The sequence below is a fragment of the Anolis sagrei genome, chromosome 1, assembly GCF_037176765.1.
Source record: "Anolis sagrei isolate rAnoSag1 chromosome 1, rAnoSag1.mat, whole genome shotgun sequence".
NCBI lineage: Eukaryota > Metazoa > Chordata > Lepidosauria > Squamata > Dactyloidae > Anolis > Anolis sagrei.
In genome coordinates this window covers 263,269,292-263,413,470 of record NC_090021.1, presented here as the reverse complement: position 1 = coordinate 263,413,470, position 144,179 = coordinate 263,269,292, and the positions used below count along the sequence as shown (strand labels likewise).

Genomic DNA, 144,179 nt, shown 5'->3' with positions numbered 1-144,179 from the left:
ACATGGTGCCTACTGTATTTTTAAGTAATATTATTACAAATTGCTTTTAATTCAGTTATATTTTAATGACAATTAATAATGTATTAAAATTACAATTATATTTTAATATGACACATTATAGTATTAATTGCATGATAACTGTGTTTTAGGATCTTATCATATCCTTCCCCTCCCCCCCCCCCCCCGTACTGTTTCCTGCTCTGAAATGGTGATGCTTCTCTCATCACACGAAGGAAGCATCACCCAACTAGGACAGAATAGAGCCAGCACATAGGAGGCTTCCTATATTGACGAGGAAGTGTCCTAGGATGCTTCCATGCTGGTAGGCAGAGAGGCCTCTACTGGAAGCTGAGGGATGTCATGTGATGGGCTGCATGCCCATCCATTCCTCAACTGGCTGGCAAGCATCCTAGGATGCTTAAATTTCTTAGTGAATGTTAATTTTTCCTTTTTGTGTCTATAATTTTTTTAAAAAATGTTACTGATGGCTTCCCAGTCTTTGAAAGTTGTAATCCAAAAGATAGCAAAGGTAGCAACACTAGAAAAATAGAATAGAAGTGGATCATAGTTTGAAGACATTGCTATTTGGACAGTATCATAGGAGCTGTAGGATCATGAAAGCTATAGTCTTTAAAGAATTTTTGCAAGTCTGAGCATGAGTAAATGTTTGTGATAATACTTTTGAGGAATTAAGCAAAGATAAGAAAATTTGCTCGTTTCTGGGAATAAAGGGGCAAAAAAGAACATATTCTATTGACACAATAAGTTCACATCTATCGAACAAGCACTCCTACAACTGGAGATGTATGAAGGTAGCCACTACATCTACCACACTGATGTAGGTAGAGGGTGCAATTAACAAATGACTACAGTTCTCCCTTCCCACCTTGGTGTACTTCAAAAACACAAAGCACTTAGTATTCTGGACCTAACTGGATTTATGTAGTAGAGAATGAGAAGCAATTATAAAAACCTAACATAACTTTTGTTCATGATGCAGGCATGTAGCTGGGGGGCTTCAGCCCCCCCCCCTCCGAAATTCTCATGGTGGTTCGTGAAAAGGCCTTACTGGTGCATTACTTAAACTGTTATGTTTATTCATATCATGATCTGATTACCATACTCAATATATCCCATATGCATGGGGGTATTGGGGTAATGATACAAAAGGTTTGCTAGGGTAGACCCTCTTTCACTCAGACTCAGCCCCCCCCCAAAACTCAGCCCCCCCCCCCGAACCCCCCCTGAAAAAATTAACACCCCCCCCCCCCCCCGAAACGAAATCCTGGCTACGGGCCTGTCATGATGTGTTGGGTTTTACAAAAACTATTCATATACTCTTGATGACTTTCATATATTTCCTCCCCTTCTCATATTTTTAACTAAAAATATAATTAAAAACAGAACAAAACACCCACATTTGCAATGCTCACAGAGACAAGACTTTTCACTTCTGTCAGTTTGTGATAGTGTTATAATAGAAGTGTTGATCCATGGCTTGGTGCCAGTATGTGAGCCATCAGCTGCCATCTGATGAATTTTCTAGGCAATGAAGAAATAATTGTAGCCACTGGACATAAATATAGTACAAATATGGGCCCCTGGTACATGGTAGAGAGATTGCCTATCCTGTACATAAGCTAGCTTGAGAAATACTGATCTATGTCATTTTATCTGTTCCTGAAATTATCAGTCACAGATAGTGTTCTTCTCCTTCAATTAGCCTATTTAGCAGTTGTTCCAGACTTGAGTTCCTATACAGATAGATGGGGTAACTTCGAAGGGCAGACACTCAGTGTGATTGTCCCCAAAATAATTCTACTAAGGAGAGCAATGGTGAAGCCTATAAACCAACAAGGAGTATTCGTCTCTTTGAGGAGCAGTTACTTTGTGAAGCTAATAGGTCTTAATTGCCTTTTCAAGTACAATCTACACCAAAATCATCATATTACCATAGGGATTGCTCTCAACAAAATATCAATGCTTAGGAAATTATTTCCTTCTCCTTAGCTATGGTGAAAATTGCAGCTGAGTCCAGAGAAAATATGGAAGGTGCAGGGCTTATAAATAACATCTTCATGCCTGTTAATCACAAAGTATCAAAGCTTCAACCCTAAGAATCCCAGCTCTACTACAATTCTTCTGCTGTTAGCTAAGCTTGGTTCGCCTCCCCCCCCCCCCCATTTTATCTAGACAAAAGCAATTTAAAGTTCTTGGCATGCCATAAAGTAAACATCCAATACAAAAATCACAAAGCCATAAAAGAGCATGTACAGCTAAACTGTCTCCCATCATCGGCAGTAAAGAGTGAATTACTGCCGAAGGGTGATATTGTGCAAAGTGAATTTAGTTTCAGACAATGACAACTCTCAGAGAAACTAAGCCACTAAGTAAATGTGGCAGTCACCTTCCCTGACTTCCCAAATTCTTCCACAGAACTGAATACAGGGGCAGAGATTATGGATCATCGAGATGATCCACAATCTGAGAAACTGAGAAACGAGTGATAAAATTGATATAAATAACTACTGTACTGAGAATGCCCTGTATTAGAAAATTGCAGCAGTTTGATACTATAATGGCTTATCCTACAAAATCTTGGGATTTGTAGTTTTGTATGGAACATTAAATTTTCTACCAGTAAATCTGGGGTGCATCGAACAACAGAGAGTAGCATTTTCTCTCTCTAGCTTCTGGATATTCTCTCTAAATTATGTGAATGTAAAGTGTCTCATCAATGAACAAAACACAGGACTCTGAAAGATGGAATTATGGCAATAGAGGTCCAATAAAATTTCTATAACTGTGCTATATATCGGGATGGGATATTTGTAGCCCTTTGGCTGTTATTGGACCATAATTCCCACCATCCCTACCTGGCATCAACCCTAACGAGGAACAATGGGAATCGAAGTTCACCACACCTGAAGGATCATACTTTTCCCTCCACAAGATACATTCCTAGTGAACACAAGTGACAGTGCAATAAGTCAAATGTATGCTGACATAAATGCAAACCTTGAGTCTAAAGACTAGACTTAAAAATACAAAAAACATTTACATCAACCCTGCAATTGCTTCCCACTTTATGACTTTCAATATATTAGCAAATAAACCTTGTTCCTCACCTTCAAGCCATGAACAAGTTGAAGGTGGCAAGAGAAATTCAGATTCTTTCCCCACTATGACCTGCTTTAAATCTGTAGCAATATGCTAAAAAAAATATTTCCATGGAATGAGCTCTTGTCTTCAGCCTTTTTAGTTACTCTTACCAAAGGTGCACAGTAATCTGTGAGCGCCCCCTGCTGGCTCTGTCTTGACACGTCTTCAGTACAGTCTTTTTCCAAGCTATGTATGAATGTTCATTGGGACTTGTCTCATATAGGAGAAACAATATGTGAGTATAATAAGAAACACAAATCCAAATGAATTCTAAATTAATCTTATTTTACAACAATTATGCAAGTATGCATAATTTAATTCTGGAACTTAAATGGATCAAACATTCAAGCTGATGTTAGCTGCAGGGATTATAGTATGCCAGCCCTGACAGAACTATTCTGGTTTTCCCTGCATTATAATGTTTGTTTCAAGATGCTGGTATGAACTTAATATCCCTTCACATGTATGGGTCAGGGTCCCCTAGAGACAATCTTTTCCCTTGTGAATGTTCATCTTTTATTACTCTCCTCCTATGAGCACTGCATTCTTTTGTTGGCCATATTTCAGATGACTTCCCAGAAAGAATTAAAGTTGGGACCCACAATAAGCAGGACCTTTTCAATGATCACCTCCCCAGTTCTGGAATATTAACTAAGAGATTAACTGCCTTTTTCACAGGCAAGATTTTTGTTTTGACTACATTCTAGGACTTCTTCCATTCCACTCTCAGGAATTATGTTTGAAAATAATTGTAAATATTTAAAATGTATTTTGTAGGATATTATTCTTAGTCACCATGTAGGTGCCTTGTAATATAGATCCTATAGAACACACAACCCAACAAAAGAAATATTAGTGTCTTGGTTTTTAGGCCTGTTCCTTGGGTTATTTGGGGCAATGATTCACAAATTTAATTGGATAGACCACATCAACTCTAGTTTCTTAGATGCAGTTATCGTGATTTTACATAGGCAAACAGGTGAAGACTGGTATATGGCACACCTGAAAAACTAACGCTGATTGGGGAAAACTGTTGCCACTTTTGGAATCAGCAAGTTAAATATACTCAAAAACAGGTCTAACATTGGAGGCACCAAAATGTGTATTGGCCAGTGATATCTTTCTGTCTAAATATATGCATTTACACATATTCTGTATTAAGCCCTTGGTACTGTAATTGCATTTAATTTCTTCTAAAAGAAACTGCCTCTAGGTTAGCTTTAGTTCTGACACAATTAGAGATGAGGTGAGAGGAAGACAAAGGTTCAAGTATCACAGAATTACCCCTTGGTGAGTTATGTCAAGTGGAATCATCTATCAGAGAACATGTAATTGGCATATTAAAACTATGTCCCTGATAATGTCTCAGAGAACATTGCTGGAACAAGCCACATGGGAATGAATGGAACTGTGCACAGTTCACATAGGTTTTGGCTTAATTTTTTAAATGTAGAACACCAGGACTCAAGGCTTTGTGCTAACCATTAATTTGGATATAGAATCGTAGAATCATAGAGTTGGAAGAGACCTTGTGGGCCATCCAGTCCAACCCCCTGCCAAGAAGCAAGAAAATCAAATTCGAAGCACCCCCGACAGATGGCCATCCAGCCTCTGTTTAAAAGCTTCCAAAGAAGGAGCCTCCACCACACTCCGGGGCAGAGAGTTCCACTGCTGAACGGCTCTTCCTAATGTTCAGATGGAATCTCCTTTCTTGTAGCTTGAAGCCATTGTTTTGCATCCTAGTTTCCAGGGCAGCAGAAAACAAGCTTGTTCCCTCCTTCCTATGACTTCCTCTCACATATTTATACATGGCTATCATATGGGAAATACTGCTCTTCCATTTTGATAACTTGCCTGCAATGCACTCTTTGTCTTAAATTCCCTTTTAGTCCTGACTACAGCAGACCCATTGAATTCATATGATTGGGCTAGATATTAACTCACCACTCAACAATTGGTTGAATGGGTCTGTTGTAATTGGTATTAATCAAGAGGTTGATAATCTTTGTCCAGTAATGAACTGTAGATTTCTGCAAATTATCATAAGGATTATTATTCTTGTTGTTATTATTTATTCATATATAGGCAGAGCTGAGGCATTAGAAACATGTTGCAGAGCATTAGAAACATGTTGCAAGGCTGCATCTACACCTGGCATGGGCAGACTTTGGCCCTTCAGATGTTTTGAATATCAATTCCCACAACTCCTAACAGCTGGTAGGTAGTGGTGCTTCACTAAACAACAACTCATATGATTCCTTAGCATTGAGCCATAGCAGTTAAAGTGGGGTCAAATGCACCCTAAGCTCCATTTATGTGCTCTAAAGGTTTTCCCTATCTTTGTCTAGAGAGCTGAGCTGTCAATAAAAGTCCTCTTGTAAACGTCATTGGTACCATGTCCAATTAGAGGTGTGCAAAAGATTGAGGCTGGAATCCTGTTCATGTACCCTGATTTTTTTCCAGGGTCATGCAGCAGTGGTAAAGGAACGCAGACACAATCTTGAGACCAATGTACACCTTTGCTTGCTTGCAGCATTTTCCCTCTTGGTGCTGCTACTTCCAGCCAAGGCCTTTTCACAGTATGTATATTATAGTGTCATGATTCCAATTTAACTGCCATGGTTGCATCCCTGGAATCTTGTGAGTTGCAAGTTAGGGAGGAGTATTTATGATACTCTCTGCCAGAGAGCAATATCAAACTTTTAGTGTCAGGATCCCATAGGATGCATCCATGGCTGTTAAACAGAAATCATAGTGCTATAACTGTATAGTGTGAAAGGGCTCAGAGCAGGGCATCATCTCATCAGTATTCCAGCCAGGAGATCAAAGCACTGAAGAAGCAAATATAAGTGTTGGCCTGGGGTAAAACCAGGATACTCCATGCTGGCAGGAAACCAATCCACTCAAAATTAATATTTATTCGGCATAGCTCTATCTCACTTTTATCTCTCAACTGGAATCTAAATAGATCTTGTATATCTGGCCACATTTTACAATGGTCTTTTATTTCTTTTATCAGCATGAAGAGAAGGCAGCCATCAAATATATCATGAGCACAATGCATCTCAGCATTTTAGAGATTATCTGGAAAAAAATCCATCACACTTGCATCCAAGGAATTCAGCTGTTGGTAATGGTAATGATTTATGACTCTGGCCTGACTGAGATACATTCACCTACAAACATGAAAGGATATAAAAGAACAAATGTCTTATGTCTGTATCCTTTCATTTTATGCTTGTGAGAAAAGAGGAGATAATAAATAGAATCATGGTATCAGCCAAGAATGGAGAATAAAAACAAACTACCTAATGTCATCAGCAGTAGAAAAATAGCACATCTTCTGGAGGAAAACCATATAATTTTCTCTCGACCTTTCCTCAATAGTGAAATCTACAGAGAAATAAAATTCTCTTGTTATTTCCTTAACACAGTTGTTTTAGATATTGCTGGCCTTCATCTGTGGACCAAAATAAATTGGTTGCATCACACGCTAACAGCAAATCACTAGACGAAGTGATATAGTCTGTTATTCTATTTATAAATAGTAATGTGGTAGTATAACACCAGTTGATCAATACCTTCAGATTTTCAACACTACATTTGTGTTCCATAAAGGCATTTTTATAGTCAAAATACTCAGACTGATAAGAAGGAAATATTTAAGTGATTTTGATCCATTAGTTCTTAGAACCATTAGAAACTTTTGCTCTAGACATATTTTATAGATGCGTTTACTAACCACTAAGCCTTTCTTATAAATCAAATTTTAAAAAATTACCACATCTCTCAAAAATGTCTAAATGCATTTTGGAAGATTTGGAGGATATGCTTAGGGTGGTTTGAGTTAACCCACAAGATAATTAGAACACCATTGGTGAGATTAGGGCTTCCCTTCATTAGTTTTTCATGCATAAAAAGTGGCATGCTTGGTGGCCAATCTGGAAAGTCATGGTCTCACAAGGACAATTGGGAATAATGTGCAATGAGAAGAATGCTTCAGTTCCTGCAGAGATAAACCGATTAATGATGCTTACCTTAAGGATTCCCCTCTTCAACACTGACACTGTTTCTGGAACATGGCCCTACAGCCTGGAAAACTCACAGTAACCCAGTGATTCCAGCCATGAAATCATTAGACAACACTGACACTATTACTAGCTGTTAAATAACACCCAAATGTTAAACTTTTAAACTTTCATACTAGAAATTTCTACTCAAACTTTTCTCACTACATACTGAATCCTGAAATGATATACAAGAAGGTCATCCCTTTTAGCAGTGAAACAAGAATATTTAACTGAAATTACTTAAAATATATGTTGTCAAAGGCTTTCATGGCTGGAATCAATTGGTTGCTGTGGGATTTTCAGGCTGTATGCCCATGTACAAGTTGCATTTTTTCCTGACATTTCACCTGAATCTGTGGCCAGCATCTTCAGAGGTTCCTTAATATAGTTGCTCAGTTTATTAGAACTGCTTCATTTATTGCTCTTTTCAAAGCCATATGTTTACAAATTTCCAATGATTTTTCAGCGCTTATTATAAATATGCACTGTAAAAAACCAACAAGTGTGCATATGAGAAATGTATGGGCATGATCAATGTTCTGCACTGGAGAGAGGAGCAGCAACAACTTCAGTTTCCTGTACACTGTAGAGCTGAGAATACCAGGTTACCTGTCATTATTCTTTTTTTCATAAGTTTTTATTATTTTCTCTTTTTTCACACAAAAAGAAAAGAAAAACAAAAAAGAGGATGAGGGTAGTGGAGTTCTTGTTAGTAGATTAGATCGATACAAATGTCTACTATATCTCCAAGGCAGAGTGTGGGGCGGGGGGGGGGGGGGAAGCCTTGTATTTGTTATAATTATTGCATCTATATCTTCATATCAATTATACCAACCATTGTTCTTTAGGCATGTGTATCAAGGGGTTTTAAGCGGTTGAGGTATGTGACCTTTCCAAGGTCACCCAGTGGATTTGCATGGCCAAGCGGTGAATCAGACCACTACCACAAATTACCTGCAACCCAGTAAATGTCCATCAGATTGCATTATTTGGTACCAATATAATTTTAATATCCTGACCTTACATGTTAAGCTTTTAAAATGTTATCACCATCTTCCTATTTCCCCTTTAAAATCTTTTAAACATTTACTGTACTCTAATTAGCTTGTTCTGTGTTTTTTGGATTTTTGGGAAATGAAATGCTGTAAGTTTCCAGAAATGTTATAATATAAGTTGAATAAATTGTGTTCTTGCGCTAAACATGATTGTCTTCAGGGAATAAGGCTCAGGTGCTTAATGTGAGATCAATGAATGGTGACAAATGGAAGGAAGATGCCTTTCACAGCAGATTAGATCTTATAAGTATTACATTGTTGCATCCAATATCTTCCTTTCCTCATTGCTTCCTGCTCAAAGCTCCGAAAGGTCAGGGAGGTTGTATGTTAATACATGTTTTGTTACTCTACACCTCTATGACTAGCAAAGTCATGCTCCTATATTTACTTTTATTCCTAGAAACAGACAGTTAAGAGCACGTATTTTATTATTCTCATGCTATATTATCTTCATTTATTTCTATACTGCTTTTCAGCCCAAAGGAAAAAATACTTTATATATATTGCTGTCATATGTGTAACACCAAAGAATTATTGGTTTGGTCCAAATAACTAGAGAAAGATGGAGGTGAAAAGGAGTTATCAGGGCTAAGTAGAGCACTCTTTTCACCTTGAATATATTCATGGTACTTTCACTTCTGAAAGTAAGCATGGTGTGGAGTTGTTTGAGCATTGGACTATGATGCTGAAAATTAACATTTTGGTAATTTCCCCAAGATGACCATTGAGTTAACCTGGGGAAATTACTTTCTCTTTGTCTTACACCAGTGGTTCTCCATGTTTTGCACTGGATAGAGGAGCAGCAAAAATTTCAGTTTCCTGTACAGTGTAGAGCTGAGAAGGCCAGAAGATGTTTTGGTCTTCAACTGCTAGAAATCCTGACAGCTGGTAAAGTGCCTGGGATTTCTGGGAGTTGTAGGCCAAAACACCTAGTGACCCACAGGTTGAGAACCACTGTCTTACATGAAGGCAATGGAAAATCCTCTTTCAACAAATCTGGCCAAGAAAACCTTGAAGAGTCCTGCAATCAAGTCCTCCACTGGTACCTCATTGGATGTATGGATCCTTTGGGATAGTGCATATGTATTATATTTATTTGTTCTATATGCTATCAACTTTGATAGTGACTCTATGAATTAGAGTACTTCCAAGTAACTCTATTATCAACATCCCAGCTCAGGTCTTGCAGACTCAGGCTGTTGCTTCCTTGGTTGAGTCTGTCATGCCATCTTCCTCTTTCCCTAAAGATTTCTACCTTACCAAACATTCTTGTCTTTTTTAGTTATTATCTGCTGAATGTTTGAAAATCTAAGCTTAGTAATTAAGGCTATAATAATAATAATAATAATAATAATAATAATAATAATAATTTTACTTCTTACTTGCCTCTTCTCATGGCTCAAGGTAGCTCATAGTGAGGGATTGTTCTAGAGAGTGTTCAGGGTTGATTTACTCTAAATATCAATGCATTTGTCTTCTTAATAGTCCATGATATCCACAGAACTGTTCTCCAGTACCACACTTCAAATAATTAGATTTTCTTCTTGTTTGCTTTCTTTACTGTCCAGCTTTCACAACCATACACAGAAATTGGAAATATGACAGTATGAACAATCCAAAATGTAGTCTTCAGTGATATATCTTGACACTTCATAGCTGCCCTTCCAAACCCTAGTCTTCTTCAGATTTCTTGACCTCTATTCTGATTAATGATGGAGCTACAGTATGGAAAATGTTGAAAATGTCTTCATAGCCTACTTTAAAGTTACTAAATCATCTGTGGTCATACATTTTGTTTCCTTAATGTTCAATTGTAAACCTGGCTTTGCATGATATTAAAGTTTTTTTCAGTAATTATTCCAAGTTTTTGCTATATTCTGGAAGTAGTTGTTAGCTGCCCTTCTGAATGCATTGGAAGGACAGGATGTATGTATGCATGTGCATGCTTAAAATAATAGTAGAATAAAAAACAAAATGCGTGTGTGTAACTAAGCTTGTAAACAACACTGATCTCAGTCTGAACAGTTTGTAATAAGATGAATACACTTTTCTAAATCTACTGTGAATAGAAAATTTCAAACACCTGTGCAAACCCATTGGTTAGTACTTCAACAAATCTCTCTCTGGAATTATTTCAGCCCAGATATGGGTGTTATAATCTGGACCCACACTACTCTATTCTTATTCAGTCCTGAACAATGGCAGTACCTGAACTTCTGTCAGAAAAATTCAGACTCTATAAATGTACTGATTTATGTGTTAGGAAAAAATAAATATATATATTCCTTGTAAGCCTGCAGAGAGTAACCACCACAATCAAAATTAATATAATTTAGATAATCCCTTGTTGCATGGAATGGTAGAGTCCTCTTAAATCTAGACTTATTAAATGTCAGAACAGGAGAGTTTTATTTATGTATAGCAACCAGCATTTTAGCATCTTCTAACTGTGGAATAAAAGTACAAAAGCTATTCACAGAAAAAGCTACACCATGTAATTTCTTACTACTCTGCAGCCAATCAATCATTCTTTCAATAAACTTGAACTTTGGTGCCACTCCTTACTTTCAGAGCACTTTGTGCTTTTTGATATCCATATAATGAGTAAAGGCTTCTTTAATACAGCTGTCCAGTGTGAAAAGCCTCACTCGTCGGTATGTAGGTTGTCTGATGCATCTTATTCCAAAGAGACATGATCCTCTCCTGCTTGTTTGCCAGACACCTTTCATGAAAGATTTGCTGCCTGTCACTTCCATTTGCCAAAGCATTATCAAAGGTGTAATGAACAGAATTGCATAGCATTGCATTGCAGAGCACTTCATGACAAGTCGCTCTTCTCTCTGTCTGCTCAATAGCCATCTCAGTCTGAAGTGAATGTGACATTATTTGGAAGGATACCGTTATGGTCTCTGCTTGTTTCATTTTGCTAACTGAGCACACATACAAAAGAGCCCCAGAAACCCATGTCTCATGGCTCACACAGAAAAATAGAACATAAGTGTCATGGTTGGTAGTAATAATTTTTTATCCTCATTTCCAGAGAGCATCAGCCAGCTGCTAAGGGACTGCAGTAGCAAGAGGAAGGGGCTGATGTTTTAGTTTGTCATCAGGCCTTTGAGTTTCATCTCTGCAGCCAAAGTGACAGCAGATACCCACTGGCCACCAAGAAGCTTGAAGTGCCTGGTTTGGGAGCACTGAATTTAGAGTCAAGTCTGGCAGCCAGAGGAGTGCCAGCTGTCAAAAACCACAACAGCATCTGGCCTGCCAAGGAAACCAGGGGAAGGCTTGTTAGGTCTGTCACCATTCCCTCTGGATCAATTGTGCAAATTACAGCGATGATGATGAGCGGAAAAGCATCATTTCTAACCAGTTAATTGCTGAGACCTCTTTGGCATCTGCAACTCTATTTTAAGTCCTTTTATAATCTTCCCAATACAAAGTTCTCTGAAAGATTAAAATATGTCAGACAAACTTCATTATTTTCTCCTCGCAGCATTTGTTTTGCTGCATTATCTTGACCAATGAAGCCTTTTGGAAAGCTCAAAAGTTTATTCATCCTGGCTTTTTGATGTTTCTGTTGATTTAAATAAATGTTTGATTTAAACGTTGATTTAAACTAAGACTGTGATTTAGAAACAAAGACAGCAAGAAAACTTCTGGTGGATCAGTCTGGAGGCTTTAGGAGACTTTCATAACAAGGGAGCTCTAGAAGTATGCATGGCTATTTTTTTTTTTTTACAGTACCTTGTGAACACCTTTGTGAGAAATTTGCCAGTGTACAAAAAGGAAGGGGAGACAGGCTGGGATGCTGAAGTGTGGCCATTTTCTCTGTAACCTATTCTCATGCCCCACAACTGTTCTAATTTGACAGATTAAATCCCCATTGGCTCACTTTTTAAAGCTGCATTTCAAATGCCCCAGTTTATCTCTCCTTCTCCCACTGCCCCCATTTATCTCCTTCAGTTGATGCAAACTGTGTTCAAAATGCAAAAGTAGTTTCCACATAATTCACTCATCACAGTTTAGAGGAAATGAGGGTGCAGATTCTTGCCCTAAAGAATCAGGTAAAAGCAAACTGTAACAGTCTTTCCAAGTTTGTATGTTGTTCTTCATTAATTACTTTTGCCATCTCAGTCACACATATCCGAATTTTCATCTGTGAAAAGTATTTTCATCTGTGAAAAGTATATGCCTGTATATGCCTTTCAGACTTAAGCTCTGCATGTGAGTAGGCAAATGTTTGCAAAGTAATAAGACACAATAAATGTATAAGAACATCACCCTGTGGGAAGAACAATTTTTTAATGTTTCCTGAAGGATTCTAGTATTAAGAGATGGGGAAGAACATTTAGTCTTCAGGCCAGCCTGAAGAAAATTCTCTTTTCACACCTTTCTGCTCACAGGACTAAAAGAAGCAATTCCAGAGTCGTCTTCTTCGCCAAAACTGGCACCATATGTGCTCACTGACTTCCAAAATCTGTCCTCAATGCCTGTAAAGTGACCACCTATGTAAGACACCACTCTAGTCAATTGTCCAATGAAGCTTTTGCATACCAAACATTTGAATGCTTTACCTATAAATTGTGCATGCTTGTGGTGATCCAAGTCTGACAATAATAGCTTGTGGTAACTTGTATTGTACTCAGGGGCTGCTCAACCCATTATGCAAAGTAAGCATTTGCAGTATAGTTGATTTTGCCCAGGGTGCTTTTGCTTTTGGAGGAAAATAGACCTTGACATATGCGAGTTGTAGTTACTGGGATGTATAGTTCACCTACAATCAAAGAGCATTCTGAACTCCGCCAATGATGGAATTGAACCAAATATGGTACACAGAACTCCCATGACGAACAGAAAATATATATCAGTGATTGGTTGGGGGGGGGGGGGAGAGTGCCAAAATACTGTTTGCTTACCGTTGACAATTACCTAGGGCCGCCTCTGATTGTACTTCTGAATAAAGCTCTTTCCTCTTCAAGTTGGAAATATTTTGGAAGCAACCAAGGTCTGCAACTGAAAAAGAGATGGGCTTTACATTACCTTGACCCCCATTCCCTGCAGTCTTCACCATGGCACAAGTATCATGATTCAAGCTATTAACTGGCCACCAATTCCTGTGAGCCAACAAGCATGTGCCAGATGGGAAAAAACTGAATTCATTTGAGGCATGGAGTGGAAACAAGAAGGATATGTTAGGATGGGAGAAAGTCTATCTGACATTTTTGAGGAGAATTTTAGTGATGAAATGGATGGTTTGCCTGGAATAATTTTTGTATTTCAGACATTATATATAGAGATAACTATTTTATTGTTTAAGCCTTGAGAAGGAGATATGTTTATTTAATATATATATTGAAAATGTAATTAACATGTTTTATTGACTTTCAGGATTAACATTCAATTAGTTGAAACTTTTCTTTTTTTGTAATGATGGATGTACATTTGAGAAAGAGGTGAAACATTTCTCTAATACATGAATACAGAAGCAAGATTGTCCTAAGAGTAAAGCTGGAAGAATGCAAAACTACACAAACTAGAGGAATGGTGAATAAAGCTGATTGATTAATTATTTTTCATTATGAGAGAAAAGTTGTTAGAACTATTTCCTACATATCTGAAACCCCTTATAGAAGTTTAGCAGGAAATAAAAGAAAATGAATTAGTGATTTGGAGTTGTAGTAATTAAATTGAAAAGATTATTGAAAAAAAGATTATGCTGTAATATTTAGAGAGAGGGTTATGAGTATATGCACTTTTTCCTTTTCCTTTTCTTGTTTTACTTTTTCTTTCGTGCATTTCTTCCTTTTCTTTTCTTTTTGTAATCTGCAATGTGTTTCTAAATATTCTTAATAGAAAAAAGATCTGACTTTGTGGATTACAGCTCTCAGGATTGACTGCACCTGGCCATGCTTGCTGGGGTGACTTGTAAAAAATTTTTTTCCCCAAACACAGGAGATAAAGAAAGAAGGAAAGCAGCATTTGTACTTTTTTGTACAATGTTCAGTGTGGTGACAGTGAGAGAACATTATCACCAATGACTAAAATCTGGCCTCAGTTCTCTGGGGCTAATGCATTAGGTAAATTATTATAAAAACAGAAAGATGGTTTCAGAAGAGATTAGGTTACATTCTATGTAAACTAATAGTACTTGCATTAAGACCAAACTGCATCATTGATTTAAATAAGGCTTGAGGATCTCAGAAGTCCAGCATATGCTTTGCCTTGAAAAAGCCCAAGGTAAAATTGGAAAAGACACCTGTCTACAGAGATGTCTGTTCTCTGTGTTGCTTTCTATTCTGACAATTCTTTTGAGAGATATAAGACAGAAGGAAGAGGTCAAGAGAGTGAAGATTTTAAAAAATAAAACAATAAGGTGAGGACTTTTGCTGATGATTTAATGAGTGCTGTAGCAGAGTAATTGGAATCAATAAACACACTTTAAAAATATTGGCTCAATATAGATAAGTTGCAGGCTTCAAAATCACCAAACCAAAAAAAAAAACAACCCTAAAATGGTAATGAAAAACATAACAAGAGAGGACATTGCTGATGATGGCTGCATTACAATTTAAAAATATTAGAAAAAAGAAAAAGGGAAGTCTCCTACCTGAATGCTGCAGCAGGGCTGCCAGTCAGCACAGGTTGTCCCTGATTTACAAATATCTAACTTACAAACTACTCAAAGTTAAGAACAGGGGTGAGACAACAGGAAGTGAGAGAAATCTGCCCCCAGGAAAGGAACTTCCCTCCTGCAAACATTACCATGAAGAAAAGGTGTCTCCACTGAAGGTTTATCACCAATCCTTGTTTCTACGATAAGCCATTTTTTTCAAAATCCAATTATCACAGGGACAGAAAGTAAGGTGAAATCTTTTGACAACACAGACAGTAAAACAAAACACCACAAGGGTGTTAACCCTGGAATTACACTTTAAAATGTACCAGTTCTAACTTACATACAAATTCAACTTATGAACAAACCTACAGAACTGATTTTGTTCATAACTTGGGGACTCCCTATATTGCTATATACTAAGACAGATACACCAATAATCAGATTTCAGTGTTTGCACTTCTGCTTATAAATGAGAAACCCTGGAATCACATCAGTTATTACAATTTCTAAGTCAGCTAATGCAAATAGATATATTTACTCTGTGTCTATGTGCACAATAAATAATCACATTAAATATACAATTGAACACAGGCACAATATATGCATTCCAACAGCTTGTTAAAGTTCATTGTTGCCACACCAGGTCTTTAGGGAAAGACAGAGAACACTTCAAAAAGTTTACAAAATTGCTATAATCTCCTATTGCTGTGTTTCTCAACCTTCCTAACACCGCAACCCCTTAATACAGTTCCTCATGTTGTGGTGACCCACAACCATAAAATTATTTTCATTGTTACTTCATAACTGTAATTTTGCTTTTGTTATTATTCATCATGTAAATATCCGATATGCAGGTTGTATTATCATTCACTGGAGCAAATTTGGCACAAATACCCAATTTGAATACCGGTGGGGTTGGGGGGGGGGGATTGATTTTGTCCTCTGAGAGTTGTAGTTGCTGGAATTTATACTTCATTTACAATCAAAGAGCATTCTGACAATCCACCAGTGATGGAACCAATCTTGGCACACAGAACTCTCACAACCAACAGAAAATACTGGAAGGGTTTGGTGGGCATTGACCTTGAGTTTTGGAGTTGTAGTTCACCTACATCCAGAGAGCACTGTGGACTCAAATAATGATGGATCTGAAGCAAACTTGGCACAAATGCTCTATATGCCCAGATGTGAACACTAGTGGAGTTTGGGGAAAATAGACTTTGACATTTGGGAGTTATAGCTACTGGGATTTATAGTTCACCTACAATTGAAGAGCATTCTGAACCCCACTGACGATAGAATTGGACCAAATTTTCCACAAAGAACCCCCATGACCACAGAAAATACTGTTTTCTGATGGTTTTTGGTGACCCCTCTGACACCCCCTCATGACCACCCCCCCAGGGGTCCTGACCCCCAAGTTGAGAAACACTGTCCTATTGCCTCTCTCAATTATTTGCTGTCTCAAATCAGAGTTTTTCTTCATAAGTATATAGTTCAATGACCATATCCTTAGACCAGAGAGGAAAAGTTCTTTTGCCTTATCTGATCTGTTTCCTCATGCTGATAACATTAAAAAACTGAGAATGAGAACCTCAGATCCTAGCTATTCACTAGTGTTCTTAGGATGAGCAAACCCAGACTCAGGAGGCAAGCTTTTTGAAAGGATCACATACAAACCTGCCTAGAATGCCTATGATGATCAAACATCCAACCAAACAAATTCCATCTTTGTTGAACTTCCTATCTGGCTTTTGATTTTTGAGGCTAGCTTCTAAAACATTTTTTTTAAAGAAAAAAAAAAAGAATGTTTGTCCGCATTACTTTGTAAGCCCTGGCAGGAATGAAAACAGTTGGCCATTGTTTTAACAGTAACAGTCTCTGACAGATTTATTTGACAGATTGGCTTGCAAATCACTCCTAAATATTTTTAATCATGGCCTCATCACCCTGTTCCCATGTGAACTGCACCTGTACAAAAATATAATATGTTGGTAGTAATTGTCACAAGTATTTTCCCCAACAAATGAAAAAGGAGAAAGCTTAAGGCCGTGAAGTGATAATGTAAAGGCATTAACTTCTGTTTTACATTTCTATAGTTAAGGCAGAAGATATGCTTAATATGCAGAACTCTTGTTATGTGCTTTGACATCTACTTTGATTATCACAGGATTTTCTTGGCAACATTTATTCAGGTAAGGTTTTCGATGGACATATCAGGCTGAGGGAGTGTAATTTGTCTAAGGTCTCTCTGTGAATTTCCGCATCAGACAGAAGTCTGGACTAGTCTGACACTCAAACCACTATACTAATATGGATACAAAAATATTACACTTTTAACTGGAATTAAATTAAATCTGAAATTTATGAAACAAGAACAAGGTATTTAATTCAGTTGCATCTGAGATGCAGGGACATTCACTTGGGGAATTTTGGATCAAACAACTACAACTTTTCTGCAAACTGTAATTGTGGGTCATATGGTACTCTGCTGTCTGCTTTTGTGACATGCAGTATTTATGTTGCCCAACCACTGTTTCATCCTTCTAAATTACTGAAGCAATTCAGGCCAAGATTATGGCTTTTGCTGCATGTCTGTCAAAAAATTGCTGGCAACATTTCCCTTCATTTTTGCTTTGAATGTCAAATAACTTGCTGGCACACATGTTGATTAGCATAAATGAGTTGGATGGGTATCATGGAGCATGGAGAGGTTGCTGAAAAGTATTCAAAGAAAAGGATCCATGCAAATCAAATTCTTTTAAAGGAAAATGAACATAAAACCCACAGTAATTGCTTCAAGTTCATGAGTCTTAGAAGAGCATTATAGAACACTAGGGTGAAAAAAGATAGTTTTAGAACTAAAGTTCAGTTTGTCTATTTTCTAGCGGGAACTGCTTCGGGAAAACCAGTATTAGACAAAGATGGACATTTTGAATTTTTAATAATTCAAATACTGGATATTTGGAGCCTTGATCCCATAGGCAAATATATTATTTTAACTTGCACTGCCCTCTTGATCTTTGGGGATATAATTCTCAGAATCCCTGACCACTAGTCATACTGACTACAGTTTATGGAAACAATAGTTCAAAACATTGTGCATAGGTTTGCCTACTCTTACTACAAACATTTACCTGAGAGTGTCACCTTGTCTACCCTAGCTAATTAAAATTTTCTCCACTTGAACCTGTTCTGAGTACTCCAGACAATGTATGGCCAGTTCAGAAGCCAAAACACTTCTTTCAGCATTTAATCCAACACAAGAACTGTACTCCAGAGTTTTCAGGAACTTCAGTATGACTTCCACTATTTTTGACATGTGAACAGCTTGATTAGGGGTAATCTAGCATCCACATGTCAAAGAGGCCCACTACTGCTTTGCTGGCCAGATGTAGGTCTCTGGCAGAGTCTTCTTGGTGATGTCACTTCTGGAGATTACATGCCTAGTTGCCAATGTCAGTCTGGAGACTGCCCAGCAAACCATCTGGACTGCAAAACAGTTTTGGCTGTTCCCATGGTATATTCGGAGCAGCTCTGAAGCAGACTACTCCAGATCATTTAACTTGTTATACATGCAGCCCAAATCCTGAAGGACCCATCATAAGCGGCTTCTAAATAAATGTACAGTGAACCCACAGTCAGTTAAGTAAACATGCTTAACTAATTTCTAAATTTTGTTTTTTATAAATCTTATTACAGTGAGCCATCCATGTTTACTGGCGAGTCAAGGGCACAGAACCTCAATGAAAGTGAAAAACTACAAATAAATTGCTATTTTTAAAATATGAACAAACACGTCTCTATGATTTTTATGTCTTCCAGTATGTCTTCTACTGGAAGCTAAGCACAGAATTGTGTTAGGAAGCTTAGGAATTCCTAGAAAGGTGTTCTCTCTAGAAATCTCTAGGCCCTCCAGCATGAGTACAAAAAGATGACCATACAGTCATACTGGAAGATCTAGAGAATTCCAGACAAACCCAAATTGCGAAAGGAACCGGGATTTAAAATCCCAATTCCTTTTATGTTTTAGGCTTCACATTGGGCCCAAATCCTAAGTTTTCCCATAGGAGGGGCTACCAGAAGTCAACCCAGGAGAGCATCTACCCAGCCCTCCCCTCTCCTTAGCTCCCAATGCATCATTTTGATGCATCAGATGCTTTTACTAAGGGACTTTAGGATGCAGTCAGGACTCTTCAGTAAGTTTACATGGGAAACGGGGGGTTGGGAAGAGAAGGTGGGAGTTCTATCCTGCTCCTTTTGGCTTTTGGAACCCGAAGAACTAGGATGGCAATGGAGATTGTCCCCTGGAAGGTGTCTCAAGAGTCAAACCCCATAGGCCCAGCACTTGAAAAGATCCAGACATCACAGTAACGTCAGGATATTTTTCTGGGTTTTTTTTAATACAGAAGAAATTAGGAAATCCCGGTTTACTCTAGATTAATCGAGATTAACCTGAGGCATCACAGAGTTTGGGCCTGTGTGGAAAAGCCCCTAAATCAACAGTCAAAACCACAAATGTAGAAGAACAAGTGTAATCGCTTCCTTTTAAGGTGAGCCTTTGGATAAGATGGCTTCATTTACTTGTTGGCTATTTGTTCGTTCAGTTTGTTGACTATAGGAATTATTTCTCTGCTAAATACATACAGGTATTCACAGCTGAACATTAATTGGGCATCCACAAAGTTTCAGCAGGTAGTAGAACTATGTTTTTTTGGAGCCAATGCATTATGTCATACATCCTCACCATAGTGCTGGAGTTCTAGAATGAGAATGTGAATATTGTGCCCCATGAAGACCTTCACTGTTTACCCCCAGTTAAGCCCTTTTTAGTTAGAAAGATTACTATTTTATGTACAGTTTCGGGGGGGGGGGGGTTAGTCTAGACAGCCTCTTTCTATTTGAAGTCTCTGTCTCTGTCACAGAGCTTCAGGCAAGGCCTTTTTCATGACCACAAGGTGAAGACAGAGGAAGGCCGGTGGATTTACAAACAGTATGTCCAGTTGGAGCTGTATGAGCTGTATTCAAATCCAGTCAGAGTTAAATATTGAGACCATCTTAGAGACAGTTGAACACCATACAAGAAAAAAGACAATAAAGATTCAAGAGCCTCATTTGGCCAGAACTGTGTCTATCTCTCAAAGACTTTACCTCTCCTCATAAAGACTTTGTAGTGAGACTCGGGAGAAGAGAAACTTTAAAATTCCTGTCAGTTAATAAATTCCTGTTTGATTCAACTATATAATCTCCTATCTGTTCCCTGCACAGCCAGTTCACCTTCCAAGGAGTTAAGATAGTGTGGGGGCAGAACAGTGAATGTTACTAGTATCCTTGTCTTAAAAACAAACATCAAAATAACCAAATTGTGACTTGGCTGGGAATGAGCATCAAAAATTATTCAAAGGTAACGATAAAAATCTTGGCTCAGTCACAGATTCAGCTATATTCTATAGAGCCTTTTGTGGCCTTCAACAAATTGCTACTTAATGTCAGCTCTTCATGTAAAGTAAGAATAGTGCCCAGATTCAGTGTGATAAAAAAATAAGGAATGGTGGCTATTTATTCAGAAGAGGAGGAAGTAAAAAAAGTAATAAATCTACATAAATGGCATATTTATATGTTCCTTCAATGTTTCATGTATATATCCTTGAACTGTACATTTTTCAGAGCCATCTTAATCTAGTTCAGCATATACAAAAAGTTTGTGTCGCCTTAAACACTACAGTACACCATTCAGCTGTGACAAACCAATATAAAACATAAGTGCATTTTATCCAGCAGAGGGCACCATAAATCAAAAATATCTCCAGCCAAGTCCTATCTGAAAATAGTATATATTTAAAAGCATATTGAAAACGTCACTAAAGCACAGTGCTTCTTGGGATCAGCTTTCTCAGATGTGATTTGTTAAACCATTTTAGGGCATTCCATTCAATTTCTGTTCTGGAAAATGAGTACAACATTTTTCGTTAAAGCTTTGCCTAAGACACATACCTGAAATCAACTTGGAAAGCCACATGGGCCATCCATTATGTAGTCATGTTGGTGTAATAATGTTTAAACTGTGTGCACATATTGGTTTATATCAAATCACATGACATCAGTGGCTGCAGGTTTTTATTATTGTTATTTCTGCCAAAACAAACACAAATGTGTATGTTTAATCAAATATTCTCTGAAAAGATGATTGCTCTCTTGATGTTGTCATCCATTATATGAGGAGGATCAGATTTTGCTGTAGTTAGTTGGTCCTTTTCTGCAGGTTTCTTCAATGTAACAGATGCACCTGAGGCTTAGAACCAAGCTGTAAATATAATATTACTTGTAATGTAAATATCAGCATGAGTGATCTGATTGTGGAGAAAAGTGATAATTTTGTGATTTCCAATGGTGAGGGAGGACATTGAGGAATGGGATATATAAATGTTCAGTTTAAATGTAAACTTTATTGTAGAATGGATAATATGGAGGGATAACATCAACTTTTCTATGTATTCCTTTTCCTTAGTCCAGACCATAATGATGTCATGAATGTATGACCACCTTGTGAGAGATTTGTCACTTGTCTCATTAAATATGTTATTTTCTAGTTTGCCCATATACTGATTTGCATTAGAAGGAACTGTTTGAGTGCCTGTAGCTGTATCCTGTAGTTGTAAACAATGATCTTCATTGAATGAGAAATCACTGAAGTGAAGACTAGCCATGATCATCACTTCTGCTGGAGGATCTTTTGAGTTCCTAGTACAGTACTAAGAATTTTGTTTAAAGTTTGAATACTTTTATGTGTGGTATGCCGGGGTAAAGGAATGTAACATTAAGTGTAACCAGTATGGTACCTTAAATACTTTTTGTTAAGCACTTCTCTCTCTCTCTCTCTCTCTCTCTCTCTCTCTCTCTATATATATATATATATATATATATATATATATCCCAAACGTGGGAGAAAAGATGCGAGTTTGCTTTTTAATAATCTATATATTATGTATACTACGCACAATAATAATAATAATAATAATAATAATAATAATAATCTTTATTTGTATCCCGCCACCATCTCCCCAGCGGGGACTCGGGGCGGCTTACATGGGACCAAGCTTAACAACACAGCAACAAAGTAAAACCAGAACATAAACAACAACATAATCAATTACATAAAACATACACTATAAGAATATTACAACCAATATACAGTAAAATAAAACAATTCAAGACACAAAACAATGAACGGGCCGCATGTACAAATTAAAATACTGGGGATAAAAACAGGGAGTGAGATAGCAGTGGAGCAACTTATTTGTGAGGGAGGGACTCTTCCGAGATGGAGTCAAGAAAAAGGACTTTCGTATAAATGCACTGAAGACAAAATTGAGGGTAAATGGTGAAATGAGATTATATAGTTAATCTCCGAAAGCACAGTGGAAAAGCCAAGTTTTGAGATTCTTCTTAAAACATTCTATATGTGGACCCATACCCACACACAGCCTCCCTCTCTCCCTTCTCTCATATCTCACTTTTTCTTATGTTTTCCTATTTAAAAGAATAAACACAATCCATTAAAACACTATTTTAAAGTAATAAAACACATTTAAACATTGACATATTAATATCTAGCACACCTGTTGCACTAGCCCTAGCCCAGCTGAAGGCCAGTTTATACATGAAGGTATTTGCTTGTCAGAAGGAGGGGGGCAATTAAGAGAGTCCCGTAGCTTGAGATCAGTCACTAAGGGCCCTTCCAGACAGGCTTCCAAATGACACTTCCAGTAAAAGCGAATTAATTCAAGAGAAAGCATTATCCCAAATTAATTTGATATCCCATTAGATATGAGCCTTCCCGAAAGGCCCAGGTCTAATGGAGTATGGGGCCTGTCAGGACTCACCTCTGGGTACTCCAGCGGGTGAGTCTTTACAGCCATCTCACATATTTTGGGCTCCCCCCATCCACCTCCTGATGCATCATTTCTACACTCCAGGAGGACTGCTAGAGCAGCTTAATGGCAGCCCTGAAAGTTTTTTTTAAAAAAATTAAGTGCGGGGGGGGGGGGCTTCTGGATGTCTGGGATATTTAGACACCTTATAAAGCACGGTTTAGGGAGGAGAAGTATGGGGACAAAAACTCACACCAAAGCGGGCTTCTTAAACCTGCTTTGTCGTGGGATTTCCCATCTGGAAGCATTCCAAGAAGGCTCTCTCCCGAGTCCTCAGCCCTTCCCAAAGATCTCACATTCTGATAGGCTCATATGAGGACATAAGGCATTTCAAGCTGGGTCTAAGCCATGTAGAAAATTACAGATTCTAGCTGCACTCTGCCCAGAAATGAACCAGTAACCAGTGAGAGAGTTTCAGCAAGGGATTTATGCACTTTCTATAACAGTCATGGTTAGTAGTTTAGCTGCAGTGTTTTGAACCTGCCAAAGTTTCTGCACAGATTTCAAAGGCAGTTTCATGTACAATGCATTACATCAATCCAAACAGTGATTAATCAAGGCACGCACTACCATTGCCAGCTCTGACATCTCAAGCAACAGGAATTGCTGGTGCATTCATTTTAATTGGGCAAATACATTCCTGGCCACACTGAAACATGGGCTTCAAGGTTCAAGGTTGAGGCCAAATATATGTCCAAGCTATGGACCTGAGATTTCCAGGGGATCATAATCCCATCCAATACAGGATTTATTCCTATTGTCTGTTCTGCCTTCTAACTGACCAGGAGCATCTCTGTCTTGTTTGGATTAAGCACTGTGGGATTCTAAAAGTCATTCTATAACTTCTATCATGGGGAATAGGGAAGCTTCATCCTGACCCACCTCATCTTATATGTACATCTCTTGACTGGGGATAACAAGCATCCTTAGTATCTACTGCAGTTTGATTCCATGACCACCAGCGGATACCAAAATCCCATGGATGTTCAACTCCCATTATAGACAATGGTGTAGTAGTATTACATAAAATGGCAAAATTAAGATTACTATTGATTTGTTTTTTGTGGGGGTTTTTGGAAGTAGGGAAACATTTTAAACTGTGTATAATTGAATCCATGGACAGAGAATCTGGGCACATGGAGGTTGACTGTGTATTGTTTCTTCAAAACAATGGTTCAGCTCTCTTAGTGAATTTATAGGGTGGATGCAAAGGGATCTTGCAGCACCTTAGAGCTTTTTAAACAGAGAGCCAGGTCACAATTGCTCAAACTGTTGGCGGGCCAGATTATAATTTTAAAAAATGAATGAATTCCTATGCACACTGCACATATCTTATTTATACTGCAAAAAAAAATTAAAACAATACAATAATTAAAATCAAGAACAATTTTTGGAAAGTGTGGGTCTGTTTTTGGCTGATGAGATAGGATTGTTGTTGTTTTGTGTGCTTTCAAGTAGTTTCATACTTAGGTTGACCCTGAGCGAGGGCCAGGTAAATGACCTTGGAGGGCCGCATCCAGCCCCCGGGCCTTAGCTTGAGGAGCCCTGCCTTAGAGGCTAGTTGAGAGAACTATGTTGGTAGTGCAAGCTGTCATAGATTAAAACTACTTCCTCAGAGCGATTACAGGGTGGCATAAAAGTGAAGTCGTGAACAGTCTGTAATTAACCAGCAAACCAGATTCATCAAGAGGTGTTCTTGGCCTACTATTTTTGGGGTCTTCACATTCTAATTAGACTCTCTGTCAGAAAAACAAGAAAATGGAATGGAAATCTTCAAAACCTGAAATAGATTCTTAAATCAACTACTTCTTACAGAACCTGTCTTATAGAATAATAAATAATAATAAATTTATTTATACCCCGCTCCATCTCCCCCAGGGGGACTTGGTGCGGCTTACATGAGGCCACGCCCATCAATATAGTACACACATTATAAAACAAAAACATAACAATACCTGAAAACAAAATACATAAAATGCAAAAATCAATATAATAAGTGAAACAACAGTATAAAAACAAACAATTGAAAACAAAATATTTCATTGGGCAGGGCCACATTCAAGGATAAGATTTTAAAACACTGGGAGGTAGGCCAATGTAAAATTATCAGGATGAGGATCCGAGTAAGGGAGGATTTAATTGCACGAACCATAGATAAAGTGCTTCTAAGGACATTTTGTGCAAAGTTCGATCACGGAGTATTTAACATTCAATCACTGAAGGCACATTGGAATAGCCCGGTTTTCAGATTCCACCTGAAGATTGCCAGTGTGGGGACTTGCCTAATATCTCTGGGTAGTGAGTTCCAGAGCCAGGCTGCCACCACAGAAAAGACGCTCTCTCTCATCCCCGCGAGTTGCACTTGAGATGCAGGTAGGAGTGAGAGAAAAGCCTCTCCGGAAGAATGAAGAGATCGTGTGGGTTCGTAGATGGAAATTCGGTCACGCAGGTAGGTGGGTACCAAACCATTTAGGGCTTTGTAGGTCAAGACCTGCACCTTGAATTGGGCCTGGAAAATAAACAGGAGCTCTCTGTAATTCACCCCAGTTAAAAATCTGGCTGCCACTGGTTGGACCAATTGGAGTTTCTGGGCCGTCTTCAAGAGCAGCCCCACGTAGAGCACATTGCAATAGTCCAATCTAGAGGTAACTAAGGCATGGACCACCTTGGCCAGATCTGACTTCACGAGGTATGGTTGCAGCTGGCACACAAGCTTCAATTGTGTGAATGCCCTCCCAGCCACCACCGACGCCTGGGCTTCAAGCGTCAGGGCTGAATCTAGGAGGATACCCAAGCTGCTGACCTGTGATTTCAGGGGGAGTGCAACCCCATCAAGCACAGGTTGCCACCATATACCTCAATCCGACCTACGATTAACCAGGAGGACGTGTCTTGTCGGGATTGATCCTCAGCTTATTCATCCTCATCCAGATGGTCACAGCGGTCAGGCACTTGTCCAGCACCCGAGAGGCTTCCTTGGAATTAGGTGGAAAGAAGTAGTAGAGTTGGGTGTCATCCGCATAGAGATGGCACTGAACTCCAAAACTCCGGATGACTTCTCCCAGTGGTTTCATGTAGATATTAAAAAGCATGGGGGATAGAATGGAACCTTGCGGGACCCCACAGGTCAAAGGCCAGGGGTCCGAGCAGGTGTCCCCCAGCTTCACCATCTGGGAATAGAAATAGCTTTCCTATATTCTACCTAATTTTTCTATTTTGTGTTGACTTAATAAAATCTCCTGAAAGGATGAATGTACAGACAAATGACATAGTTAAGAATGGTGTTGAGACAACAGGAAGTGGGAGAAATCTACTCCAAAGGAGGAAAATTCATCCTTGAAAGAATTATCATAGTAGAAAAGCCATCTCCACTGAAGATTTCTTACCAATCCTTCTTTCCACAATAAATCAAATTTTTAAAAATTCATTTATCACAGGACAGAAGGTGAGGTGCAATCTTCTAAACAGGGGTATTAGCCCTTCCCTATGCTATCCAAAGCTGGTACATACATACATACATACATTGTTGTTGTTGTTTATTCATTCAGTCACTTCCTACTCTTCTTGACCTCATGGACCAGCCCACGCCAGAGCTCTCTTCAAGGATACCATCTATCCATCTTGCCCTTGGTCAGCCGCTCTTCCTTTTTCCTTCCATTTTCCCCAGCATAATTGTCTTCTCTAAGCTTTCCTGTCTTCTCATTATGTGGCCAAAATACTTCACCTTGGCCTCTAATATCCTTTCCTCCAATGAGTTGTCAGGCTTTATTTCCTGAAGTATGGACTGGTTGGATCTTCTCATGGTCCAAGCCACTCTCAGAACTTTCCTCCAACATCACAGTTCAAAAGCGTCTATCTTCCTTCACTCAGCCTACCCTATGGTCCAGCCCTCACATCTGTAGGTTACTATGGAGAATACCATTGCTTTTACTATGCAGATTGTCATTGCCAGTGTAATGTCTCTACTCTTCACTATTTTATTGAGATTGGTCATTGCTCTCCTCCCAAGAAGAGGATCCTTTGCTGGAAACATACATACATGTATTTGTCCGGAGTTACACTTTAAAATTTAGCTGTACTGACTTACAAACAAAATCAGCTTAAGGCCAACGTTATAAAACCAATATTTTTTGTAACTTGGACACTGCCTGTATATGACAGTATTTGGGGGGTGGGGGGTGGGATATAATTACTAATGGATGTGTGACCCTACAAGTCCAGTGAAATCAATAAAAGCTTTAATTATACAGGGTGAGCATTCCTTATCCTGTATTCCTAAATCCAAAAGAATCCAAAATCTGAAACTGCATATGCAAATATTCCAAAATCTGAAAATCTGTACACTGTTACACATTTGCAGTTAAGCCTAATGTTGGATCTGAAATAAATAAATTACACCTTCAGGTTGTTTTGGCCATTGTAATTTTGTTGCAATGATTAAATCATCAGTGAAGCAAAACAGAAATAACTAAACCTAACACATTTAAGCCTAATGCATTTTTGTAGCAAATAATTTATTTGCTATTTGTTGGGCAGCTAGATCACCCGACAACATTCTAGCTGCTGAAGTCTGCCCTTGCTGCAGCTTCCAAACACTTTCCAAAGCAGCCCCATATAGGGCACATTACAGTAGATAAAGCATGAACCCCATTGGTCAGATCTCTTTATGCAAGGGCAGAGCTGGCATACCAACCAAAGGCAGGGAAAGTCCTCAACACTACAGCTGCTATGATTCTACTTCTACAGTCATGGCAATATACTATGGAATCCTGGGATTTGCAGTTTAGGGAAGGGATTTTCAGTCAGATAGTTTCCCTAGCAACAAATGCCAGGTTTCCTTGGGATGCAAGCATGGCAGTGAAAGTGAATCATACTATATAGTGAGAAAGCAACCATGTTTCAAAGGAACCATGGGCCTTCATTTATATTATGTATTCTACAACATTCTAGTTTTCTCATGAAATTATAACTATGATGGACAGATTATGCACCCACTTTTCAGTTTTTTTAAAACAATCTGTCAATTCTAAATACGTGAAAACACAATGCATGGTATAATCATACAATTGATTGAAGATCAAGTTTAGATATTTTTAAAAGGGGAGAAGTGGACAATGGATATTATCTATAATAACTGTTACCATTATGTTCTGAGGCTGTATAATTCTTTTGATAAATGATCAGCAACTGTGTGAGAACTATTTTCTCTCTGAAGATTTTTCCACTTGATTTGATCTTTATCTTTTCTTAGCCTTGACTTGTTGTGACCTGCCCTCTTGAGTACCATTATGTATTTATGAGTTCAACTAAAACTTCTATAGAGAATAATGTTCTAAAACTCTCCCACAACATTCAAACCGTTAAAACATTATCTGTGTTTTGGGGTGGTTCCACTATATTCACAATGACCAAGTTTTGAAGTTACTATTTGATCTACAACCTCCAAAACCCCCAGCCAGTGTGGGAATGCTGGAAGCTGTACTTTTCTATTTTACCAAGCTCTTATATTGACTAATATTATCTCAGCTCCTTTGATTTGCAACTGACAAGTTTTCTGCTTGCCCACTCATTTGATTCAAGACACTACATCTGGTATTGGTTTCTAGGAGCACATGTACAATGACGGGGCCCCTGATAAGAACTGTGTTAGTCAAAAGCCTTGACTTGTATTAACCAAAGTTACAGAACACTTTGAAATTTGGCAAGAATTGGGAGCATACCATGACTTTGGGCTCGGGTAAACAGTTGAGCTGATACTGAAATGGAACTGGTCACAACTGTTTACGCTGTTTCCCAGGTTTGGGTAGTCTGGGGACACTGGATGGCACTTACCATCCCCTCCCATCCTCTACCAGTTGGCTGTTGCCTGCAGTGATGTCAGTTGGGATGACCAGGTGATCGGGGGGAGAATGGGGTGATTCCTTTTCTCCCCCTCTCCCATTGCCTTGTCACCCAAATAAGTTTTGTTTCTGTTATGAAGAATTTCTACCAGCAAGATGTAATAAGATTCACTGAGGTTGTATCCAGTCCAGTCATGCAGTGTAGTTCATCTACTTCTTAAGATAGTTCTGTTTGTTCTTTGTGCTCAGGATGCTTTGGCCACGACTGTGTGTTTAGTGGCTGAAGCTCTTTGTTACCTGCAGATATCTGCAACAAAAGGATCTGGCACAGAAGAACCCCAACCTGTGTAGAGTAGATTGAAGAACAAGCCCATACAGACTGCCTTTTAGAAGCATTAGGAGAGCAGTGGGAACATGAGTACTTTTACGACGGCAGAAACCCAGCTATTAGAGAAGAAAACTCAGAGGCCACAGTCTGAATGGTCTCACAGACTTATTGGAGTTGTCTAGGAAACAGTGCTGTGAGATGCTGTATCAGATTCCATGAACTCAGCACTCTTTGAACCTTGCCACCCCAGTTAACTGCTACAGGCAGTGGCTGACCAACAGGACCCATATCACACGCAAAGAATGGGAGAGGACAATAAAAATGGCCATCAAGTGGAATGGAAATGGATTCAGCATTGATGAACAGTCGGGACTCCTTACAGCCTCCGCAGTGCCCAGAGGGATGTCTGACCCGCTGTACACCATGTTGAATTGGCCCCAGGAGAATGGATTATTGTAGATCTGACCTAGGAGAGCATGTGGTAATGCTTGGCCTACTTTACTTACTTACTTACTTTAGGCGATCCCTCGTTGGACGAGTAAGATGGTCTTCCATTATGGATTTCCTTGTGGGTCCGTAGGTGGCTGTGGAGCCCTATTCTTGCTCTGCATCTTCTTCCGCAGTGAGGGCATTGGTTTCCAGGTGGAAGGCGTTCCCGGTCGGGGTTGGCTTGACGCGCCTTCCTCCTGGCACGTTTCTCTCTTTCACCCTCCACTCGTGCCTCCTCGAATTCTGCAGCACTGCTGGTCACAGCTGTCCTCCAGCTGGAGCGCTCAAGGGCCAGGGCTTCCCAGTTCTCGGTGTCTATGCCAGAGTTTTTAAGGTTGGCTTTCAGCCCATCTTTAAATCTCTTTTCCTGTCCACCAACGTTCCGTTTTCCGTTCTTAAGTTCGGAGTAGAGCAACTGCTTTGGGAGACGGTGGTCAGGCATCCGGACAACGTGGCCGGCCCAGCGGAGTTGATGTTGGAGGACCATTGCTTCAATGCTGGTGGTCTTTGCTTCTTCCAGCACACTGACGTTTGTCCGCTTGTCTTCCCAGGAGATTTGCAGGATTTTCCGGAGGCAGCGCTGATGGAATCGTTCCAGGAGTTGCATATGACGTCTGTAGACTGTCCACGTCTCACAGGCATATAGCAGGGTTGGGAGGACAATGGCTTTATAGACAAGCACCTTGGTCTCCCTACGGATGTCCCGGTCCTCAAACACTCTTTGCTTCATTCTGGAAAATGCTGCACTTGCAGAGCTCAGGCGGTGTTGTATTTCGGCGTCGATGTTGACTTTGGTGGAGAGGTGGCTGCCAAGGTAGCGGAAATGGTCCACATTTTCTAATGTGACACCATTAAGCTGTATTACTGGCATTGGAGAGGGATTGGCTGGCGACTGCTGGAACAGCACCTTGGTTTTCTCAATGTTCAGTGACAGGCCGAGCTTCTCGTATGCTTCTGCGAAGGTGTTTAGAGTGGCTTGTAGATCTTCTTCTGAATGCGCACAGACGACATTGTCATCAGCATACTGGAGTTCTATAACAGATGTTGTTGTGACCTTGGTTTTGGCTTTCAGTCTGCTGAGGTTGAATAGCTTGCCATCTGTCCGATAGATTATTTCCACTCCGGTGGGAAGCTTCCCATCAACAAGGTGAAGTATCATAGCGATGAAGATGGAGAATAGAGTTGGGGCGATAACACATCCCTGTTTGACACCGGATTCCACCTTAAATGGGTCACTTTGGGAGCCACTGCTGTCCAAAACTGTTGCCATCATGTCATCATGGAGGAGCCGCAGGATGTTCACAAATTTGTTAGGGCACCCGATTTTGTGGAGGATGGTCCAGAGAGCGCTGCGATTCACTGTGTCAAATGCCTTTGCAAGGTCGATGAATGCCATGTACAGGGGTTGGTTTTGTTCCCTGCATTTTTCTTGGAGTTGTCGTGCAGTGAAGATCATGTCCACGGTTCCTCTGGAGGGGCGGAAGCCGTTCTGGGATTCTGGGAGGGTGTCTTCTGAGAGGGGCAGAAGGCGGTTTGCAAGGATTCTTGCGAGGATTTTCCCAGCGGAGGTTAGAAGGGAGATACCTCGATAGTTTCCGCAGTCTGTTCTTTCCCCTTTTTTGAAGAGGGTGATGATGGTGGCGTCCTTGAAATCTGCTGGGATTTTCTCGGTCACCCACACTTTTTCTATGAGCTGGTGGAGTTGGTGTGTTAGCTCAGGTCCTCCCTCTTTAAAGATTTCAGCAGGGATCCCATCTGGTCCACTGGCTTTGTTATTCTTCTGTTGGCTGATGGCATTGCTGACTTCTTCCAAACTAGGCAGTGCTGCAAGCTCATCCCTGGTTTGTTGTTGTGGGATTTGTGAGAGGACCTCGTTGGCCACATTGGAGTTGCGGTTCAGGAGGCTTTGGTAGTGTTCTTTCCAACGTAGTGCAATTGAGTTTTGGTCCTTCAGGAGTTTGGTTCCATCTGATGAGCATAGAGGCTGTATGCCATGGTTTCTTGGTCCATAGATGACCTTTGTGGCTTTGAAGAATCCCTGAGCATTATGGGTATCTGCCAGGTGTTGGATTTCTTCGGCCTTCTTTGTCCACCAGATGTTCTTGAGTTCTCTTGTCCTTCTTTGGACCTCAGCTTTTGCACTAGCATAGATCTTTTTCTTAGCAGCACAGTTGATGTCTCTCTGACATGCTTGGAAGGCTTTCCTTTTCTTGTCAATTAGCTGTTGGATCTCGATGTCATTTTCATCAAACCAGTCTTGATGTTTCTTGGCTTGGTATCCAATAGTTTCTTTGCAGGCTTGGGTGATGGAGGTCTTCAGTTTGTTCCAATGTTCCTCAACATTTTCGGGGTGTTCTGTGGGTAGATGGTCCTTGAGTGCTGTTTGGAGATGGGCTCGTCTGGAGGGCTCCTGAAGGGCTTGGGTGTTCATTTTGCGCCTTGTCTTCCTTCCTTGGAGTCTGCGCTTGGGGGCGATCTTGATAGCCATCGAGGATCGAATTAGCCTGTGGTCAGTCCAGCAGTCGTCAGCACCTATCATGGCTCTTGTGAGGAGCACGTCACGGCGGTCTCTGGCGCGTGTGATTACATAGTCTAAGAGGTGCCAATGCTTTGACCGGGGGTGCTTCCATGATGTCTTGAACTTGTTTTTCTGGCGGAAGAGCGTGTTGGTGATGACAAGGTTGTGCTCCGCACATTTGGTGAGAAGCAGGATGCCATTTGAGTTGCTGTTTCCAACCCCGTCTTTTCCTATGGTGCCTGGCCACAGGTCGAAGTCTCGCCCGACTTGGCCTACTATCTGTTATAAGGCCAACATGATGTAGTAGTTTGTGTATTGGACTATGACTGTAGGTAACAAGGTTAAAATCCCACATTGTGTGACCTTCGGGAAGTCACACTCTCTCAGTCTCAGATGAAGGCAAAGGCAGACCCCCTCTCAACATATCTTGCCACAAAAACCAGCATTACTCAGAAACACCTGAAGGCACACCACCACAACAGTACTCTATTGTGGAGCCTTCCAGCCACTGATTCTCATGTTACGTGGTTTCCCTTCCTTCTTTGCTGATCCAGTAAAATACCAAATATATTGAGATTCATACTTTAGAGAAAAGTAAACTGTTAATTTTACATTCCTTGCCCTCAGGCTTACAATCAAAATAAGACAGGAAAGGGGATTAACAGCTGGTGAGAGGAGTAAGACCACAAGATGCTAGCTGCTCTTTTCTCCCACAGAGGTCACACTGGTGGCAGTTGGGATGAAGGGAGAGGGTTTTCTGTGGCTGAAAGTATGTAACTTGCCTAAGTTACACACTGTGGGTTTCTATGACCAAGTGGGGAATTGAATCCTGATTTCCTGAGACATAGTCCAACATTCATATCACACATGCTGGCTCCTACAAAATGTGTATTTATTCCACAATATTTTAAAAACAAAGTAACTGTATTAGAATGTAAATAGGAGCCCCCAGTGGCACAGTGGATTAAATCCTGTGCCAGCAAGACTGAAGACTGACAGGTCACAGGTTTGAATCCAAGGAGAGCACGGATGAGCTCCCTCTATCAGCTCCGGCTCCTCATGCGGGACATGAGAAAAGTCTCCCACAAGGATGGTAACACATCAAAACATCCGGGCATCCCCTGGGCAATGTCCTTGCAGATGGCCAATTCTCTCACACCAGAAGTGACTTGCAGTTTCTCAAGTCGCTCCTGACATGACAAAAAAAGCATGTAAGTATCTTTATGACAGAGAACCTTTTTTCTTTATTAGATCTGTATACAGCTTTTTTTTCTAGAACTAGTTTCAAGTTGACTGAAAGTATTAAATGTGAAATGAATATACACCAGAGGTGATGACATAAAAGACATAAAAAGAATCCAAAAGCACATATAAGATTAACATGAATTTTCTGCCATTAGCTTCATCTGATGCAAGCAAAGTTTGTTGTTGATCTATGCCTTCAAGTAGACTTTGAGTTTTGGTATCCCTCTCATAGGATTTTTAAGCAGGACTTATTCGGGGTGGCTAGTCATTGTTTTCCCCTTAGGAAGAGAGAATGAAACTTGCTGAAGGTCAGCCAATAGGTTTTCATAGCCGAGCAAGGATTTGACCTGATTTCTTTGAAAGTTCTAGTCCAGGCATGAGCAGGGGTGGCTCAACCCATTACGCAAAGTAAGCATTTGCAGTATAGTTGATTTTGCCCAGGGGCACCCTTGAGGCGCTCTTGGGAGAAAATAGACCTTGACATATGTGAGTTGTAGTTACTGGGATGTATAGTTCACCTACCATCAAAGAGCATTCTGAACTCCACCAATGATGGAATTGACCCAAATATGGCACACAGAACTCCCACGACGAAGAGAAAATATATAGCAGTGATTGGTTGGGGGGGGGGGGGCATCAAAATACTGTTTGCTTACTGTTGAAGATTAGCTAGGGCTGCCTCTGGGCATGAGAAAACTCCAGCTGTTAGGAATTGTGGGAGTTAAAGTCCAAAACATCCGGAGGCATGAGGTTTGCTCATGCCTGCTCTAGTCTAACACTTTTGATCCACTAGCTCTCAGAAATCAAAGTTAATGGGACATAACGCAAACAACTGATGAAACTTATGCCTGTTGCTGTATGTCTTCAAGTTGTTTTGGCCTATATCAACTTTAAGCAAACCAATTACCAGGGATTAGTGGCAAAAAAAATTTAGAGAGGGTTTGCCATTGTCTTCCTTTGAGGCTGAGAGAATGTGGCTTTCCCATTGAGTAGGTGGGAAAGGATTTGAATTCTGATCTCAAGAACCCTAGTCCAATACTCCAACCACTATACCACACTGATTCTGATGCTTAAGAAAAAAATACTCAAAGATATTACTGGATTCCTTTTTATGCTATACAGACTAACATAGTGATTGTTTTCAGACTACTTGAGTGATGATTTTGTGTGCATGTAGATTGCTATGCCCTACTCAATTCAGACAAATAGCCTCTAGCCTTTCAGTTAGTTTATGTCAACATTAGAATGGCATCTTGTTAATTTCCCCAAGGGTGCTCTTTTCTAGAAATGCCTGGAGAACTTCAAAGGAAATGCATCTACATTGATTATCAGAAAGAATGTAGAGTCTGTAGACCAAAGGGCTCATCAAACCATGATTTGATTCACTACATGTTCACCTGAAATTAATCTTCAAAGTACAACATTTAAGCTTCTTGATTGCTTCTAAGTGCAACAGCCAATCTTTGCATTAAAGATGTGGAAAATGCAAAAAAGTCCATACTGAGGGAAAGCCATCGGGGCTTGTTTCACACAGAGTACTAAAAGTAGCAAAGAGTCTTCTTGTACCTTGAAACTGTTACACATTCATTATGATGCCCCCTCTAAAGAGTCATGAAACCCTGCTGTATGTACATGTTGACTTGTATTGGCTGACTTATGAAGTGGACGTAACTGGAGTCCCATCTGTTGAAGAATGTGCCAAGATTCTCCTTCTTCTCCCTTCTTATTCATTAGATAAAATCTATGACGATTATGCACACATCATTCTCCTCTTAAAGAGGAGGAAGGGAGCTGGGGGGGGGGGGGGAAGGAATGTAGCAGCACCTTTAAGACTAATTGATTTCTATTTTTGCCTAAGCTTTCATAGACATAACCCCACTTTTTCCAATCTAGTGTAGAGTGATAATAGATGCTCAGATATAAAGCATATTTCCACTGGGTTGTTGTAGGTTTTTCGGGCTATATGGCCATGTTCTAGAGGCCTTCAACACTTCTAGAACATGGCCATATAGGCCGAAAAACCTACAACCATCCAGGAATTCCAGCCATGAAAGCCTTCAACAATACATATTTCCACTGTTTGGGTTAGAATGTAAGATATTCCAGAAGTGTGCCAATCATGACCCCGCCCTAAGGTGATACAGGCCTTTCTATTCTTGTGAAACATGCGAAGACTGATTTACAATAGCTTGCCATTTGTTTTGCAAAACAACATCCCCACCCACTCCACATTTGTGAAAGCATACAGTCAGTGCTCCTGGGTGTGGGCAGAAACCCAATTTGAAGATGGGGCACTTTTGAGAATAGAAAACTTTCGGGGGAGAGGGGGCTTCCTTGTATTATGACTATATCTTCCCTTCAAATACACAGCAGCATACATGATTCCCTTCCCCTAATTCTATCCTTATGACATGAGGTAGACTGGGCTGAAAAGGGACCTCAGGTTGACATTCCCCCTCACACCTCCTCAAAAGTTTCAACATAGATTGTTGTTAATTGCCGTCATGTCAACAACTTATGGCATCCCATGAATGAGAAACCTCCAAGTCACCCTGTCTTCAGCAGCCCTGCTCAGGTCTTGCAGACTCAGGGCTATAGCTTCCAAGACTGAATCCTACCATCTGGAATGTCAGGTTCCATTTTTTTTCACTTTCCCTACACTTTACCAAGCATTATAGTATTTTTCAGTAAGTCGTGTCTTTTCATGACATGGCCAAAGTATGGCAGCTTCTAGAGAGAATTCAGGCTTGATTTGCTCTAGGGCCCCTCCCCCCCCCCTTTTTTTTGTCGTTTTAAGTCCATGCTATCTGTAGAACTCTTCTCCAGTAGCACAATGCCAATAATAATATTCAAAGACATAGATGGTATCCTGGATCAGAGATTTTGTAGCACCTTTGAGACAGAAGGGGGAAAATGGTAGCATAAGCTTTCCTAGACATGATGAAACACTTTAGGGGTGCACCCACACTATAGAACAGGCCTGGGCAATCTTGGGCCCGCCAGGTGTTTGGACTTCAACTCCCATAATTCCTAAGAGTCTCAGCCCCCATCTTTTCCCCACTCAACCTCTTAAGTGGCTGAGGGGAAAAAGGAAAGGCCATGAGGCTGTTGGAAATTGTAGGATTTTAAGTCCAAAACACCTGCTGGACCCAAGTTTCTCCAGGCCTGCTGTAGAAGTTTGAACCTCTTCCACTGCCATGGCTCAATGCTCTGGAATCCTGGGAGTTGCCGTTTGATGAAGCACCATCGCTTTTTGGCAGAGAAGGGAGAGGACTTTATGAAACTTATTTATTTATTGTACCAGGAGCAAACCAATGTATTTGAGAAAACACAAAGTTTAAAAACTTGGCATTCTATTAAAGGTCCTTTGACCAGTAGCTGGCCACTGAGAAGGTCTCTGGTGTTGCTATAAGGTCCTTCATTGTGCATGGGTTCAAGTTGCATTGTATTAGGTGGTCTGTGGTTTGCTCTTCTCCGCACTCGCATGTCATGGACTCCACTTTGTAGCCCCATTTCTTGAGGTTAGCTCTGCATCTTGTGGTGCCAGAGTACAGTCTGTTCGCCTTCCAAGTCACCCCATCTTGGATGTGTGCCCTGGAGGGAGTCTCTCATTTGGTATCAGCCATGGATTGAGGTGCTGGGTTTTAGCCTGCCACTTTTGGACTCTTGCTTGCTGAGGTGTTTCTGCGAGTATCTCTGTAGATCTTAGAAAAGTATTTTGGTTTTGGTGTGCTGGTGATACCCAAACAGGGCATGGGCTGGAGCTGCCAATGCCTTGGTTCTTTCATTATTGGCTGCTACTTCCCGGTAGATGTCAGGTGGGGCAATACCGGCTAGACAGTGTAATTTCTCCAGTGGTGTTGGGTGCAGACAGCCTGTGATGATGTGGCATGTCTCATTAAGAGCCACATCCACCGTTTTAGTGTGGTGAGATGTGTTCCACACTGGGCATGCGTACTCAGCAGCAGAGTAGCAAAGCACATGGGCAGATGTCTTCACCGTATGTAGTTGTGATCCCCAGGTTGTGCCTGTCAGTTTTCCTATGATATTGTTTCTAGTTTCTTATGAAACTGCAGCTCAACAATTCCGCAGCATTGAGTAAAGTCCAAGAAAGCTTATGCTCAAGCTTTTGCCAACTTCTGTCTCCCAGTTAGTCCCGAGATCGCTTTGCATACTGATACTAGTCGCCAATGATAATTACGATGATGGAGAATGGACTAAGAAGAGTGAAAATGGGATGATTTCTCTTTGGAAAGGCGGAGGAGGCGGGAGAAAGCGAGGGGAAACGCCGACTCATGGGCTCCAGCCCGTGGGCGTGAGCAAGCAGCCAGGAAGGCCCCACCCAAGGAGCAGCATCAGCACCCGAAGCCTCAGCAGGAAAGGGGCGGGCGGGGGGAGGGAGGGCTCGGAGCGCTTCTTTCCTCTCTCACCCCTTTGCTCGCCTTGCGTGACGCAATCCGCGCGAGCAACCCGAGAGCAAGCCTTGGCGGCGCGCGCAGACCCTGGCTCACCCAAAGTGCCCCCCCTTCTCCTCCTCCTCCTCCTCCTCCTCCTGTGTGCCCAGCTCTGAAGCGACGAGCCCCGCCCCCGAGGGCTAAAGCCACGCCTTCCTCCCTTCCTCCCCCTTTCCTCCCCCTTGGCCCGGTCTGGCTAATTTAGTCCTTCTTCTTCTTCTTCCCGGGATTCCAGAGATAAGCTGCGGGAGGCGGGGAAAAGGCGGAGGGGGCGGCGCCTTGCCCCTTCTTCTTGTTCTCTCTCAGCCTGGCCGCGTCCTCCTCCTCCGCGGGCTGCTTCGGGAGGCTCCCTGCCTTCCTCCCCGGAGCAGTCATGAACCGAGTGGGGAAGCGGGAGAACGACGAGACCCTCATCGAGATGGGTCTGTCCAATGACGGTAAGCGAAAAGGAAGCCGGGTGGGGCCCCGAGGGGAGCCGAGAGAGGGAGGCAGGGCCCGCCGGAGGGGATTCCCGGGGATTTCCCCTGCCCCCCCCCCCCCGTGCCTTGGCTGGCTCTCTTAACGAGGCCGACGGCTATTCCGCCGAGTGAGGCTGGGAAGTGGCGCATTGGCCCGGCCTGCCTCGGCGACCCTGGACTCGGGGAAGTGCCTCCTCGGGGGTCACTTCTTTTCAGGCGGTGAGGGAAGGAAGGAAGGAAGGAAGGAAGGAAGGAAGGAAGGAAGGAAGGAAGGAAGGAAGGAAGGAAGGAAGGAAGGAAGGAAGGAAGGAAGGAAGGGTGGGCCGGTCAGTCGGTCGGTCTGGGCTCCAGCGGGAGGGAGGAATTCCCTGGCGGCCGCGAAAGGAGGGCGGCTCCCTCCGGGGACCCGGGGCCTTCCCCTTTGTGCTGGGGCGAGGCCACGCCAAATCCCTTTCTCCAGTATAGCTCACCCCTGGCACTGCCCTGTCTGCAGGCTGTGGAATCCTGGGAGGAGTCCATCGGTGAGGCACCCACCCTCTTGGGCCTGGACCCTATCAACTAGGGTCCTGTAGCATTGAGCAAGGGCAGTTCAAAAGACGTCAAACTTTTCACTCTACAGCACCTTTTCTTGACCAGGGCCCACTTTGACCAGGGACCACTCTCCAACATTAGTACCGAAAGGATTACGAATCATTGTTTGGACAACTTCGGTTTGGTTCGATTCGGTTTGGTTATTTGGAGCGCTGACTCAGAAAATTGCCTTGGATGGACCACATCAGCTTTAGTTTCTGATACAGAACGTAGGCCATCCAGTAGTCGCCATCTGCTCACCCAGAGAAAACCACATTGAACAACCCTCAGCACTATAAGAGGGTTTCACAAGACCAGCCACTCTCGTTGCATTGCTGTATTATAGAATCACAGTGTTGGAAGAGACCTCATGGGCCATCCAGTCCAACCCCCTGCCAAGAAGCAGGAAAATTGCATTCAAAGCACCCCCAGCAGATGGCCATCCAGCCTCTGTTTGAAAGCCCCTAAAGAAGGAGCCACCACCACACTCCAGGACAGAGAGTTCCACTGCTGAACAGCTCTCACAGTCAGGAAGTTCTTCCTCATGTTCAGGTGGAATCTCCTTTCTTGTAGTTTGAAGCCATTGTTCCGCGTCCTATTCTCCAAGGCAGCAGAAAACAAGCTTGCTTCCTCCTCCCTATGACTGCCTCACACATATTTATACATGGCTATCATGTCTCCTCTCAGCCTTCTCTTCTTTAGGCTCAACATGCCCAGCTCTTTAAGGTGCTCCTCATAGGGCTTGTTCTCCAGACCCTTGATTATTAATGGTGAGGCTGCAGACCATATTTTAGTTCTTGAAGATTACTGGTGGTCCACAAACCACAGGTTGCGAACCACTGTTCTACAGTGAGTAGAGGCATCCAAGTTGTCCAAGGGGGGCAAGATTTTTGAAACCGGCCCATGCTGTCATTTCCACAAGGACCAGATTAAACATGGCCCATTGCATCTGTATGGTGCAGCTTGATATTTTCATAGGTGTAAATGCAATTGTTTCCTGGGTAACTGATGCTAAAACAGGCCTGGGCAAACTTCGGCCCTCCAGGTGTTTGAACTTCCTCACACTATTCCTAACAGCCTCGGGCTCCTTCCTTTCCCCCCTTCCTTCACTTAAGCGGCTGAGGGGGGAAAGGAAAGAACCTGAGGCTGTCAGGAATGGTGGGAGTTGAAGTCCAAAACACCTGGAGGAGGGCCATAGAAAATAACATGCTTCCCTTAAGATCTCAGCTGTTTCTTCCTGGGTAGAGCCACCCACCCTTTTCTTAGAAAGAGAATATTGAACTTTTCTAGGGCCCCTTCCACACAGATGAATAAAATCCCACAATACCTGCTTTGAACTGGAATATATGGCAGTGTGGACTCAGATAACCCAGTTCAAAGCAGATATTGTGGGATTTTCTGCCTTGATATTCCTGGGCTATATGACTTTGTGGAAGCTAGGAGCCTCTGCACTGTTGCATCTGGAAAAACAGGGGATTGATATGTATTTCTGCCGGCTGCTGTTAGGCATTGCTGCATGCTGGAAAACTTTGGTCTGACTGTCACTTCTTAGGGTAATAGACTGGCCTTGATTTCTATCTATGTAAAAATACAATTTTCAAACTAAACAAAAGTATAGTGATTATTTTATACAATTTGTGAATCTTTGGGAAGATGGCTTTGCCACTGTACTCCATTGGACAGACTGTTCTGCAAATGTTATAGTCTCAGAGATGTGCAGGCAAAGCAGACAGTGAACAATTATAATCTATGTTACTGAGTGGTGGATATTTGTATCTCTTTTATAAAATGACACAAGTTTTCATTAACTTCTGAGCTCAATGCAGATGTAATCAAGTTGCTTTGTGGGTAAGAACAAAACATACCACATGTATCACCAATGTAGGACCACCGCAATGTAGAACCACCACATTATAGTCTATATCTATGTCGTACAATTCCTTAAAAAGAGGCTTCCATCCTTTCAGTACAGATAGTGCATATTGAAGCAACCTCAAAGGAACTCTGAATAGAAATGACAAGGCACCTAATAAAAGTATATACAAAGAACCACACAAGTTCTGGAAAATATCAATTGTCAGGAAAGAGAAAAATTCTTGGAGATTCTTTGTGATTAAAAAGAGGCATCTTACTTTGATTCAAGGCCTAGTTTAGCAATGTTTGCATGCTAGGCCCAACAGTGAAACATAGGAAGATGTATTACTCCTCAAAAGACACAATAGGGTGATAGTAAGATCTCTGGCATGATCTCATTTGGACTTTGACCTGTCTGTGTAGAAGTGTTACTTCTGATTGTTATCAGATAGGCAAGCAACATCGTGAGCCCCCCCCCCCCCCCCCCCGCCTTGACCAGGGCCATTTGCAGTTTCTCCTTTCTTGTAATGAATATGCAGCCAGACTAATAACATCTAGTGGAGTCTAGCTCTTCAGTTAGTTTATGTCAATGTTAGAATGGCATCTTGTTAATTTCCCCAAGGGTGCTCTTTTCCAGAAATACTGGAAGCACTTCAAAAAATAACACAACAAGTTTAGATCAAGGATTTCTTCAAAACATTATTGGTTCATCTGTGCTATATGAAGCAGTTAACCTGTAATATGTGTCCACTTGCAAAAGATATCTAAAGATAATAGATAAAAGACTTTTGCAGGCATGTAAAGAAAAAAAACAGTTTTGACTGGACCTTTCCCATGTGGAAAAAGACTGGAAGAGAGAAGAGGGTTGAGGGAGCTGAAAGTAGGCACAAGAAAAGACATGGCATTGGGATTTTGTTGTAAGGAACAGAATCTAGGCAAAAGCTGGCAACTTTAGTTTCTTACTACAAGTGTTCTTAGTGCAAAACAGGAAGTAGAAGATATCTGATTGCATTTAAAAATGTGTGAAATGCACTAGAAGAAGCAGTCTTTTTTTGTACTTTGAAGACTGTAACACATTTGTTATGGCATCTACTTCAAAAGAATGATGGAATTTAATCCTGCCTTGGCAGGGATATATACAAGTGAATGGAGTGGAGAGACACATCTAAATTAGACTTAAATGGAAATGGAATGCAAGAAGTAAGCTGTGACAATATATGTTAAACAATACAGTGAAACCTCGCAGAAGCAGCCAATACTAAAGATAGCATTATTTTAGGATTAATAATTATTTTTCCATAGTAAAATAATTCCAAACAATATTATTAATACAATAAATGGTACAGTAGCAGTAAAACACATGCAGCCATCTCATCTTTGATAATCAATAAAACATTAACAGAGATAGGATATTAAAACTGTACAAAACATCAGCACCATCAGTAAGTCTCCTGTTGGTGTTGAAAAAAACTTGGAATAAATTATATCTCAAGATGCCTTCTCAATGTTGCATATTTATTCCCTGGGAAGCATAGTAGAATCAAGAGAGTGTCTTCCCTGGATTTTAATATCAAGGCAGACATGTGACAGAGAAGGAGCTGTATTATCAGAACATACATCTGAAGATGTAGTCTGTTACAATGTTTATTTGCTTGCTTTTGTTGTACTGTTTCCCAGCCCTGGGATACAATGTGACTTAAAAAATTAAAGCAGATATATAGAAGTCTTGTTGTCGTGTGTCTTCAAATTGTTTCTGCTTTATTTGCCCTAAGGCAAATCTGTCATGCAGTTTTCTTAGCAGGGTTTATTCAGAGGGAGTTTGCCTTTGCTTTCCTTCTGAGGCTGAAAGTGTCAGTTACCAAAGACTGCTCACTGGGTTTCCACGGCTAGGCATACCTTTGAAGCCTAATCTCCAGAGTCGTGGTCCCTACACTCAAACTTCTATACCATACTGGCTCTCAAAGAAAGTCTACATCTATAAACCATAAATAATTTTTTTTTAAAAAAATTGAATTGCCATTAGAATTAAAAAGAAGACACATATCCTATCCTTCTCACCCCTGGAGGGGGGATCAGGGCAGGTCACAACTGGCAACCATTAGATGCCAACAACAATAGTAATAAAATCACATTTAAGCATTCATCAAAACATCAGAATTAAAACATCCAATTAAAAAGAAACAAATCCAAATTCACATTTATTAACACCCCCCCTCCCCCCCCCACACACACACACAAATGTAGGCAATACATTACATTAAAATCCTCTCTCCTGAAGGAGTCAGTTCCCAAAGTTGTGTCACAACAAAGACATGTTCATCTGGTATTGGAAGGGCATCAAGGATGGGGTCTTTATAAAGTGTTTTTATAACGCAAGTTGCAAGGCCTCAAAACAACTACAAGATCTACGTGTGATAATGGTGGGAATGAGAGGAGCATTCTGTGACTGAAAATATGGGCAGGCTCATACCTGAACCCATGTGATAAGTTGTTATAAATCTCAGCCAGTACTTTGAATTAGGTCCAGAAACATAATGATAGCTATCGGGGCTGTTGTAACAGCATGGTTGTGTGCATCCTAGTCCCAGAAGGTAACTCATGAAAGCCAATATATGATGTGTCCGTTGTTCTTTTTGCCATAGAATGCTACACAGAATTTCTAGCTCAAAATTTAACTTTGGGTGGATGTATCTTAGGGATTAATCATGTATAATCTATGCCTTTTGTTATGGCATCTACTTTAAAAGAATGATGATATTTAACCCTGACTTGGCAAAAGTCAGGCCCTCTCAGTGGGAAATGTATCAAAAAAATTCCAGCAATTAATAAATGAATGAATAGCATGTTGAACTTCCCCCTGACTGCTGTAAATGTATTTCCCTTGCAATCATGGGTGTCATAGTTATATGTACACTAGATTAGATACTACTTCTGCTTTTGAATAAATGCTTGTGGCCAGAATGCCACAATTTATGATGTGAATAACCATTCTTCTTTAGGATGGTTATTCACACTTTGGGGTCTGGGGGCAAAATGGGTATGTTGCCAGTGCATTCCTTGGTTTGCCTCAGCATTCTGGGTGCTCATGCTATTCCTGAATGCATTGAGTATATTGATCAGGAGCCACAGTTATGGTGTTGAAGAGTCTACTGTGCTTAAACCCAAGCTTGGAAAAGTTAATTTTTGGACAACTTGTATAATACTCGAGCCAGAAGAACCATTTGCTATTTAGACCAGGATTTGATTTACACTTTTTAGGAACAGCATGAAGAAATGAAAGCAGCATTATGTTAATGACAAAACACAGAAGCATAGAAATGCCTATGGGGTACTGTTAATCTCTGTTCAGATATTGCTTAGAGTTGTCTGCAATATGCAAACTTACCTGTGTCTCCCCCCCCCCCCAGAAAAGCCTGCAAGTAACCCTATTGATCTCCTTCTCCTCGTGCATGAGTATTCAGATAAACAGTGCAAGATTTAAAATGTATCCAAATGTGAAGACATAATCAAATGCCAGTGTCTTCATTTTCATTTTTGTAGTAAATTAAAAAAGCTTTAAACATCAATTAGAAATTGTCAACAAAATGATAACTAAGGGTAATATGTGTGACAGTAATTGGGTACCAGTGTGGTATAAGTGTCTCAGAGGAAGGCAAATGCAAATCCCATCTGAATAAGTCTTGCCAAGAAAAACCTGTGAAAGGTTCACTTTGAGGCTACCTTAATTCTGAAATGAGTTGAAGGTATATGACAACAATCTAAGACTAATTAATAGTAAATACACATACACGCACACTAAAAATATATAGTGGAACTCTCTGCATGCTTTCTCAGAAACAGGCCCCATTGTGTTCAGTATGGCTTACACTCAAGTAAGTGTGCCTAAGATTTTAGTCTTAGTCAAAGGAACTATTCACTTCACCTCCCATCCAGACAGGTGTGGGTATTTGAGTACCATTCTACAGTGACAGAAGAAATAGTACACATTTGTCTTCATAGAAATATGCAGTAATAGCCAATGAAGCAGTAACTTCCTAATTTGGGTAGCCTTGCACTGGCATTTGGGTTTCTATCCTCTGGGAAGGTACATTAATGTGACAAAATCTGAGGAGATATTATTTCATAGAGTCACTTTGCCCTATGTTCAAGTATTCTCAATCTATTTGGCTGGAGAATGTTAGTATACTATGGTCTATCCCAACAATTCCTCAATTCACTGTATTTGGAAAAATACTGATTCAGTTGTGGAAAAGTTTGTTGTTTGAATCTGTATTCACCTACGTTCATATTAATATTTGCCCAGGCGATTGTGGGTATGTACATAGCCAAGGAATGTTAGAGTCTAGGAAAAAAGTGATTGCTGGAACTAACTGGTGGGAAAGTTCATACAGAGAGCTAGCAATATGTAGATACCATCCAGCTCTGTCTCTCATTTTCAGCACATGCCAAAAATGCTAGATATTTTGGATCTATATGTGGAATAAACTGTATTGGATTAGAGCTAACCATGTGAGATGTGATCCAGTCAAGAAAGATGTGCTCCTGGTCTGGTATTACAGCTGATCAGGAAAATAAGGGTTTCTGCCTCTGCATTCATCATGGCAACAGTGTATCATAGTTTAGGGCAGGCATCCTCAAACTGTGGCCCTCCAGCTGTTTGGGCCTCCAACTCCCAGAAGCCCTTACAAGCTTGTTCAATTGTCAGGAATTCTGGGAGTTGAAGGCCCAAACAGCTGGAGGGCCACAGTTTGAGGATGCCTGGTTTAGGGGCCGCTTTGTCCTACACTTTGATAACATCATTGAAGCCTGTGATCATAGGTATGTAAAAGAATACTCAGGACTTTGACCGTTCTTAAACTGTTGTGCTAAAAGGACATGTTTCTGAAAAAAGGTAGTTTTGTAGTGTGGGCCAGAAGTCATGATGGGGTTTAAATATTTAATATTCCTTTATTGTTTGTTTTTAATTTGGCCCAACCTGTAATTCTAGTGAAATATGCCTTAGGGCTCATTTACATTGAGTATTTTAGTCCAATGCAATGTACATGTGCCCAGGAGCGTCCAGGGCCATTGTTCAATAGGCCAGTAAGTACAGTAGGTATTTTGGGATGAAATACATCTTCTCATGTCACAACTGCTGTTCCATTGAATACTGGGCAAAGTCCTGCTGTTGTAGGCACCTCTGCCGACATCTGAACAGCATGAAGGAGTTGGGAGACCCTTTTCCTGGTCATGTGATTGGGAAAGGCACTCAAATGACTAGAAGTGCTTCTGCCGTTGTAACAATGGGGGGGGGGGAACAAGAGCAGGGACACAGCCCCTTCTTCATGCAAGCCATGCAAAAGCTCTATTCTGATGTCAGCAAAGATGCCTGCAATAGCTAGGTGCTCACATCAAATTCTTTAGTAGTGGCATGTTGTTGTTGTTGTTGTCTTTATTATTTCTATCCCACCTTACTCCCCATAGGGACTCGAGGCCGTTAACAATAACATGACACAATCCTATAAAATTTAAAAGCAAGGCAAATACAATGTTTTTAAAAATTAAATATTTGTATCATGACTATAAAGGTAAAATACAGTTAAGACGTAATATTAATTGTATTTTTATTCTATATAAAACTAAATATCCCAAAGTGAATTAATTGCCTAATATACATTGGTGACCTCCCATCTAAGTATTAGCCAGGGCTGATCATGCTTAACACCCAAAATCAGACATAATCTGGTGATTTAGGCTACTTAGGCCCAGTTTAAAATAATACAAAACCAGATGTCACATGCTGATTCTGTTTTGATCCCTCCAGTCTACAATTCTGATGTCATCCATATGTACACAAAATGAACTGGTTTAGGATCAAAAGAAAATGTTGATGAATGGTCTACTATACTGGCTCATTTAAGGAGAAATAAGGATGCTCTGTTTTTCTCAAAATGAGTAAATTTGAGAAAGCTGGGTGTGGATGGAGAGAAATCGAGTGAGGGAAGTGAGATGGTTGTGTTGTTGTTTGGAGGTAGCTATGGAAACCGTACTAGTAGTAGAGGAATGAATAGTGCTTTCTGTGTGAATTTCTGGGGTTTTGTTGTACATCATTAGTCAATTTAAAAATTAAATTTTCACTTTAAGTTGGATCAAGTGAACCAGTATAGCATGAGAGCTGGAATGTGTTGTCACTGTTTTCTGTATTGATTGTAAAACCTCCTAAGAAGCATTGTACTTTTTTGAAATGCTGCCTGAAATCGATTTTCAAAGTGCCTTCATAACATTTTTAAAATAACAGTGTTTTTCCTATCAGGATCTCAGATAAAATTATTGCTATGACTAAGGGAAAGGTTAATATTTACGAAGTGCAGAGTTGATGTCATTCCTAAAGTATGGTACTTACTCAGCCATTTCTGGAAATGAAAGAAAGGAACTTATTACATTAGGTTTTGGCTTGCACCTCCTCACTTTTTCTTAAAATGCAAGTTAGAATAATAACTGTAGTGCCCTTCTCTCAGCCAGGAAGGTCCATTTCCTGCCAACCACACACAGATCTTTCAGACTCTATGCCTTTTGACCTGAGAGATTGCTCTTCTTTTTTTAAAGCATTCCATGATATCAAAGATGTCAGCCAGTAATTGAGAGACATCCTGTTTGAATAGCTGATGAATCAATGGAATAAAGATTTCAAGATTTGTTCCTATTTATATTAACTGTAGCCTACTTAAGATATGTGATGTTCATAATGCAGGAGGAGCAACGGTGCAAGAGCAGCTAGGGCAGTTGATCTCTTCCTGGCCACCACCCCATCTTCACATGGGCAGAAATACCAGAGCCCCTGAGAAGAACCATATTTTTTCTGGGTTGCTTTCTGGAAAGACTGTCACCTCCAGCTCCCCATGCAAGGACATGAGTGAAGCCTCCCATGTGGATGGTAAAACATCAAACATCTGGTCATCCCCTGGGCAACGTCCTTGCAGACAGCCAATTCTCTCACACCAGAAGTAACTTGCAGTTTCTCAAGTTGCTTCTGACACTGAAAAAAATCCCAAAGAAGTCTCTTTTCCTACTCTGGTTGCACTACATGCAGGAGCGGTTCCAAATTGTAGATTTCAGTCCTACACTAACTGGGTACAAAGATCCTCACCATACATTCCTTTTTCTCAACCCAATTTCTCCCAGTGATAACCCATTTAAGACAATTTGATGATGGGAAAGCATACATATCCAGCCCAGAGGTGGGAGTGTAGACCAAATATCCAAAGAAGAGGCAGAGCAGAGTGGGGACAGGACCTGAGACCTAAGTAGTCTTAGGCTGACATAAATCTGGATAGTGGGGGTAGGGGCATGCATACTTGGGGATCAGATTTCTGTGTAACCTCTGATTTTTTTTGTGTGCCATCTTGTTCATATTATGCATTTTACAAACACAAAATAACTATGGTAGCCTGGGAGCCAGTGTGCCATATTTTGTGTTCTAGTTTTCTCTATTGTATTCATGAAAATACACACATACACATGGTGCACAACTTCTGTGCATCCACCCATATGCCCATACAGTTATCTTTTCTCAGTGGCATAGTACAGAGTTATAAGCTCCCCTTTATTAAATAATAACAAGGTGGGGTAGAGGAGAATGAATCTCTTGAAGGAAATTCTCCCAGACAGAGCCACATTAAAAGCATCTACCGGTACTTCTTATTGGTGCTGTCTTTTGAGGAGAAGCCAGGGTGACACAGAAAGCAACTTGAAAATTATTCATTGAATTGTTTTCTCTGCCTTTGCCCATCTACTCCTTCCACCACTCCTGTCTTCCATTCTGCATTTCCAGTACTTGGTTCCAGACTTGTTATCCTCCCCAAGCATATTCATCCATTATCTCTCCCCTTGCCCTACAAAGGAGCTCTGGAATGTTGTTGTGCCTGATCCATGGATCTCTTTGAGTATAGGAGAAGAGAGTGTTATCTGTATTGTTAAGGCTGGGAAATGTCACTGTAAATATTTAGCCAATGTCATATTCCTGAGAGTTTACAAAGAGCAGGATAAACAGTCTCAAAGTACCAGTATTTCTGACAGTTCTTTCTCTTGGACATTATAAGTTGCTAGCTTGTCTGATTTTTAATAATTTTAGGTATTTATTCACATTCAGAAGAAATTCTTATTACATATGATAATGTCCCCTCAAAAGCTGAAAAATAATAAACACAAGGAAGAAAAATAACATAAACTTACTAATATTTCAGTGGAAAGTGTGTGCCTGCTTTTTGGTTGATGAGATAAATAGTAGAGTTAAATAGGGTTGGTGTTGTTGTTGTGTGTCTTCAAGATGTTTCAGACTTAGAGTTTATCGTGTCAGGAGCGAACCAAACCAGTTGTATTGCATTAAAAAAACAGACAAACAAACAAAACAAAACACAAAATGTGCAGATTTATTATTCTATTAAATGTCCTTTGACCAGTAGCTGGCCACCTGGAGTGCCTCTGGTGTTGCTGCAAGAAGGTCCTCCATTGTGCATGTGGCAGGGCTCAAGTTGCATTGCAGTAGGTGGTCCGTGGTTTGCTCTTCTCCACACTCACATGTCGTGGATTCCACTTCGTAGCCCCATTTCTTAAGGTTGGCTCTGCATCAGAGCACAGTCCATTCAGCGCCTTCCAAGTCACCCAGTTTTCTGTGTGCCTAGGAGGAAGTCTCTCATTTGGTATCAGCCATTGTTTGAGGTTCTGGGTTTGAGCTTTCCACTTTTGAACTCTCGCTTCCTGAGGTGTTCCAGCGAGTGTCTCTGTAGATCTTAGGAAACTATATCTTGATTTAAGTCATTGGCGTGCTGGCTGATACCCAAACAGAGGATGGGCCGGAGATGTCACTGCCTTGGTCCTTTCACTATTGGTTGCTACTTCCCAGCGGATGTCAGGTGGTGCAATACTGGCTAAACAGTGTAATTTCTTCAGTGGTATAGAGCGCAGACATGCCGTGATAATGCGGCATGTCTCATTAAGAGCCACATCCACTGTTTTAGCATGGTGAGATGTCTTCCACACTGGGCATGCATACTCAGCAGCAGAGTAGCAAAGCGCAAGGGCAGATGTCTTCGCTGCATCTGGTTGTGATCCCCATGTTGTACCAGTCAGCTTTTGTATGATATTATTTCTAGCGCCCACTTTTTGCTTGATATTCAGGCAGTGCTTCTTGTAGGTTAGAGCACGGTCCAAAGTAACTCCCTGGTATTTGCGTGTGCTGCAGTGCTCCAGTAGTATTCCTTCCCAGGTAATCCTCAGAACTCAGGATGCTTGTCAAACTTAGAGTGACCCTAACTCTAAAGTTTAAGATGGAGGGCCACACCCAGCATGTGGGCCTTAGTTTAGGGACCCTTGGTCTAATCAGTGAAAGTTGCCGCACCGCAGAATGGCAGCATGACTCTCTTACTTCCTTGAATCATAAGCTACCCATTCTACATATAATTATTTCGTTTCTTTAAAATTGAAAGAAACAACAACAACATTTTATTTTTTATTGACTGCTTATAAACTATTTTTTTGCTACTAGGAATATATTTTTCCTCCAATTGATAGAAAAATCTAGCAACACTTGTCACATTTATAAGAACAATGTATGGATTAAATTATAAATGGATATTTGCAATTTGGTCAGCTTGTGTAGAAGCCTACACATATAGTTCGTTGAGATGGTTTTTAATTTTAAATGCTGTATTGATTCTTTCGTGTGTGTTTTTTAAATTGCACTACAAATAAGATTTATGCAGTGTGCACAGGAATTTGTTGATATTTTATCTCAAACTACAGTCCATCCTCAGACTATGGTCTGAGGGGCCATGAACAGGCCCTCTGTTTAAAAAGTTTGAGGATGCCTGGACTATGACCTATTCCAAGTAGGCAGCTATGTGATAGCACTATCCTGAATCTTAGGTTCTTGTAGGTTTTTTCGAGCTATAGGGAAGCCATTGAAATCCACAAGCATGTGGACAATTTCAACAGAAAGGAAGAGACCATGAAAATGAACAAAATCTGGCTACCAGTATTAAAAAAAATCTCTAAAATTACAACAGCAAAACAGCAGAGAGGAAACAACCAGGCACATCTTAACACCTCTCAACAGAACATTTTCCCAGGCTCAGCCAGGCCTTCAAATGCTAATGAAGGTGGTCAGCTGAAACATTCACACCTAGCTTCAGCAGAGAGCTCTTTGCCCCACCCAGTCATTCCACAGATATATAAACCCATTTTCCTATTTCCAACAGACCTCACTACCTCTGAGGATGCTTGCCATAGATGCAGGCGAAACGTCAGGAGAAATGCCTCCGGAACATGGCCCTATAGCCCAAAAAACCCTACAAGAACCTAGTGATTCCAGCCATGAAAGCCTTCGACAATACATTGAACCTGAATCTTTTTAGGACTGGAAAGTTTTGTAGTGACTAGCATACAATAAAATGAGGCATGCAGAAGTAACTTTGCCTTGCCTCAGGTGAGCAGAAAAATAGCTGTTTGCATGATTTTGTCTTAAATAAGTTAGAAAAGATACTTCTGGGTACAAAGCTGTGAAATTTCATTCACTGTCTAAGTTGCTGTTTTCCCAGTTCCTTTTTAGGGAGTAGGGGTTTTTTTTTCATAACAGGAATGACTCGAGAAACTGCAAGTCACTTCTGGTGTGAGAGAATTGGCCATCTGTTAGGATGTTGCCTAGGAGATGCCAGGATGTTTTACCATCCTATGGGAGGCCTCTCTCATGTCCCCACATGGGAAACTGGAGCTGACAGACAGAAGCTCACCCTGCTCCCTGGAGTTGGACTGCTGTCCTTTCAGTCAGCAGTCCTCCCAGCACAAAGGTTTAACCCAATGTGCAACCGTGGTGTTTTTTGTTGTTTTTTTTAGATATTAGAGGCAAAAACACACACGAGACAAAAGGTAATTCTGTGGAGGATGAGGAGACCTTGAGCCTACAAACAGTATTGTGTTACAGCTTCCATAAATTCACCATGCTAGTTGGTTTTTCTTATGAGCAAGAACTACACAACAGCGGAAACAATAGAAGTAATATACAGTGCCCATTGCTGTACATTGTCAGAAAAAAGGTTCGGTAGAATGTTGGTGGTTTTACAGGAATTACTTTGTGCTGGATAACACTTTTTTGTACATTGAAGTATCAGAACATTTCTTCGAGAGATCAGCTAACAAGTTGCATTTCATTGATCAACATCCATATGTGTCCTTGCCCTTAAGAACATCAACATACTGTATATAAGACAGGCATTTGCTTTCTTGTTTCTTTGTAAAGTACTTGTTATTTTATATACACCTGAATTATTTGATGAAAGAATAGATGTTACATTACAGCTCAGACTCTATATACTGCTGATAGAATGAGGGCATGGGTTTTTTCTCAGTTTGTCTCCCAGTGTGCAAACCAGCTTCATTGGGCCAGATGGGCAGATTATGTAGGCTTCAGTTATTTTGTGACAGAAACAGAGCAGGAGTTTACATGCCTTAGGCTACAATTCTGTACACACTCCCTTGTAAGTTAACCCTAGTCAAGTCAATAGCAGATAGTGCTGTTAGAATTACAGATTAGCATCCTATTTATTGTACTGAATGAGCATTTCGGCTAGCAAAACATTCAAGTAAACCACGTTTCCACTGTTGTGAGAACTATTTCTATATTATGTCAAGTGTATTTGTAGCAATTGTTAGGTTTCTGAGCTGTACTCAGCACAGAAAAATCTGAGCATGAACTCTGTGACATGAAAGTTCATGGAGGCAATATAAAATAGTTCTGCGTCTGCTAAACACAGAAAGCAGCAAATTCCTACAGGGAAAGGAGAGGGAAAGAAAAAAGTTGCTGCTAATCCTGACCAAATATAGCCTTCTTGTGGAGCTGAGTGATATCAGCTATGATGCTTAATGCTTCGCAGAACGGTAAAAAGGGACAAACCTCTTTTATTTTAGATCTATTGTCACATTTTGGGCAAGATGTTAAAGATATCACTAAGGCTACTAGCACAAGTGAACTTAGAGCACTATAGCTATTGATCTAAGGCCTAGTACTGATTTTAAAACTTGACCATATATGCCCTGCTTTCTTTTATATTGGAAGCCAGAGCAGAGTTAGGTCAGTGATAAAAGAACAGTGAAGGCCAAGGATTTTTCTCTAAACAGTCATGGTGACTTAAAACTGGAATATATGCTGGAGCTACACTGAAATAATGCAGTTCAGACTTCATTATATGGTCAGTGTAGATTGAACTGCATCTTATGGGATCTACACTGACCATATAATGCACTTCAAAGTGCTTTATTTTGCTGTGTAGGTCCAGCCACAAATAAACAGTATTACTTGTAAGCTACTTGGAAAATATTTCTGTCCTGATTTTAAATAAATATGTGTGAAATTAAATATTACAAGATAATGTGTGGTATACTATGTTTTTCTTGAAGGGCAGTTGCGAGGACAGTGGTAGAAATGGGAAGATAGAAAGGAATTCCCAGGGGTGCTTTGCCAAGAGTGATTTTCCTAAGTTATTTTAATTGGCCTCATTCTCTAGTAAGTCTTTGTAATTTAAAATTGTATATTATATCACTCTACAATAATGCAACATTGCCTGATCTACCTCCGAATTTGAAACCATCTCATTTCTCTGTATTATGTCCTGATAACATATAGCTGTTTGTTATTTTATCTACACAATGACAAATCTAGCTGAGAAAGCAATACACAACATTTTTGAGGTGTAGTTTGCTGTTATATCCTGTTGTAGGTTGGAAGATTGTGTTATGAAGGAGTAATGTTAATGCAGTCCTGAAGTGTAGTTCTCTGTTGATACTGCAGGTCAGAGGTACCTCCGAGATTAGTCTGGATTGTTCCTTGAAAAGGTTGTAGTTTGATCTCAGTCTTCTCAGGGCAGAGCATTGGCAATGGAACCCATTATTCTATTTATTTGTATGGAAACCTGTGGCTTTTGTAAATATTAATTTTAAAAGATAACAAAGCAAATAAAGCAAAATAGGTAATAAAATAAAGGGTTATGGCATTGAGTCCTCCACTTCTAGAACTATATTCATATTTTATTCATGTACAAACTGAAGAAACCAGTATATCAGAGCTTAGTGTGACTTCAGAAGCTGCTGCTGGTGTTAGCATGCATTGTTTAGATAACAACCTTTTAATGGCAGTAAGATAAGGTCAGATGCCAATTCCCAGGTCAGTACTTAAGAAAGTACATTTTCAGTTTGTTGAACATCTCTCCTGAAATAATTAACCCCTCTTGGGATGATAACTAAGCAGAGATGTCCTTGTTTCGCATGCTCATAATGGCGCTAATTCCCAGCAGCAATCTTCCCATCTGCATGCTGACTGTTTGCTAGAGAATATACTGTTGCTTCTTAACAAAACAAAAAACACAGCATTCTACAAGTGAGTATAATAAATGATCAGATGCCCACTATTGACCTGAGTAAACATTTCTAATTTCTCTTGTAACATTACTAAGGTGCACAAAAAAGAAATACAAGAATATCCAATTTATGTTTGGTTGCAATCATATGATAACTTGTGAGACACAAAATTGTATTGTCCTATCAAACGGCAATATGGGGGCAAAATGTCTTAACTGAAAGAAGGATATTACATGTATGTGTGGTCTAAATTACAACTTATGGAGATCCTAAGGTGAACCTGCGAGGTTTTCTTAGCAAGATTTGTTTTGGGGTGGGGTGTGTGTGACTTGTCCAAGGTCACCCTGTGGGTTTCAATTTCAGATTACTATGGCTGAATTAAGCTCTTAAAGGGTGTTTCATTTTTTAGTAATAGACAGCTCCTTTTAATGCTTTATTTGCAAGATGGAACAGCTGGTTAAACATTTGTGATAGACATGGCTTTGATGCCCATTTGAAATGTAAGCATTGTCTGCGTGTAAGGAAAATGTCCCTTTACTGACAACACATTTCAATAGCAAATTCATTTAACCATGGAGAAAATGATTTTGAACATAAAAATAAGTAGAGGTTAATTGAAGCATGTCATATATTATCTTTGTGGTCCTTAAAACTTTTTATGGTGTACATCAGAGTCAGGCCCGTAGCCAGGATTTTGATTCGGGGGGGGGGGGGGGCTGAGTCTGAGTAAAAGAGGGTCTACCCTAGCAAACCTTTTGTATCGTTACCCCAATACCCCCATGCATATGAGATATATTGAGCATGGTGATCAGATCATGATATGAATGAACATAACAGTTTAAATAATGTACCAGTAAGGCCTTTTCACAGACCACCATGAGAATTTGGGGGGGGGGGGGCGGGAGCTGAAGCCCCCCAAGCCCCCCCCCCCCCCGCCTCCGGTTACATGCCTGATCAGAGTTATTGCACCCACGTTTGAGATCATAAAATCAAGTTGAAAGATGGTTTTCTTAAAGCCATCCTCTAAGTTTATGAGATAAGCAGGATTTGAACTGATCTTAGAATGCATTCCTTATAGCCAGAATTGCTTAAGATATCACGTTGGTGTCTCAGAAGCACTGCTCAATTGGAAGGTTTTTACTATGCTCAGATAAGAGGACAGTTACAGCCAATTGTCCTTTTGCTAGCAGCAGTGAATAGAAAGTTCAGAAATGAATGAGTTATGAGAAAGTTGTTTTGGATATTCTGAACCAAAGTTACTTTGTTCTTCCAGGTGTGACCAGTTTTGGCCTCTCAGCTACTCCCATTCTTGAAATTAATTTCGCATTGTGATCATTGAATGAATGGGGAATTACGTATCCAATTATCTACATGCCAGAGTGTGTTTGTGAGTGAACAATAACAACCACAAGAACAAAACTGTAAGAGGAAATGTTACAAAGATGTTAAAGCCTTCCCATATAATTTGAAGTTTTTTTTATCTATCCCTTTATTTTTATAGCATTTAAAGTGCCACCTTTTGAGGATTTTCTGTTATAACAGTGACACATTCTGACTTACTGAATGAAAGTAGATGTAGTTAGAAATCGGTTTTTGATATCTGTTGAACAGTTGATTAAATCCCAGTATGCTGAATAGGTGTTATTGAAAGTTATTCTAGGGACAAAGGGCATTTGAGAAAAAGACATTTTGAAAGAAACATGCAAAGCACATGATATACTTACTTATCTGAAATTGATAAGGGTGGTATCTAGTGCTGATAAGTGCTCCAAAGAATATTTACTTCAGAAGCCATCATATTGTTAGGTGTGGTCCATAGCATGGCAGTGAGATACAGCTTTTTTCAACAGGGTTGTTCTGATTGTTAGGAAATTTCAGAAATACCAAGAATGTGGCAAGGTCTCACAAGCCCATGTAGCATGAAATCGGTTGAGGTGTATGTCGGCTAGCCCAGCACAGCTAAATTTAACTTCTTTGGCCTTTAATTTTTCTATACTTTGAAATTACATAGTGATCTGTGGTATGTTATCCAAAGTGGCTTTCTTAACTATCAGTTAGAAGATCTGAAGGACTAAAGTTAGCAAATTTGGAACAAGCTGGACATGTATCATGCCAGCAACTATAAACTAAACATGGGTATGCAGAAGAAGAAATCCTGAATGCCACATTAAGGTTAGCAGCAATCATTTGCCTTGTTATGGTTGTATATCCAGTGGATGATTTAACAAAGTACTATTATCATATTTGATGGAATTACCTTTTCTTTATTTTTCCTTATTGATTGCTCATTTTCCAGCATATCTAAGATACATATTGAATGATTTTCAAGGAAATGTAACATTTAAATAGTTTTAATACATTAGGAATTTTTAAAAAGAGAGATGTAAAGGATAATTGCAAGATCTTTTTATAGCACTAATAAGTGGCAGCTGTCTTCAGATAAAAAGAGATACATTCTAACAATCCCTTTAATGAAGTCAATTCTTATAGTTATATACTACAAGTGAATGTGCTTGGTTGAAGAAAATGTGGGCTAGAGTCATATTTTTCTTTGTATGTAAACATCTACATGTGGTTACCTTTGGAAGCATAAGGCAATTGTAACTCACTATATTTTGCAATTTTCTAAGGAAGTTAGGAGATTTGCTTGAAGAAGGCATGTAAGGCCCAAATGAGGAACTTGAACAAAGATCAAAGCAAAGAAATCAGTGAAACTAAATCAAAGTTGGAAATACTGCAGAGCTGCAACATGTTGAAACCACATCCATGTAGTAGGACTTCTGCTGGCACAGCAATACTTGAAGACATTGTGCATCATTTGTTAGCTCAGTTGCATTTTTAGGAACAAGAGTATTTTGTCTTAGTGTCATCAGAGTTTGAAAACAACTTGAAGACATGAAACAGCAACAAATATTCTCAATACTCCCATTAGTGGCTATTTGGACTCAAACTTTAGAAACTTCTGGAGCAGGGTCTCCACCTTTTTTCCTGAACACTTCATTTGTGACTTCTGTTTCATAAGCTTGAAGAAATGGACTATCTTTTTAAAATGTTTATATGTACACAGGAGTGGACAAAATGCAGCCTGCAGACTGCTTATAGCTCCTCCGTGACATGTTAATGGACTTTGTAGGCCTCCACAAATAAAAAAAATAGAAACAGTTCCGCCAGAGCATTTTCTCTGTGTTGGGGTTCTTTGGGCCATATTAACCCCGGAGATTTTTTTTTTAAAAAAAATACCCAAGAAGTAAACAGCAAATGACTTTCACTCAGTTCTTGTTATTTAAAAAGAGCCCAAAGGCCCTAAAAACATGCTGGAAATGGATCCCTTGTTCAGTAGAGGAGATTTGAGGGCAAAATGGTTTCACTTTGTGTTATAATGCTCCAAGGCAGTGGTTCTCAACCTTCCTAATGCCGTGACCCCTTAATGCAGTTCCTCATGTTGTGGTGACCCCCCAACCAAATTTGGCACAATTACTAGATATACCCAAATTTGAATACTGGTGGGGTTGGGGGGGGGAGTTGGTTTTGTCATTTGGGAGTTGTAGGTAAAGGTTTTCCCCTGACATTATGTCCAGTCATGTCTGACTTGGGTGTGGTGCTCATCTCCATTTCTAAGCCAAAGAGCCAACGTTGTCCGTAGACACCTCCAAGGTCATGTGGCCAGCATAACTGCAGGAAGCATGGTTACCTTCCCACCAGAGCAGTAGCTATTGATCCACTCACATTTGCATGTTTTTGAACTGCAGAAGTTGGCAGAAGCTGGGGCTGACAGCGGAAGCTCATGCCGCTTCCTGGATTTGAACCTGCACCCTTTCGGTCAACAAGCTCAGCAACTCAATCAAAGACCATTCTGAACTCCACCAACGATGTAATTGAAACAAACTTGGCACACAGATATCCCTTAACCAACAGAAAATATTGGAAGGGTTTGGTGGCCATTGACCTTGGTTTTGGAGCTGTAGCTCACCTACATCAGGCGAGCACTGTGGACTCAAACAATGATGGATCTGGGCCAAACCTGGCAAGAATACTCAATCTGCCCAAATGTGAACACTGGTAGAGTTTGGGGAAATTAGACTTTGACACTTGGGAGTTGTAGTTGCTAGGATATATAGTTCACCTACAATCAAAGAGCATTCTGAACTCCATCAAGCCGCAAGGGAGCCTTTACACGAGCCCTCCTTGGGCTCCTCCACGGCCTCGCCATTTGGCGAGCGTGCGGGGGGAGCCCAGGGAGGGCTCGCGCAAAGGCTGCCTCGGCTCCCTTGCGGCTTCGCCATTTGGTGAAGCCGCAAGGGAGCCTTCACACAAGCCCTCCTAGGGCTCCTCCATGGCCTTGCCATTTGGCAAGCGCGCGGGGGAGCCCAGGGAGGGCTCGCACGAAGGCTCCCTCGGCTCCCTCGCGGCATTGCCATTTGGTGAAGCCGCAAGGGGGCCTTCACGAAGCCTCACTCGCCTAGATTGCGCTCCCGCCGGGTGGCAGGAGGTGCGATCTAGAAGAGAGAGGCTTCGTGCAAGGCTAGGCCCCACACGAAGCCTCCCTCGCCTAACCTGCGTTCCTGCCAGGCGGCGGGATCGCGATCTAGGCGAGGGAAGTTTCGTGTAAGGCAGCCATTTTGAGGGGGCGGGGCCAACCGAGGCCCCTTCGCGACCCCCAGAAAATGGCCCAGTGACCCCCCTGGGGGTCGCGACCCCCAGGTTGAGAACCGCTGCTCCAAGGTCTCTTAAAAGGCTAGTGCATTCCCCTAACCTCTTGTTCTACAGTGAAAAGCAGGAAGGATTGGTGAAAAATCAGTAGTTTGACAACATGATTTTCTCCATGAAGAATATAATAAGAGGACAATAAGGAAAATATACTAGAATGTGACATCAGCTTTATGTGATTGTGCTATGAGAGGGAAGTATAAAAAGTGTGATAGTTACAAAATACAAATGATGGCCTGTATCTATTTAACTGCTATGTCTATAGCTGTTTTATCTACATCTGCTCTACAACTGATGCAACTCAGTCTTGTGTATTTCTTTTTCATCCAATGCAGAAGTGAAGAGACTCGAATACTCAGTTTATGTTTTAGTTTTACTTTTTTGTTGTTGATATTCATACGTTCAGTTGTTTCCGACTCTTCGTGACCTCATGGACCATGGCCGTCACCATCCCCAGCTCCTTCAAGGTCAATTCAGTCACTTCAAGGATGTCATCCATCCATCTTGCCCTTGGTAGGCTCCTCTTCCTTTTTCCTTCCATTTTCCCCAGTATCATTGTCTTCTCTAAGCTTTCCTTTCTTCTCATGATGTGGCCAAAGTACTTCATTTTTGCCTCTACTATCCTTCCCTCCAATGAGCAGTTGGGCTTTATTTCCTGAAGTATGGACTGGTTGGATCTTCTAGCGGTACAAGGCACTCCCAGAACTTTCCTCCAACACCACAGTTCAAAAGCATCTATGTTCCTTCGCTCAGCTTTCCCTAAGGTCCAGTTCTCACATCGGTAGGTGACTATGGGGAATACCATTGCTTTAACTATGCAGATCTTCGTTGCCAGTGTGATGTCTGTACCCTTCACTATTTTATCAAGATTGGACGTTCCTCTCCTCCCAAGAAGTAAGTGCCTCCTGATTTCCTGGCTGCAGTCTGCGTCTGCAGTAATCTTTGCACATAGAAATACAAAGTCTGTCACTGCCTCTACATTTTCTCCCTGTATTTCCTAGTTGTCAATCATTCTTGTTGCCATGATCTTGGTTTTTTCGATTTTTAGCTGCAACCCAGCTTTTGCGCTTTCTTTTTTCACATTGATTAGAAGACTCCTCAGCTCCTCCTCACTTTTGGCCATCGAAGTGGTGTCATCTTCATATCTAAGATTGTTAATGTTTCTTCCAGCAATTTTTACCCCAGCCCTGCATTCGTCAAGCCCCAAATATCGCATGATGTGTTCTGCATACAAGTTGAATAGGTTGGGTGAGAGTATACAACCCTGCCATAAGCCTTTCCCTATCTTGAACCAGTCTGTTGTTCCATGGTCATTTCTGACTGTTGCTACTTGGTCCTTATACAGATTCCTCAGGAGAGAGACAAGGTGATTTGGTATGCACATACCACCAAGAACTTACCACAGTTTATTATGATCCACACAGTCAAAGGCTTTAGAATAGTCAATAAAACAGAAATAGATGTTTTTTCTGAAACTCCCTTCATTTCTCCATTATCCAGTGGATAGTGGCAATTTGGTCTCTCGTTCCTCTGCCTTTTCTAAAGCCAGCTTGTACATCTGGCAACTCTCACTCCATGTATTGCTGGAGTCTTCCTTGCAGGATCTTGAGCATTACCTTACTGGCATGAGAAATAAGGGCCATTGTACAAACGTTTGAGCAGTCTTTAGCATTTCCCTTTTTGGTATGGGGATTTAAGTTGATTTTTTCCAATCCGAAGACCATTCTTGTGTTTTCCATATTTGCTGGCATATGGCATGCATCACCTTGACAGCATCATCTTTCAAGATTTTAAACAGCTCATCTGGGATCCTGTCGTCTCCTGCTGCTTTATTGTTAGCAATGCTTTTTAAGGCCCATTCAACCTCACTCCTCAGGATGTCTGGTTCTAATTCACTCACCACACTGTCAAAACTATCCTCGATATTATTATCCTTCCTATACAGATCCTCTGTATAGTCTCGCCACCTTCTCTTGACCTCTACAGCTTCTGTTAGGTCTATGCCATCTTTGTTTACCTCCAATGTTTCTAATTTTCTGGAAGAGGTCGCTTGTCCTTCCTATTCGGTTGTCTTCTTCCACTTCCATGCATTGCTTGTTTAAAAATAGTTCCTTATCCCTTCTAGCTAACCTCTGGAATTGTGCATTTAATTGGGCATATCTCCCCCTATCACTGTTTCCTTTTGCTTTCCTCCTTTCCTGGGCTCATTCCAGTGTCTCAGTAGACAACCAGTTTGCCTTCTTGGTTTTCTTTTTCTTTGAGACGTACTTTGTTGTCGTCTCCTGAACAATATCACAGACTTCTGTCCATAGTTCTTCTGGGGCTCTATTTACTAAATCTAGTCCTTTAAATCTGTTGTTCACTTCCACTGCATATTCACTAGAAATGTTAGTGAGATCATATCTAACTGGTCTGTGTGTTTTCCCTGATCTCTTTAGTTTGATTCTAAATTGAGCAATAAGAAGTTCGTGATCTGAACTACAGTCAGCCCCAGGTCTTGTTTTCACTGACTAGATGGATGTTCACTATCTTTGACTGCAAAGTAGTCGATCTGATTTTGGTGTTAACCATCTGGTGAAGTTCATGTATAAAGCCATATTTTAGGTTTTGGAAGAGAGCGTTTGTTGTACACAGTGAGTTTTCCTGGCAAAATTCTATCAGCCTGTGTCCTGATTCATTTTGTTCTCCCAGACCATGCTTGCCTGTGATCCCAGTTGTCATTTGACTTCCCACCTTGGCATTCCAGTCTGCTGTAATGAAAATAATGTCTCTTTTTGGTGTATTATCCAGTAGGTGCTGCAGATCCTCATAGAACTGATCAATTTCTGCTTCTTCAGCAGCTGTGGTTGGAGAGTATATTTGGATCACTGTAATGTTGAAAGGCTTTCCTTGCACTCGAATTGAGAGCATTCTATCATTTTTTGGGTTGTATCCAAGCACTGCTTTAGCGACTTTCTTATTCATTATGAAGGCGGCTCCATTTCTTCGGTGTTCTTCTTGTCTGTAGTAGTAGATCTGGTGGTCATCTGATGTGAAGTGGCCCATTTCGGTCCATTTCAGTTCGCTGAAATGTTTAACTTTAGTTTAGCATAATATTGAAATCTTAAATTGTATTTTTTCTTTAGTATGGTACACTGACACTGAGCCAATATGTGCGGTTGGAATCATAAGTCCAGATCGCCCTTCAGCCATAGCAATTCACTATATGACCTTGAACAAGTCATGCTCATCCTTAGAAGATTGTCAAGCCTGCTTTTGCCATAAATCTTTTCAAGTAAGAAAGGGTTCCCATAAATTGTGTTGACTTGAAGGTGAATAGAAACAACAGTTGGTGGAAACAAGTCAGTTTGGAGTTTCCTTCTTTCAACTTATGGTAGATAAGATCGCAGCCATAATCTGTGTTCTACACATGACTTCACTGAATGTGGCTTATCTGAAATGGAAATAAAAGCTTCCAAACATGTCCTTTCAGCTGAGTGAATGGGGTGAAACATGTTGCTGTTTCTCCTATTGCCACATTCACACGAGCCTAGTGTTTATTACATTTCATGAAGGAGCACAGCATAACTTGTTCATTGCTACTGAGGAGAACAAGTCCCTTGGTAGGGTTAGTTTTAATTAGATTTATTACTGTGTATTCTCTCAGTGCAATTTTAATTCCTTTGCCCCAGGTAGATCTCACTTTCCCTTAGAAACGTAATTCATTTCTGTAACCATTTGTTTTACAACACAATAAACACAGTGCACAATGGAAACTCACATTCTTGACATGAATTCTTCTCAAGTAAATCTACATCAGAGCAAAAGATCACTAAGAATGGATTTTCCCAGGCAGGAGCCAGCCAGACATTAAAGCTGCGAGGCCATTAAATGCTAATCAAGGTGGCCATTTGCAACATTCACACTTGCCTCAAACAGGCAATAGCTCTTTCTCCTACCCTGGACATTCCACAGATATAGAAACCTCACTTGCCTAATTTCCAACAAACCTCACAATCTCTGAGGATGCCTGCCATAGATGTGGGTGAAACGTCAGGAGAGAATGCTTCTGGAACATGGCCATATAGCCCAGAAAACTCACAGCAACCCAGTGATTACGGCCACAAAAGCCTTCTACATCACTGAAATTGTTTACCTGTCTTGTACATACATCCCACCGGGGATTTAAATTGATCACCCCCATTATATGTATTGAGAAATGTGAAATAAGACTATTAAAGTATTTTCTGTGTCAGCCCATTTTGCCATTCCTTTGAGTTTGTCACAAGCTGAGACCCAGTAGGTTTGTCACAAGTTGAGGTCCAGAATTATCTGTGTATGCAAAACAACTATTCTGAAGTAGTTGAATTATTTAGTCCAAGTCACAAACATCATATTTTATATGTTATTTCATATGTAATTTTCTTTCTTGTTAAGAGGCAACTTAATGTCATTATGAGTTTTATCATTTTTGAAAAACAAATACAATATTCTCATGTATTTTATCATTTTGAAATATAAGTTACCTCATTCAGGTAATAAAATTATGTTTTGATATCAGGTCATGACTGCCATTATATAACACTTCAAGTCATATGGTAACTGATAAAATCATCAGCACACTCTGAGCTCAGGACAAAGGGCAAAAAAGAAAAACAGTGTTACCATCATATTCTTGTATGAATTTTTGTAATACCCTTGCTGCATAAACTCATGTATAAGACTAGAAACTTTAGACAAAAACTGACCCTAAAAACTTTGGGTGACCTAGCCACAGGTCAATGTAATGTAATTACTGTAATCTAAGTACTCTCCTCACCATTTATTTTTTATTTTTTGTTTTGTAATACCTCGATGGGAAAATGGTGAAGATGACTCTTTGTTCCCCTCAAAAGAATACTGAAATATTAGATGATATTAGTGCTTCTTTTAGGTTCTCCAGGGATGGACTAATCTCTGGACCTCACTCTCCTCGAAATAAGAAGATATTTCTTTATTGGAGTTAATATTTCAAAAAAGAACCATCCCTTTCTCTTAGTAGAATGGCAAAAGTCCATTTTGAATGTCTGGGCATGAAAATGACAGTACCAGTACCCCTGGGGTAGCACTGGTACTTTCCCCTCTCCTTAGAATGATTCAAGACTTATTCACAGGTTATATCAAAATCCATAATTTTGACCCCAATTTTGCCTCAACATATACATTATGGTGTATATAGTATTTAAATGTGTGATGTTGTTTTGATTTTTTATTTATATTAATGAGATTTGGAGGTATGCAATTACACTGGAGTGTCTAAATGCCCAGAATATAAAATGTTTGTTTGTAGACTTTTATGTATTCTCATTTAGCTAATATGATGAGTACTATTTATTTATCATGTCAGAAGCAAATTGAGGGTACAATTCTAATATATTTCAAAATACAAAGTTAAAAACTTGGCATTATACTAAATGTGCTTTGACCAGAAGCTGCCCCTGGTGTTATTGTAAGAATGTCCTCCATCATACATGTGGCAAGGTTCAGGCTGCATTGTACTAAATTGTCTGTGGTTTACTCTTCTCCACACTCGCATGTCATGGACTCCACTTCGTAGCCACATTTCTGAATATTGTCTCTGCACCTTGTGGTGCCAGAGCACAGTCTATTCAGCATCTTCTAATTCCCTCAGTCTTATGTGTGCCTAAGAAGAATATCTCATCAGGTATCAGTGATGGATTAATGCTCTGGGTTTTCACCTGCCACTTTTGGACTCTTGCTTGCTGAGGTGTTCCTGCCAGTATCTTTGTAGATCGTAGGAAGCTATTTCTTGATTTAAGGTATTGGCTTACTGAGAATTGAGGAAGTATTATCCATTGGATCCTTATTATCCAAAACTGGTTGCATTTTCAGAATATGCTCCTAGGAAGAGCAGCATAATCCCCCCCCCCCCCTGAGATTTAGGAACAATGTTTAGGCTCAGTGTTAGACCTAGTACTCTACATACAGATTTACAACCTTGCATGGCAGCGCAATGGGTTAAACCCTTGTGCCAGCTGAATTGCTGACCAGAAGGTCAGCAGCTCGAATCTGGGGAGCAGATCAGCTCCAGCTTCTCATGCGGGGGCATGAGAGAAGCCTCCCACAGGATGGTAAAACACCTGGCCATCCCCTGAGCAACATAATTGCAGACAGCCTATTCTCTCACACCAGAAGCTATTTGCAGTTTTTCAAGTCGCTCCTGACATGAAGAAAATAGGGGAGGGGCTGGGAAAGATTTTAATCCTTGTAGTGCTACCACAGATTGACATATATCATGGATACTTATTGAACTAAGGATCTGACTCCATATAAGATAGCTTCCTATGATGTGGGATATTCTTGTTCCCCTTTGTTGTGCTTGATGCACACTGTCTTTTTTAATGCACTTCTACACATTTGCAAAATGCGTCTTGTGGATTTTCATTTCTGGCGGATTAGAATGCAATAGCTAAAATCTGCAAACAATAGAGCTCGAGTTCAAGCAAGACTGCTTTGCTAATAACATTAATATTGCCATATTTTGAGGGTGAAGTGAACCATGGTAGGCGCCTACTGGGAGCAGGCCTTCTTTGTGGTGATACTCCAGTTGAAAAATATTCCCAGAAGTTTTTGACACATTCTTTGTGACTGATCCTGTAACTTTCAAGCCCTTTAAGGTTCTGAGTTGAATTTTAATCCACTGTTTTATCTGTCATTATTTGAGTGGTGTTACAAAATCTGTTTTGTGAATATTGTATCATCATCATCGTCATCATTGTCTACCCTGAGAATTACTGCATATTATGGACTATATAAATATCATTAAACATCTGAATTTGCTAAATAGATCTTCCCATGGAGAGGTTGAGCAAAACAAAGATGTCTTGTGACACTTTAAAGGCAACATATTTAATGTGATACAAGATTTCATGGACTGAGACCACACAAAAAAAGTTAGATCCTTAAGGTTCCATAATATTGTTTTTATTTTTTAATGAACAAAAGTATTTAAAAAAAAAAAAGAAAGAAAGAACATGTGCTGAAGATTAACATATCTTTTTTTCCTGTACTGTTCAGGAGAAGAAACTAATGGACCTTTATATGAAAATATATCAAGCACAGATTCAGAACTTCCTGGAAACTCTGAGGTAAGAACTTGCTGCAGTTATAATTTATGTTCAAAAATGTGGTTTTAAAACTAAACTAAATTGAAATAACACTGTGAAAAATATTGCAGAGCTCTCAGAGGAGGCATATCAATGTTTAGAAATTTGATTAATTGTGTATCATCAAAAAACTTCAGTTGTATAAGTTTCTGAAAATGGTTTCAGTGTTTAAAAAAACCCTGTTGAAATATCAATTTGTAAATAAATGTAGTGCCCTTTCTTCCATTAATGGTGATGCGACAAAACAATGACTTTCTCACCCTATGAGTAAAATAATGTTTAGTGTTTTGCAAATTTGCAAAAGTAGATCAATTGATCAATTATAAGCATCAACTCTAGGTAGTTGCTTTTTCCCCTGTTTAATTTTTTTTGTGTTTTTGTATTTTAGTCTTTTGTAGTGTCGTTATTTGTAACTGTAAATTTATCATGTAGCTTTCACCATATATTTTTATATTATTAAATTTTATTAATATAAAATCATTTAAATATTATTTAATAATAGCAGAAAGTTGGTGCTCCTCTACTATTTTAGATATTTACAGAGCTGTCTTAAATTGGGTTGGTGGATGTAAGCAATGAATTTGATCTCTGACCTCATCAACAACCCTGATGACTGGTGCCAGCCAATGTGGAAAATTATTGGACAGGACAGCTTTTGTTTTTGTGAGTTTTTAAAAAAACAAACACACAAAATACTCTTCTCAGTCATAAGAAGGGAAATGTTCCTATGCCAATCTGGCATAAGTGAAGGGCCTATACTGGGTTCTCTCCTGTGAGATAGTGTTACTTTGGAACATTCAAAGCTGATTCTGATCCGTCAGTGGAATGTCCTTTTATGGGATGGGCATTGCTGTGTTATCACTGATGACAGAAATGCTACAGTATTTTGCCACCTGTGCATGCACAAGTGGTGGGTTTTTGCTTGGCAGAGCATACCCACATCTATACTAGTGACAATCCTCTTTCAGATAGCCAATTTGGGAGATAATCTAAGCCCACTTTGGTCATCAGCTGTTGGGAAGGCAGTGGATGACTCTAGTGGTCTCTTTCAGCTCTGTGATTCTGGGTTTGCTGTATAGCCTTTATTAAATTGAATTTTAAGCTATAAGAAACGTCTCTGAAGGCATTACAATGTCTTCACGTTACTTTACATTAAAATAAGCCTCCATGTAATGGCAGTTTGAATGGGCCCATAATTACATGATTTTAAAAGTGGTGTGGAAATTACTTGGAAAGATTTCAAGATATAGTATCATGTACTCTGGACAATTTCTTTGTGCAAGTTTAACTGCATATGCAGTTGTGGAATTTTTAATCATATATAAGGGAGTGAATTATGGGAAGGCCTGGATTTTTCAGCATTAATTAGAATGTCTCTCAGGCACACTGTCTTATATGGCCTTTTCAATAAGAGTACAGGAGCTTAAAATAACAGCTGTACTTTCCATTACCTCAAAGTAGAAGTGGTTTTTACATGCATCATCACTTATGTTTATGAGTAGAAAAAGATGGAAAGAACTCTGGATGAGGAAATTCTCAAATCAATTATAGTATTCTCAAAGAAAACCAGAAGACAGGAGAAGTGGGTTACAGAGCATTGGCCTTTTGCAAAAGACAGAAATGGATCTTGGGAAACATTACACCCTTAATTCAGTGCCCATTTGGATACATATCAAATTCAATTCATGCACGAAGGTCTTAGTCTAGTAAGTGATACATACACAGAAGCCTGGTTACATGTGAATAAAAAATGCCACCCATTCAATGTCATCTTTGTAGTCTCATGGGATGAGATCATACAGCCATTGTTGATTCAAATTCCCATCACATTTTTCATCTCTTTTTGTTGGATTTGCTGAAAACAATAGAAGATAAATTTAGCTTCCCTTTCTGTTAATTACGTTGAAATTATATGTCTTCTAAGATACTTTTTGCTGATCAGCCAAGTTCAGGCACAGAGATTGGATTGAAAATGGAGCTACTTTATTTAATTCTAAGCCTGTTTAACATTTAATCCTTGGGAGCTGCAAAAAAAGTAGTCAGCAACCTTATGTGAGAGCAACTGAGGCAGGTGATCTCACCTTAATTTCTTCCCCAACTCCCCTGGATAAAATACCAAAGAGGCCCTAAAGGCTGGGCTGCTCCCCTGATGATCTACAACTACAAAGCCAAGCCATGAATCCCGCTGCCAAGTGGTATGACTTTAAAGTGAGGGTCCAAACCTCAGGCCAACCTCAAAGAAAGTCTCCTTCTTCAACCCCCTAGATACATGATGTAAGAGATAGTTCCAGAGCCCCAAAGGGTGCCATAGATATTCACTGAATTCCTGCTTCTCTCTCTTTCCACTATGTGCCATGGATAAGACATATTTATTTACTTGGCTCCTGTACTCCAGCATGCTGACGAAAAGGACTCTCAATCCCTGTTGCAACTCTCTCAGAAGTAATGTATAACCTGCACCTGACATGTAAACCTGAGTGGCTATGCAAAGCTCAGACTTCTAGAAAATAATGTGCAGATATGGCATAAAATATCCCAATCACATTAAGACATTCTGAATAATCTCTATCAGTGCACTGAGAGTTTCCCCTTCACCCCTGCCATAACTGCCAGGGCAAAATAGCATTCCACATTATAGTAACACCACATGAGTTGTGCTGCATGGTCCTTAAACAAAAATGGCTTGTAAAATCAGTGCTTTCCCTTCAACAAACCCAGGTCATTATGCCTAGGTGAATGACAAAAACATGTAGTGGAGGGTTCTGGACTGCTTAGACAACATTGGCATGACAACATGCCACTGAAGGCTCTTCTTTACTAGCCATGGCCAGATCACTGTGGCAATTGCAGACCTGATGCTTTGCCAGATCAGAACTAATATTTAGTCAAGGGCAACAAATTATCATGGCAAAACAAAGGGCTGCTATTTCAAGACTTGAACATGTCCCTTAAGATGCACACTGGTCATCAGTGCAAAGCAGCAAATAAGCTGCAGGCCCAGTCTTCACTGACCGCTTAGGTTGGTGTAGATGAGGATCAGCCCTGCAGCATCCAAATACTGCATGAGGCTGATTTGCAGTAACACGGGACAAGACCACCTTAATACAGCCTTGCCCTGTGTTACCAAAAGCCAGTAGAAAGTATGAATTCTGTGCCAGCATAGTGTCAAATGAATCCTACACTTGCCCAGCACAGAACAGGATGGTAGAAGCATTCTGCTTTGAAAATCATAGAATAGAGCAACAACAATAGGGGTTTCACCAGTATCTTTAACAGTGCCTACCAGTCATGGACAATTTGGCAATATTGAGGAGATTATGAGATGAAGGTATGTAAAAGTGCCCTCTGATTTTAACCAGTATATACCTCTATCCCACTAGAGATGTGTGCTGAACCCAGTATTTTACTGAAAGTGGCTTGTAAACTTGTTATCTTTAGAAGCATGGCTGATCTTTCCAAAACAAGCCTAAGGTTGCAACTATCCCAGCTGAAATATTCCAGAATGCTCTGCTCCACTATAGATGCAGAATAGATGGAGTCTAGCCGAGCCAACAGGGCACTGGGGCTTCCAAAGGTTTGCCAGCCAAAAGCAATTCCCTAGCAGAGCTTTACTAGCCATATTACTTCTTGTGAGGTCGCAAGGCTCTGCTAGCTTTAACATGTGAATACTGGAATCCAGTCCAATCCAGCTGTTCACAAATCAAAAACACCAGGTTCACTCCTGAAATCTCTAGAGTAGCTTATGGTAACTTGTGGTTCTCCTTGTTACGGGTTAACAGCTAGAAGCAGCGCTTTGGCTGTTGAGTTGGCCGCATGTTGTGGGGACAGCTAGCAGCGGGTTTGAGGTGAGTTTGTTTTATTTCACCTATGTATACAAGGCCATGAATATACGGATCTATTTTATTCTTCATTTATTGGATTCTGACCAGAGTACAACAGATTCTGTTTTTGTTAAAGGCATAGATCAGATAATGTTTCATCTCTGAAGTTTTAAGTGAGTAGCAAACCAACATTGGAAATCTTACTGAGTTATCCGATGTGTAATCAGAAAGTCACAATGTGTTGTTGTTGTTTTTACTTCAAGTTTCCTTTTTTAAGTGAACTTTGGTAATGGTAAAAAAGCAAACATATTTGTAATTAGACTAAATAAAAATGCAAGTATTTTCAATTTCAATTGATTTTAATTCCATTTCATTGAGAACAATTATTCATGATAATTTATAAGCCATTACCCAAATGCACATTTCAAGAATTATTCATGATGTAAATAGCATGTTTTGCCAATTTCTGCTACACTGCCGTACATTCACCTCACACCATGTCTTCTTTGCATGTTACTGTCAGTTCTTCTGTAATCTCTTCATTATATTGTACATCTTTGCCTTTTATTTAAATAAAAGACAATCATTTTTTGAATGTTTGTATTTAAACTTCTTGCCAACTGGTAACGTTAACTTTCGTTTAACTTGTGCACCAAGAACTTCATTGGGGTTTTCTTGTCGGTGTTGTAGCTTAATTGTGCACCCCAATGTAAGTTAAATGAAATTAATGTATCTAATGTATGCATCTTAGTTCACATGGCGTAACTTTATGAAAGATACAATAAACATTTGTCTTTGTATTTCTTCATTTGACACCATTGTACACCTGGGGATGCCAGTTCAGAACCATGTTTTGTGATGTTTCATTACCACATGGATGCCACCTCATCCTACGTCTCTGTCTTCTATATTAAATGTTGAATCATTTCCCATGCCAAATATATCCTTTACCTGGGAGACACACCAGATTTCTGATTTACTTCATGGAATGTGCTTCCAAGTTTTCTAGATCATGAAACCTTCAGAAAACTTATAGCGAAAAAGTAAAAAAAAATGCTATGACAGTTTGTGGGAAGCTATCTCTACTAATCTCTTAAAGAAAATATATGTTACTACAGCTGAAAATAAAACACACAAAACTTTATGGTTGCTGCTGACTGGGGTTTTTTAAGCATCCTCCTGCTTTTGCATCAACACTAACAGCATTGTATCTTTCCCATGGTGCTACTGGCAGGGCCTAAGTACCACAGAGACTACATTACTCATCTCTGAACTTCAAGGGGTAAGCAGCAAAAGTGGCAGTGGTTATGCATCCTTGCATGAATTGTGGTGTCTCTTACTGTATGACAAAGGGCAGATAAAAAAAAGGTGTTTTCCAGTTTTCTTAAGATATTTTGGCTTGTATCCAGTAGATAGATGGAAAAATAGGCACACTGAATCAATGGAACATGCATATTATTTTACCAGTTTTCATTGGTTCAGTGAGTATGCTGTCGTTTAAATTACATTTTGATGTAAAGAGTTATTGTGTTGGCATTTCAACTAACAGGCATCTGGTATACTGTATGACCCCTGTATCTGCAGAAGATATGTTCCCAGACTTCGTGTTGAAGGACTTTGAGCCCGGGTATACCATACTAGGTGTTGAAAGACATAGAAAATGCCTAGAGATGACATTTTTGTCAGATGTAGACAAATTGAAACTGTGGATACTGGTTCCACAGATACTGGGGTCATACTGAACTTTAAAATGTTTCTTAAATGTTCTTTAAATGTTGCCTAAATTTTAATTCTCTAAAGTGTTCCATTAATTAATGTTACATAGGAACCATTAAATGGACAATTGTAAATATAGTGATACTAATGTTACAAATATTTATAAATTGCCTTGTAATGAAAACTGGAAAGCATTTCTTCAGTTATTGGATTTGGTATGGAGTTACTTTTTATTTTGTGTTTGGGCCTATTCTCTTATCTCTAACAAACATTTTTGCTCATTTTGACATCAGGCTTATCTTTAGTTCACTGACAGTCTGCATGCCACTCCTTAATATATGAACGGTTAATAGACCTCTCCTTGTATGTTGCACAGGAAGAACAAGCCTAAATGTTGGGTGAGGGGTATTGTTAATGGCATAATTTGAAAACAGAATGTAAACAAAAGTGATACATTTTACTTTTTAAATATTTGGCAGGAATGTGCAATTAGTTCAAACAGAATAAAACTTATCCCAATTAGATTCTCTTTCACGGTTATGTAAATGGCTTTGGATGGATTCTAGAAATGTTCTTTATTCAGTTTGTGACCCACTTTATCTCCAAGAAATTTAGTGGAGTTCTGAAACAATAGCCTCAGATATGAAATGATAAAAGGTAACAAGAGACCTCTTATATTGGTATTGGGTGTTGATTTAACTAATGCACATTTCTGTTTTCACGAATATTTCCATTTTATTATGTATTCCACACTTTTGATAAAGTAACAGTAAATTTTTGAGAAAAAAAATATTTACAAAAATAATTAGACAGGAAAGTCTAGGAAGGCCCTGGAAGGCTGTAGAGTAAACCTAATGTGAAAATGCAGTGTTCCACTTTCTGCATTACTCAGTATATTAAATGATGTTATGCATGCTTTCATTAAGGCTGTGTGCTTGCTGGGTCCAGATGGTCAAAAAATTAAACCATTCCTTTGTTTCACAACAACAACAGCAAAGCAAAATTGTTTAGAATGTGCTGACACTTATTTGAAGAAATGTAATTTTGGGTGTGTTTCTATATAGTGTCCATATCTGCTGGGTAGAGATTCCAGAATACACACGAACACACACTATACTTGGGATGGAAGCATCCCAACTTCCCAACACCTACTTCCAGGAGGGAATCCCTTTCGGTGCATTAAGTGATACTGTAGGGACAGTGTTTGTGGAGTCTTACTAGATTTAACATTAGAGATAACACTAATAAAATATATTTTAATGCTGGTGGATGAGAAAAGATGACATATTTCAAGAACCATTGGGTGACCAGTTTGTACCATAGGCATCCTTTTTTGCTGTGCAAGTGAAGGGGGACTTGTGGAGCTCCTGAGTGAGTGGAGTGAGTAATTTGTTGGAGTGACAGGGTCATTGAAAAACCCTTCTTGGTCTGGGAGGTTGGTGAGGTTCTAAGTAATCCTTAGACGTTTTATTGTACTGCTTTTTTTACCAAGACCTTCTTAAAATTTTTATAAATCCTTTTTTAGAAAGTTTACCAGGGAGATCTGTAAGGCTTTATGTTGATTATCTTTTGGCTGACCAACACCTCCAAATTACTGCTAAAGTTGCTAGCTTTTGTGCAGCAGCAATAGCTTGTCATCGCAAGATGCTGTCACATCTTAGAAGGTTTTAATATTTACTCCAGTTTTTACCATTGTCATTTCAGCATATACATGTTTAATACTGTTTTAACTATCATATTCAATACTGGGTTCTAACTTTATTTTTGACATTGTTTCTTAATGCCTAAATGTATATGTTCTTATTCTGACATTGCTACATTTCTTGGTGCTGGTCATTGACTGTAAATAAATGTATACATCAGTAGTCCTTATTGTTTGACAGCCATGCAGAAAGTTAGTGAATGAGGAAAATACCGAAGCAGGAACCAGATGCTCCTTTATTTATTTTTTTGATGTGATTCCCATCATCAGCTGTTTAATGCACTTCTTTACAAATGTTGGTTGTATTTTTAATTATATGCTAAATACTGTATTTCAGTTGACTGAAGTTTTTTTAAAAAAAATTTCCTTTACATAAAATAGAGGTTTGCTAATGCCAAACCTATGAAGGCCAAATACTAATGAAAAACTAGTTCATATTGGATCAGCTGCAAGAGGAGTGGCAGTAAAATAGAGAGTGGATTTGCTGCCATTGTGACAAGGACCCATCAGGTACCTCTGCTTATAGGCAGGGAAAATGGAGGCATAGAGATACATTCTAGCAACAGTAGTAGCATATTAGGGCTCAACTTTTGGAACTGGTGTTATACAAGGTGATACTACAGAGTAGGTTTGTTTGAACCATTGTTTGTTTGAAACAATGGTTCAGAACTTTTTGAAACTTCCAAGACTTCTGAATCCTTCCTTGTTTCAAAGTGTTATTTCCTGTTTCAATGGGTGGTCTTTACTTTGTAAGTAGTTGTTTTACTCCAGAAGCGGGAGGAGGAGGGGGGAAAGCAAAGGAAGAAAATTCATCCACTCTGGTTTAAACGCTTCCCAGGCTTGAGATAGAAGTAAGGGGAGAAGAGAGCGAGGAAATCCATCCACTCTGGTTCAAAACGCTTCCCAGGCTTAAGGCAGAAGTGTGGGGAGGGGAAAGGGGGGAAATTCATCCACTCTGGTTTAAAACACTTCCCAGGCTTGAGACAGAAGTGTGGGGAGAGGAGAGGAAGGAAATTCATCCACTCTGGTTTAAAACGGCTTCCTAGGCTTGAGCCGAGGCCAGGGAAAAAGCTTTGGAAGGGCAAACAGACTTCTGGGTTCCTTAAAAACTTTGAATTCACTTCAAAAAGCAAATCCTTCTAAATGTATTCCAAATTACAAAGATTCCAACTGAACCTAACGATGCCTACTACAGAGTTATAAAAAGAAGGAAATTAGAAACTGTCGTATCCATTTATCATATTTACCTTACTGTTTTTTGATGAAATGGTTAGCACATTCTGATTCATCCCAAGAATATTAGTTTTATTCACTTTCAGGAATATTTTGCAAATCTCTTATTTATACCAAGGAGAGCTTTATTATACAATAAGGTTTTTAAGGCTGAAGAATGCTTTATATCTGCTTTCATTTCTAAGCTGTCAGGATTTTAGAAACTGACTAGGTTGTGTTTTTAATTATGTGTTGTGCTATTTTTAAGGTTTGTGTGTGGTCTTATATTGAATTTTAATATTTAATGTTTGAAAATAATGTTTATATTGACACATTTATTGATGCCTTTGAATGATTTTATTTTGTATCACTTGTAAATATATTGTTAGCTGCTTTGAGTTTCATTATTGAGAGATAAAGAACATAAATGAATAATATAAAAATAAGAAAGAAGCAATCTGAGGGCACATCTACACTGAACACTTATCATGTAGAGTCCCTGGATCAGCTCTGTGATGGTCAAGGTGAGGAATCTGGAAACAATATGTATAGTTGCCCAGAATACTCCAAATGTTGTACCAGTGAATATTGAGCAAATGGTTATGTGTTTCTGTGACAAAAAATGGAGAGACAAATCATTGTTCAAGGTACTGAGATTTCATGGTCAGGCCTTATGTTCACATCAGAACATTTTAAATGAGATTTACAAACAAAACAGGAGGTTTTTTAAAAAATTGTGTCAGAAGTGACTTGAGAGACTTCAAGTCTCTTCTGGTATGGGAGAATTGGCCATCTGCAGAGATGTTGCCCAGGGGATGCCCAGATTCCGTGGGGGGCTTCTCTCATTTCCCCACATGGGAAGCTGGAGCTGACAGACACAAGCTCACCCCATCTCATGGATTCAAACCGCCGACCTTCAGATCAGCAATTCAGTCAGCACAAGGGTTTAACCAATTGCACCATGCAGCTTCTTAAAGCAGAAAATTGGAGTCTCGAAAGTTTGAATTTTACAATATGATTTTGCACATTTATAAAATTGTGAACCCTGTGGTATCCGGCACTTAGAGCTGGTGAAAACCTCATATTCTTCAAGTCTTTTTATTTCTGCTTTGTAACTTTCTTGACCCATACAAAACTCATAACTTCAGCTCATAACTTCAGCACTATAAAGCAAATTTTTGGGACTTCCTTTTGAATAGACATATAGAACTGCAGTGTTCACATGCTTAAATTAATGTTTTGTTGTATCTTATTTTGTAATTATTTGGAATGCTTCTGAGTCAGGCATTGTAAAATGTAACTGCTTGCTATCTCCAAGACTTTTATGTTTCTTGATCAGATATGCTTCCTTGGCCCTAGACTGACCTCAGTAGCATTTTGAATGCTACTGGTGTAACAATACCTATGGATATTTTTGTTTGTATGGAATGTATTTCTTACAGACCCAATAAATATATGAGAAATCAAGTCTTCTTATTTACCTGTAAATACCATTTGGCAGTGGAAGCCATAGACAGAATTTGTTTTTCTTTGCCATGTTATTGGTGGCTAACCCCCTGTTTATTTTGGAATTAGGGAATCCATTAGCTTCTTCTTCGAATGAGGTGCTGAAACCTTGTAAACAACCTACCTAACAGTTAGGAGGTAGTTGGCTTGCTTTTTTTGCACTGAAGTGAATATATAAATAAGGAGAATCTTGAATCTTGTTTTAGACACCTTTGGAGGTAACTAAATTTTAAAATGAAATGTGAGACTCACATCTTTTCTTAGCCCTGCAAGTTAGAAGGCACATTTAGTGTGCACACAGCACATTACTAGAAACCTGAGACGTAACCATGTAGAAGAGAAATCTCCCTTGAAATATCCTTTTCTCCCTAAAGATGTTGCAAAATGGATAGCAAAAACTGTCTATATAGTTCAGTTTTTTTCTTTATGGCCATGTGGATAGATAAGACACATATTTGTGCTATGAGCAAGCATAGATATTCACATTCTTTCCCACATTTTATACAGCCCAACTTTCATTAGATAGGGCCTCTCAGAGACACAACTTGTGACTTAGCATGTCTTCTGAAGCTTCTAGGAAGCAATTTCCATGATTGCATTGTTCTGTCAAGATGATACACTGTGCTCACAGGAATTGAACCCCAAATGAGTAAGACTATTCTTATTCATGAATGTCTCTTGGATTCTTTTTCTGTGAACATGCTATGGAAATAGTGAAGACAGATACCATAGACAAATTTTTGAATGCCTGAATTAGATCTGAAGTGCATATCCTTCCCCCATATGTATCTAAAATTATTTGCTGCATTGCCTTCAGATCCAGTAAAACATATGTTTGACCCTACACTCTGTGCAATTGCAGATTTAGGATTTTTGAATAGTGTACTCATGTGTTAACTCCCTGTTGGTTGTTCCAGAAAAGTGGAAGGAGATTCAAATTGTTCCTGAAGCAACGTCTCAGGGTAAAGAATTATTATGTGATACAGCTTACAACTTGGATGGCTGCAGTTTATAACATGCTTTACTATGTGATGTCTCTGATTAATTGGGAACAAGATTTGAAACCTGATAAACATCCCTGTAGTTTCTTTTTTCTTCTTGATACTTCTGTGGTAGTTTCCAAACAAAAACAGAATTTTAAGCACAATCGAGTAGAATTTCTTGATTTTCATTCTGCCCCTTTAAAAGAAAACACTATTATTATTATTATTATTATTATTATTATTATTATTAACATCATCATCATTATCATTACTACTACTACTACTACTATTCCCTCTACTATACTTTATATAATTTAATGATATAATTTAAGAGTAACAGAAAGATTTCTAAATTAGATATAGCTGATCAGCATCTATAATGCAATTTCATCTGCATACCACCATCCCCTCCCCCAAATTCTTCAGCCAACAGAAGAAACTATAAACATCTCTTTGTCACTGAAGGCATTATGATGGAAATAAACTAACTACTTTGAAGACTTTGAAAGCTGAATAAGATAGCAAAAGCATATGGGACAATAACATAAATTAAATAGCAAAAATCTGGTCACCTCTGCTTCTGCTGCTACAGATCACATGAAGTCACAGGAGTTCAAATTGGCAAAAACTATTGGGTTTGCCAAGGAGTTGTTTAAAGTAGAACTCCCATATCTGTGGAAGCAGTATCCATGGTTTGATTTATTCCAATCCAACAATATATGTGTCCTTTAGGCATTTTCTATGTCTTCCAGTGTGACTGTATTATATTCTTGGCCAGACAGTCTTCATTTCAATAAGGTGTTCTATTAACCATGGTTGAATGTATTCACGTGAAGTCTGGGTACATATCCCTCTGGGGTCATACTTTATTTGAGAAGGTGACGTAAAAGTCATTTGATGTTGACTGATGCTGAACATTGGTTGGAAAGGCCAAGATAAAAAAAAACTATCTTTGTACTAATTTATTCACTATTTGTTATTCAATAGAAGAGTTACATCATTTTCTTCAATAAATACATTTAATTGTTAAGTGACTTTTGGCTTACCTTTGTGTACACTGCATTTGCATAAAAAATGTCCAAAGCAGCAAGCAAAATCAAAATCAACAATATAGATAATGAATCCACTGACATTATAAACAGTTTAAAATCAGATTAAAAGATGATAGAATGACATTCAGTTAAAACATAATCCTAGTTAAAATAGCTATAAAAAAGAAATTGCCTCACAAATTATCTTTTGGATGAAAAAGGGAACTGGCATTGGTCATAGTTAGGGGATATTCCCAGTTTTCCCAAGTTATCTTGCAAAATTTATGAGAACTGAGCCAACTATGAAAATTTAACTCTGTGAAATAGCTTATCCCAAATCTGATTAAAATTACATACCTTACAAAAGCTGTTCCCATTTGTGCTCTCACACAATGTTGTCAGCTAGATCTCACTGCTAGGAATCTGTTGCTTTCATAACCTAAATGTAAAAGTTTCTCTTTATTTTCCGTGCCTCTGCTGTGCTTCCTGCTTTCATGTATTGCAGCTGTGTCATATTTACCACCAAATATTATTGTTGTACAATGCAACATTAGACTAGGATTAAAATATTTGCCCTCATAAGGTTTGCAGCAGCTTCTAAAACAAATTCAAGCAAAAGCTAAATGTTGTTTAAAAATAGCAGACGGGGAGTGGGGAGTTGTCTCTGACATACTAATATATGTTTTTTTTAAAAAAAAATACGTCTGAAATATGTATAGTGGATGTGACAGATACAGATCCTTCCTGCTTCAGGGGCTATTATTTCATAAAGCATATGTATATTAAGAATGACTTATTATTGGGGTGTGTATGTTGAGTGTTGTCATGTATGGGGACTTCAGTCCAGTGATTGACACTGTAAATAAGGGAAAGAATAGGGAGAAAGGAAAAACATACATTTGAAAAAATAAAATACATGAATCAACTAAAAAAATCCTCCTTAAATCACAAAAACCCCACTTTAGTATGACCATAGCATTTTTCGCAAACTAGAGGACTTAACTTGGGGAATAAACTGAAGGGTATACAGTTTCCTACCATGTTAAAAATGGCAGCAGGTGTTAAAATGTGTATTATTTTTTTCCTACAGATTGACAAACGGCATCAAAGCAAAGACTCCATTTTTTTCAGAGATGGTGTCCGACGAATAGATTTTATACTGGCATATGTGGATGATCCAAAAATAGAAGGAGAAAAGAAAGTGGTAAGTTTCTTTCATGGCAACTTCTGAAAGAGCAGTATAGGAAATAGTACATCAGAAGTGGGACCAAATTATATTCTGGTTGTTCTCTGGAACAACAGGGCATAAGAGAATGGTCCTCCCCATCTTCTCCCCATGCCATCATAGTGATCTCTCTATACAGAAAGCAACATAGCATGATCTGTTCGTGCTTCATAATAATGATAATAATAATAATAATAATAATAATAATATATTTCAAATCTGCCTTCTCTACCTGAAGGGACTCAGGGCAGTTTCCAGAGCAAAAGGCAAATATTCAATGTCACAAACATAATCATACAAACACAACACTCTAGAAATAATAACAAGTAAATAGTAAATTAAAAACACAAACAAAATAGACCCCCATGGGGAAGATGGACAATCAGGCCTCATAAAATATTTAAGCAATAAATACTATTTAAATGTGAAATATAAAATATAAGATATAGATATAAAGATGACTCTCAAAATAAACAAAGCCTTAACAAGGACATCAGTCAGATCGGAGAGGGATAACATTACTCGTCACTCTCTCCATATGTTATGGAGCATAAATATGTTTCTAACTGTTTTTTGAAAGGAGGGAGGGAAGGGGCTGTTCTAAGTTCAGTGGGGAGGGAGTACCTAAGTGAAGAAGCAACCATGAAGAAGGCTCTCTCTCTTGTTCTCACCAACCGCACTTGAGATGGGTGTGGGACTGAGAGGAGGGCCCTCTCCGATGATTGCAGCGGCCGGTTTATAGATAGGGGTGTGGATTCTTAAACAGTCTTTATGTATTGAGAACATTCCCTTTTAATGCTGGAGGAAGTAACCTTTCCTGTAATTATGAGAGGAATCCCCACTCTTATCCATGATAAATTATTAGTTGTAAGAGAGGGCATATATCACAGCATTACAGAAAGGCTTATTTTCTCAAGTCCCACTTTTTTATTTTTTATGAATGATTGCAGGTCAGAACAGGGATTCCTCTACAGAAGGGCTTCCCTCTATTAGAAGCAGTTTGCCTGCAGTGCTGGGAATTGAGATCATTGTCTGGAGATTAAAGCACAGATGTTTCAGAAAGATTGGGAATGTCATCTTTTCTTCACACTGATTAATTATACAGTTCTGCAAAACTGAGGACCACAAAACCTTTTTTTTTAAAAAAAATGCATGGCAGCATGGCAAACCAAGATCTTTCTCTTATGACAGATGAACCAGTTCTCAGGATGGCCCAGTGTATGTAAATGATAGAAGCAATCTTAAGACTCTCTGTTGAGAGAGACATAGGTCAACAGTAAAAGTAGAAGCATCAGGCATCACATTTTGCCAAAACATATTAAGAAGTCTGTGTCCAAATCACTGGCTGACTTTATCAACCACAGAGCAATATGGTAGGAATAAGTGAATCCATCAGGCAACTTTGAGGACTTGGATTTTGAAGTCCCCCTCTACTGCAACATATTCAAGGACATCAAGACCCAGCCATTTTGGGAAGGAAATCCCATGGCCACCCTCCAGTTTCACTTTTATCTCACTAGTATCAATAGTGACAGAAACCTTGAAGTTGATATTTTGTTCAAAAGGCAAATGGGATACTCTTTCCTCCTCTTCCCACATTCAGTCTTTCCTGGAGTTGCACATAATGGTGTTTGTGTCACCCTTGCAGTTGAACCAAGGGTTGAAGGGGGAAGCACCAGGTTCTCATAGCCTTCATCCAGATTCACCTCAAAATCTTTGCAACCTGGCAAGATCTTGCCTTCCACTTAAACAGTGTCTCCAGGGCAAACTTTCAAATGAGTAGCCACTAGGGCTGGGCGGTTTCGTTTCGTTAATTCGTAATTCGTTAATAATTCGTTAATTTTTTTAATTACAAAACGATAACGAACCATTCTGGAGCAATTTTTTTAAAAAACTAATTTTTAAACACGTTTTGTAAATGCTTCGTATTTCGTTATTGTATTCGTTTCGTTATTGTTCTGAGGTCGTTTCGTTATTATTTCCACATGTCTGGGGCAAGTTTTTTGTTTAATTAGTGAAAAAAAAATTATAATATCACACCAACAGTCAACAACAGAGGGAGAGGGAAGCTTCAGAAGTTTTTGGAGGTTTTTTAGCGTATTTCGCGGTCGCGTCCGCCATTAACGAATCGATTCGTTATTGTTTCGGAAATCGATTCGTTAATGTTTTGTAATTTTTTTCACATTTACGAAATTTCGTAAATATCGAACTTTTTAAAAGGAAAATTTTGTAATTATTTTAAATAACGAAACGCAAAAACCCCCAAAAAACGAATCGATTTTAGAAACAAATTTTTCCGTTGTTACCCAGGCCTAGTAGCCACCATTCCATAGTCCATGATGCAGTCTCACAAGAGGTCAATTAGTCAGGAGCTTTTTTAAAAAAGGCTGATTTTATAGGAATGTAATGTTCTAAATCCCAAAATGGCCTCAGATTTGCCCGATCACATCTTGTTTTTACATTTTTATATTGTTATATATGACTAATATTTATTTAGGGACTAAATAGAAAACAGTACGAAAGGGATTGAAGTGTGATGAAACGATTTAATTTGCTGATATGAAACAAAAATCCACTAAATGAAAAGCACTAAAAGAAACCACATTTGAACATCAAAATCCAAATTAATGAAAAATTAGCACCAAAAAAATAATTAAAAACATCTACAGTAGGCATCGTCAAATTGCGGCCCTCCATCTGTTTGGGCCTTCAATTCCCCAAATTCTTGACAATTGAACAAGCTCATGAGGGCTTCTGGGACTTGGAGACCCAAACAGCTGGAGGGCTGCAGTTTGACAATGCCTGATCTACAATATTGGAAAAGATTTTTCATTGTGGATTGTTATCAAAGAGCTATCCTTCTTTTTCAGGTGAGAGTGAAGCTTCCTTTGTCTGGCACTAGGAGAAGGGTAGGGGCATAGATTAGAACCTGTTCTGTAGGCTAGTGGTTTCCTAACTCTGATGTAGATGTGTATTGTTTTTGAAATGCTGTAAGCTGGTATTTGATACTGACTAAATATTAATAGATTTCAATTACTGACTAAATAGAATTCTGTCATATATTTAATATATGGTCTGCTATGGTCTGCTAATGCAGTTTATGTGTCTGCATCCAGAAAGCTGTAAGATTCAAAGTTAAAATGCATTGACTGTTCAGCAGCAATATTGATGTCATAACCAAAGAAAAATGGTTGTATTATTTTCTTTTCCTGTTGATAGTACCAGGCCTTTGATTGCAGGCCTGAGCAAGAGGGAGGAGGGAAATGATCTCCCCACTTTTTTCTTGATCGGTTCTGTCAAAATGGGACACCCATGAAAACCAGATCACATGGAACTCTATGGCCATCTGAGAGCACTGAATGTGGCGACACAGGCACAGTCCATTCCCTTTCCCCTAGAATATTGACCACAGCGAAAGGGGAATGCTTGCAGTGCTCTGTGTAGACAGCAGTTTGTACCAAATTTGGTTGCCTACACTGTCCTAATGTCCAGGATTGCCTGGAGTTTCAGGCAGACTCCTGAAACTCCACCTCTCAAGTTTTCCTAACATAGAATTAAACCAGATTAACCTAGTTTACGCCAGGGGGACAGCCAAGGGACAGCCAGGAGTCAACACGAGGTGAGTCCAGGTTATAATGCCTGTAAAGAAAATCCACAAGTCATTATAAATTGGTTCAAAAGATTGAACCTGATAATTGTATTTCAGAGGTGATACAGGGGATCACCAATAAACAATTATCAGCAGCATTCCACTTGACACTTTCAAGGATAATTTTCAGGTAGAAAAAGTGATATGAAACTATGTAGCACAGGCATGTGACATGTTAGGAAAAATAAAGTTTTAAATAAAAAAAATATTTTACAAATCTGCAATAGCACAAATATGAAAGAGTATTGTGGGCCCCTTGCTGTGTTAAGAACATTCATATGTTCAAATTCTTCTGATAAGATGTGTTTTAAAAGGTAGCCTACATAGTCTTGAAGCGAACAGGTTTGCCCTTAAAGAAACATGTTGAACTTTACCAACATAAAAAATTGAAATCTATATGAACTTTGTCTCTAGGTTAGCATTAATATAACTGATTGATTGATAAAGGAGAGAGACAATCACTCAAATTTCCCTGGCTAATTCGATTTATTGGTTGTAAAAATACTTTTTATGGATATGTAACAGCTTAAGCACCCACATATCAAGCACAAAAGAATAAACAAGAGGAACAGTTGCTGCTGTTGAATTTCAGGAACAGGGTGAGGCTGTTGATTGTATGAGTATCCATATTTCTTGGGCATTTTTCACTTGAAAATTACTGTATTTCACCATATAATCATCACATATATTATGCCTTTTTTGCCAAAAAGGGGAGTGTGATCATTAAGTGAACCATTTTTTAAAGTGAACCATTTTTTAAAGTGGAAACAAAAAGAGGGCTGAAGGCCCTTGAATGACTGCTCCACACAATCAATCCCACATTTGGCTCCCCCCTGGACTTGCCTCCTAGGTTTTCATGTCCCCTCTTCCCTCCCACTCACTACTGAGAAACCCTTCCCATCCTGCAAGAATTAAGTGATAAAAGGGCTGTGTGTGTATGTGGAGGAGGCAATTTTAGGGACTTAAAAAGCAGGGCACAACAGTTGAGTAGTGGCAACAATTATGTGGTGAATATGATACTTGTGGGCTTGATAGGCTGTAAAAAAGGCCATAAATTCCCTATTAACAACAAATGACTTTCATTTCAATATAATGTATTTGTGTTTGAGCAGCTGACTATGAATGACTTGGATTTCCTTGTCCAGAAGAGCATAAACAATACAGTAGAAAGCCAGTTGTTGCTGGCTTTCAAATGTCAACAAGCTTTGCTAGCGTATTCAGTGGCCAGGACTAGTGTAAGGTGCAGTCCAACAACCTCTGGAGGGCTGAACTTTCCCATTCTTGACATATCAGAAACAAGAATGTTAACCTTCACATATTTATTGTTGTATAACAAATAGCCTTTGCTATAGGATGTTGTCACATTTTGCATCTGGTTTTATATCTTTCCAAATAGTACAGTGAAGAGATATTATGCAAAGTACATGCAACATTTTATTTTATGCATGTTCATAAGCGTATATCATTCCATCACACTTCATGGTACTTTTACAGAACTGTGTTAATAATATTCATGTAAAAGTAAGTAAATAAAATGTGAATCTGACATATGAGAAGTAATGATTGCACAGTATAGAAATATCCTGCCCCAGTTTTAGTTCTACATAGGTTGTAGCCGGAAGATGGTGACTAATATCACTGATTCATTGGGTCGTTTCCTGGAGTTCATTTTCAAAGTATCCTGTTGACGTGTAATATGCCCCTCTTTTCAAAAGTACAAGATTTTTTACTTTACTTTTTTCCTTTGTATTTACTTGTTCTGCACTCATACTCTATGCCACCAAGAATACTTTGAACACACACATTTTCTCCACACCAGGCATCAATTTAAAGAGTCCCATCTTTATTTCCCTCCTAAACTGAGCAGTCCCAAGCATTATAATCTTCTTTCATGTGGATATTGCTATTACTTCTTAATTATAGTTATCCTTTTCTGCATTTCCCCAGCTCTGTGTTATGTATGTAGCCATCAAATCCTTTTTTTTTCAAACTGGCAATGCTATGCCATTCCCAAGACTAACAGGAAGGATAACACTGGTAATATTCTGTTTTTAAGATCTGTGTTTTTCTAAGGAATGTAGGATTTAACAATTACACTAAGCAGACCAAGCCCTTAGAAAAATATTGTAGAAATGCTGATTTCCTATCCCAATGTCTAACAAACCCAGTAGAACGTTTTGTAGGTTCCAAAATCCGGACTTCAAAGACCTATAGCAGAAGATTATATGTAGCTGAATCATATTTTTTACATTTTTAAAAAAAAAGCTTACTGTAGATTTTGAAAAGGATGTTTGGAATGTCTTTGGAATGATTATGGAAATAGTCCAGAAGCTGGAATATGTCTGAGATAATATTAGGCCCTGCCAGATATGAGAGCACTAGTTGCCACTTACTTGTACATATTAAAATAGCTTCCAATCTATTTAATCTATAGTTGGTCCCTAAAAATCTGAAGATGTTAGAGTTATTCATGCAATTAGAAGAGTTTATTTTTCTTTTGCTTTCATTTAAACCTTGAGATGATACAATAAGCTCTATAAACAGTAAAACTAGTCAGGAAAATAATCACCAATTAATTTCAAAATTGGTTTTGTTTGCATTATTTGGTGAGAACATGCACTTACAGTGCAATTCTGTGCAGTGATCTTTCTGTAACACAGTGACTTGGCAAAGTGCCGTGGGCTAAGAATAGAAGCATTCTTGGGAAAGCATCTGACAGCTGCACATTTTAGAAGTCAGTGTGCATGCTTTGTTTTTCATGCATATGCTAATAGGCCACTTCAACATTTGTATAAAGAAGCACAGCTAAGAAACATATTTGACACTCTTCCACTTCCAACATTAAAAAAAAGTCAACAGGGAGCTAAAATGCCACACAAAACATTAATTCTTTATTGTTGGATTATCAACATAGTTTGAAATTAATACAAAGTGCTTCTTCAGTGTGGTATTTTGGCAATCTAGCCCTAAAAATATTTTGAAGAATGGAAATCTCACTGATTCCCTAACCATTTATGTTTAACTCATGTTCAATAGTTTTCTATTAGGTGAATATCATTAGATTCATGTGGTAGCTATGGAAATTTCCCTATGAGGAAATTTTACAGAAATACAAACTATTATTTGCAGCGAGATATTGAAAAGTAAAAAAAGGCAAGATCATAGAGTCATAGACTTTTGAGTTTAAATAAGCATATCAAAATAAAAACCCTGTACGAAGAAGCCATGACTTACAATAAACAGGCTATAAAACTGCTATCTGTGCAGCACTAACACAACTTTTTAAGATAGCATATATTACCAGTTTATTATATTGCACTTTCATCAGAACTTTAAACATAGAACTTTGGTGCCTTTTAATGATCTTCATAAACTGCACTGTGGGACTGGTGTCTATTTTGCATTATTACTTTAAAGATGGAAATTGGAATTAGTATACACACAAAATGGAAGTCAGCCAGCTGTGCAGATAATTCAGTGTAGAGCTAATAATGTTTTATGACACATCAGCTGCTTAAAGAGTTGAGAGATCTTGCAAAAAGGAGCCAGATATGGAACTGTCTAGAGGTCCTATAGACAAATAAATATTTCAGAGCTGCCGTAAGACAAATATGATATTTTCCTGGACCTCCTGGAAGCCAATACATCTTTGAGAGACACCCAGGTAGAAAAGATGGTGCACAGACATGGGGTCATTGCTGGACAAGGGTGCTGTTTATCTCCTTTCTCAATAACCATAAAAGATCATATGCAGACAGAAGTCTGTATAGTCCACAAATAGGATTTCAGATAATAAGGCACGTTTTCTTTAATGTTAGAAGTTTATTTCTATTGCTATTACTATGTGGTGGGAAAAATGTTTCCTTTCTTTTTCTTTAGGAACGGAGACGGGAATTTGAGAACAACCTAGCAAAGGCAGGTCTTGAGCTAGAAACTGAAGACAAGAAGGTAAATATATATATATTAAAATACACAAGCAAGATGGGGATGAAGCTCTCCACTTGAAAATAGAATATTTGTCACATATGTAATGATAATATGACTGAGGAGTGAATGGAGTTGCCCATTCTTATGCTGATCAGACAATAATTAAGATAGCGATATAGTTCTTACCTTGCAATCTATACAGGCACTACTTGGTTGCATCATGTTGCTATCCACATCTCACCCTGAGTTACCCTGGTAAATCCTGGTTATATGTAGCATTGGGAAGACTACATTTGTGTAACAACCAGTAACATGACTGCAAATCATAATGAAATATTTAAAGCCTGCAAAGTTTCACTTCCTTTCTAGTGCTCAGCATACTTTGTGTTTGCATGTATGCAGTATGTGGTGAAATGAAAACAATGTTATTGCAACAGAGCTTTTATATATACCATGTTCATACTGTGTAAATCCCTGTAGGTGTTTTGCTACACCAAAAAGTAGAAATGATACAGCAAAGATTTGGGTCAAAAGATCCAAAATTATAAAAGAACGTGTTAGAAAAGGTACTTTTAAAATACGACATTTTTGTAAAATTCACAACTCTTGGTATTTTCTGCCTTTTGTCTCAAATTTTGACTGATATTAAACTAGGACTTAATCATTTTAAAAAAGCATAATTACCTTGTTTTAGAGTCTGGGTTATGTCATTGTTTTTACATAGATCCTATTTTTTTATCACAATTAAATAGGATTTAGGGCTTTGCTTATTATTGTGCTATTATCCTTGTTTTGTATTCGTTACCCAGCATTTTAATACCATGCAGAAGCAAGATGTTTTGTTTTTGAAAGGAAGTGAATGGCATTTGGTCTGCAGTGATAAGTAAAAGGTTTGGACTGCGAATTGCTTTACAAACTGCATATACAATCAAAAGGAAATAGTTCTAATTTTTCACTCCCTAGTAAATAACCCCTCCCCCCCCCCCCCCAACCTATGGAGTAGTTAGAACATTTATGTCCAGGAATATTATTCTGATCCTTTTTCTCTTTTTTGGTTTACACTGCATATTTTTTTTGATATCATTTATTTATTTGTATTTGAAATGGAAAGTTTGCCATGATTAAATTCATTTGAACCAGCTCTTCCCGATTGTGTAGTCTCTCTCTTCCTGTGGAATGATCTTCCATTAAAACTCAGAAAGTCATTCATGTATATATTTCCATATATGTTGATAATGCACTTATATGTTCACCTAGGGTCTTGTTTGTGATTAGCAATTGGACTTTGGCCTTGACTGTATTTGTATTTTCCTATTTGTCTTGTCATACATATGGCTTTTATGGGAAAAATCAGGGAAACTCCAATGAAATTCCAGAGTATCCTGGGGTCTGGGGGCAGTTTGGACAGTGAGAATAGGTTCAATTCAGTCTGATTCTTTGTCCAAACAGACATGGTTTCCATTACCCTTTCTCTGTGCTGATCCATGAAAGGAAAGGGGTTGGATCATGCTTGTGCCACTGCCTCTTCTCCTAACCAGCCATGGACCTTCATCCAAGCTCTTGCTGTTGCAGACCTCTCTGCTAATGTCAAAAGAGGTTGCCTGTGTGACTAGAAATAAAGAAACATCTCTCCCTGTTTCTTGCTGTTTGTGTGGACACCCCATTCCGATATCAGCAGAAGCACTTGCAATGTCCAGAAGCTTGGCTAGAGCTTGTTAAGGGCCAGGAGCAGTGATTGTGGGAACAAAGAGAAAGTGACAATCCAGTATAGGATGAATACAGTGAATATGGATGAAGTACAGTGAAAATAGAACACTATGTATATATACCAGGAAAGATTCTGGAACAAATCATTAAGGAGATAGTCTGTAATAACTTAGAAAGGAATGCTGTGATCATTAAAAGTCAGCTTTGGTTTCTCAAAAACAAACAAGTTATTTCTTTGTTTGATAGAGTTACAAGTTTAGTAGATGCAGGGAATGTTATTGATGTAGCATATGTTGATTTCAGTAAGGCCTTTGACAAAGTCTCCCATGATCTTCTTGCTAGTAAACTAGCAAAATGTGGGCTAGACAATACTACTGTTAGGTGGATTTGTAATTGGTTGACTGACAAAACACAAAGGATGTTCACCAGTGGTTCTTCTTCATCCTGGAAACTCCATGATTCTATGAGTCTATGTATTGTGGATTATCTGATTATAGTTGGCTTATGTAGTATATTTTATAGTTTAAAAACAAATGTAGAGAGGTTTAACATCTTTTTGGTTGTTGTTGCAGGAATCTGAAAATGGCAAAACTTACTTTGTGAAGATACATGCACCATGGGAAGTTCTGACCACATATGCTGAAGTGCTGAACATCAAAATGCCCATCAAGGAAAATGATATCCCTTGTGCTGTAGAAAACCCCTTTGACTGGGTGGCCTGGCCATTTAGACTGCCTGAGATTGTGATGCATCCAGAACCAGACTACTTTACAGCCCCATTTAGCAAGGAAAGGCAAGAACTCTACCTCATTGATGATGAAAACACATTTTTCTCCCCATCTATCAGGAACAGAATTGTGAGTGCTTCCATTTATTGTACAATTTGAACACACACAGGGCTCGATTCTTTTGTTAGCCTTGGCTAGGGTAAATTAATTTTACCAATTGGATGTGCTGATTCACCATTCAGTTTATTGAATGGTTCTTCTGCAGTTGCCACTAATAAATAGAAAGCCAGTTTACAACACACGGTTTACAGTGGTGAAATGTCTATGCAGAAGACTTAATTGTTCTTTCTGAATTTCTGTTATTTGTTATTACGTGTCTTCAAGTTGACTGGATGGCCATTTGTCAGGGGTGATTTGAATGCAATATTCCTGCTTCTTGGCAGGGGGTTGGACTGGATGGCCCATGAGGTCTCTTCCAACTCTTTGATTCTATGATTCTATGATTCTATGACTGTGACCTATGGTGATCCTGACATAAAGTTTTCTTGTCAAGGTTTATTCAGGGGAAGTTTTCCATTGGCTTCCTTTAAGCCTTAGAAAATATGAGTTTTCCAAGGTCACCCAATGGGTTTTAAGGATTCAGACCATGAAATTCTAGAGCCCTGGCCCATCACTCCAATTACTACACCATGCCAGCTTTTTATGAACCTATGTATGGTTACATGTTCTGGTGCTTGGAGCAAATGAAGAAATTGTTTACATGTATTGCTTGCTGAGAGCATATTACTACAGTACAAAAGCGGCCATATCTCTCTTCATCCTCAGTCCATAGATGGAGTTATAAGGTATTTCTGTAGGTCAAGGACTTTTTCCCATAATAGCCTTGTTAAAAGGCACTTCATACTTCTTTATTAAAATTCTCCATTCATGGATGAAATCTGCTCTAAATTCATAAAGCACAATTATGAATTTAGGAAGATTCTTCAGGCATTTATCAATTAATTGGTACAATTAAGAAACTAGAACTTACAGTGCAACTTTATTGAGTATTTAATGTATCATTCGTGTTGCTAGCCTTGTAGAACAGATCTTTATTTTCTTCCCAAAATGCAAAGAAAAATAATTTATCTCTGGTACATCAGCTGATGTGGGGTGAGACCACATGTTTTAGGATTTTTTTAAAATAGAAAAAATCAAATCTTAAGATATGAGATGTCACAGTTATCTCATGGATACTCATAAAATTTGAAAGCTATGTTCCTGTTAGCTTTCTGCTCACAAAAATATTTTATCTGTCAGACTAGACTGGGTTTGTAGTGACTTTTAGAAGTGATGACCTGAGCAACACGCTGTTCAGAAGGCAGAACCAAGGCTTCAACCACCTGCCCACACTTCTCCTCTTCAATTAGAGATGATGTGTATGATTTTTCCCTTTACAAAAGTGTTTCTGCTCCATTGGGCTAAAGTAAAAAATAATAATTTCAGAATGAAGCAAGAGAATGCACCCATTAAATTATTGGATAATGGCTTTTATTGGGTTTTTTAGCAATTAAATTTCGTGGCAGTGTCATTGCTATCCCTTGTGGCCCTATAACCTCTTGTCCTGTTCTCCCCCCCCCCCCAAATCAGTTCTGGGGCTCAATCTGGAACCAGTTTTGAACTCTTTTAGCTGACACAGGTTCTTTAAGGATCACCATCCCAGATCTATTCATTTCCATCTGACACTACAGGGAGGTAGCAGACATGTCAGACAATGAAAGTCAGAGCAGATATCTTCAACACTACAATTTTACCAGCAATGTTGTAAGCCTCTGAAATGTAAGCAACAACAAAGTTAGAGGAGGAAAACTGGTGGCGGCAATGGAAAGAAGGATGTGTGGCATGACAATAAGAGATAAAAGTCAGCAATAAAGAGCTGCATCAAAGAACCAGGGATGTGACGTGGTCAATAAAATCTATGAGACAAAAAGGAGATGGGCAGGGCATATACTATGAGCAAAAGACAACCGATGGACATATCAACTAATGAACTGAATACTAAGAGACCACAAGCAGATCTTTTATTCAATAGGATTAACCAATGGTTAAGCTATTCAACCAGAAATGGAAGAGAAAAGCACAAAATCGTATATTTGGGCAAAGAGTAGATTTGCATGAAACCCAAAGGAGTGGATCAACAACAAATCAAATAGGATAGGCTTTTATTGGTCAAGACATGTACAGAAAGACACAGCACATGACACACTTTTCCCTTGACTCGATATCTTTCTCCTTCTCTCTAAACTTTATACAGAAATATTTTAGTATTTAAATGAAATAATTTGCCATTTTAACAATCAAAATTCATTTAATTGACGGATATACCTATTTTTGAAAGATAAAGAAGCAGAGAAAGATATTTCATTGGCACTGAAGTACATTTCAATTTGCAAGAAAGTATCGGTTTTAAGCTACATGTTCTATCTTTTTTACCTCCTTTAGGTTTTCTATATTTTGACAAGATGTCCTTATGGAACCGAAGAAGGGAAGAAAAAGTTTGGCATCAAAAGGTTGCTAAATAATGGCACCTACTCTGCTGCTTACCCTCTTCATGATGTAAGTACTGGTAACATCATAAATTCTTTCAGTCTTCCATTTCCTAAAATTTCTGACAGCCCCCCCCCCCCCAAAAAAAAACCTCTGTTTTTAATTGATACATTATGTTCTCTGTCTTGTACTAGATGTAACACCTGCATTTCTCTGCAGAAATATCTTGTAACACATATATGTAAATGCACATTGCTGAGCTGAGACAGCCCTTATGCAGGCTGCAGGAGAAGTGAAAACAGGAAGCGGAAAGAGATCAGTAATTACAGCAGTGCTGTAATTAATATTAAGGTAGCAAGATAACAGATATACTCTTATGTCACAGCGCCCTCTGCTGGCACGTAGTCATAGCTTTACTTGTTCAGTACATTTCCCCCCTTCTGTATCTGAACTAAAAAGGTAAAATTGTTTGGGGGATGGGAGTTTCAGAAAAATAAACATTTTATCTTTTTTAGAAAAATAATGTAAAATGAATATAGTTTGAAAATAATATTCTTTATGGTTGTAAAATTCTTATGCCGGAGTTTACTAAGGCAGTTATGAATGTGTAACACCTTATTTTAAAAAATGATATTTTGTCCCCTGCCTAATAATCTTCCATCCCTATTTAATGGACAGCATCCATAGTGGTCAGTTAGAGGTCTGTTTTGCTGTCAACCAGAAAGCAGATGATTGAGGTTCCCATCTTCTCCCATGATCCATTGAATCATAGAATCATACAGTTGAAAAAGACTATACTCGGCTGCTTCCTGATTGGCCAGAAAGCAGACCTAGCCATTGATTGTTGTGGATGCTGCCTAGTAAGTGGGGAATGGGGTGCCATTACATGTCCCCTAAACTAGTGAATATGTGGGATCATGAATATGAACTAATCATTAATGTAAGATTCTGGGTTACACATTCATGAATGTCAACTGTTACATATTCCTTTAGCATAAATTTATCACATTTGTCATATTAAAAGTACAGTTTATTCAGAATAGAATTACAGATTGAAATTACTTTTAAAAACACGTTTGTATGTATGTATGTATGTATGCATGCACAGTAGAGTCTTGCTTATCCAACCTTCAGTTATCCAACATTTCGTCTTATCTGAGTCTCCCTTTTTCATCCAGCATTCCCCCTTCAAAAAAATGAGTGCTCCCCAACTCTCTTTTCATTCCCAATAATGGTGGAGGAGGGAGGAAAGGGAGAAAAGAGGCAAGACCAGAAGCAGAAGTGTCCTCCCTCCTTCCCTTGTTCTTTCCATACTCCTCTTCTGCATCTGGACACTTCCTGCTGGGCCGCTCTAGCTCCGAGGCATTGCGTTGCCTTAATCATTTCAGTCACTGTTGTTAGTATTGTAGGTGTCCAGCACCACATCAAATGGGTAACAGTAGGAGACTCCATATTATCTGACATTTTCATTTATCCGACGTTCTGCCAGCTCATTTATGTCAGATAAGCGAAACTATTGTATGTATTTTGCTGAAAATTATGCTATCGTATCCTGAATTATAAGGGATACTTAGGTTATGAGGAACCTTGGGTTTTGTCAGTTTGAGGAACTGGCAAACAAAACCTGAATAAATAGAGCAAAATATCAACATTAGTAAAATAGACCACCTTTGTAATTGGACACATAATTCTTATTAAAACCATACATTTAGTACTATGAACATACAACTGAATGTTATCTCTTCCCTTCCTTGCAACTTGCAAACACACTGAAATCTGGGTGTCTCCTTCTTCTTCTTCTCTCTCTCGCTGTCTACCAATCTGTCACCTACAGACTTCTGGTATTTGGAACAAACCGAGGTTACCACTAACTCCTCTATTCTGCTTCTTATTTTATTCAATTGTTCACTGATACAGTGTCAGTACTGGAGGAAAGCAAACGACCCAAAATGTGAAAATGAGAGGTACACATTATACCGGGAGTGGGCAAGGTTCCCTCGCTTTTTCAAAGAACAGCCTTTGGATCTTATCAGGTGAAGGTTTTGCGTGTTGATATTTGTGGAGATTGTGGGCTTGTACTGGGCTGTATATCTAATGGACATTTTTAAATGATCCACTGTTGCAAGGAACTTGCATAGAAGTCTTAATAAAATAGTGTTTGATAAGTTGGACCAGCACTCGAGGCTTCTTTTTTTTTAAATAAAGCAGAATTTTATGAAAAGCTTTGCTAAAAGATAATATGCTAAATCCGTTGTTACAATACACTGTGAGTTACGAATGGTATATCTCTACCTGTGCAACAGGAATTGCTTCCTCTGCTCTCCCTCACAGGCCTCTGTTATCGCCCCAGATATTTAATCCAGATGTTTTTCCAGCAATTGAGAGCACATTTTGAGGACTGTCAGGGGAGAGAGAAAGCCATTCTTCTCCATTTTCATTATCAGAATGACACTTCTGGATCCATCCTTTGGGATTAGTACAGCACAAGCACATCATGCAGTCATGCCAGAGCTAGATTTAGTTTATAAGTAAACCCAAATGTTTCATGGTTTTCCTAATCATTTATTGGTGTAAAGCTGCTTTAATTTATTGGGTTCATTTTGTGTGGTATTTACCTGTGATGGTTGTCTGTATTTCCCCATCCCTCCTTCACCATCCTCCCAAAGCCACTGCTTTCAACTAGACAAAAGAAAAGAAAAATGGGGGGTTGGAGTTATTAAAAAAAAAAACCTTCTTGTTAGCGGCTTTGTTAACTGAGATATGCCAGGAACTAGGATTTTATTCCAGTAAGTTTACCAGAAATTCTTTGAAGTTTGCCTGGTAACAGCGTGCTGTCTTGAGATAGTTTTAAACAGCTGGTTTTAAAGTAGATATAACTGATTTTAATGTTATGTATATTTATAGTTATTTTATGTCCTAGCATGGAATGCTTGCCATATATATGTTGTGCTCCACCCTGAGTCCCCTTCAGGGTGAGAAGGGTGAAATATAAATGTTAATAATAATAATAATAATAACAACAAGAACAACAACAACAACAAAAGTGGCAAATGTGGCCACTTATCTCTATTTGCAGTTACCTTTTTCTTGCATTGTTTTCAGAAGATGCTGACTTCCTCTTGTGTTTCCTTATTTCATTGCATGATTTTCCTGCAGGAAATACTACGGAGAAAGAATTGGCATCTATTTTGCTTGGCTGGGTTTCTACACTGAAATGCTGTTCTTTGCAGCTGTTGTTGGTTCAATTTGTTTTCTGTATGGTGCCTTTACAATGAATGAAAATATGAGTAGGTAAGTGTAAATTGCAAACCATTTTATGACTAATGTTTGCTCTTTTGGATCTTATTTCATTTTTAAAACTAAATTTTAAAAAATTCCTGTAATGTTTCATAGCATTTGAAGTCACTGTCTGATTCTGTGAGCTTTTTGTAGAAATATTAGGTTAAACACATAAACTAGCTGCTTAATTGGTTATATCTTAAGCACCAAATTACCAATAATCTTTGTACAGAAAGAGATAGTTCCTCATATCATATTCCTGTATGAAGTAGCAGTGTACTTGTGAAAAAGCATAAATTATGTGAAATCATGCTTAATTACATGTAAGACATCCTTGTTTGTTCTCTTCAGCCGAGAAATTTGTGACTCCAATATTGGTGGAGAAATCATCATGTGTCCATTATGTGATATAAAATGTGACTACTGGAGGCTTAACTCCACATGTGAAACTTCAGAGGTCAGTATTAATTCCTGAAGCTTTTGGATTCTTTTTAAAAATGATAAATTCATTTATTCTGGTATCACTTTTTTTCAAACAATTATTTGTTTTTCTGTTTCAGTACTCCCATTTGTTTGACAATGTGGCAACCCTCTTTTTTGCCATTTTTATGGGTATCTGGGGTGAGTATATTTGTGTTTATGCTGAACCAAAGACCTTCCATTTGTGGAATAGAGATTCTGAATCCACTCCTTAACACAAAAACTATGTTCAGATGCTCACAAAAAGATATCATGTAGCAAAGCCTCCATGTAATCAGAAACTCTGAAAAGACTCTATGTGTAAATAATACAAGTCTTGTTTATAGTCAGATCCCAGACAGATACATGTCTGTGCAACAATTCATTGGTTAGATTCAAAATAAATTTGTCAAATGGGGCCATTTAGTAATGATTGACATAGTTTCTATGGAGTTAACCAATGTTTCCAATAGAAATGTCAATTGTTACTTATTTAATTCTTATCTGAGAATGAATACTTTCAAGAATTTTCTGCTCATTGGATTAGATTCTAAGAGTTTGCCATTTTGAATGTTTTTAGCATTTTTGAAGAAGCATGTTTTCTATAAGAAACAGTGACTGGTACCTTGCTAGGCTGTTACAAGGTAAAAAGCTAGGCTTACAACCTCATAACTATTTGATATTCACATTTCTGTTTGTGATACAATTGCCATGCCTGCAAATGCCTCCTATACACCATTATATCTAGGCAGCCATAGCAAGAGATACTCACAAGTAGGTAACTAAATAATGAATTCCTCCCCATTCCTCCAGCAAGAGGGGTCTGGATAAGTCATTCTGTGGTGCCCACTTGCCATGGCTACCAACTCAATCCTGCAGTATAGCTGCCTGGATTTTTAATGGGTTTGTGAAGGCTGGATGAGGAGACAGGGCACTGGGATAACTTTGTAACTATGTGTTCAATGCAAGAGATCAGTCAGAGTTTTCTGGGATTTAGTTCAAAAACGTTTTTGTCACCAAATGACATTTTACACTAGAAAATTGAGAGGGGGGGGGGAAGCTTAGCAAACAGACTTTTTTTCAATATCATTTTTCATTGAGGGCAAAAACAATTGTATTCTGTACATTCTGAGTCTCAATATTATTAGGCAAAGATGATTCCAACAGGCAAGCCTCAATGTTAAAAAATAAGCAAGCATGTCAGTCTGACTAAACCTTTTTCCAAGGTTCCAAAATTGCAGATACATTCTAGACTTTGATTCTGATTGAGGAATTGAATAATTACTTCTTCAAGGGAAATTCAGATCAGCTTTACTAAATAAATACCTAATTCATCCAAAAAGGTATATTTGACACTGTTTATGTTTTATAATTACCTATTGCATGTTGCACAATCTTGGCAGTTCTTGTTTTCTTTCACACTTACAGTTACCCTTTTTTTGGAGTTTTGGAAGCGACGTCAAGCTCGACTTGAATATGAGTGGGATTTAGTTGATTTTGAGGAAGAACAGCAGCAATTACAATTAAGGCCAGAGTATGAAGCAAAATGTACCCAAAAGAGAAAGAATCCAGTGACTCAGGTAATTTGAGGCAGGGAGAGAATGCTTTCCAGAATACTGAAATACAAACATAGAGCTTAAAGAATACATAAGAATTCAGCTACACATTAGCAATGTTTTGACAGTTTGGTCATTCATTCAAATAGGACAGCTTTTCACTCTTTAGTATGGAATTGTACCAGAAAATTACAGAACTGTGTTGATTCACCTGTGTTATCAGAAGATACAGTTGTGCAAATGTTTGGAAATAAGGTACAACTCAACAAAATTTGAAAGTTTACTTGTTGGATAATAATATTCAGAATTCCTTCATCTACCATGTCTGTGATAGCCTTGGGATTCTGATCAAAAATAATAATTCTGCAATGCAGACATCAGTTCTTAGAATAAAGATAAGGGATTCAAATTATATCTGTAGTCGATATTGAAATTATTGCTTATTGTTCCAATGTTGAAAGGTAGGCATCCCAGTGAAAAGGCTTTTATTTTCTTCAGCTTTATTAAATTGAGATAATTCTTGTGTTTCATGGTGTTGGTTGATAATTATATACTTTTTAATTGCATATGAATACAATTAATTCCTCAGGAAGGTAGCTTCTACCAACCTTTTTGCTGATATGCTAATTTTAAGTGTAAGGTCTTTTGGATACTTGGGGCATGGGTGTCATTTGTGTGGTTCTTTACCTTGCACTCTAGAATAATAAGGCTGTCCTAGGGGACCTGGGGGGGGGGGGAGTATGTTTTTTAATCAATTGCCTTTGAGGACTTATCTATATATAAGCCACCAGTTCCTAGACTGCTAAATAAATGGAGAGAAATAGCAAAGCCAATGGCTGACATCTTGCTTCATTTCGCTAAACCTAAAAGTTCTCCAAACAAATATGCACTGTGAAGGCTTCTCTGATATGACTCCCACTCTCCTAGCTGTCATTTATGCTTGGAGAAGGGAGCTGATTTACCCTCACTGAGCAATTACTTCAAATGGAAATATGCAATCAGTCCTGTGGCTTCTCTGGGCACTTTCAGTTTGATCTGGAGCTACAAGGCAACACAATGGCCAAATTTGGATAAACCAAGGTATTTACACATATTTTATTTTGTGTGCACAACCTCATCTTTCCTTGTTTGATGGTGTATGCAGAAATACAATTAGAAAGTCACCAATTAACTATGTATAGTATTTAGTTTGGATTACTAAGCCAAGATCTTCAACCATAGTTTGAAGCTGGTTTAAGATCCTGTGTTATTCTGAAGCTGGCAAGCATAGTTTCTTGTTCAAACAAAAGAGTTAATTGGACCCTTCTTGGTTTGACTCCATGCACTGTGAAATGAGCAAAGGTGGTGTGTATGTAACCAAAAACAATAACAAATATCTTTGGTTTGCACAAGTTCAAAGTAGCACTCATAACAGGTGTTGGTTAATTAAATATTGTCAATTTCTTTACCTTTTTTCTAACTATGTGGTCTGATATTTTAGGAACTAGAATTGATTAAAAGGAAGAGTTTACATGAATATGGGAAGCTAAGTTTGTTGTACTTTGGAGTATTGTTTTGGGTAAGACAGGTCTACACAATCTCTGCAACTTTCAGCGGCAACTAACGAATGAGACATTTCTTCAAGTGGGAAAACAATTTTTAAAAACTCGCAAGCATGGAGGATAATGATGAATGATAAAATAACCATGTGTGTTTGGTGGATGAAGAGTGCTGAAAACTGAAAGGAAAACTGCATTCAGCTCCAGCATCTCCCTTCAGTTTGCAAAACTGGAAAGGAGGAAAATAAAATGCCTCTACCTTCTCAAAAGGATAGATGTTTTTGGTTTTTGCCTTTCCATCCATATATTGTTCATTGAACCCTCCATTCCTATCTTTCTCCCATAAGAGGAAATGTACCAAAATGCTCTCTTTCAGGGTTATCTTGGGGTGTGTTTGCTTTCTCACAGAGGTTGCTTTCTGCAGTGCTCAGTACAAGACGGGTGGTGATGTGTGCTATGCTTGCTTGACTTGTTTCAGGAGCTGGAGCCTTATTTGCCTCTAACTAGTCAGGCTCTGCGGTTCTGCATCTCAGGAACGACAGTGTTGTTCTGGGTGAGCATCTTTTTGAATCTTCACTTGGACACACATAACAGTAACTGGTAACATTTTAAAGCTTGACTTTGCTTTGCACTTCTTTCTTGGTGTGCTGCTACAAGGACTACGGACATAAATTTTCCCCACTGTTTTCCTGCTGTCTTGCAAAGCACACATTCAATTATATAGCACAGTAGTTAATTCTTCATAAATTATAAAATGGAGGCTAAATTTTCCAGAATATCTTCAGATGCCTGAAAACCTAATTATAAAATTTATTGTCATACTCACTGGACATTTAACTTAGGACCAACCTCCTTGATCTTTATGGTCTGGAAAAATTGGGTCATGGATTGCGTCAATTCAACACAGTCAATTCAACTTTCCAGTCTGCGGTTGTACCACATCCGTCTTCTATTTCAAGACAGGGAAAGGAGAGTGCCCATGTTTGGAAAGTGAGACAAAATACAATATTTTTAACCTACATAAGGAATGTCCAGCTCCATTAGCTGTAACAGTACTGGTTCGTCTTGAAATTCCTTTGGTGTCCTTTGCATGAATTTGCACGATGTACTTGTAGTCATTCTTAATATTTAGAATAAATCAAGAGTTACAACTCTTTTGGAACTATCACTTTAGATTGTAGATGGGGACTACCTGCTTTAACTAGTTAAGGTAAAGGTTTCTCCTGACATTAAGTCTAGTCATGTTCGACTCTGGGGGGTGGTACTCATCTCCATTTCTAAGACGAAGAGCCATCATTGTCCGTAGACACTTCCAAGGTCATGTGGCCAGCATAACTGCATGGACCGCCATTATCTTCAAGAAGTGGTAACTATTGATCTACTCATATTTGCATGTTTTCGAACTGCTAGGATGGCAGAAACTGAGCCTAACAGCGGAAACTCACACCGCTCCCCAGATTCAAACTGCCAGCCTTTCAGTCAGCAAGTTCAGCAGCTCAGTGGTTTAACTTGCTGTGCCACCAGTATCTTTAATTAGATATGAAATAAAAAAGGAATGTTCCTTTAATTTAGAAAATTAAGACATCGATGGAAAGAACCTAACTTGCCTTCTGATTGGCTTTCTAGTGTTCTATAGAAAGAAGGATATGTGCAATGGAAGAATATTCAAACATAAAGCCCATCCTCCTGTTTACAATCTGAAGTGATACATCACTGCATGGTCATGTTACGCTATTATAAGTGATATATAGTTAACTCTTTCAGTCTGGCATATTCTAAAAGAGTAAAAATTTTCTATGTTCTTGCCTCTCCTTGGTGTCTCATAGATCTCTTTAATCATAGCAAGTATGATTGCTGTGATAGTTTATCGCCTTGCCGTTTATGCTGCTTTTGCCAGTATCATGGAGAACACACAAACCCTGCAACCCATCCGAGGTTTACTGACGCCACAACTGGCCACTTCAGTCACTGCATCATGCCTGAATTTTGTCATCATTATGATTCTGAATTTCTTATATGAGAGGATAGCTATCTGGATCACTGATATGGGTAGGTATGTTGCAAGAAGTCTGAAATGACAGACCTATATGTGCACACACACACACGACTCAGTTGCACTGGAAACAGAAGGCGTAAACACTCAGATGCAAATTGGAAGCTAGCATCCCTGGGACAAGACTTTGAAAGGTGTGGGGGGTGTATGGTTTTGGTCCTAAATTGTCCACAGCATCCATTATGGTTTAATAATCTTAAAGTAAGAACTTGGACATATATCATTGCAGCTGGGTTAAATCTGCTGATGCCATCTTACCAGTTCTGCAGTATCACAAAAGAAGTTGAAAAGACTCACCGATGATCCAATTCTCCTTTTCCAGTTATTATAGTATCCATAGTTTATCCTTTTTCATGAATTTCCTTCTCAGTTGACATGAGTCAACCATTTTTGTAGGCATTTGATACAGCTCTGTTACTTTTGTAAATTAAAAATGACATTCTACACTGTATTATAATGTACTAATCCCACAATTCTCAGACTGGGACTGTTACATCAACTTGTGTTGTTAACTTTTAAGTGATATTTATTTCTTATACATATATTTAATCAGTAATGAGATTATAAATATATCATTATTATGTTCTGTCTCTTCATTTTTACAAGAATGACCTGCTGACCACCCCATTAGTGCTCTCTACTGGTAAGAATGTAATTCATGGTCCCACAGTGTTTTAGGAAACTGCTTTCTTTTCTAGGACTATCCCACATACTCATGTATTAGGTTTTTAAAAATCTCCCAAATCTGGGTCAACTTATTCATGAGTTAATATAAGTACTGTACTTTCATTCTTATGAGAAAGAAACCATCCTCTTCTCTGATTAGAGTGACAAAAGTCAAAAGCCTGTTCCACTTTACCCTCTCTGTCATGGCGCCATTTTGAATGCCTTGGTGGGGAAATTGCAATGGTGACCAGGGACAGCTGGTCCCCTGAATCAACATTGGTGCTTCCCAAAATTAATATTTTTGTGCCCAAAACCTGCCCTCAACTTATACATGAAGTCAACTTATACATAAGTCTATATGATACTTGTTTTATAATGCTAAAGCTTAATTCTAATTTGTCATCCTGGGATGGTGGCTTGATGAACTTGCTTGCTGTTTGTGGTGTAAAATGTATGAAATCTGTTTATTTTTGGTCTTGCAGAAATCCCAAGGACTCACCTTGAATATGAGAACAGACTTACTATGAAGATGTTCTTGTTTCAGTTTGTCAACTACTACTCTTCATGTTTCTATGTGGCTTTCTTCAAAGGGAAGTTTGTGGGGTACCCTGGCTCTTACACATATATGTTTGATCGGTGGAGAAATGAAGAGGTATATAATAATTTTTCAACTAAACAGACCACCCAAAAGTTTCTCATTATAGTCCAAAAAGTTAACCTCGTGTTAACAACAAAAATTGTTTTAGTAACATTTTATCTATGATGCTGACCTTACAAAAAAAGGGGATATACATAGCTGAAGATATCTTTAGAAATATATTTCTGACTATCTGCAGACAAGGTTGCCTTGGCTGCATGTCTCAAAGCTTTAAAAGAGAACAGCAAACAACAGTATTCTGTTGTTTTCAGGATACCAGTAGGGTAATCTTCAGTTGCAGCACTGAAGTGTTTGACTTACTTTTTTTCCAAAATTGTATATTTTAATTCATTACCAGGTTCTAAGCCATTAGTCAAGCTATCCTAGTAACAGGCAAAATGGTCTCTGTAAACATAGGAAACTAGGAAACATAATGGGCAAAGAAGAGACTCATACATGGGCAGTAAAGAGAGATGTCAAATTATCTCTTCATTTAAATTCCTCAGCCAAATGTTGGATAATCAACTTCTAATACAATATTTCATCATATGATAGTCACCTGCCTGCCTTTTGGGAGGCACCATAACTGAAAGGGGGCAGGTGCATGGGCAGTATACCTGAAAGGTGGGTGCACGACTGAATGAAACATCATACCTGAAGGCAGGCATGTGGGTAAAGTTTTTGTTTTTTTAATGCAGCAAGACATGGAAGCCTGGCTAGATGGTTTACAGTGAAGAAGCTGTCTTGCTTTTATATTTGCCCCAGTCTTTTCCCACCGCATAATAATCACATGCTCCCTTTTATATATATATATAAAAAGGATAAAATGTGTAAGTATTATACAATGGAATGCATGCAATGAAATACAGTATTTGAAACAGGCACATTTTCCTATTTCTGACTCTTCCTGTCATCATCAGTACAGCCAGAAAGTCTTCCATGGCATTTTGTGGTTACGAAGTTGGAGTAGGTACTGTAACAGTTGGGCATCAAGCATGAGGATACTCTCAAAGCAGTTCCAGAGCCTAATGTATGTTTTATTATTGAATTGCTCCTTAGCCTGTTTTAGGAAGGAATGTCTTAAGAGAGAAGAAACTTCTCAAAATATACAATGAGTAAGGAAAATGAGAAAAAATAATTTCACATACTTAGACTCTGGAATTGCCTCATAGCTGAGCTTTCTCCCCACAAAAAAATACCACTTTCAAAATAACACTGTGCTTCCAACTTACAGAACAGTTACATGTTTGGTTGCTTTTCTTTCATTTAGTGTGATCCTGCAGGATGCTTGATAGAACTAACAACACAGCTTACCATTATCATGGCTGGCAAACAAATTTGGGGTAACATCCAAGAAGCCTTTGTACCGTAAGTTATGCACTAATACTGACTCCATTGCCTTTTTAAAATACAGCAAAAATAATATTCCATGAGCAGTTCCATTGTATTCAGAAAGTTTAGGGTAAGCATAAACATTCCAAGCTTATTTACCACACATATATCCTATGTTATCAACCTACCTGCAACCTCTCCTCCCCGGTCCTCCTTCAGTGGAGAGTTGGGTCTGGCAGGGCATGGGGGGGGGGGAGTAGCAGGTCTGGGCCAATTGATATAGCCCTGTTCTCCTACTGCATGTGATTGCAATTGTGTGATTTGGAATCCTGAAATAGATCTATGGTGATCCTGGAATCCTGGGCTTCTCCAGCTGTGTTGTAGTCTCATAGGCTCTAATTTATGGGAGAAATGCTTTGAAAACAAAATTCTGTCCTCTAGTTTTGGATCCCTAGCAGAATTTCTCCTCACCTGTGGGTTCTGTTTTCCCAAACCACAGGTGGATATGGAATTGGTGGGGTAGTCGGAAAGCCAGGAGCAATCCAGAGAATTTGTATGGTCGATGGGAGCAGGACCATGATCTACAGAACTTCGGAGCTTTAGGTCTATTCTATGAGTATTTGGAAATGGGTAAGCACAAATCTTGCCTATGAAATGGAAAGCACGATTTTTAAGAGTTTTTGCTAACATGGGGCTTATCAGCTCTTATCTTTTGGCCCAGTATTCCTGTTGAATTACAAACCCAAAAGTGAAAAATGTAGATGCACTTTAACATGGAAGTGTGACAATTAACCTCTTGGGGGTAGGACCTGCCAGTCTTAAGTTGTTCAAAGCATCATTCTTGTAAATGGTTCTATATGCACTGTAGTTTCATGGTAATATATGCCATGAATCCTTGAGAAAAAGTTGACTTCTTGGGCACAAAACACAGCACAGCTACATCATAATATTACATTCCATTGGACATTCCTCCCTTACCCACATTTTTATGTGCAGTTAGCACTATTTTCTTACAGTCTTAGAACAGAAATATTCAGCCAGCATTCAAGTCAAACAGATTTAATGTGTGATAAAAAAAAAACCCATTTTATTTCCACACTGAGCCTTAACTGACATAAGTCATCTAGTGTTGCAATGTGAGAAGTAGAAGATATTAGAAAATGTGAATCCAGTGGTTTTATTGCAGTTTCTCAAAGCAGCCAACAGATGGCACATGTCAACTACAAAGAATTTTGCTTCTGAAATAATGCTGGCATGGCTGTTGCATTGCACTCAGAAACAATAACTAACACCAGTTCAAACAAGGGCATTATACATGTTTTGCCTGCAATCATGATGTATATAAGTACATGATTGCTGGGTTGCATTTAAATATATGCTATTTAAACTATGCTGATGAATCAAACTACTGGGATGATAGGTCAAAACACACCTGCAGGACTTTCATTAGAGATGAGAACTAAGAGGTAGAGCTAAAGGCCTGTGAATCAGCAAGTTTCTTTTTTCAGAGAACAGATTTGTATGTTATGTGGAAATTCATCTTACAAGTTCAGTCTGTGTTCACATTATAAATAAATAACTACCAACTATTATCCCAGAAATATATTTCCTTTTTCCCCAGAATATTTGCATTGTTTTCATTTCTGGCATATGCTTATTTCTCCAGTTGGTGAATTGTTTGTTTCAGTAGGCATGATTTTGGGAGTATCATTCAAATATTTACCTTCTTTTTTTTCCCCCAACAGTCATTCAGTTTGGATTTATTACGCTGTTTGTAGCCTCCTTTCCCTTGGCCCCACTCCTTGCTCTGATGAACAATATCTTGGAGATTCGAGTTGATTCTTGGAAGCTAACAACTCAGTTTAGAAGGCCGGTGGCAGCCAAAGCACACAGCATAGGAATTTGGCAAGAAATTCTCAATGGGATGGCAATCTTATCTGTCGTCACAAATGTAAGGGGGTTTTTTTGTTTTGTTTTAAAATACTTAAAAGGGAAACCTTTATACTTTTATCATCATCATCATCACCTCCACACTATTGCCATATTAAATATTTCCTGAGGGGATAGTGCTAATGTAGCTCTGAGATGCTCTTAATCCATTGATACTTTCCAAGAAAATCACATTTCTGTAATATAAATAGTAATAGATGTGTAATACACTTGATTTTGCTTTTAATCCAGAGGCATCCGTTTAGCATAGTAATCTGAGGAACTACACATGAGACTTTCCCATTTAAGAGAAATAATTTTCTCCTTACTTTCCTTTCTTGACTGGCTGGACGCCTATATTGGGTTTAATAACAAGCTATATCTAGGCTTTCCTGACAAGTATGTTCCCTGTGTTCCTTATCATTATCATCAGTTGTTCTGGTAAACCTTTAAGAAAATTTTCTGACCACCCAAAGAATACCAAAACCAGATGCAGAAGATTAGGTTGACTAAGAGACATTTTATTTAATCTAAGACCTATTTAACTTGTATTGAATCTGGAAAGGAGCGAAAGGGGAACCAACTTAGTGCTGCATCATCTGGGTATATGTTGCCCTTTGCCACCTTCTTCAGGGTGAAACACTTGAGCTCCAAGAGCAGCACAATAGCTGTGTTGCTCCTCATCTGGACATCTGCTGGAAGGCAGGCCCAAAGAATCCCATCCCCAAAGTCCAGATACAAATAAAGTGACTTACTGCATTGGAGATGGGAGTGAGGATTCAGTTTTCTGCCCAAAAGAAGATACAGAAAGAGCAGAAACCTCTTTTAAAAATTCCTGATTCACCCACCCACACATCAAGGTACTTTGCTGTCTGGCAAGAACACAATCTGGGCTCTTTCCAAAGACACCTCCTCTCTCACAGTGCTTTGCCCTAGTGAGAACAGAGTTGTAGAATTGCCACTGGCTGGGGGATGCGATGAATTAAAGTCCAAAGCAGTGACTTTTCCAAGCCATGGTTCTGAGATGTTATTATTACTTGTATGTCTGCTTTGAATGTGATGCAGTAGAAGGAGTGGTCACCCTGCAAACTACTTGTTTGTGGATTTGTTCAACAGAACATGAATGCTCTTTATCATGTGTTTATGCTCTGTTGCATCATTTTGACTTGCAACCAACCTGTAGTTTGCAACAAATAATAATATCCTTCTAGTAAGAATTTCCTTCTAGTGGACAAATATACTTTGTAAAGTTACTTGCGTGTAAAATGTAGCATGTCCAGTTTGAAAACAAATTACTTTTTGTTATCTAAAGCATAATGGAATATTTCATTCAATGGGGGAAAGAAAGATCTTATGTAACATATAGCACAATTTCTTTCCTATAGGCATTCATTGTAGCCTTCACATCTGATATGATTCCTCGACTGGTATACTATTATGCCTATTCTACGGAATCTGATTCACCCATGAGTGGCTATATCAATGACAGCCTCTCTGTATTTAGAATATCAGATTTTCTTGAGAAAAACAGACCTGAAGCAAATCCAGGCAACTTTTCCACTTGCAGGTAAATACGGATTAGCCTCTTCTGTATTTTGCATGTATGTTGCTAGAATAAATTAATTCACAATTGTAGTAGTCTTAGATGTGAAATTCACACCTTAACCTAAATTCTGTTTGTTTTTAGAAGATGAAAAGGAGGCCTCTTTAACTGACAGAATAAGAATTCGGGGTTTTGTTTGTTTGCAGGAAATGTTGGGAACATATATTGTCCCCTTGTGAGCAAACTTTAATATGACAGCAGAAAAACAAAAGCAGGCAAAGTTATAGAAGTCTAGACATTCTAGCCTTTCAATGACTTCTTACATAAATTTAGAATTAGGCATCCTAGAAACAGATGAAATGCTGATCTCGGGGTTGCTACTGAAAACTGCAACATCATGCTTACCACCACCACTGCCTCCCTCCTCCACATATTCACACTTTCATATAGGCTAAATGACATGTGTGTCATAGCATCATCAGTACATAGAGTCATATAATCTGAGAGTTGGAAAAAACCACAAGGGTCATTTGGTCCAACCCACTTCCATGATGCCTATCCAATTTCTGTTTGAAGATCTCCAAAGTCCAAAACTTTCTTAGACAGTCCATTCCATTGTTGAACAGTTCTTACAGTAAATAATGTATTGTGTCTAGAGCGATGTCAGCTTTTTACTATATAACATAAAAGGTGATCTTACTCCTTTGTTACATATTATTTGGTGCCATTTCACACTATGATGTTGTGGTTGCATTATATGGAATGCTGGGGTTGATGAGACACTTGAGTTCTCTGAAAGGGAAGTGTAAATGTCCATCACTAAAGTACTAATGACAGCATTCCATAGGCTGTTGCTATGACAGATCATGAAAAATCATATCACTATAATATTATAGTGTAGAAAAAACCCTGGAAGAAAAGAAGGAACTAACATCGATTTGCATTTTTCAGTGAAACCCTGTACAATCAACTCTATCTAGCCTGAGTGCAAATATACACAACTACTTTTTTGTACTATATGATTAATTTTTATAATAACTTTGCAAGAAAGTTACATATGACCTGACTGTAAGAGCTGTTCAACAGTGGAACTTGTTGTCTCAGTGTGATAGCAGCTCTTTGGAGACTTTTAAACAGAGGCTGGATGACTGTGTATCGGAGGTGGTTTAATTGTGCTTTTGGGGTTTGGACTGGATGGCCCATGTGGTCTCTTCCAATGCTATGATTCTATTATTCTATGTAGTCTGTTTTTGTTCTCTCCATTCCTTTTGCTCAAATATATGCCTGCTAGCCCTATGGTAGTGGTGTGGGGATACCAGAGTGCAAGATATCACATGGGTTTAAAGTCCAGGATCCGCTCATAATTATGTGCAATATTTCAGCATTTTTTGTTGGTGGGAAAATCATTATAGGAACCCCCCCCCCCCCCTTAAAGTATATGATTTGTTTACATGGAATCCCAAGCTTTCCATTTCCACCATTTAAGCCTTGGTAGTTTGTTCAGAATAGATGTTTTATTTCCCACTTTGTGTTATGATTCTGTTCACTGACTTATTCTGCCCCTAGTCTGCTCTGATATATAAATACTGTCCAAACATCACCTTATGACAGCCATACACTCTGTGTACATAGCTCTGCTAGCACATTTTCGCAATCTGTGTTTGCTAAGAATGAACAAATGGGAGACATGAGCCAGTTACAAGAGCCTTGTCCTTAGAGGAAATAAATAAAGAAAAACATTAAGATCAGAATAGAAAGTCTTCTTAAATGACAGCTGTACTTGATTGTAAGTGCCACAGAGCTTGTCATCTGTCTGTGTTTGAATGTGACCCTTCACCTTGACATGTTTGTATTCAACAGGTATAGGGACTATCGGTATCCACCAGACCATGAGAAGCAGTACTCACACACCATGCAGTTCTGGCACATTCTGGCTGCCAAAATGGCTTTTATCATTATTATGGAGGTAAGTCTTCTTCTCTCTCCTGACATCATTAACATTTAACATTAGTTAAAATAGAAAGTTACTATAGCTTTAATGAAGGCAAGTGGCCCTCTTGATATTATAAAATACTTTTTAGTATATAAAGGAGGTAACTTTTAAAAAGTACAGATAAATTAGTAAAAACTAAGGCAAACTGTCGCTATTTTATGTACTGTGATTTCCCCCTCCTCACCTTAGTGCAGTGGGAGGGAGGAGGTCAACCCCTCCACCTGCCTCCTTTCACATTGTAAATCTTCTGGTCACTTTGTGGCTGGGTAGGAATCTCTCCCCCCCCCCCCCATTAAGGATTTTGTTCACCTTCCCTACACTGTGATGGACAACTTGACAATTGGCATAGGATGATTTCATAAATAGGACTTCCTGGCATGTGTTGGAGAGGGGGAGGGAGGGAGGGAGAGAAGAGATGAATTAGTGAGGACTTTCTGGCATCAGTTTGGTGAAGTATGGGAATTTGCCCCTGTATATCAAGTGACCTAGAGAGTGAGGAAAATGTATTATCCTTGGCACAGGTCCCTCCAGGGGCCACAGCTTCTGGCAAGCCTTCCAGTTTATGAGCTGGAGTTACAGGGATTCCTTTCAGGGGCTTTGAAATTTCCACCCCATGGAGGCTGGGGAGGGTGTGTGTATATTTTATGTATATGTTTCTTTAATAAATTCATTCACAATAGAAGTTGTCTTAAACTTGAAGTTCATACCTTAACCTACAGTCTGCTTCTTCTCGTAGTCTCACACCAGGATGCTCCTCCCTTTAGTTTTGTTAATCACAAAAAAGTTAAATATGCAACAAAATTGACCACATTTCATTCTATAGCTTGTGTCTGGTCTCATTATTCCTATTGTAGGACAGCAATTTCAAGTAGTTTCTAATCTGTCGTCTTTTTAAAGAAATGTGTGTATTGTCTAAGAAATGTCTATGATCTTCTTTCAATCTCTGCATTTTTACTTTTTCTTCCAGATTTCATTATTGTTTTATGCCCAAAATAGATGTGACATTGACTCTGAGACACAGTCAACAGATTTTGTTATGTAAATAGCAGCCAAAGGAAAAGTTTAGAAGCTTTTGAACTAGGGAAACTGAAAAGTTTTACTACCCCGTCTCCATCTCCCCGAAGGGACTCAGGGTTGCTTACATGGGGCCCAAGCCCAGGCAGAATATAATTAAAATAAAGCAATAACAATTAAAACAGCATAAAAACAACATGACAAAAATAGCTAGCAACAACAATAACAGCAGACTAATTTTGGAGGGGGGGGGGAACCACTACATGAACTAGTTAAAGGATAAAGTGGTTTAGTAAGGTAGATGACAATGTATAGCGGCATAGGAAAAATCATGGAAACAGAGCAAATTAACAGGATCAGTTAATATAATATAGGATATCAGAGTGAATGACAATTCAAGTCATGATACAGGCCATTTGTCATAGAAGTCATCAATCGAAAGCACGACGAAACATCCACGTCTTTTATTCCTTACGGAATGTGGCTAGGGAGGGTGCCAGCTTAATCTCCCTGGGGAGGGAGTTCCAGAGACAGGGGCCACCACCGAGAATGCCCTCTCTCTCATCTCCACCAACCGTGCCTGAAACGGGGATATTTCTTCCTCTGCCATGATTTCAAGAAAAAAATCCTGTTAGCAATTTAATAAAAGTGTCCATTGCTCCCATTGTCTGGATTTTATCTGGATGATGCCAGAGAATCATAGAATCATAGAGTTGGAAGAGACCACAAGGGCCATGCTGCTCACCCCCTGCCATGCAGGAACACACAATCAAAGCACCCCCGACAGATAATCATTCAGCCTCTGTTTAAAACCTCCAGAGAAGGAGACTCAACCCCCCTCTGATGCAGCATATTCCACTGTTAAAAAGCTTTTACGACTAAGAAGTTTTTCCTGATGTTTCAGTGGAAGTGTTAACTTTTTCTTTCCATACCTTTTGATATCTTTTGTTGATATACCAAAATATGCATGGTAACTGCATTAACACAATTAACTTCACATCTATTTTGCCTTCAACAATGAACATTAATGGCAGTCTTAAGGCATATTTTTTATACATTAGAGTTATTTACTTTCAATGTTTGTTTGTGTTGTTCTTCCAGCATGTTGTCTTCGTTGTCAAGTTCTTTGTGGCTTGGATGATACCTGATGTCCCAGCTGAAGTGAAAGCCAAAATAAAGCGGGAGAAGTACTTAACACAAAAAATATTACATGAATATGAACTCAATAAACTTAAGCAGAAGCTATGTGAAGGAAGGACTGATGCAAGCATGGAAAAGGTGGTCCTGGCCACTGAAGGGAAGGTTGAATTATCAGAAGTCATGTAGCCTTTGGAAAGGCTGAGTGCCTGGAATTCCAGCCTCTGAAATTTCAATGGTTCAGGATCTGTGATGGGCAAGCTGCTGTCATGAAATCTGTTCAGTCTTTTTAATCAGTTTCTTTCTGGACCTAAAGTTATTCCTAAAGCAGTTGGAAAGAGACAGCATGGTGGGATGGATTGAAGTTGGTCCACCAACCATTTTCAGTTCTGTACCTTTGCTGTTGTGTAATCTTGAAAAACAAGCTTGTGGTGGTGGAGTTGCAACGTCTCTTTTCGCTGCCTTGCCTTTCTAAGATTATTTAGGGTTTTTTTGGAACCAAGAATGTCTTAAAGAATACCTCTCAGAGTAACTATATTTTCAATAGTGGCTTGAAGTCATGTTGTGCAAATGTGAGAAGATGCTTTCCAGTGAGGTCAGGGTGTTGCCAGAAGAAAATCAACTATGGTCTTGTTTTTATATGCATGCATGAGTGTATATGAGTGTATAATGCCAAGGGTCTGAAGTATAGTCCTTCACTTGTTGCAAAAGAATATTTGTACCCTTTTATCATTCTCTTCTTTGGATTTTAAAGGGTGCAACAGACTCCTGTGGCTTTGTCTCATTAATGTTTGTCTGTCACCAAATGTGGAGACATTGGGAACTGAAGTATTAATCTACCCCTCTTAGTTTACCTGGGGAAGGCAAAAAGGGCTTAGAACCCCACATGCAGGACTGTTTGAGAAGCTTGTGCTGAATGGTACTATTCATACACAAACTGTGCCTAATTTTATAAAAGCAGAGACATTGCTCAGTATTAAATAAGAATTAGCCTGCAATTCCCTGCTTGCTCATGGTGACTGTTCAACAGCTTGTAGTTTTCTAGCTGTGGCTTTCATAATAGATTTGAGCATTTGATACTTGGAAAATCCTAAACATATCACAATTGTGCACTTCTGCTGCACAAATCTGCACCTTCAAATGCCTTATGACAGACTTTGTAAGTTTTTTAATGCTCAGATAACTTAAGTGTAACGTAATCATACAGTAGATCCAGTGTGCTGCGCTGGTTTGTGTGTTGGACTGAGACTCTGGAGACCAGGGTTTGAATCCCCACTCAGCCATGGAAAACTCCTGAGTGGCTTTGAGAAAATCTCATTCTCTTAGCTTCAATGGAAGGCAAAGGCAAACTCCTGAGGAAACCTTGCCAAGAAAACCCTGTGATAAAGTTTCCATAAGTCAGAAATCACTTGAATGCACACAAGAAAAGCAGAGCAGAAAGATTAAATAGAATTACTTCACAGTTTAATAGGAGTTAGCCAACTTGTTGCCTTCCAGATGCTGCCAGACTACAACTTCTATCAGTCCTAATTATCATAGACAATAGTGAGCAATGCTGAGAGTTTCATCACATTTGAAGGCACACAATTTGTCCAATCCTAATCTAAACCTAACAGAAATTAAAGTGTAGAAATTGTGTTTTTTTCATAATTTAGTTTTATTTCAAATAAATCCTTCAGTTAGCTTTTCTCAACCCTAAATATTATATGAAGACAGTTTATGTAAATAATATGTTTCACTGTTATATGAATGCAATGCTATTTTACTTTGCCATTCACCCTTTTAAAAAGGAAACAACAACACTTCAGTGACCAGTATGTGTTGGATAGCTTCAAGGTGGGCAAGATCATTCATTAAATAAATAAACAACAGGAATCATGTTATTTATTCCCAGCTAAAGCAGACCCATCCATTCTCTTGTTGAATGATGAGTCAACACATAGATAAACAAAATTAGCCTTCTAAATGGGTAGGATATTATATAAAGACAGGAACCACTGAAGGATCTTGGATTTGGATATTTACTTTTATTAGCCTCCTGATTTTATTGTAACGGTTTCATATGTTCAGAATCCTGAAAGAAAGCATCCACAGGGCTATAAAATGTTAACAAAGCCATTTGTTATTAACCCGCCTTAGTAGAAGACCTATTTATGTTTGTAGAGAACGTGTATTCTTTTTATTTTATTACTGAAAGGTTGTCTACCTTGATATAGACAGACATCTAATTCTAAGAAAAGTTGTTGGGTTTTTTAAAAAAAGAAATAATCATTGAGAACAGTCTTGAGGCTATTTTGCAGTCATATACACATTCTTCTCTTCATAGGATGTGCCAGAAACCTTTTACAAGCAGTATCTTTGTTTTGTTATATAGTTTCAATTATCCACAAGTGTTTTTTGAGTGTTTGCTACATTTCTAAAAGCTAATTCTATACAACACTGCTTAGTGCCTTGTTTTCTTGGCACTCGAGGTAAAGGTTACGTGGAAAATGCTCAGTGTCTAACTTATATAGCATATTGTATTTTACCAGTGAATTCACATCTATCAAAAAGTATCAGCTTTCTCAATCATGTGCAGAGTAGCTAGTCACAATAAGGGCAGTTTTTGCAGACTTCCTAGCTTGAGGAGTTCTATGTACACCAGGAGAATGCAACCTGAGAGATATCGGGTGTTTCCTGGATTCCATTTCTAGAATAAGAAAACATTTTGAATGTCATTATCATAACATGTTTTTGAAATATTTGCACTTTGAAAGTTATGCTTGACTGTTAAGCATTGAAACAAATATCCTAGCCTGTGTTTTGCATGTGAACTGGCAAATATGCTCTTTCATATATTTGTATGCATTGTGGGTTAATTCTGGTATAGCAACTACCCAATTAGAAAAACTTTTGGAAAATATTTCAAAGACTTTGGCTCACTGGTATATATGCAAATCCTAAATCCATGAGCAAAATGCTCTGATTTCATCCAGAACTAAAACATGCTTATTATAGTAACAAAAATTATATAGATCATACACTGCTCCAATTGAAGGGTCTAGAGAGTAATATATGCTAAGGATGCTGGCCAAACATGGTAATTTGTTTTGCTAAGTGAACCTCATGTAATATTTGGGGTAAACGTATTAGCTTAGTACCAGACAAAAGGTTCTATTTTAAGAAAACTGGTGCCAGTTTAGATATGCAGTGTTCAACATACCAGAATAAGGGCATCTTTGAAAGCTTCTGTAATTTCTACTTTGCACTACTGGATAGGATAGCCAGCTGCGTAATGCCTTCTATGTCAAGTGTTTTTGTATTATTTCCCTTTTAGCATCCATTGTCCCTTTTGATTGTGTATAAGTATAAAGATTCATAGAAAAATAACATTATGGAGTTAGGCATGGAATCAGAGAAGCAGTGTTAGTACTTTGCTCTGGACAGCACTGAGAATGATGTATGATTTTTTTTTCAGATTCTCACATTCAGAGTTAACACCCTTTTTTCATCTTAAAGTGGCTTGAATTTTTTTATCCTTTCTCATTTTTAAAACACCATCATGTTATTGTTGAAATGCATGTATATCATATACTGTGTATTTAGTATGCCAAAGATACATTGCAATCACCAAAATCTACATATATAGCCAAAAAAGCCTTCTTGGAATTGAATATCAAACATTTTGCTGCTTCTTTTCAAATGTTCTTACAAATCTAAATAGAGAATGTGAAGTATTTTTACTCTTGTTGTATTTGTATTATTGTTAAAAGACTTTGTAACAAACCAGTGTTTGCAAAACTGAACAGTATGAAGTTCCATCTACAGGTTAACATTCCCATTCAAATACATATAATAATTCTTGATACAAAAATGCCAAGTGTACCAAATTAAGTGATACTGTTCATAAACAAGCAGGAATCTTGCTATTTATTCCTAGCTAAAGTAGACTCATCCATTCTCTTTTTGAATGATGAGTCAACACATAAACAAAATTAATTTAGAAGCTCCATTCTTGGGACTAATAATAGGTTTTAAGCCATATATAGATTGATTGGTTGTTTCTTAATGTATCACACTAAGCATGTTCAGTTTAAAAATAGAGTGACACAGATGGAAGGAACTGACATAGGCAAAAATGAAATAATATGTGACTATATTGTTGTCTCCAGAAGTCCATACAAAATGAATTCCACAGGCAGTAGTTGCTGCTATTCAGACTTTGGGGCAGTTATTTTTTAGACCACATCATTTCCCAGAATATCCCATCCAGAGTTGTAGGGGGGGGGGGGGGGGAAACTTTTCCATGTTCGGTTTTTACAACCTCTATCCATATTCTTTGTAGCCAAAGGAAGAAAGGAAGTGGAGTGTAAAAGATGTGGTATGTTTACTTGCACAATTCACACCCTGTTGCTTGTGGATAACTGGGTCAAACATTGAGTGTATACAGGGAACATCAGTTTCTGAGGCAGAAGCCAGCCTGCATCATCAGCCATTTGTTGGGCTTATAATCAAGCCTGTTTTACACTGCCAGGCAGGTAGTAATAGCAAACGCTCCAGGGACAGCGTGAACCCAGTAGCCAAGCATTGTTTGGTGGATCAGCAGTTCAATAGCACTTTCTTACTGGATCTTAATTTTAGTGGCACTACCATTTGTACAACCACACAACACTGGCATTGTTTCAATCAGTTTTGCATCAAAAGCAAGCTGAGGACTAATCTAAATGCCAGAATTTTTGCTTCCTAGCAACCTAGTAAATAACCCTGCCCAGGCAGTCCCCAAGTTATGAACAAAGATAGGTTCTGTAGGTTTGTTCTTAAGTTGAATTTGTATGCAAGTCTGAACAGATACATTTTTCAAGTGTAACTCCAGCCAAAAATTTTTTTGGATAGCATAAGGAAGGGTTAACAGAACTGTTGTGTTCATTTCACTATCTGTGCCCTTGTTCAGAAGATTTCACCTCACTTTCTGTCCCTGTGATAATTGAATTGTGAAAAATTAGGCTTATGGAAACACAGATTGGTGATAAAGCTTCAGTTGAGACACCATTTCCCCATGAGAACTCGTTCCCTTCCTAGGGGTAGATTTCTATAACTTTCTGTTGTCTCACTCCTGTACTTAACTATGAAGTCACTCTTAGTAACGTTGTGTTGTTTTACTTTCAGTTAATTAGTTTTGATGGCACATACACTTCTATACACACTAGTTTGTTGCTGAGCTGTACAGTTTCAGAGACGCAGTCCATATCACTCTTACTCTCTGTATGTTTATATTGTCCTCTACATCTGTACATCCATTTAATCCGTTGAGTTTTCTGTATCTCTTTCAGCCTACTTGACACTCCTTATGTGAATACTAGCTATCTGTTGTCATTTCCATAGGCTGAACAATGTTGGGTTTTTCAGAACCTACCCGTATTCCTTTGAACTTAAAGGAAACACACCTCCTTTTGCAAATAGATCTTGTGGAACATTCATATCTCCTGCGTAAAATATATTTACTTCTTCATCTCACAGTCAATTCCAGGGATGAGTAGGATACATTGACAAGTAGAAATGTTAGGTTTTTTAAAAAAATGAAAGTAGTGATTGACAAACGTATTTCCAAACTGGCTTGGGCTTCCAAATGTTAACACTTCCTTCCAGTGAGTTTAAAATGGTGTGCATGTCATCCCTGAACAAGCTACTCCGAAACTGCGTCTACTGAATTCAGCAATTTTTGCTCTTCATAGAATATAACATTTCAGCCAATACTGACACTTTGTAACACAATGGCTGGAATTTTGTTAGTCCCAACTAAACTACATCCATTTAATAAATTGTTAGATGTGAGTCAACATACAAATACAGTGGTTGAGTCTATAGCTCTGCTGGACTATCAATAGGATTAAAATTTCTATGTGGCATTCAGTTGCAATTTGGCAGCTATGGCTACATGGAACTCCTAGCACTAGAGTTGGAGTTGAAAAAAGAGACATACCTTCTTTTGAAAATAGGTCTTGTGGGACATTCAGATCTTTTGCATGTACTTTTGTGCCTAAGGATTTCAATGTGCACTGACAGTATGTGCTTCATGTGAATTGCTATAGTGTTTTTACGACATCTAGCAAGCAGAACAGAGATTTAATTTCATTTTCTAGTTCATCAGACTACTGTTAGTATGGCACACATATTTCAGTCTAAAAATGCTGCAGATCACTCTGTTTTAGCTCAAGTTGGAATTGCGTGCAACTAAAGGTACCACACTCCTTCACTGTTGTTGTAAAATATTTATTTTCCAGTGCAAACATGTACAAGGTATGTCAAAATTTGTTGTTAAGTATGACTTCAATTAGGATATTTCCCCTAATAACCTCAGAGAAATGCCCTATTTTTTATTAAATGTAGAGAAGATACAGCATTTTCTTCCTGTTTTTAAAATTGTCCTCCTAATGGAGCTTCTTGATGTCATCATTTGTTCAGCTTCTGTCATCTAAAATTACTGGTATGTTAGATTGTTGGTCATCATGCTGGTGTATGAAATACACTAATACTTCAATTATGAAATGTGAAAAAAAACATGGTGTTGTCTGTTAATTAACAATTGGATTCATAATGTACCAGACAATAAATTGGTGTTTATTTTTTAATACTTTGTTTATGGCAAGTTTATTCAAATGAATCTGCAAAATACTTGTCTTTAATTAAAGTTTTGTTTACAGCCCAGTTCCTTTCACTTCAGGAACTACTTGATTAAAAACATAGCTGCAAGCATGCTTGATTTATACTCCCCATTTATAGTCTACATACATTGCTTTGATTTCCTGGCTTTTCTATGCATTCAGGCTGAAATCCCAAATATAACCTTTCCAAGTCCTAGATGGCACTACATATGAATAAAGCTCACAAAGGTTATCTTCTGTTGTGATCCTTTTCCTCCAAATCCTCTGCAAAGGTACTACAGGAATTCCCTTTCTGGGCAATCTTTGCCCCATAGATAGAACAACCTGCTTTTTTTCACTCATTTTCATGGCAGTATAGTGCCTTACTGTTATTTATGCCAACATGAAAAAGCATTCCCTGTATGCTGTTGCTGGTTTCCTGTTTTATACATGCATAAGATGAGGAATGGACATCAATAATGCATTGTATTTAGTCTACAGGGGAAATGTTACTTGAGTCATGTAGGATTTAATTTATTTTTAATACAGCTGCCTTTTTTAAAAAAAAAACATATTTTCCGCATCATTACAGGAATAGAATGAATGGTCTTGATGAATTGTGTAATATGTGTGTATTTTTAAAAATTATTCTAATGACATTTAAAGACCTATGCATGACCTCTAGGTGAAGTGGGTGCATTTTAGAAGACACTGAATCTATATTAGGCAAATTAAAGTAAGAGTTCTCTAATTAAGGGAAGAGATTAAGAACCCTGTGTTTAATGAGAATGGCAAATCCAATTTACAACAAAACAGCATGTTTTACATAGTACAGAGGCCGATTGTGTTCATATATTTTAGTAAGCCATTTTGGACTGTATTTGATGTGATCTCACACTACTTCCAAATAAAATTTCAAATAGATTTTTCATAAATTGGATTTTTCAGTATAAACCCTGTGGCTCCATTTCTGTCCTAAATTTTCACATTTTGTAATGACAGATGCACTATCTCACAAATCTGGTTCTATAGTATAGGAGAGTAGGTGATATATCTTAATTCACATGTCCTTTCTTCTTACCTCTTCCCTCTGATAATCTTTAGCCTCAATCTCCATAGTTCATTCCCTCAAGATGGCCTGCTTCTGGGTGTCAACAGTTTCTCACTGGGGTGTTTGGAGGAATCTATATAATGCATGCAGTGAATATGCCTTTGAATTCATTATGGAATTGTATAGTAATAGGTGTTAAACCTCTTTTGTGCATTTTGCATAACTTATCTAAAGTCAGGTAGAATTCAATGCATTCACAACATCTCAACAGGGAATCTGCTTCTCATCATACTCCATCCATGATAACCATGGTCACAACCTTTTCTCTATCAGAGTAGACTAATCATTCACAACTGAACATCACTGTCAACCTCCATAGCATTTGCACAACATTACTGACAGAACACCTTGCTAGGATTTGCTTCATGCTTTGAATTTTGAAGATACCTTAACATGACTCAGGTCTGATTACCCTCAGTTTCCCAGAGTTGTGCCCTCAATGTACTTGATGTGAAGGTGGTCATTATTCTTCTGCATATATGTCTTGTGGAAAAAACAGAAACAGAAGAACTTTGGTAAGAGATGATACATGCCTGGAAATGGTTTTTCTTTCTACTCACCTTTGGTGCTATGAGTCAAATTTCATGAAGTATACTAGCCACTGTCTTAGAAACACAACTCCCAGCACAACTAAAATGGATAAAGCCACCTGGTGATGGAGTGAGGAAGTGCAAATGAAGATCCAAGAAAAAACTTGAAATGTTAGCATTGAATGAGATCATGAGACCTACCTTTTGACAAAGTGAGACATAAAGAAATCTGTCTCCATGGCAAAGGCAAACTACTACAAGAAGCCCTAAAAAGTTAAATACTAGGGAAAGCGAGAAGCCCATATTCTGGTTAGCTAAGGCATGAAATCGATGCACTCAAAACATTGGACATATCAATACCATCAAGTCTGCTTATGGCACCTCCAGTCTCCCCCCCCCCCCCCCCGCCAGTGTCTTGAAGAGGTGTTGGCAGCACTCTAATATCATTTCTAACAAAGAGTTCCTGCATCTGCCTATCCAATCTATCCAATCTGCAGCCATCATAGAGAAACCTGTCCCACAAATTACATCAGAAGAAGTCAAGCAAGCTATCACAAAAATGAAGTCAAATAAGGCTACCGGTCCACATTATTTGCCAGCTGATGTTTGGCAGCTATTAGGAGACCGAGGCTGTGAGTGGCTTGCTGAGCTTTTCAACAGGATCATCACTGAGGGCAAGACACCGGATACTGGGGAAGACAAGTATGACTGTGCCTACCTGGAAGGGGATCGTATAGACCAATCTACTTGTTCTGTCATACTATGAAGATCTTCAAGCACATTCTAGACAATTGGTTGAGATATATCATCATAACTACATCAAATCAGTGTGGCTTTGTAAAGGAGTGTGGGACCATTGGTGTGATTCATGCCATCAGACTTTAGATTGCAAAACACTGGAAGAAGAACCATAACATCCACACTGTATTTCTAGATGTCGAGAAGACATTTGACAGGGTTCTGCATGATCTTATTTGGATGGCATTGGGATCACAAAGAGTACCAGAAGAATATATATGATGGATTAGGTTGCTGTATGTGAATCTGACAAGTGTGGTAAAGGTGCACAGCAGGAATTGCCAAGCTCTTCCCTTTTTGAGTCGGACTCCATCAAGGATCAGCTCTGTCATCATTGCTGTTCACACTATGCACAGATGCAATCACTAGAGACATACAGAAACTGCATCCTTGGATGCTGCTGTATTCCGAAAATGTTATGTTAGCTGCCAAGTCATGGGTAGAGTTGCAGATTCAAATGCAAGTGTGGTAAAATCATCTGCAATATTTTGGACTATGGCTCAACCTATCAAAAACTGAGTACATGGAATGTAGAGGATGGCTCCAGCAATATCAATGGCACTGACCTCAACAAAGTGACCAGCTTTACATACCTCGGCTCAAAGATCACGTCCACTGGCGATGTACTGTTGGATGCTCATGGGCATGTAAATGCCACATGGATGAAGTGGAGAGCAACAACAGGTGTAATGTGTGATAAGTAGATCCCTATAAGCGTAAAATAAAAAAATATCCATGACGGTGGTGAGACCAGTCAGTCTACATGGAAATGTGGATGCTGAGGTGGTCAGTGGGTGTTACCCTGAAGGATAGGATTCCAAACAATACAGTACACTCCATCTTTGGTGTTGCTGTGATTGCTGAGAAGATGAAGGTATCCCATCTGAGATGGTTTGGACATCTGCAGTGAAATGACGAGGGTTCCATGGCTAAAACCACACTGAATATCGAAGTTGCCGGTGCCAGGCCATGCGACAGACCTAAAACATGCTGGCTTGGCTGTTTGAAATATGGCATGGTTGAAGCAAGACTCACAATGAGGATGCAACAATAGGAACAAGTGGAGAACAAGAAGCAAAGAAGTTCACCCTGTGAATTCGTGGGACAAATGCTAGGAAAAAGAAGACCAGCCACTGTTTGTAATAGAGTTACATATCAATGTTTTAGGCTGTTGCCTTGTTTGGTATGAAGACTCAAATAATGCAGTTCAATAAAATTAAACGACATTATATGAATCTACACTAACCATATAACGCAGTTTCAAACTGCACTATATGGCAGTGTTGATGGGTCCTTTGCCTCTATTTTTGTGCAGTGCCAGTGCGCTTCATTTGGCAGAGCATGAGATTTTAATACTGGAGCTCCTGATTAAAACAGTTTAATTAAAATACATTTTTAAATTGTATGTAGAAGCCATTTTATATACTAAGGAAATTCCAGGAAGCACAGGAATGTATTTGGTCCAATTACTCATTCAAATCTGCTGTCAGCTGTAGAATGCTCAATACAAAATGAGACTGCACGTGTTACTGTGAGCTCCAGCTATGCATCAGTAATAAATCAATGAATGCTCCATTGGTTGACTACACAGTAAATTTTCATTGCTTTAGTCTTTGTTGATGCAGCAGCACTGCTCAGAGCTGCACCATGAAGAAAGAACGTACTGGAAGGAGCCTCTTTCAGAATAATGCAGACTGACTACAGCTCTTCTGGAAATGAATTACAATTATCCCCCATTAGGAGAACAGTAAAAAAAAAGGAGGGGTTAGAAGTACAAGGTAGCACTGTCTTATGTTTCCATCGTTTTATGCTTTTATCTGTATCTCAAATAAACATTTTGTTTGATACTGGTCCATTAAGAAAAAAAGATCAATAAGCATATCGTGCACAGCCTGCCAAACCAGAATGGGTTTCAAGTGTTTCTGCCCACATTGCAATCTCTCTAGGTATAACATAGAAAACATAGTCTGTAATAAAAATGGGCAACTGTTTTCTTTACAAAAGGAAAAAATTGATAGATATACCTTTCCTTTTAAATATATTTTTGAAAAGTGCATTCAATTCATCTATGGATGTTCACCCACATCCAGAAATTACAGTAAACCCCTCCAACGATGGAGCTGGACTAAACTTGGCACACATACCCAACATGATCAACTCCGAAAACTGGTGGGGTTTGGAGGAAATTGGCACACACTGTTGGGAGTTGTATCCTTTTTAATGGGATCATTAATAAAATCCAAATACAAACATTGACTGCTTTTAATATCACCAGGTACTTAAACTAGTAATAAGTAAAAGTGATAGTTTAAAAGCTTAAATGTATCCTGAATAGTTCATCTATTAAAACCAGATAATTTAAACAACTTGAACTAGTACAACATAAGATATGTGCATCCAGGATAATATTAATCGTACTTTTCATGAAATGTATTTTCATGTAAATTCTGGCTAAAGATATATGTTACCAGTGAATTCAAAAACACATGTACCAAGTTGTAACACACTTCAGTGAAACATAGAAACAGACTAGTATTGTATACTTTTCACTGATGCTCAGTATTTTATAGTGACACATTTTTGTTGTTGCCTATTCATGGGTGAAAACAGCAGATTGTTATCCTATGTGGACAATCTAGCCTACCAATATCACATCTTAATTAAATGTGGTCATTTCTACCAAATAGAACACTCACTCTTTGTGGAAGTTCTCTGTATTTTTCCAAAAAATAATCAATAAAATGATTTATGAATCTGCTTTTACTTTATATATTGCTACTTTGGAATACTATAGTGAAGCATATTTATAGACAACAGTAAAGATGTAAATCTTGTGCTCTCATGGGCAAAAGCAAACAATTTACTGTGAAGAAAAAGGGGAGGTGCAACTATTATGCAAGGGCAACTATTACACAGTGAAAACAGTGCCATTTGAGGGGCTTCTTTACCATGTAACAGTCAATCTAACAATCTAAGAGGCGAGCCACCGGGGGGGGGGGGGGTTGAAGTCTTCACAAACATCATGACTGCTCCCTTGCTTTTGAGGGCGCTGCCAAACTACTGAATTAAGCATCACCGCCCACATAGCTGCATCCTCACATTGACTAGTCTGTGGTGTAAGGTGCCCCTCAAATGGTTCACCTGCTCACGCGGCCCCTAGCTCAAAGGGGACAGCTACACAGATGGGTGTAGCCTCATCCCCTGGTTTGGCTACCCCCTTGCAAAAAGGGAAAGAGGGCAGGTAAGTGAATTAAGGGTGAGACTATTATGTGATGACAACTATTATGCAATGAAATATGGTAACTTTTTTCCTTTTTCACCTCTTTTCTTTTCTGTTATTAAAAATACACAAATAAATGCACAGTTTTCAAACACCATTTGTGGACTTATGACAGATGAAAAACTGCACTCCTGCCACCCCCAGGAACAGCATTTTCCATTTGGAACTATTCCTCAAACAGAAATGGTTGTTTTCTGTGTAAACAATAGCTTATCATTAAGCTGCTTGTTTCCTGCTTACCTTCAAAGAAACATAGCTAATAACTAGTGACATTCAAGAAAATGTAATTAAACTATCAAAAAGTTACAGTTGATTAAAACATGCCATTAAAAAGAAAACAGAAAATCCAAACATGCAGTATGCTATTTAGGGACCCTTCCTCTTGAGTAATCAGTCTCGCGAGTCTGCCAAAATCATCATATTAAAAGATTTAGCAGTCTGCAGAAAGATAGCAGGGAGAATGCCAGTTACCCATTCTATGAAGAGAATTCCAGAGCCTTAGCCATCATGCAAGCAAGCAAGCAAGCAAGCAAAACAACCAACGGACCTTTTCAGGACCAACCATTACAATAATCTCAATCAACATTGAAGGCATGTCAGCTGCCAAAGAACAACTGCTTTATGAACTGTGCCAAGATGTATGTACGCACCAAATAAACTTCTAAAAAAGACTGAGAGTAGTGGGATATAGAGAAAGGTCATCCTCAAAGGTAACAAAATGCAGGCAGGTTCATATGGGAGAATATGGTGCTTCCCAGAACTTTGACATGATTCCCTTGCACTGCAGAATTTTTCCCAATCGCCAAGAAATTGACTTTTTTCATCTCTCACATAGGCCCACACACTAAAAGTAATCTAATTCCTATGATTTCATGTCAATTGTATCTAATGTTAAGTGACAGGCTGGAGAGTCACAGAGTGAACCTAACCAGGAGAGGAGGAGGGTCATCTTCCACTTCATGTTTGCTGGTAGTAACTTAAGAAATATGGATTGCTCCAATAGCAATGGATAAAAATAATGGCTTCATTTACTGAAGTGAACTTTGCAATGATTAAAGATGTTCCTGCCTTTTACTTTCTGTAAAACGCTTTCCATCTTGCATCCAAAGCATAGGGGGACATGAGAGAAGCCTCCTCACAGGACTGCAAGACATCCGGGCGTCCCCTGGGCAACGTCTTTGTAGATGGCTGATTCTCTCACTCCAGAAGCGACTTGCAGCGTGCAAGCAAACAAGCAAGCAAAACAACCAACTGACCTTTTCAGGACCAACCATTACAATAATCTCAATCAACATCGAAGGCATGTCAGCTGCCAAAGAACAACTGCTTTATGAACTGTGCCAAGATAAGAAATGTGATGTGCTGTGTGTTCAAGAAACACACAGGGATGAACAACAGAAATGACCAAAATTCCAGGAATGGTCTTAGTAGCGGAAAGACCATATGTGCAGTATGGAAGCACTGTCTTTGTAAAACCAGGCCTCCAAGTCAGCAGTGCCCACAACACTGAAGAAAACAATATAGAGGTTATAGCAGTAGATCTTAATAACATCACCATCACCTCTGTCAGCAGCTTATGATACTGTAAACCACCATCCTCCTGAGAAAAATGTATAATATCACAAAGGACTACCACCTCACTCACCTCATAGGAAATCTGCTACAAAACAGGAGCTTTTTCGTTGAGTTCCAGGGCCAGAGAGGCAGATGGCGGAAACAGAAGAATGGCCTGCCTCAGGGGAGCATGCTTGCTCCATCCATGTTCAACATTTACACAAATGACCAGCCATTGCCAGAAGGGACAGAGAGTTTCATCTATGCAGATGATAGTGCCATTAGTGCTTAAGCAGGGAGCTTTGAGATGGTTGAACAGAAGCTCTCTGAAGCTCTAGGTGCTCTTACTGTCTATTACAGGGGAAACCAGCTGATCCCTAATCCATCTAAAACACAGACATGTGCTTTTCACCTTAAGAACCGACAAGCATCCCGAGCTCTGAGGATTACCTGGGAAGGAATCCCACTGGAGCATTGCAGCACACCCAAATATCAGGGAGTCACTCTGGACCGTTCTCTGACCTACAAGAAGCACTGCTTGAATATCAAGCAAAAAGTGGTCACTAGAAATAATATCATACGAAAGCTGACTGGCACAACCTGGGGATCACAACCAGACACAGTGAAGACATCTGCCCTTGCGCTATGCTACTCTGCTGCTGAGTATGCATGCCCAGTGTGGAACACATCTCACCACACTAAAACAGTGGATGTGACTCTTAATGAGACATGCCGCATTATCATGGGGTGTCTGCGCCCTACACTACTGGAGAAATTACACTGTTTAGCCGGTATTGTACCACCTGACATCCGCCGGGAAGTAGCAACCAATAGTGAAAGGACCAAGGCAGTGACATCTCCAGCTCATCCCCTGTTTGAATATCAGCCAGCACGTCAATGACTTAAATCAAGAAATAGTTTTCTAAGATCTACAGAGACACTCGCTGGAACACCTCAGCAAGCGAGAGTCCAAAAGTGGCAGGCTCAAACCCAGAACCTCAATCAATGGCTGTTACCAAATGAGAGACTCCCCCCTGGGCACACAAAAAACTGGGCGACTTGGAAGGCGCTGAACAGACTGCACTCTGGCACCACGAGATGCAGAGCCAACCTCAAGAAATGGGGCTACAAAGTGGAATCCACAACATGCGAGTGTGGAGAAGAGCAAACCACTGACCACCTGCTGCAATGCAACCTGAGCCCTGCTACATGCACAATGGAGGACCTTCTTTCAGCAACACCAGAGGCACTCCAAGTGGCCATCTACTGGTCAAAGGGCATTTAATCAACTACCAAACTTGCAAACTTTGTGGTTTGTTTGTTTGTTTAAAAATGCAATGCAACTGTCTGGTCTGCCCCTGACACGATAAATAAATCCAAAGCATATTTGTGAAGTCAATGGCCTGATTGTAAGTGTGTTTCTAGAATGATTTTTTTTTTTATTACACAGCTTCCCTATTTTATTAAACTAGGACACCAGGAGTCTAGGGTCAGCTAATGAAACATGCTAGATCACCTTGGACATGTTACAAATCTTTCAGTGTAGGCACTGACCATTTGCAAACATATTGACATTGGTCAACCTTACATGGCAGATAAAATCCTAAACCAGTATTACCATATGTTGGAATCAGCTTGAAAGCACACAACAGAAACAACAATAACAACAGCACAACTGTCATATCATGCAATTCAAAGGTGGTTGAGGCAAGAGCCTGTATCCTGTTTTTGGTTCCAACCAAAATAGATCAGTTGTGATTTACCTTCATATTGGTTCAACTTTCAACAATCATTTCAATTGTTTCATTCTAGTCTGGCTTAACCTATATAATCAAACTAATGCTTTTAACTTTCTCTAGTTTCCTCCGATGTCTTTTAAATATTTTTTTCTTATTATCCTTATCTCCAAAAATTAATTTTCATACTGAAAAAAAAGTTCAGTTGGTAGAGCAAGAACCATCCTTGTGGAAGCATCCCAAAACAATTTGGAACTCCTGCAATATGAAAGAAATGATCTAAAATGTAAGTACAGGAAGTTCCCAAGTTATGGACAAGATAGATTCTGCAGGTTTGTTCTTAACTATGAATCATTTCTAAGTCAGATGTTTGTAATCAGGGACTGTCTGTATTTAAAAGAGAAACTGGCATGTGCAAAGTTTCTTGAAATGAGCTCCCCTTCTTTTCCCATTCTTTAAAAAAAAAAATCTCTGTCAAGCAGTAGCAGAAGCAATCTAGTGAAGAAGCAGACGTTTCAATAGATTACTACTTCTGGGAAACCAAAACAGCTCCAGATTTGCCCCGCAACCTAATCAAACACCCTCCCTCCCTTCTTTCCCACGTGCTCCTAAACATAATAGCAGCAACATTTCTCATACATCTGTCATTTCAGGAGGTTGGCCAATCATTTGAGAACATGAATGAGTAAAGGTACAAACAGCTCTATTATATCAGTGCATTACATGTAAGCAGAATGGAACATGCATCTGGCCAGGTAAGAATATTTGAGGGCTGCTTTTGACAGAATAGATTCAAACTAGTTTTGCAGTTCGTATAATCATGGAGGCTGTTTGAGACTACAATTAGTTACTGTTTGGGCTAATGTTAGTTATTACAGTGAGAGTTGAGTACAAATTCTAGCCCAAGAAATCCTACTAGTGAAAGGATTTCTTGGGCTAGACACTGGCAGGAATCCTATTCTTTCTTTCTTTCTTTCTCCCTCTCTCTCTCTCTGTGTGTGTGTGTGTGTGTGGAGAGAGAGAGAGAGAGAGAGAGAGAGAGAGAGAGAGAGAGAGAGAGAGTATATATATATATGGCTGGTGTTACACTTTAAAAATGTACCTGTACCGACTTACAAACAAATTCAGTTTAAGAACAAACCTATAGAACCTATCTTGTTTGTAACTTGGGGATTGCTCATATATGAACCAGTGCTTTCTGAAAGAGAGCTAAATCTTATGTCTACATTTTAAGACTGTAACCATTTCTTCTCTACAATTTTAAGGTATTCTGTAAAGTAAAACATGTGCCCCATTTTCCTTTCATTTCTATCTTGCATAGAAAGCAGAAGCAGACTTTTGTGGAAGCCCTGATACCCTCCTAGATATCATCCAAAGGACTCTCATCCCTGGAACTTTTCTCTTCATTTTGGTCATGGGTCTGTTGTTAAACATCCCTATTATCTGGATCCTCACTTTCCGCATGAAGCATTGGAATAGGAGCACTGTTTTCCTCTGCAACCTGGTTTTTGCTGATATCACGTGGATCTTAACTCTTCCCTTCCTGATTTATTATCATCTCAACCACCTGCGCTGGCCCTTTGGGGATTCATTTTGCAAAGTGATACGGACAGCCTATCACCTGTTCTACTACTGCAGCATCTACTTTGTCACCTGTCTAAGCATGGACCGCTACTTGGCCATAGTCCATCCTCTGAGGTCTCTTTGGATCTTAAACAAGCATCACGCTCAGTGGATTTCTTGTTGCATTTGGATGGTGACTGGATTGGTCAGCCTACCTGTTACATATATTGCCAGCACTCAGACATGCCTGAACAACAAAACCATTTGTTCCCTCTATGTATTTTCCAATTCTACCTACATCACCCTCCCTCTCTCAGTGAGCTGTTCTATTGGTGGTTGCTTGCTGCCTTTTGGAGCCATCTGTTACTGTTACTGTAGCAGTGTGAGGAAACTCCAGGGGAGTGGCATACAACACTGTCCGAAAAGGGGGAAAGTCACCAAGCTCATGTACTCTGCTTTGATTGCGTTTGCTGTGCTCTACTTCCCTTATCATCTCTCAAGGAACACCTGCATCTTCTTACGGGCCATCTGGCCTACCGCCACTTGGACCATTCAACAGGCAGACACCTTGTTCCTGGTCATGGTGGCCATCTGCAGTCTGAATACCTGCATCAACCCTCTTTTTTGTTTCATGTCTGGAGAAGACTTTCGAGAGCAGGTTTGCAAATTGGCATCCTCTTTCTGTTTCATCAAATCGTGGAAGGACCAACGACGATTGGGATGGATTTATCCTGTCTGAACCCTTCTCCAAACCAAAGCCTTTTGGGGCTGAAGCAACAGGGAAAGTTACTTTTTAACTAGAACTTTAGGATTCTTCAACCATCTCTGGGCAAAGATTGAAAGGTTCTGGGTTTTACAATCTAAAAAAAAAATTTGTCAAACTCTTCACTTACAATGAAACAAACATTCATGGAGACCACAAATTTCAATTTTTTGCTGTTTTATTGTTGTGTCTTCAATTTGTTTCTGACTTATGGCAAACCTATGGTGAACCTGTCACAGAGTTTTGGGGGTTTCTGAAACTGAAAATGTGTGATTCAGCCAAGATTACTCATTGGGTTTCCAAGACTGAATGAAGGTAGTAATAAAATAATAACAAAATGCTTTAAAAATGAGGAAGTATATCTGCATAAACCCACACCCTAAAATAATACACCCCAAAGTAATTTTGGCATCAAATTAATTACAAAGTGGCTGTTTTCCTATGTAGTATGGCTTGAGTTTATAAATACTGTAAATAAATAAATAAATGTTCCAGCTATGTCTTTGTGTGATATGTGATGTTATTTTATGTGATGTGTTCAATAATGTTTGATGTTTTATCAGGGGAGGGTGAATTTTGATGTTTTATACTGTTTTTTATCTATGGCATTGAATTGTTGCCAATACTGTGAACTGCCCTGAGTCCCCTTTGGGGTTGAGAAGGGCGGTATACAAATACTGCAAATAAATAAATAAATAACAATAAATTTTGTTGGAAGTAGCAACCTTCCAAGCCTCCAAGCCTAACTGTTTGTAAATATGTATAATTGTATGTACATTTTGGTTTGCCAGTTTCTGTTCTTATTCTGGCGATATTTTCCTTAAAAGAGCAACATAGCTTCATGCATCTTTGTCAGTAGATGCTAAGAAGTCCTCAGTTGCTAGGTGTACCATCTACCATCAGCTATACCCCACTTTTGGACAGATAAGGGGCATGTGAATTTATTCCAAATCACATATTGCACACTGGCACTGCTTGCAGACATGAAATCATGCCAGCTTTTCTTGTTGTGTTAGGGTGGAATCGGAAATGAGAAATAATATATTCATTTTAGACAAAAGTGGAGAGGTTCCACAGATGAAGACTATAAACCATGAATTGACCATTCCTGTCTATACCATAAATTTGAAGCATGACACATTAAATATCTTCACTAAAGGAAGCTCCAGCAGCCACATGACACTGTTCTGTTCTGCTTGGAAAACACAACCATTTGCATTAGTACATGAAAAAACCTAATATGCCAAACGATTTGTGTTCCCCAAGGAGATGATATGAAATACTATCTGTCTGAACTAGGAATGGGTCTAGGTGGGACTGGGGCTCTTGGCAACAAGCTTGTCTGTATTTTCAGACTTATTAATTACTACCTTTAATCAAATTTCCTTTCAAGTTTAAGCCTTTGGAAAAATCATGTGTGTTATAAGGTGAGGGATATATTATGATGTGAACACATCTATTCTGGCATAATGTTCCATTAGGAGTCATGCAATCCATCTTGTGCCACCTTCTTATGTTAAGCAGAAGGAGCAACTAACATCAGTAGGTGAATTTAATCAGAATTTGTTCAGTTCTCACATTTCAACATGTGACATGGATTTGAATCAGCCGCACACAGCCATAAATCAGAGTTCTCTCTCCCGAGGTTGATAAAAATGCACATTGTGAAATAGTAATCAGAGATGGAGATTTTCCATCCAGTATTTTTGATTTCACATGTGCTCTTGAGTTGGAAGTTTTCAAAATGTAATTGCAAAAAAAAAATCAGATGTGTTTGATCAGTTGTTATACCCCTGTAGCATCACTTAAAATGAAATGGATAGCTTTGGTGTGGGTAGCTCATAATTGAACCTAAGAAGTTGCTTTTGGGAACCCTCAGAATCCACCAGTGAGCCTATGCAGTAAGCCTAAGCAGACTTCATGCTGAAGGGTGACTTTTGGCAATTAGTTCCTACCTAAAGGATAGGAACTCATCTGCATTCTGTTCAAAAGTCTAAGTAGCAGGATTGGGGAGTTGAGGACCTTTTGGGGTTTCTGCATAACTTTTTTCTTATGCAGGCAAAACATCATGTGGTGTTCCTTTTAAATAGATAAGTAACCGTTCTATTGCTTTTTCTTATTTTCCAAAGTTTGTTCTTCATGTTGTTTACTTGTATAAATGCTAAAATCTTTTTTTGTACTACAGGTAATTAAACCAGTGATTAGTCAATCTGCAACAAATTTTAATTTTGAAGGAATGATATAGCCATGGTGTTGAACTATTTGGAGAATAGAAGATCAGAACCTTGGCTAGTTCCTTTAAAGTTTGGAGTGAAATATGGAACAGAGTCATCACCTATAAGCTCCCAGAGGTACAGAAAGAAGTTGCATTCAAACAGGGCTCCCACTAGAGACTTGCCACCTCAATGAGTTTCAACTACATCTATGGAAAAGTATGTCTGTGAGATACACAGCCAATATATTTTTCTGCCAGCAGTAGACTTCAGTAGATTATGAAAGAGGCAATTCAGGAGTAGTTTTAGGTTAATGATGAAGATACTAAAACTTTGGATTTAGTCTACCCAAAGGATAGGAATAGCCTACCTATTCCTCCTGGGAATTTCAGGATAGAGCTTCCAACAAACCTTCTGCACAATGTGGTGTGGAGAGACAGGTCCTGACCCTTGAAAGAACTTGTCACTGAACTTTGTGAACAGTATATTGTGTTTGGAAATAATACTATAGATTTCAAATATAAACAAACAAATACTTTAGCAGTACCATATGAAAGCTTCCTCCTGGCATATTTAAGTTCTTTAACGTATTCTGGAAGGAGAGTTCTCTGTTCCACCTACAGGAGAACTCTGTGACACACTTTACTCTTCTCATCAGGTGGCCATAAGCCATAAATTGCTTTGCTCAGTATTAAGCCACATCTGACATTGCTTGTTAACAATCTACATTCTGAAAGCTGAAAGAATCTATCAGAGGCCTGGGGAAAAACTAAGACCACCTCCAGATGAGCCAAACCTCTCTGGCACTCACGGGTTCCTATGCAAAAAAAATTGCTGAGTCCAAATGTTTCTCCTTTCCGAAACATTTTACGGATGGCATGCATGATTTACTTGCCTGTGTACTTCTAGTCTCGTGGACATGATAACAAGAATACAATACACACAGTATTATTTCAGAAGAGAAAGAAAATTTTCATACTAAACCAAAATGATCCTAATTCTTTATTTGCATATTACTGCTAAAGCGCTTGGCACTTTCACTATGACTCCAGAAGGAGAAAGCAACTCAGTGGAAATTAATAAAAACTAGTTTCTGAATGTTGCATGACAATAGCTGTGACACATGATCAGTGGGAAGAGACAGAGAACGGGAACAAGGGAATGAGAGAAAGAAAAAAGCTTGGCATATTTTAAGAGATAACTGGATGCAAACCTATAAATTTGCAAGTATAATGAAAACAAAAAGAATTGGAAACCTTTGATGCATTGAGATAGTCCAGGTGAGTCCTAAATATAGGGATAGTCAAAATACATTTCTAAATGACAAGGCAATACAATTTATTATTTATTTATTTATTTTGGGCATTTCTACCCCGCCCTTTTCACCCCCTAGGGGGGACTCAGGGGGTGAGAAGGGAGGGGTAGAAATGCCCGAAATAAATAAGCAGGATCTCTCAGTCCTATATATACTGCCATACAATGCAGTTTCAGAATGCAGTTTAATTGCATTGAACCACACTATATGGCAGTGTACTTGGGGTCTCATCTGTCCACGGTGTTGTCTGCTATGAAGAAAGATCAGGCATTGCATCCAACACCCAAACTGCATTTCTTACTTGCCTTTTCTATGGGATTTGATTGCTGAGGATCCTTCTACACTGCCCTGTATCCCAGGATCTGATCCCAGATTATCTGATTTGAACTGGATTATATGATTCTCCACTGCCAGAAAATCTGGAAGCAGATAATCTGGGCTATAGGACAGTATAGAAAGGGCCTGAGTGAGAATAGCTAGGGCAGCTCTAATTGAGTTTTAGATGTTCAACTTGCCCCATGGTCAAATTCCCAAGAAATCTCACCAGTGCCGAACTGATTGGGATGTCAGCTTGTTCTATGGCAAGTGAGCCTTCTTAAACATTGCACAATATGTTAAAATGTTAATGGCCTTTTAGTAGCTTGAAAATATAATAGAAGTTTTAATATTGTTACTGTATGCAACTAAAATGTATTATAGTTATGGATGGGCCCGTTTTGTCTCCTGGCAACCAATATTTTTAGGCCACATCCACCAATGAATCACAATTAGCTAGCAATCTCTATGTTGTTCAAGCCTGACTGGAGGAAAGTGACCATAGAGTCACACTGGAGGATCTATAGATTCCTAGAAAGGATATCTTTAATGAAATTCGTGGATAATAAAATAATCAAATATCAAAACTGAAAGCATGGAGAAACAACTGTTCTTGTAGATTGGATCATTTCGACTTTAAATTTATTTTATACCTGTTGCATTATTTATTTACTTATTTAACTTTTTGATATATATATATATATATATATATATATATATATATATATTCTCCCCGCCCCCATCAATTTTAAAATATTTGGCTACATTTTAATAACATCTTAAATAAGCTGTCAGAATTTAAAACAAATTCTGGCAGGCCTACTCATACCCAGTCACATGAATTTTAAACTCTCATCTTATGTTCATTATATTTTATTTTAATATACATATTTGTAGAAATATGTGTATTATGCATTGTTTATAGTGATGATGTGTTTTAGCTATGTTGTAACCCTTTTCAAGGCACAAGGAGATGAGGGTAAGTAATAAAAGTATTATTATTATTTGCATATCAGCTACAGGTGATGGAAGCGGAAGAGTGAAGAGCTTTTCAGCATTTCACTTCATGTGTTACAGACTCTCCATAAAGCTGATGAGAAATCTAAACTATCTTCTAGGATGGTTAAAAATGCAACTGTTTAAAGGGATAGAAGAACCTAGCCTTGGGTAACAAGTAATTGATTTATAGGAAAGCGAAAGACAAGCTGAGTAGAGCTGAGACAGGCAATAAAGGTAAATAATATGGATCTCGTGGGAGATACGGCTTGGCTGCTGACACCAAGGCAACTATATATGATTTATGACATGAATTGGCAGTGTGACCAGAAACATATAGAATACAATTAACATTTTTGTCACAAATACTGCACAAGCATAAAGCAGTCTATGCTGCTCTGCAAGTCTGTGTACTGTAGTAGAATAAAGAAGTGGATCTAATGGATAACACAATTAAAGGAAGAAATGCTGGGACCTTTATTTCATAAATATAAGTTATCCTTTCTTTAACATCCCAAATCCTCAATATTGTTGAAGATGAAAGAACTGAGAGCTCACTCCATTTTTGTACCTTATGTCCTTGCAGCCTTTTGTATGATGCCCCCCCCCCCCCGCAAGTCTGCCCCAAAGGGTGTCCCAACCCTCCAGAGCTGCATGGAAAGAGCTTCCTCCATGTTCTGTTATTTGAAAAGTGTTGGTCTGTTTCACATTACACAACTCAAGTACTTCCATAACACTTTCACTGCCGTAACTGCATCCTATGGAATTATGGGATTTGTAGTTTAGAGAAGACTTAAGCTCTCTAGCAGAGAATTCTCAATAGGTTACAAAAACACAAATCCCAGAACTCCATAGGAATGAACCATGGCAGATAAACAGATATCAAAGTGCTATAAACATGTAGTGTGAAAGAGATCAGCAGCAACAAAATGATAGTGCTGGATCTGAGGCAATTGAGAGAGGGAATCACCTACTTCCATCCCTTATGATTTTTTTCTACTACAAAACCCAGATATTGCTTTTTGTAAGTAAGTACAAAGTATAGGGTAAGTTTCAGATGTCACATTCACTTTGCACTCAAAGCTAATCTCTCACCACCTTAAAAAAAATAAATTATATTACAATACTTTGGACAAAAAAGGTCCAAAGGTCCAATAATCATTCAAAGAGTGACCTGTGAACTAGCCATTTTAGGGTGTATCTACACTGTAAAATTAATGCAGTTTGATACCATTTGAACTACCAAGGCTCAATGGTATGGAGTCTTGGTAGTGGTATCAACTCCCATGGTTCTGTAGCATTGAGCCATGTTAGATAAAGTAGTGTCAAACTGCATTAATTCTACAGTGTAGATGCACCCTACATGGACCATCCTATCACCACAATACTATTTTAACAGCATAGCGGAAACAAGGCTATTTTTTTACACTGCATAAGTATACTATTGTGAACAGAAATAAAAGAAGTGTAGCGTTACATGTCAGTCTTTAAATGAAAACAGATGCACTGTATTTCCTCCCTCAGATGCATAGTTCCACTCACTGTGGGAAGAAGAACAAAAGCCTTAAAAGGGGGGGGGGGGGGGAGTAGAGAATATCTCAAATGCAAGAAGATACACAGCTTTTTCAAAGTCAGGTGCTTTTTGTTGCTTAGACTAGGGTGAACAAAAACCTGCCATCCTGATGTCTTCTCTTTTGATAAAAGCAGTTTTATGCTCATTAGTGGTGACCTAGCCCAAAGGAATGGCTTCCCACGTCCATATTTGATAGTGAACTGTTTAAATATTTTCCACAGGGAGATAAAGAGAAATACTCATTGCAGCTACATAACAAAGTAGCCAATGTGATCACTGTGTGGTCCAATCTCTGTCCAAGACTTTTAAAATCATAAATTCTTTTTACCTTATGTCTTATTGAGAAGAAAGAATGTTGGCTTATGTCCATTTCCACAAATATATGAATGCCATCCTTCAAAGGTTAACGTTTGGTAATAAGGAGTACTTTAAATATTTTGCAAAAAGAAAAATTAGCAGAAGAACACTATCCACACTAGAGTTGGCCCTCCTAATAGTATCCTTACACCCCCACCAAAGAATTTCCAAAAAACCCAAACCTTGATTTTTGCCTTTTTATATAAGAAACACAGTTTTACTTCACCATGGTATATAATGAGTCTTGAACAACAAGTGGATTTTGGTATGCACAGGGTAGCCTGGCACCAAACACCAGCAGATACCAAGGGTTCACTGTATAGGGCAGGCATGGGATGGGCAGGCGTCCCTCACTGAAACTCCCATAAACCCTTATTATTGATCATGATTCTGGGGAATTCTGGTAGTTGAAGATCAAAACATTTGGAACACTAAATATCTGTTCTTCCTTAATGAGTTACTATTGGAGAACATTCTAATTCAAGTTGGGTTGTTGTAGGTTTTTTTGGGCTATATGGTCATGGTCTAGAGGCATTCTTTCCTGACGTTTCGCCTGCATCTATTGCAAGCATCCTCAGAGGTCTTGAGATATTCAAGTTACTTCTGAATAACTTGAGATATTCAAGTTATTCAGAAGTAACTCCCTTTGGTTCCCATGGGTCTCACTTCCCTACATATAAGCACACATAGATACTTGTATATGTTTAGAGTTGCAAACTATGATGAAAAAGAAATAAGAAATTGTGCCTTTATTTATTTAAACTATTAATGGTATCCTTGTAATCATTTTTTTTCATTAAATTCTATAATCCAGAATTAATTGAAGCTTTAACATCTGTGGATGATTTCCATCAGGTATACACAGTGATCAAAAAGTACGGGGTGTGAGAGATATAAAGCGAGAAAGAAACGGAGGGAGTAGGCATATGTGCAAAATTCATTCCTACCATTTCTACTGTTTCTTTCGTGACTTCCATTTCTTCAGAAACATGAAACAGAAAGCCCCCTTCGCACACGAAAATCTGATCACTACAAAAGCCTGCTTTTGGGTGCATCCAAACTTGCCTCCTTGCCTTGGAGTTTGTGTGTGTGCCTTGACCCTGCATGCATGCCCCACCACACAAACTCTTAGAGAATGTAGTAGGGTGTATGTGGTGAGGCAGGCAGACCCAGAGCATGCCTATAGCTGAGCACCTCTTATTCTAGAGTAAGAGCCTCTTGGATGTAGGTACTTTCCAGGCCTGCCTGCATGCCTCACCACACACGTACTCTCTTTCCAAGGAGAGTGCATGTGTGGTGGGACATGCAGGCAGGCCCAGAAAGCATGCATGCCCGCCAGCGCCTATAGCCGAGCACTCTTACTCTAAGAGTAGAAACAGCAGGTGTGTCAGCAGAGTTATAATATCAAATAAAAAAATAACAATACTACAGCAGAAGCTTACTTTATTATAGCTTCATAGTGGAAACTCAGAAATCAGACATCAGACCCTAAACAAAAACCTCCAACCAAATCCAAGACCAATACCTAAAGACTGCAGGCAGATGCAAACCATTATAACAGCAGCCATGAGATCCACCTGCACCCAATTGACCAAACCCAAACCACAAGCATTTCAGCAATTAAAGGCACAAACTTACTTACACAAATATAACCAAATACATACAATGAACAATATAATTTTGCACATTTTACAATACTTCTAACACTCCTCCACAAAATTATATTAGTTCATATTTATACATTCATAAATTCAATTTTTCACAAAACTGGTTATGTTTTTCACAAGTAAGAGGTTTCGTCAAAATATCTGCAACATTTTCAACTGAAGGAACATAATTGAGAACAATTCTTTTGTCCTTAACAAATTGTTGCACATTTGAATATCTAACATTAATGTATCTAGACTTCGTTTTCATATTTTGACTTTTACCCAAAGCGATGCAGGTTTGAGAATCAACATAAACTTGTATTGGCAATTCTAAATCAATGTTCAGACTTTTAATCAAAGATTCTAGCCATTCTGCTGATGTCAAAGCATCAGACAACGCTGAGAATTCAGCTTCTCCAGTACTTAATGCCACAATGTTCTGTTTTCTGCTCTTCCAGCACACTGGTGTATTTGCGTATTTTATTACAAATCCAGTAACAGATTTATTTTCCTTTAGATTTGCGAAAGAACTATCGCAATGTATTTCTAAAGACTTTTTGTCATCTGGACAAATTCTGAAAACTTTTTCAGCAGTTTGTTTTAAATATCTCAGAACTCTTTTTACTCCAGCCCAGTCTGTATGTGAGGGATTTTGAATCCTTTGACTTAGGATACCAACAGAAAAAGAAATGTCAGGCCTTGTGTTGTTTGCAATGTACAATAAAGAGCCAATAACTGAACGATAAATGAAATTGTTATCAAACACTTCTCCATCTACATGTTGTAAAAACTGAAGAGCCATGGGTGTATTAACAGTGTTTGCATTTTCCATTCTGGTTCTTCTCAAAAGATCATAAATCTTGTCAGTTTGGTTTAATTCAAAACCACTTTCATTTCTGGCAATATTTATGCCAAGATATCTATTAACATCTCCAAGATTTTTGATTTTCAATACTTTGCTCAAATTCTGAAATACTTCCTGAATTTGTTCCTCAGATCCAATACATAACACATCATCCACATAAATTACAATAAACATTTGTGTGTCTCCACTTCCTTTTGAGTACAAACAAGGATCAAAACTATTGGCAACAAAATTCAACTTTGTCAACACTTTGTCTAAATGTAGGTTCCAATTACGTGCACTTTGTTTAAGACCATAAAGACTTTTCTTAAGAAGATAAGTCCCTTCAGGAAGGTCAGATTCAAAACCTGGGATAGCAGATATATAAACTTTCTCCTCCAAGTCTGCATGAAGATACGCAGTATTCACATCAAAATGTTTGACTTTTAAATTCCTATTACTGGCAATTGCAAGGGTTATTTTTAGTGCTTCCCCAGACACTGTGGGGCTAAATATCTCATTAAAATTTTCTCCATATATCTGTTCAAAACCTCTAGCAACTAACCTGGCTTTGTACAAAAAACCACCATCCTTTGTTTGTTTACGTCTATAAACCCAACGACAACTTAGAACCTTTACATTGTCAACTGTTTTAGACTTCTCCATGACTTGCAAATCTTTCAAAGAATCAAATTCACTTTGCATTGCTTTTAACCAAAGATTTCTCTCAGTCTCATCTCTTTTCAACATCTCTTTATAACTTTGAGGTTCAGACCAGTCATGTTCTTGTATTTTCACAACTTCACAATGGTATCTCTTTGGAGGAATACCCTTAGTTGTCCTAGAACTGCGCCTAGGAATGGTCCTAGTACTATCTCCTCCATCAGTCTCATCAGTTTCTGAATTACTAGAGCTAGTACTTTCTGAACTAGAAGATTCAGCTTCAGCTTTTCTCTTCTGAGGTTCTGTCCTTTTAATTACAGGACTACTGCCTTGTAACTGACTAGAAACAGATTCTTGCTTCACTTGCACTTGTGTTCCAAACTGTGTATCTTGAGATGTGCTTGGTTGTATATTTTGCTGTGCAGTCTGTTGTGAAACTGATTGCACTTGTGTAGCAGGTCGCTGTGAAACTTGCTGTGTAGTTGGCTGTGTGGTTAGTGGTGTGTGCATTTGAGTAGTATTGAAAAGCAGAAACACTTCCTTATTTGAATGAATCCTTTCCCAACCACTGTGTTGTTGGAACTTCACATTTTTAGAAACTAACACCCTATTATTACCACACCAAAATCTCCAACCTTTTGACTCAGAAGCAGGGCCTAGATATTTCAATTTCTTCCAAATAGAATCCTTTTTATGTCTTTGTTGAGAAGGAATTAAGACATATGAGTCACTTCCAAAAACTCTGATTGAACTCAAATCAGGAGTTTTTCCAAAAAACAACACATAAGGAATACTATTGACACTTTTGCAAAAAGAACGATTGAGCACAAAGGTGGCGTTTGCCACAGCTTCAGCCCACAATCCATCAGATAAACTAGCATCTCTTAACATTTTTCTAGCCACAACCTTTACAACACCTATCCACCTTTCTGCAACCCCATTTTCACTGGGTGAGTAAGGATTTGTTAACCTGTGAACTATGCCAAACTTTTCAAGCAATTTTTGCATTTGTTTGGACATAAACTCAGCACCACGATCACTCTGAAAAGCTTGTACTGGGTACTCAGGAAACTGTGTTTGCATTAGCTTCAGCCAAGCAGAAATTTTTTGAAAAACTTCACCTTTAGTTCTTAGAAAGAAGGTGAACTTCAGCCTTGAAAAATCATCTACCAAAATCAAAAAATATTTTGACCCGCCTACAGAAGTAGGATGAGGACCAGATACATCAATATGGACAAGCTCTAAGACCCTTTTTGAAACTCTAGCACTGTATTTTGCTATAGGAGCTTTCTTAAGATTTTCTGCTGCACAAATTTCACAATCTAGAAAATTCTTACATCCTTGAATAGGAATCTCACACAACTCAGCTGTCTGTCTTAGATACTGCCATGACAAATGACCCATTTTCCTGTGAAATTCATGAATACATTTGTCGTGTAATGGCCTGGGATTATCAGGTATCTGCTTAATGCAAGCAGACACATTTGTAGCAGACTTTAAAACAAAAAATCCCTTTTCTTGTCTCAGTTGCACTTCATTACCTTGAAGATCAATTAGCATAGACTTTTCTTTCTTTAAAGACACCTCAAAACCTTCATCCAAAAGTTTGTTGACACTGAGAATATTATACATAATTTCTGGTACATAGTACACATTCTCAAGAGTACATTTCAGACTGTCAATATAAAGATCACCACAAGAAAATACTTTAACTTTTCTATCATCTGCCAAAGAAATAAAGTTTATATCAGAGTCTCTCACATTTGTCAACAGTTCTATAGTTTTTACCAAATGCTGAGAACAGCCTGAGTCAATAATGAAAGAGTTCATTGTATCCTTCTTAGAGGTCACCAGGAAAGCATGCTGTAAGTCCTTTGAAGAACTAGGTCTCTCCACTTGCTTGTTTCTCCATTGTCCTGGATTCTGTTTGCAATTCTTAGCATAATGCCCTTTCTTTTTACATTTAAAGCAAAAATTAGCAACACAAGCAGTGTCATTAGAAGCAGTCCCAGAACTTGAACTCTTCTGCATAGGAGCAAAACTTCTCAATTTGCGTTGAGCTTCAAATTCCATAATTACCTTTGAGCCACTTGATTGTCGTTGAAACATATCTTTAAACAGATTCCACGCAGTTTGTGCATGAGGAATATTATAAAGGTGAACCAACAAAGAATCTGACACAGACAACTGAAGAAGCGCCAAAGCTCTTTCATCTTTTTGTTGATCCGCAGGAGTTAGTTGAGCTGGCAAATTCTCAATTATGTCCCATAAATTCTGGGAAACAAGATAAGCTTTAAATCTGATGCTCCAACTGAGCCAGTTACTATCAGATAGTTTATCAAAAGGGAGTGAACCAACTTGAAGAGGCGGCAAAGCCATTTTGGTATTTCACTTTAAAGTCCCAAAGTTCCAGAAACAAATACTTACTGCACCAAAAAAGAAAGGACCCCCAGTATACCCGGGTTTCAGCCCAGCCAATTTATATTCACTTCTTCAAGTAAAATTGGCTTCTAGCAGTCCAATATCTTTCAAAACTTTGCAGTAATTCTCTGGAATTCAAACACAGGGTCTGACTCACAAACTGTTTGCTTCTTCTTTTGGCTTCAGAAACATTTGCTGAAAAAACCTTTTGTGCAAGGCAAGACAGGAAAGCAACATAGTTGGCCCTTGCTGCTCAGGCACGTAGAAGGCAAATTCTCCAACATAGCAAGCCATAAATCTTCTTGATTTCACTGAAGGCAAATCTTCCAAGGTTTAGTGTTCAGCAGCAAGCTATCACTTTAAACCTCGCTGCTCACCAAAGCAGCCAGGAGCAGAAGACTAAAAAATGCCTTCAAAAAACTTCTTAATGTTCCACCACATATTTCAAAAACAAACATTACCTCAGACACGTGGATTATGCAGCGTTCTGGGCCCATAACCTGTCAGCAGAGTTATAATATCAAATAAAAAAATAACAATACTACAGCAGAAGCTTACTTTATTATAGCTTCATAGTGGAAACTCAGAAATCAGACATCAGACCCTAAACAAAAACCTCCAACCAAATCCAAGACCAATACCTAAAGACTGCAGGCAGATGCAAACCATTATAACAGCAGCCATGAGATCCACCTGCACCCAATTGACCAAACCCAAACCACAAGCATTTCAGCAATTAAAGGCACAAACTTACTTACACAAATATAACCAAATACATACAATGAACAATATAATTTTGCACATTTTACAATACTTCTAACAAGGTGCCAGGTAAAAAGAATGCATGCTGGGAAGGGGAGCCAGTGGGTAGGAAGCCACCACCCATAATAATTTGATTTCAGGCCCCAAAACGAAAGAACTGAAAACAACCCTCCCAATTTTGGGAGGCTTACAAAAATTGGATCGAGGGCCCCAACAAAAGCCAGGACACAAAATGGGACAAGGTTTCCCTTGAATGCATATGTCTAGGAGGGAGAAAATACTGTATTAGACTATATGTAGCATGCTCAGAAACTTTTGTTTTTGATATGACAAAACTGCAAGCAGCTAATAGGATGGTTTTATTTATTATTCAGTTTATAATTGTTTGGCCATAACTATAAGTAAACAAAACAATGACATTCAGCAGAAAATGATATATATATGAAATTTGAGTAAGATCACAAGTAAGAATCTGATAACTGGATGCATATTGCATGCCAAAGATGAGTGCAGAGTTTAGAAAAATATGCATTTAAAATGCATCAGACTCTGCTAGCGTAGATGCTGTCTGGGGTAGTCTGGAGCTGTAGTTTAAAATATAACTTTTTCTGAAATTCATACTCTCCCCTAACATAGAGGACAATTGCTTCCCAGCCTTAGATGAAAAAGTTCACCTAGAACTGTCAAGTACAATTCTGCTCAGCCTTCAGCCCCATTAAGTTCTGAGGAACTGAGTCCCAGGTGGGTTTGCATGAAGCCTGTATCCAATGATGTTCTTACCCCAGCTAAAAAACTAGCTGTGCTGCCAGTTGTATATTTTCAAAATTAGCACATAGATGGTGTTCGAAAGAAGCTATGTTGTACAAAAAGTTATAAAAGAAATTGCACAAGAGGTTGTGAAAGGCCTTGCCAAACTGCTTGCACAACTGGTTGCATAATGGTGTATCCCAAAATAACTGATTCAGATTTTAACTCCTCCTTCATTATGCTGGACCTATGACTTTAGCCATAATTCTTTCCTGGACTTGTATTAAAGTGATCGAAATATGTGCATAAAAAGCAATAAACTGTATTAGTATCAATAATATTTTTAAAGTCTAACAGCAGATGAAATCTGTGTTTTGCTAAGAATGGAGATTTTGCTCCTTTATTCTACAGACTGAATCATAGCTGTGCATGGTGCTTTGTTGAAAAATAATCCTACCCATAGGACAAACTGCAGCATTTTCTAACATTATGATTGTCCCTCCATTGTCATCTGGTGCAGCGTAAGTTTTGAGTCTTCCTTAGGAACTGTCTTCCTGTTGGTTCTTTTGCAGGCAGATGGGTCTGCTCTCAACCAATACAGTGGAAACAGTGGTGGTGATATCACAGTCAGTAGCTGTTCCAGCATGGCCTGATTCACAGCTCCCACTGCAGCAAAGACCACCATGATGGTAGTCTATTCCTTGTTCTGACAGTGATTTTATGGGGGAAAAATAATGCATGAAAATGCAATCACTTTCCTAAAACACAATGAGGTTTTCAATTGCATTGCTGTGTATTTGTTACTGCTTCCATTGAATGTATCCTGTGCCTTTTACAGTAGCCAGGCAGGTAACGCTTGGTGTGCAGATAGGAAAAAAATCCCTTACATATTACCTCTGGATTAGGCAGTTGGTGAAATAACCCCAAGAAGAAGTTATTTCCAGTGACTGCTATACTAGTCATCTATAGTCAAGTACCTCTGATTGTGCTGTTCTCAATAGTTAGAAATGAGAGAGATCTGATACTAGCCTTCCTCATCTTCTACTGTATTCTCTGTTTACTCCCTAAAAGTAATTGCAAGGTATCTGAATGAAATACTTATCTGTATTTGCAATATACAATAAAGCAAAATGTACAATGGCAGAACAGTGTTAAATGAAAAATTAAAAGTAGTCTCACCACCAGCAGCAAAAGCATATGGTATGTATTGTTTAAATTGATCACAGCTATAATATCCAGTTAATTATTTTTTTGGTGGATTAAAAATCCACAATTAGTCTCCAACAGGAATTTTAATTGCAATACATCTGAATATAAATGTTTTTTGAAACAGTGTCATAATTGATCATCACAAAGAACATGTTTTAAGTATATAAAGCCAAAGACTCAGAAAAGAACACGTTTTTCTATTATGTTGTCCTTTGTGGTGGGCTTGCACATTATTTAAAAAAATGAGGCACATTTCTCTCCTTTGGAATAGTTCTTCTGTTGATAAGCAAACACATACATATTAATAAATTGAAACAATATCATAACAGCCTTTTAAACAGGGACTAGACGGCCATCTGTCAGGGGTGCTTTGAGTGCAATTTTCCTTCTTCTTGGCAAGAGGTTGGACTGGATGGCCTACGAGGTCTCTTCCAACTCTATGACTCTATGAAATTAAATATAA

The 144,179-nt window shown here is 38.8% G+C and overlaps 2 protein-coding genes across 6 annotated transcripts; both read left to right on the top strand.

Annotated features, from left to right (window-relative positions):
* The first annotated feature begins 37,841 nt into the window (after positions 1-37,841).
* ANO5 (anoctamin 5) lies at positions 37,842-117,305 on the top strand. Of its 5 annotated transcripts, none has more exons than XM_067462701.1 (22): positions 37,842-38,145; positions 65,740-65,810; positions 70,884-70,931; positions 76,703-76,747; positions 78,890-79,003; positions 86,553-86,621; positions 88,880-89,164; positions 91,517-91,630; positions 93,479-93,594; positions 94,718-94,852; positions 95,192-95,297; positions 95,401-95,461; positions 96,728-96,879; positions 98,336-98,413; positions 100,220-100,442; positions 101,595-101,764; positions 103,020-103,117; positions 103,581-103,711; positions 104,827-105,032; positions 106,396-106,577; positions 108,414-108,519; positions 110,662-117,305. In XM_067462701.1, exons 1-22 carry the CDS (start codon positions 38,082-38,084, stop codon positions 110,884-110,886), a joined length of 2,799 nt encoding a protein of 932 aa, XP_067318802.1. In that variant the 5' UTR covers positions 37,842-38,081; the 3' UTR covers positions 110,887-117,305. The 5 variants fall into 5 exon arrangements, with proteins under 5 accessions (XP_067318802.1, XP_060621780.2, XP_060621772.2 ...); XM_060765782.2 differs by lacking the exon at positions 98,336-98,413 and adding an exon at positions 98,872-98,946 and having other exon boundaries at positions 37,843-38,145; XM_060765797.2 differs by lacking the exon at positions 70,884-70,931.
* A 9,629-nt stretch (positions 117,306-126,934) lies between these two features.
* On the top strand, positions 126,935-129,139 carry LOC132761859 (P2Y purinoceptor 1-like). The gene is made up of 2 exons (XM_060754913.2): positions 126,935-127,081; positions 127,648-129,139. Exons 1-2 carry the CDS (start codon positions 127,061-127,063, stop codon positions 128,626-128,628), a joined length of 1,002 nt encoding a protein of 333 aa, XP_060610896.2. The 5' UTR covers positions 126,935-127,060; the 3' UTR covers positions 128,629-129,139.
* Positions 129,140-144,179: the final 15,040 nt, after the last annotated feature.

Excerpts from the sequence above, each read along its gene's own strand:
- LOC132761859 (XM_060754913.2), top strand. The coding sequence starts at position 127,061 with ATGGAACATGCATCTGGCCAG. Across the intron at positions 127,082-127,647 it reads TGGAACATGCATCTGGCCAG|AAAGCAGAAGCAGACTTTTG; the intron begins GTAAGAATATTT and ends TATCTTGCATAG.
- ANO5 (XM_067462701.1), top strand. The coding sequence starts at position 38,082 with ATGAACCGAGTGGGGAAGCGGGAGAACGACGAGACCCTCATCGAGATG. Across the intron at positions 65,811-70,883 it reads AACTTCCTGGAAACTCTGAG|GGCCTAAGTACCACAGAGAC; the intron begins GTAAGAACTTGC and ends TGCTACTGGCAG. Across the intron at positions 89,165-91,516 it reads CATCTATCAGGAACAGAATT|GTTTTCTATATTTTGACAAG; the intron begins GTGAGTGCTTCC and ends TACCTCCTTTAG.